This window comes from Ascidiella aspersa, chromosome 1, assembly GCF_963924565.1.
Source record: "Ascidiella aspersa chromosome 1, kaAscAspe10.2, whole genome shotgun sequence".
In the NCBI taxonomy this organism is placed as follows: Eukaryota; Metazoa; Chordata; class Ascidiacea; order Phlebobranchia; family Ascidiidae; genus Ascidiella; species Ascidiella aspersa.
In genome coordinates this window covers 32,313,685-32,456,440 of record NC_139447.1, presented here as the reverse complement: position 1 = coordinate 32,456,440, position 142,756 = coordinate 32,313,685, and the positions used below count along the sequence as shown (strand labels likewise).

Here is a 142,756-nt window from a genome sequence, read left to right as displayed (position 1 = left end):
TGTATTAGTATTTATTTTGAGCTTTTACAAGATATATATTAATTTGTGTGTTATCGTGACTAGTCATGCATTAGCAACGTTGTCACGCATGACTAAGCTAACTCATATTTATTAACTTCATGACCCTAGCCAAAGAGATTATATATTCACATTGCATTAGCTGAGTAGTACCGTGCCCGTATTAACATTTTCAGGGATTTTTAATACATTATTTTAAATCTATAAAGTAAGAAGAGCAAAATGGTTTTAAAAACAATGCGCTAGAACGAAAGTTCCTAAACTTTCCAAGTATATATCCGGGAGACAGCTTTTGCAAGACGATTTTTGCTGAATAGGTTTTTATTAGCAGCACACAAAAATAAAGCAACGTATTTTTAAATTAAAATTTATTAACTAGAATTTATTTTACTAGTCAATTGGGTATTTGCGTTGCCGGGAATAAACCTGTAAATTGTCCAAAACAGTTGAATATATCTATTTACAAGTAGTAATTACTGGTAACAGTTTTGCGAACAAGTCATTTTGAAATTACTTAAGTCCCAGTCAATTCATTTGTAAAATAACTTAAGTCTAATTCAAGTCATATGCAAAGTAAATCAAGTCCAAGTCAAGTCTATATATTAATAATTATATATGGTGTCCTTAACTTAAAAAATAATTATTAAGTGAAATAAGGTCGATACAAAATTTTACATCCGGCCAGCGATTTTACATATTTCCAGTTATCCGTCCCGCAATCGACAATCGTTAAAGTTTTCCGACCCTTTATAACAACAAAATGCGTTAAGACAAGCTGCGCGTTTCAACTTCTTTTGTTTGACTAAATCTGCAGATCACATGTTCACTCTATCACGTAAGAATCTTGGATACGATGACTGTTTAGGAGCGTCCCGCTTCGAATTCATTTCTCCAAATACCCGGCACTCACTATAATAGCATCACATGGAGTGGCCAAAATCTCACGAGACTCAAAATACAGGATGTTTCGTAGCCTAATGTTTTTCCTTTTTGTTCGTGTTAAAGCTGTACATGTCGCCTCGCAATTCATAATTGACCGATCGCGAGCAAAGTACAACGTTTTAGATCAAAAAGCAATCTCACATATCATTTAAAGTTTAATTTTTTAACTGTTCTGTAGTAGATCGCACTGTTTAAAATTTAAACTACAGAAACAGTTTTAAAAAAAATACAGAACAATTTTTAAAAAAACACAGATTTGGTCACAGACAGAAGCGAATCCAGGGGGGACTTGTGCCCATAAAAGATGTGCCTTTTTTAACAACGAAAATGCAAAAATAAACGAACTGTGTGTTATTAAGGTAAAACTGCTTTAAACGTCATATTTAAAGTAACTTTATGACGTCACGTTTGGATGTAACTATGTGATGTTACGTAAATGACGAAATAAGTACAGTCATTTCTACTTTGACGTGATGAAGCACAGTTTTGCGAAAGTTTGTCGAGAATACAACACATTTGTCTTTACGCAGTGCCACCTGATTACCCTATCTAGCATTAGACAAATTCGGCTAGTTACAAGATGAGTACAGACAATATGCGACCGCATAAATTGTAACGAGCATATCGTGAAAGCCAGTCACACGTTCCGACACATTACACATTCTTGTAATGGGACTTGACGCGAGTTAGTTAAGTCCACGGCTCCACGCTTTCCTCGAACATCCCATTGGACGTCAGCGCGCCGAGTTTCGGGCACTGTAATTGCAGTTAGCTGTGATGAACCAGGATTTCCTTGCTTTATTTTCGTGCAGCAAGGCTTGTTGCTCCCCGACGCCGTCTTCAAAGCTGTTGTGGTAAAAAAAGGTTAAACCATCAGTTATGGATTTTAGCATTATACCCTCATTAAAATTTAAATTGGCATTATGGAATGTGTCTTTTTATGTTTTCTTTACCCAGTTGGATTTATGTGGTTACGTGAAACATTGAATGACATTTTTTCCAAGTACGACGCTTGGATCTTAAGGTTGTTAAATTTTTAATTCTCATGCATGACGGATCCCTAACATTGACGTAATGAGGGCATTTAAATTTATGAAATTAATTACAAAAAATCAATGAAAGCTAAAATAGACATCGGATTTTAGTTCTTGCGTTATACCAGTGGTTCTTAACCTTTTTTGGCTTCCGGTACCCTACAGGATTTATAATTAGTTCGCGGCACCCTTCATCCTAATTTTGCTGAATGGAAAGCTGTAACGTTACAATAAACGAGATTGAAACAGCACCCATTAACTGTGTATCAAGTTTGTAAATGAACCATCGTAGCGAATGTGCTGATGCGAACCTACCTCATGTTGTAGGCGCACAATTCACGTCTTGCTATGCAGTTGTATATGAGCCATGCAAGAAGGCTGAACAGAACGATGATCACGATCATGTAGATGATTATGGGGAACGCTAAATCCGCCGGTTGTTGGGAAACTGTAAAGCATGACAAGGCTTTAAATTCACTTTTATTTGCATCAGTGGTTCCCAACCTTTTTTGTCGCAGACCACCAATAATGGCGTTTTACTGTTTATACATGCAACCTTCTACCTACGTGAACAATTTTTGCTCATATTTACCAAATACAGTTTTATTTAAGTCAAAAATGAATAAGAAAAACTCGCTAATAACGCCAGCCGCCAATTTCAGATTACAGATCAGTTTATTGGATATGACTTCCTCAACAGTAGCCCACCTATTTTTACATTGGCGTTTATTTTCTGGTCTCCGTTTTGAACATAAATTTGGTAGCGTAACGCTTAAAGATCCTTCTCGTACCAATCTAAGAACTACTGATTTTTGCATTAACCGTCATATTAATAGCGCATATCTACCAAACAATCATCTTGGCAAAAACCTTATAAACAAACCAATAACTCCGTCAAAAATAAGCCGAAATTTAAACCTACGCTATACATACTCATACACAGTTATACTACATGCATACGGCAAAAATCGCTTTAAAATTGATTTCCTTAATATTAAAATTCGCTTAGAAGGCGTTTAAACAATGAAGAATAAGATCAACGTTTTTTTAATGCAATTCCTAAAGTAGGGTTTGAGAACGCTATTTTTAGAACAATTTTATGCAATTAAAACTTACCCGACTCATTTGGTGTTAAATCCATAGCGCTTGGAAATCGAAAAGGCCAACTATTGAACGGGTAATACTGACACAACGGAATGCGATATTTTGACCCAGACTTGCTCAATACAACTACGTTACTACCACTGTTAGTATTTCGTTTTTGCCTAACTAAAATGCTTCCAGTTGTCTGTCGTTTATGCATTAAGACAGAACACAACGTCTGACTTGCAAGCCTGAAATCGCACTCTATTCCAATCTAGCAAAATGAATCTGGGTCGTTAGGAGAGCTTTCTAAACTGGCTGTTTACATTCGACCCTCGTGCCCACAGACACGACAATTACACGCCAGTGCAAAATCAATCCGCGATAGCGTTACTTTCGAAGCAAACACAACGGTTTCTTTCGTATTTCTTTTTCTGGTAAGTGGTCAACTGATCGAGTATTGGTGATACATACATGCATACATATCGCTGCAACAATTATGAACTAAAGCGATTCATATTAGTATCACACACCTACTTTACACCTATATGTATGCTATATAATATATACACTATATAGGTTTATTATTACCAGATACGCAAATATAAGGTGGTAATATATTACTTAGTTCCGAAATGTAGTTCTCTCAATGATCACAATTCTACAAAAATTTCCAAGGCCATTTTCGGAAAGGTTTGGCGACATGTGTATTTTTTTGTTCATGCTCTCAATGAGTCTCTATGCCAGGTGCCAGCCTTATTTCAATCTCTTTTCTACCGATAATGGTGAAACATTCGTATGCCGATATTAACACACTTAGAACTTACGCTTCTATAGGTAAACTGCCCTGAGAATAATTGAGACAGAGAGAGTGCCAATAACACGTGTCACCTAACGCTCGATTTTACGTTGCAAATCATTATAACAAAACGATGAATGGACGCTGGTATTGTGGTACCATTTTGACGCGTTTTTTTATTAATATATTACTACTGTGATGTACGAAACATGGCGTCACACAATGACGTCATCTGGGTCAGGGTGCGGGTTAACGTTTTGGTTTGGGTAGGTTAAGAAATAACAGACACCCCTACCTAAATATTGTGTGTTGCTTAAATAATTGTTTCAACGCTGTGGTAGGATTCTAGTCGAGCGCCGTAATAGCCACACGTCCGTTTTAGCCAGGACAGTCACAGTTTTTAGGGCCTTTTCCCGACGTCCCAGTCAGTCAACCCAATGCCCTGTGTTGGCATTTAGTCCGCCAGCATTAGACGGATATTACAAATACCTGTACAATGTGATATAAGCCTTGATATTACCACACTATGGTCGGTCTGTTTTCCTACAATGCTTGGCAGTTTGATGCATAATTGAGGTTTCAAGACGTTCAGTCGTTCAATGTAAAAGTATTTGTTACGTCACTGTAGCTGGTCATTGGTGCACAGTGGATTAATTGTTAGCACATTTGCTAGTTCATTCAGAGTAGGACAGCAATGTAAGTTTAGGCAATGTATAAAAGTAAATCTGGATGAAAGCCCTTTTTAATTATCTGCGATTTTTTTCCCTATAAGCAATGCGTGTTGGCTAGTAATTAGAAGTGTCTTCGAAAGAAAATAACAGAGAAAACTTTCCAGCCAAAAAAAAACTTATTAATTTAGACTTTAGAATGTTAACTTCTTATTTCGGTGCAAACACGTGGAGTTTGTTCAGTGATAATATCAATTTTACTTGGTTGATACCCTATTTGTCTTATTCAAAAAACAAAAATGACCCTGGACTGGAATCCTAGTACAACGCACATTATTTGGTTATGGTGTGGGTTTGGGTGGGTTAAGCAACATTATTAAATAGTAAATATAATAATACTTGACCTACCCTCACCCAAACGCTAACTCACACCCTAACCCAAATATTGTGTGTTGAATTAATAAGTGTGGTTGGATTCTAGATCAGCGCTCTGAAAATAAATTGCACTGTTGACAAGTTGTATTTTAAATCTTGACAAGCTTTCGCACAACCGTGCTTTATCAGGTGAGACTAAGACTGAAAAAAAAACGATAAAAACAAGCGAAGTAAAGGCACAGGGTAAAAGTCAAAGGAGTTAACAGAATTAATCACTTATTTTTACCTTCCTAAGACGCAAACAAAACGCCCAAAAAGTATGGCATAATTTTTTTTTAACGAAAATGTGTGGCTATAAAAGCATTCCAAAGTAAGCCTTTACGGTCATTTTTTTCAGCCTACACGCGATGAACAAACAGATAACTATTTAAATTTTTGTATGATGTCAACTGGACTTGTTTTCCTGCTGCTGTCAATTGCCTTGCAAGTAAACGTTTATTCCGCGCCAGTTGCTCTAGCTTTACCTGACGTATGGGTGAGTATTCAATTTTGCCGTCAGCTTTTATAAGTAGTTACGTCAGATAATATCAGATTGGAGCCGAATACCGTGTCAAGTTGTGCTATCGGTACTCGCCCGATACCAGTGTCGTAATGACTTAAGTCACACTTTTTAAATGGCTTGAAGTCTTTTAAGTAAATGACGGGTTGGAATGAAGTGTTTTCTATAAGCATTTCTTATAAAATAGAGCTATTTTTGCACATTAAACAATTTGCTATATGTTACGTTTTTTTTTATTTTTCAGTTCGGTTGTTTCTCATAATCATACGAGTTTAAAAATTCCAATAGTTTATCGTTTTATTTTTATGACAAGGACGTGACTTGAAGTTGACTTGCTCTAATTATGACTTGTTATTTATTCAAAAAGACTTGACTTGGACTTCGGCTATTTTGCGAATGACTCGACTGAGACTTAAGTCATTTCAAAATGACTTGTTTACAACATTGCCCAAAACTATAGAATAGTATTGATGTTGATTGGTTCACAATTGGTTCGGGCAGTTCACAAATAGTTTGCGATCTTATTAGGTATATTTTTTAATTCAAAAGGTATTCTTTTAGAAACTTCCATAATAACAACAAATGTATAGCCTAACTAAATTTACTAGCGTTGTTGCGCTTTTCGCATTTTTTACTCGCATATAAAGTGCTTTGTTTGCATCCATCTTTTTCAGACGAAATATATACACAAGTATTACATATATTAGGGATGTACGATCCCCCGATAATATTTTAGACAAAAAATATCGCGACGTCATAACTATGCTCAAACAAACAAAGTAGTTCAAATTAAAAATTTCAAAGAAAATTTTTCTTAGGTTATTAGGACAAATTTTGCTATAGTTTCGGAAGTTTAATTACCATCAGTTGTTAACCTACTATATTTTAAGAATATACCTTTTGAGGTAGAAATTGCTGCACTGGGTCACATGTCATGGCTAAAATACCTATACAAATTTAGGATCGGATCGGCACCGATACCGCAACCTATAGTATCGGACGAGTACCGATACTAGCAGTCGGTATCTGTCATCAGCTTCGATCCGAAAATACAGGACATACCTAACACATTAATTTAGTTCAGTTAAACAATTAAAAAGTACACCTCTTTTTAAAATTTACCAGTCGAAATTAGAAACGGGATGCTGTTAGGCGACGTTTTGTTAGTCGCGGGACAAACCAACCTCAGCAAGTTCTCGGCGGGCCGTAATAAATTTTCACAAAAATTTTGTTATAATAATGCGTGGTTTTTTATCACTCTGAATGGGGGTCGGACCTAAATGTGTTATGCAATTGAATACAAATATCTATTTTATACTAAAAACTTAACGCACAAAGCGCGAAAAAGCTTGCGTTTGTTTGGTTTGAAACTTGACGCAATGCCCGCACATAAAATAAAAATTAGACACATTTCTGATACCCTTTGGTATAATTTTTATCATAAAAGGCGGAATTCATCAGAGAAAAGATTATAAAAATTAAGCCCGCGGGCCGTAGGTTGCCTACCCCTGTGTTAGCGATTTGTTTTTTTCTTCAGTTGGTACGTAAAAAAACAGCTTGTCTTGTAAAAGCAGACCTATGACGAATATATTTTTATTTTTTTAGAAATATCTAAGAAAATTTGGTCACGTTTACAAAGACGATATAGGCAAAGGCAACGTCGTATCCGCCGAGGCACAAAGCGAAGCGGTTAAATCATTCCAGAAATTCGTCGGACTCGAAGTTACTGGTAAATTGGACCGTGCTACGCTGGCCAAACTGTCGCAGCCAAGATGCGGAAACCCTGATCGAGGTGGTAAGATTCAAGCGAGTTCCTGACAGTGTTGTAATGACTTAAGTCAATGACTTGACTTAAGTGCACTTAAGTCACTGTTTTTAAATGACTTGACTTGACTTAAGTCTTTTGGGCAAATGACTTGACTTAACTTAAGTCATTTAGACAAATGACTAAGGTTAAAATAAATTGTTTTAATTATAAAATTGCGTTGTTTATCCCAATCTTTGCACATAAAAGAATTTGCTTGTAATATGCTGCTTTTATGTTATTTTTGACTTGAGTTGCTCATAATAATCGGAGGAGTTTGCCGGTTTTCATAATTTTAAGTTTTATTTTTTTGACAAGGGCTGGACTTGAAGTTGCCTTGCTCTAATTATGATTTGACTGGGACTTGACCTGGGCAACCGATGACTTGGACTGGGACTTGTTATTTATTCAATAAGACTTGATTTGGACTTAAGTTATTTTACGAATGACTTGACTGGGACTTAAGTCATTTTAAAATGACTTGTTTACAACACTGGTTTCTGATAATGCAAATCTTAAGCGTTGTTTAGTTCAGCGGTTCCCAAACTGGGGTCCGTACAGAAGTTTTAGAGGGTCCGCTAGGATAAATTTTTATTAAGTCTTTTTAACATCAGGCTTTAGCAAATGTTTTTAAATATTAGTCTACGTTTTTCTGTCATCATTATTTTATTTAGTGATGCTTTATTATTCGATCATATAGCGTGTTTTATAATGTCTCTTGTGACATCATAAATCATCTATTATGCTGCACTAACTGCTATCAGCGAATCGTTCGCATTAGATAGAAAGTTGTTACATTAGCAAAAATAGTGACTAAATTAGTGTACTACAAGAGACGTTGGTTAATTTGTTTTAATCGGGAAAATATTCTTCCGGCGAATATAATTTATCAGTCTGTAAATTACGGGATGTTGTGCAAACATCTTAAAACTTCCTGACGGGCCACAAGCAGGGCTGCGGAGTCGGACTCGGGACTCGACGGAGTCGGTTTGTTTCGCCGGAGTCGGACTCGGGACTCGAGTAAGACCGCGTAAAACTACCCACCCGAGTCCCGAGTCCGACGTGCGCATGCGCGGTATGAAATTTAAAAGCTGTTAAGGCGGCAAAATGTAAGTTGTAAAAGTGTAATAGCAAATGGTGAAATATTTTTAAACCATGTAATGCGGGTGGATCAATTATGACACCAATATGAATGGATTGCAGAAAATCCACCTTAATTTAGTTGCGTAAATGGGTAAAAAACAGGCTGTAGAGTCAGAGCTGGACTCGGGACTAGAAACAATCTTACATTTGGTCGGAGTCGGACTCGGGTGTATTTTTTGGCCGGAGTCGGACTCGGGTTATTTTTAACCGACTCTGCAGCCCTGGCCACAAGGGTCCACGCAGACCAAAGTTTGGAAACCACTGGCCTAGAAAAACTTAAACAAAAAAGCATTAAGAACAGCGGTTCTCGATAGGCCTTTTAATTTCCTTCGGGTCATGTGCGGATAGAAAATATCTATAGGAAATAAGTGAAACTTAAGTTATAGTTTCTCTTTCCTTGCATTAATCGAAATGTATTATAACTATTATCTAAAATCTGCGGCTATGGCACTGAAAACGATTTTTGGCCTTATTGAACGTAGAGCAAGTATATTTGAGCAAAGTGGTTTCTTATGGAACCAGGTGCAAGTGGTGAGCTACAAAAGTAAAAATTCACTGCGATGATACGGGAGCAAAAAATGTTAAGAACCACGGCATTAGAATATTTGAAATTTAACTTGAAACTTGAAACTATGCTTAAAGTTTACAGTGGAGGTATATTTTTGCAGGTAGGGGTCTTAATGGAAAGTATGCGGTTGTGGGATCTACTTGGGACAAACACAACCTGACCTACAACATCACCAAGTATACGCCGGACCTTACGCAGCAACAAATCGACACTGAAATTCAACAGGCCTTCACGGTAATGATATTACGTGAGATTTGGCGAATAAATGAGTTATGCATGAACCGGTGTGCCGAAGCTGTATACACGTGGAAAAATGAACTATTACACGGCGCCTTTAGGCTTAAAATATTTTCTTAAAATGGAAATGCAAAACAAAAATGTTTTGCATTTAGGTAGTTAAAGTTAGCAAACAATATAGTATGTAGTGCGTTGCCTTAATAAATAAAAAAGCGATTTTAATTTACTAGGTAAAATAAAGTAAAAAGTAAAGTAAGGGGTGATTGTGTCGTGGCAGGATTCTCCCCATGGGTCAAAAAGTTAGATAAGTAGGCTAGAGGTGGTGCCGCCACTTGGAAGTAGGGTCAGAGTTGAACTGCGCATCGGCAGAAGGTTAACCTTTTTGTGTTATGGTGGTAGAATAAAGTGTCAATATAAATATAAATGTAATTTTAGTATTTACTTTACTTCCCCCCAATTTTAGTATTTACATAGTAAGCGTCGGTAATGTTTTTACATACTTACAACGATATATAAGGAAGCGCGCACATAACAGTAAGCAATTCAACAAATCATTGTCGACACAAATCCCAAACAGGAGAGTTGCAGGGTCGTTTTGTAAGAAAATTAAAAGTTTTGAAGAGAAGAAGCACTCTTGGCGATACTCTAATATACATCGTTACGTTGCAGTGGTGGTCCGACGTGGCGAATCTAACATTCCGTCAGGTGGCGCCAGAGGGCGAGGCCGACATTTCTTTGATGTTCGTGGCAGGGGACCACGGTGATTCGGAACCCTTCAACGGGACCGGCTATGTTCTGGCTCACGCCCTTTCCCCAGAGTTCGGAGGCGACGTGCATTTCGACGAAGCCGAAAAATGGAATGTTGTTACCGCGTCCGGTACCGGTAAGTCGTTGAAGCCCAGTGTTTCTCAACCCATGAGTCGCGACTCACGTGAAGAATATACCAATCCGAAATGTCCGATACTAGGTCATCATCATTCAGTGCCATGCCTGAACCAGGCTTCGGCTGCCATGAAACACTGTTTTCTCCATATGTTACTATTTCTTGCCAGTTCAAAAATATTCTCTGCTTTGATGTTTAGAAAGTCCCGCAGTTGATTTATAAGCATTTTTCTTTCTTTTCTTTGTATAAGCATTTTTCTTTGCCTATACTAGGTATTTTATTTTAAAATCGATAAGAGATAATTTGGAAGGAGATGCTACCTGTACTTGTATGTGCTTTGATATTCTTACGGCGTCTATCAAGGTATGTTTTGTCGTCAATTCATTAGCAGTCAAGTATACTTCTATCCAGTTTTCTAGATATAGGCTTTCTTTTTTTAAATAACTGGCAAAGGAATTTTGTTTAAATGAGCCTTGGAACACAGTACACCGGTTTTCGATTTTCGGTTTATTCCATGAAAAATACTTTGTCGTTGATTCTTTACGTGACACTCAATGACATGAGAAAATAACAAAACATTTACATTGAAAGAAAAGTTTTTTTACATTTCTATAGGACGATAATAACTTCAACTGACAGCAAACATTTTGCAAAAGTTTGTCTTTCGATATTCTTCCATTTATTACTAATAACTTAGTTTTGTTTTGTTTTATTCTAAGCCTTACAATTATTTTATCTTCTCCAGAAAACCTCGAAATTGTGGCCGCTCACGAATTCGGACACAGCCTTGGTCTCAACCATAGTGAAAATAAAGAAGCTCTGATGTGGCCATACATCGACCAAACAATAAAAGGGCTACATCGGGACGACATAAAAGGTAAAGGCCGTCGTAAACAGGCTTGGGTAATTAGACTTTTTCCGTTCTTCCAAATTATATTAGAATTTAGGAGCATAATGGTTGGAGGTTTTAGTAAGACGTAATAAAAATATCAAAGCCCATACAGAAGTAGGTATCATTTTGAACGTTTCGAACAATTCTTTGTTCATTTTAACATGTTGAGCTGTATGGGCTTTGATATTTTTATTATATTAGAATTAGAATTCCTAAATTTTCGAAAATCAAAAATTAAACTACTAAACTAGGACTGCCTTAATTCAATTCACAAATCGAAAAAATGGAATAAACAATAAGACCGAAATATATAAAAAAAAACTATATAAAGCGAAACTATTTATATTAATATGGTATTAGGACCAACGACATAATAAAGCCATATAGACCGTAATACGTACGACGAAATGAGACTTATAAACGTCGGAATAAGATCTGAACCTGTCGGAACAAGTCAAAAGTCTGTAAAAATAAAACTTGCTGTCGAAGTAAGTCACAGACCTCTCGGAATAAACCTGTCGGAATAAGAACTAAATATGTCGGAATCCTGAATCTGTAAGAATCCATTTACTTTGAAATCAATGTAGGTTTTTTTTTGAACAGGGATCCATGTCCTGTACGGCAAAAGCAACAACTATACGTTCCAAGCTAATACAACGACAACTTCGACAAACAAAACGTTGACGTTGAACAGTAGAGGGTGAGCACAGAAATACCATAAATTTTGAATTTGCCCGGTTAATAGTTTTTTTAAAGTCAGCCATTTTAGTTCGTAGGAAAGCGAGGAATTTAGTTCGTTTAGAAGAGAATTGATCGAAGTGGTCTTTCATTCAACTTATACCTTTATCAGGTTTATATCAAAAGTTATTGTTATTGAGAAAATAACATTTTATTGTAGCATATCCACGTAAATATGCAGCTGTTGCCATAGACATGTAATATGTAACTTGTGACGCGGTGTGTGAATTCTGATTGCAAATTTGAAGGTAATAAAGTTAAATTAGGTGAAGTGGTATTATTTTGTGAAAAATAAAAAGAACATTTAAATCTCGCCCTGGAGTTATTTAAAAAAGCTAAAACATTCAAATGAACCGTCGAATTAAAAAATAAATTCAGCATACATTTAGGTAATGTTCCCAATTTTCGCTTGTATGGTAGAATTACCCGAAATAGAAATTAGATAACTGTTTAATCACGGAGATTAGTATGGTGTAACGGGCGGGTAAGTGAAATCGACAGAAGATAACTGTATAATTCATATTAATTCTTCCAACAGTACTTTTCCTTTTGTTAAAGTCACAAACAATTTTTACAGGAACAGAACGATTAGGAAGTTCAACCACTGGATGGCGTGCTCCAGCTTCATGATCATTTGTAATTTATTGCGCGATCGATTCACATAACCTGAGAAAAAATTTACCAATTTATGCCGTTGGAAAATTGCCAAAATCCTGATGGCCATTTGATTTGGCGTTGGGCATGGCTAAACAGAGATAGCGAAACACTATAGTTGTTTGTTTATATTGCCACCGTTTTTGCACTTTCTCTTACCTTTTAAGTTGTCATTAAGTTTAAAAATTATTCATATTTTACCATTTTGAATAAAGCAAAGAAGTTTCTCTTACATATCTCGACGAATTCTAAAAATCTTGGAGAAATTATTGGCGTTTTAACGACGTACTACAGTATGTTATAATTTCGCACTCTTTTAGTGCCTGTATTCTGGTGTACACTTTAGTGACTGGGGTTTGTCTAACCAATATCTAATTATATATATATATTTTTTTTTTCTTTAGTACTTTTTTTTTATTTAAATATACGGTGGTTCTTTCTCTTATTCAAGCGATAATTATTTTACAATTTTGTAACTAAATATCTGTGTCTTTTACATTTGCTTTGAAGGCATACGTTTTTTAAGTGTGATTACACGGAAACAAAAAATGTTTTAAGTATATTATATACGTTGATAATACCATACCAGAAAATGGATAAGCCGTTTTCCGATTGCACAAATCACTTATCTAATGTCAATCTAAAATTCAAAGAAATTATTTTCTGTAGTCATCTGCCTTCCAATTATAACATGTATAGTTTCGTACTCTCAGAACGTTGCTACTTTTATTTTATTTCTGCAAATTATAGAATTTTGTGAAGTACCGGTATCTGTCTGGTGCATTACAACGGAAAATATATTTTTATAAAGCAAATAGTTTTGCGTCTGATTTGTTGGTGAGTTGTCATTTTCTGAAAAGAATCGTTAATAAAAAAAAACAGCTGCTCTAATATATTTCTCCTAAAGTCTCAAGTCGCCTTCTTCAGAGTAAATGATGTCGAATGCTTGTAAATGTATGAATGCATTTACCGGAGTATCTGTTTTTTTTTAATAATTTAAAGCCTGATAGCAAAAGCATATATAAAAAGAAGCATATTTGGCAAAATTCGCCTAAAATAAATCGAGGGTGAATTGTTGAATGAGGCCAGATAATTACGTCTTGTTCCCAAAATACAATAAGTGACACCATGTTAGTGTTACGCACGACTCAGGTTACGACATACCAGACACCAGCGGGTCAGTGTCCGACCAACGGAACCAGTTTGTGGCCTTTGTTAGGTATAGTCCGATTGCCGAACATCACGTATGCTGTTTTTTGAAAACCTGGGGACGTCTCCTTATATGTCTTTGAAATATTGGAGAACCATCCATTGTTTGAATAATGATAACTGAAATCAGTACCCACAAGCTAAACAATGCATTAATATAAATACGCCATACAATGATTCTAATGCAGCATCATTTGTCGCACTGCCGACAAATCTAGTTCACTGCGGCTATACCCGCTTTACAGCGCGATAGTGTGCATTTAGCAAGTAACGTGCATTTTGGCAGTTCTTTGTTACTTTAAGATGCGAAGCTATAATGGCTTTTGGTTGGTGTATAAAATGGAAAAAGTTCTTTTATAATCTGTCTCTAGCTTGTGGTAGGCTACATTCGCTGCAACAACCTTCGTCGTTTATTTATGATCCATGTGTTTGCTGTGTGCTATGTGAAGGTAAGGTGCCAACACATACGCTGCCTTTTGCAGTTGCTTTCAGTGCTACTTATACAAGGGACAGTTATAATATATAGAACACCGAAGGGTATGTGCTAAACTTGTTTACAACAAAAATAAAACAATGTGGTTCGCGTCAACATTTCATAGTAGAATTTGGCCCGCCACTGCAAACTGTAGCGCGCCCATTCACCAGACATAGCTATTTGCACTTTGACATCGGCACGTGATACATCTTTTTGTTTTAACACATTTGTTCTTTTGTTGTCTTTCCGTTTTAGTTCCTGCATAGCTACAAATATGTCAACCGCGCTTTGTCCAACCTCGCCGTATTATTGTTATCCGTTCAAATATAGATACCTTTGTCAACTTCATAATACAGTCTGGCTTGGCACACTTTCAGCGTTCGGTACAAATAAGGAAATGTTCAACGGAAAACTTTTGATTGCAAAATGCTTACGTCATTAAACGGCCAGTAGGTGCTTTTGTGGGGGGTGCCAGTGGAAGCTTTGAGAGACGAGAAAAAAACATGAAAAAATCTTTGCAAAGCTCAGAAATTGTTGCGCAAATGTTGTTAAAATAACAAGCACCGAGTCCGCAGTAAAATTCAAAAAAAAATAAAACATTTCTCGTGCGCCGGAAACTTTTGTTTACTTTTGATGTCAATATGTAGCTTTAATGGCATAGTTCATTAACAAAAAAAAAACAATTAACAACAATTTTAAAAAGTATAGTGTTTTTGTCATCCCATATAAATATAAAAACATAAAAAATAGAAGTAAACCGAAAATGCAAACCTTTTTTGCGCAATTAAAATCTAGCAGATAAACACCCTGTCGATAAATATAGCGTCAGTCCAAAATCACCTGGGAATTCGTGTCACGGGATTCACGAAAGAGCACTCCCCAGAGACTGACGCAATACTAAAAGGGCGTGTATATAAGATGGACTTTGTTCATTTCCAAACCCTTAATGACGTTTAGTGATGACTAATCCCTAAGCTTACAGTTTCACTGGTTGCAGTTAAAGCAGCATCTAAGAATCTTAAGAAATTTGACTCTGATGCGTATATTCGATCTAATAAAACAGCTTAAATTTAGCAAGCAAGCTGAGCAGATGATAAACTAGTCTGTTGCCGGTCTCCTAAAAGGTTTATATAAAACGCGATTTAAAGAAATGAGTCGACGCAATTAAGCTATAAGTCTCGTGTGTGTCGACAAAATTGCTTTCTTCTAATTCTAATATCTACAACGGTTTCCATTACCTCCATCCGATAGCAAACGAATCGCATAAAAATAATTCCAACGTATGAATCACGAACTAGGAAAACAAAACATGTCGACCCTTTTGATCCAGCTGATGATCATATCACTGTTGTTCGTCATTGTGCGACCTGCCGCCATCACACGACCAAATACTCGAGCCGAGGTGAGTAAAATTGAAGCGTCTCTCGTTGACGGCGGTTTTGTAACTCAACCACCCAGTGTTGTGACGGTACGAACAATAGTAAGAAATGTGAGTTCTTTTGTATAGACATATGTTAGACCGAAAGGGCATCCACAGTTATCCGTTAAACACCACAAAAGCAAATTTTAAAATTCAAATAGCAGTAGATGTTTTTTTTAGCTATGAATACGTCTAATTATTACTAAAAAGCTGAAAAACGAAAAAATAAACTTAGATTTAACATTGCTCCATAGCTGTCTTTAAAAGTTTTGTTAATATAAAGTGAAATTTTTCCAAAACAAACTCGATGTTAAAACATGTTCTATGACTCTTATCGAAATACAAGCAAAATTATTCACCTTTTATGGCTCCCTTGGGTAAAAAGGTTCCCGACCCCTGGTTGAGATAGTCAAAACATTTACTATTTGTTGAAGCAAAATAGCCGCGTCACGGCAATCAACAAACTCTTTAATGTTCTGCAGGAATTTCTGCGTCAGTTTGGCTACATCACCGACAACGAATCCCACCGGCGAAATTCGAAAACAGCCCAGACCTTCTCCGAAGCGATAACAAGATTTCAAACTTTCAACGGCTTAAAAGTTACCGGTGAACTGGACCGAGCCACTGTCGCCAAAATGAATGCTGGAAGATGTGGAAATCCAGATTTTCCGGGTAAGTTAAAAAAACAAAAGGTTAAATTTAAGTTTAGAATGTTTGATAATGTCGGTTTGGTGCCTACACCTGATGCCGAGTGGTAGTATCGATACTCGTTCGATACTGTGGTACTATCGGTGCCGATCCGATCAAAAATTGATCTATAATTGTCATCGATGTTTTGCAATCCATGCAATTTAATAGGTAAATTATTAAAAAATATACAAACAATTGCGATCACTCAATGTCTTAAAGTTAATACAAATTTAGGAATAAATAAGCTAGAAAAAAAGCGTTTAAACATTTTAATTTATCTATTTTGCCTGTTTGAGTTTAGTAATGACGCTTAATTTTAGATTGGGCCGCAATACGTTTTGTTAAAAATATCGAGTATAGATATCAGAATACTTACAGCCTGTCTACTATTTTATAAACTACGCCAGGGATGTCCAACCTTTTAGCAGAGTGGGCCGCATTGCCACTTTAAAAATTTCGATGGGCCGCCAAACCTCTCAAATTAAAGGGGTGACGTCATAAGTTACGTCATATCGTGACGTCATAAAACAACTTGACTTATAAACACCCGCTCTTGGAGAGTGAACTTATGCGCGAATATGCAAGTAATCGCGGCCTTATTTATTAGTTTTATTATGGCGAAGCGCAAAAATTTGAGTTTTTACATGTTAGGGCTGATACATTTCCTTAAAACGGTCCGGAAACATACACATTTAGAAAAACACACATCTTACTTAGCAATGGTGTGTGCACAAAGTGTTCGATGGATGTTGAAATGCGACATTAGACTTGATTATAGTTTCAGAAAAAACATAAGATTAGGCCTACATCAAATACTGCGCGTTCTACACGTTGTGATGATAGTCGAAACAATTGTTTTTTTGAAAGGCTACTGAAAGTGACAATAAGTAGTGGGCCGCACGTAAATATCAGGCGGGCCGCAGGTTGGACATCCCTGGACTACGCTATAGCACGTTAAATTAGCTGAAACACGGAGTGCGACGAAAAGGGGCTAAACACAATAAGAAGTGTAACATAACACTGCGACCTAATTGGTTGGGATTTAAACCATTCAAGGCATGCTCATTGTGATGCCATATAATAATATAGCTTTACACTGGCAAGTATTCACCAAATGTGGCAAAGAAATAATATCTTTAATTTTATAGTATGTTTTGCGATATGATATGCCAGTGTTTCAGCATGGAGGCGGCGTGTAATAATTTTCACCTTTTTTTCGCAAAGCAAGGAACCAATATGCTAAACCTTACCTTATATTTGTTGTTTTTATATATACATGGCTTGTTTTGTTCCTTATTCTTTTGATAGAACGGCCAATTTACCAAGAAAGAATATTAAAACAGTCCTATGCCAATAATTAAATAAAATACCGATTTAGATCAGTAAACAATAAATTATATTCATTTTTTTTTTCAAGACGAACACTGGTGTTTTGTGTTATTATAGTATAAAACCACGATATTGTGTTTATTTACAGGCACAGATAATGTCCTCAACGGCAAGTATGTGTTATCAGGATCTACCTGGAAGAAACTTCAGCTCACTTACAAGATCACAAAGTACACTTCAAACCTCACAAAACGTCAAGTCGACAACGAAATATATGAAGCATCAAAGGTGCATAACCAGTCTGTTATAGTTTGTCCCAACTGCTCGAGTTTTCTGATGCAACAGGAATGCGTTTTTTTTGTGTTAAACGGCGTTCACGGCGCCTACACGACTATACGTGAAAGTTCCCTAGAATGCGCAAGGTTTTGCCACTTAATTTTTACTGAGTGGTAAAAACGGTCCGGCCCGAACGGTCCGGAACCATTCGGAATGGTCTGGATTTGCCCCCACCATTCAATTACTCCTTGAATGTAATAAGACTAAGCGTTTGGTTGTAAAGTTATGTACGACTTTGAACAATAAACTCAGGTTTCTTAAAGTTACGTTACATTATGACGTAACTTTGTGACGTCATCCCTAAAAAGTGTTATGCGTCCGGCAAGAAAGCTATTCTGCCACATCTAATTTCTTGACTTCTATTTGGTAACAAAACAATCTACCTTTTTTCAGTTGTGGTCCGACGCTTCGAACATAACCTTCCAGCAGGTGTCGCCGGAGTACGAAGCGGACATCGAGATTAAGTTCGTCACCGGTAACCATGGTGATGGATTTCCGTTCAACAGAGCCGACCAGACTCTGGCCCACGCCTTCCAGCCGATTGCCGGAGGAGACATCCATTTTAACAAAGCAAAAAAATGGAGCTTCGACAAAAAGGACGGCGAATGTGAGTCGTCAGCAGTGGGTTTGATTTGTGGGTCTTTTTGTCGACGCAGTGACTCTAAAAATCCTGTTTAGAACGTATAACAGTTTATATACATATATAAATATATATTTCATTGAAGATGCTGCCATTTTTTTATTATGCGAATTGTTAACATCTTAAATTCGATTGCACTGTATGCCGTTAGGTCTCAGCAACAATACAGATCAGTTTATCGCTATTAAAACGGCGTTTTCAATGTATTGAAAGGTACATGCGAATTCCCACTAATTTCCCAAATAACGCATAAGGAGCTTAAACGTTTCGTCAAAATGCCAAAATCAAAAAAGATTTAATCACGACTAGCGTATTAATAAAAAGTTTTAATCACGACTATGACAAACTGAATGGGTAAAGCATGAAGATATCTTCTCCCCTTACAAGTATATGGCGACAATGGCTTCAAATGGAAGCAAATATTCTTTAGACATTCCTGTCTTGGTCAAGACTAAGAAATATTTGACTAAAGCACAAAAATCTAAAGAACATTTAAGCATGACTTTTAATCAGAGCTGGGGAGCCACCGAAAAATAGCATTAGCTCCGGCTCCAGCTCCGGAGCCATCGGGCAATTATTAAATTGCTCCGGCTCCAGCTCCGGAGTCGTAAAACTCAATCCTTTGGCTCCGGCTCCAGCTCCGGAGTAGTAAAACTCAAATCCTTTGGCTCAGGCTCCAGCTCCGGAGCCATCAAACACACACCAATGACTCCGGCTCCAGCTCCGGTGCCACAAGTCAATTATTCAATGGCAAGTTTTAAAAAATGCTTTTGGCTAACTAACGTTGGAGATGGAACAAAATATAATTTCTTAGCTTTAGCACCACAAACTGAAAAATGGCCCCAGCTCCACAAAAATAATAAAAAGGGCTCCGGCTCCGGCTCCACAAAAGTAATAAAAATGGCTCCGGCTCCGGCTCCAGCTCCACAAAAATAATAAAAATGGCTCCGGCTCCGGCTCCAGCTCCACAAAAATAATAACAATGGCTCCGGCTCCGGCTCTGGCTCCAGAGAAAATGCTTAGCTCCGGGCTCCGGGCTCCAGCTCCGGCTCCGGCTCCCCAGCCCTGCTTTTAATAAAAGAGTTTTAATCACGAATATCAATAGGTATGAAATTCACCTTGTTCCAAATAAGCCCATTACAGATTGATTGTTTTACAGTCAATCTAAGAATGGTGGCCGCGCACGAGTTTGGACACAGCTTGGGGATTTCTCACAGTAAGAACAAGCAGGCTATAATGGCAGCTTATTACAACTCAATGACGAAGGCTCTCCACAAAGACGATAAGGAAGGTAAGAAATCAAATTCTTCCAACCAGCTTTATAGTATTCGTCGTATTATCATCTGAACCAGGTGTCCGCTGATGAAATCCATCCGTTTCTTAGACAAATCAGACACGAGTCTATTTCACATACTTTTTGATTAATTTAACTACGTAATTGCGAAAAAATTTCGCGAATTTTCATTATGCGTTTGGTTTGTATACGTATTGACGCTGCATTTTTAACTAGATCAGCGATTCTTTACCGTTGCGCCGTGAAAGGCTGCCAAGTGCGTCGCGGACAAACGGAAAACGTATTCAAAATTATTGGACATATATTTTTTAACATTTTTTTATTTTCGGCAATGTAATAAAAACTTGCAAAAAATTTAAAAAGAAATATCTGTATACCAAAAAAAAATAGCGCTAGCTTCGCTCGCCTGATGCGCCTTGACTTAAAACAGTTTACAAAAACTGAGCTAGATTAACTTTAAATGGTATCGCGTTTCCTCAAAGTAGTTTTATTACACTTTTTATTAGTAGAACGTATGACGACGTGTGAACTTGAATTTTTAACTAAACGAACGCTTATTTTCGCGCTTTGCGACAACACTTTACTGCCTCTGTAAATTTAATTGAAAAGTTTTGCAAAAAATATCCGAGGCCCGCCTTATTGACAGTTGCTCTAACATTTTAATAACACAATTCTTAGTTAACATTTGAGCGGCCCGCAGAGCGACTAGAAAAAGGTTGCCGACCCCTGAATCTAAACTTTCCGATATATTTTAAAACACACGTTATGAAAGCTATAACACCTTTGCAGCTCTAATTCTCAGTTTCTTTTTAGCTATCCAAGGCCTTTACGGCAGAGGCCAAAGCACGGTTGAAACCGATAATGGAATGACAAGCGCACCACCAACTACAACAACAGTTTCAAACGGAAGGTAGGTCTTAAAACCACCAATAGCCCAGATTCGTGTTACCGGTAATGTGGGAAGTTTTGTGCCTAAAAACCTTCTGGACTGCATACGTTAGGTATAGATAAGAGTTTTTAAAACAGATGTGTTTATTTTGACTTTCTATTTTGATTTTTGCCCGTATTCAACGGGGGGGGGGGGGTCGGGGTTTCACAAAAATCAAGTTGTGTCCGTGCAAAATTAGAATAAAACGCCATAATGAACATCAGTGCCAAATATGCCTCGTGTACCTATCGTATATGCATGACAGATTAGGCCTACCAGTCTACACAAGGACCCAACGACATATAATTTCTATGTCGTTGCTATACCATAATTTTTTTTCGATTTGTTTCACATCGAAATAACTGGCTCCAGCTTGCACAGTAGAAGTTTGGTACAAATAACGTCTTTATGTGGGGCTGTATATTTCGATTGTCCAGGCTCATTATTATCAATGCGAGGTTATAGATGTTTCCTTTTTTGAATTAGGCTATGTAACTTCTAGCTTATAATCACGGTTGCTAAATGGAAGCCCCAAGCCAAAGTATAACAAACTTTCAGATCCTGCGTAAAAGTTAAAAATACTTTATATTTTGTGTTTAGCCTAGCTTATAATTTTTCACAGCACCAGTTCGATGACAACGAAAAAAAACTGGAGTGTCATTGCCAGTATTTTGATGATGCTCCCTTCCACACAACTATAAGTCTAACTGACCAATGACATGTGGAAATCTGGATTTTCTAATCGTCCATAGCTATGTCTTGGAAACTCATAGTACTTTTTTGGGTAAAATTGGAGTTGTTATAAGGTTCGAACCGCATTCTTCAATATACACCAGAGTATAATTACGACCAAGTGATTTAAACTTGGCATCTATTTAATGCAATGTTGAGAAAACTACAGTGCTAGCAAAGTTATTTGGGTCATCCGAGATGATAAAGTACTTTTATAAAGGTGTAGGGGAATACCCACTATAGAATGCTACTTTAATTTGTTTTATCAATGCGGGGAATTTATATTTTTATAGGCCATTGGTCGGTACGCTAGGTCAAAAAGTTTGTCGATCTGTGTTATACACTATATGTATTTATTTATGGAAGCAATCCTAATTAGTTCAATTCCATCGCTTAAATGATCGTGCAGCAATTATAGTTTCCAATTGTTTTTTATTTTATATGTTGTTAGTATAAACACCATCTTAAGTGTACGCCATATTCGTTGTTGTACTTTACTGTGACCCCTAGCAATGAATGTAGGAATATGTTGGCTGATGTCAGATTCCTTGACCTTACGCAAATAACAAAGGCAGACTCAAAACCACTGATTCAAAATCGGTCAACTTTATAACGTACACGCAATTATGTCACAATGTGTGGCATGTACTTTTGCCTTTACAACGCCATAGCACATATTTTTTCAATAAAATATATTTCACAAAGGTGATTTCTGTACTTATTTTTTTTGTGAATCTCAGATTTAAAACAACGTTTTTAAACCTAATCTAGATTGGGGGTGTTTTAAGAAGCATTTTTTACACTCAAAACTGCTATGGAGGGAATTCACCACTCAACACACAACCCTCTCTTCAATGTTGCAATGATATTTCAAGACAATGATTTGACTTAAAAGTCACCGTTTTTAATTGACTTGACTTGACTTTAGTCTTTTGGGCAAATTTACTTGACTCGACTTAAGTTATTTGGACAAAATAAATGACTTGACTTAAAATTTTTGGTCTAAAGACTTCGACTGTAATACAAAAAAGGTACATGATTTTGAACACTGGGTGGAACCTGTTACTGGTGTGTTCTCGTTGGCGCCAACTTGTGGCGACCACAGTAAAAAATGTCGACGCTCGAACAACATTTATTAAAATTGTAGGCGGCCCAGGGCTGTGGTCTGTGAGTGACAGCTTGTATGTGGGATTGACAAGGCTTTGCTTTAACGCGACTAACCGTTCCTTCTGATAATGCACATTCCCAAAATCAAATAACTTCATATGAAAAGGAATATTGCAAAATCAACCTGAAATAAGCAGTTTTTCAGTTTGTAAAGATAGGAGCTTACATATTTCATGTTTAGCTTTATAAACAGAAGATTTAAACTACGCAAAGTGTAGAGTTACGTGGGCGTTTTTTTCTTATTGTTATTATAACACAGGAAACAGCAAAATAGAACACGACTGAGGAGAATAAAAAAATAAAAAGAACTTATCAATAAGTGACAGAATGGGCTAAAGGCCAGTGCACTAAATTATATGAGCGGCGAGTTTTTCAGAAATTAAAGCACAGATATACTTAGAGTGTTTTATCGACTTGATCATGAAAACAAACACGACAGCGTCTGTATTATCTTTTCATATTTACAACCGTATATAACAAACCGCGTGCTTAACAGCAAGCAATTCAACAACTCAAAGTGGACATCAGTTTCAAACAAGATAGTTACAAGGATTTCTAACGTCAGGGGTTGTCAAATTTTTTTACACCGTGGCCCCATTTGATAATTTTAACAAATCAATTGCCCCCTATTTTTTTCAACCTTAAATTTAAAAAAACATCATTTTAATTAAAAAACTGCTTTCACCAGTAACCGGTACTTGGAGTGATAAAATGATATAAATACAACAGAAACATGATAGTACATAGTTATTGCATATTTAGTTAATGTGATGATGAAAAAAAACATAAAACACTAACACTTACAGATGTTTAAAGGCAAACTTAAAATAACTTTCATCATACTTTTAGCAGGGTTAGGCATTGCGCAATTTTTAAAATATTAATACTATTAAATGCAAAAGTAAAACAAAGATAGTAAACTTAAGATTTTAAACGATCTTATTGTTGTTCCAATGTTTTTATTAAATTTTAATTTATTTCTTAGATTAAGAGACGATAGTAGGTTAAGAGAAAATAAATTAAAAATATATATATGAGAGAGAGAGAGAGCGCGAGAAAAAGCAAAAGTCACGGGTTTTCAAAGGAGCACACGCGCTAAACTATCTAAGTCATCAAGAGAAGTGTGCCGCAAAACTTTTTGTAATTTCGCAAAAGAGAGAATTTGTATCACCAAAAGGCATAGGTCTTTTAGACTTAATACGCACTATCCATTACAAATTAATCATTTTGAGACATTAACATATAGTTTATCGTGTGTTAGGGCGACTGTAAAATTACTCTATTGTTGGTCTGTTGAAAGTGTGCCGCGAAATAGTTAAGATTTTTAGTGGGCCGCGGTCCAAAAACGTTTGGGAACCAATGATCTACGTCAGGGGTCGGCAACCTTTTTTTAGTCGCGGGCCAAAACCAAACTCAGAAAGTCTCTGCGGGCCGCACAAAGTGTATATTAGGAATTGTGTTATTAACATGTTAGAAAAGTGAATCAGGCGGGCCTCGGATCGTTTTTGCACTTAAAAACTTGTTGAATTACATTTGAGGAGGCAGTAAAGTGTTGACGCAAGGCGACAGGAGCGTTTGTTTGGTTTAAAATTAGAGTTCACACTTCGTCATCCGTGCAACGAATGAAAAGTGTGATAAAACTACTTCGATGGAACGCGATAAAACTTTAAAGTAATCTATAGCTCATTGTTTGTTAACCCTTTAAAGTAAAGGTACACCTGGCGAGCGAAGCGAGCGCGATTTTTTTTTGTATTTTTGTATTCGGGCATTTCTTTTAAATTTCTTGCAAGTTTTTATTACATTGCCGAAAATGAAAACTAAATAAAATGTTGAAAAGTATATGTACAATATTTAAGAATAAGTACGTTTTTTGATTTTCCGCGACGCACTTGGCAACCTTCCACGGCGCAACGTTAATGAAGAGCTAATCTAGTTCAAAAGTCAGCATCAAAACGTAAACAAACCGGACGCAGAATGGTCATTCGCGCGAAACGCGAAAATTTTTCGCACTTACGTAGTTAAAATAGTGAAAAAGTATGTGAAATGGACTCGTTTCTAATTTATCAAAAGGCGGCGGGCCGGATGAATTACATTGGCGGGCCGTTTTTGTTTTCCATCCTAAAAAAGTCAAAGCAATCAATTGATATCATAGACATGGCATCCTTTTTGTGTGATTTGTAAGATTTACAAAAGTATTATAGGTTGTTTAATGTGTACAAACATAAAAAAAAGGTTTAAGAGCACTGACATAGGTTCACATGGGAAGAGAATCACTGGATTCAGCTATAATATGTCGTATCGTCCCCGTGTAAGTTGCTATACGACAATTTGTATATATATCATGCGTTGTTTTTCGCGTTTCGCGGTTGTTGAAGAACATGTTAAGTACAATGCAAATGAAAAAAAAAACAATGTGTATTGTTTCCAATTTTCATTGCCGACAATAAGAATGTGCAAAAAGTGTCGAAATGTCAAAGAAGGTTAATTAGCTGAAAAATAAAGCGGGCGTCTTAAAGGTAACTGTTTCATAGGTTTTCAGAGCTCTCAGGTTTCCTGTATCAAGACACTATACACACCAACCCTTATGGTTGTAGAACAGTGGTGTGGGTCGCGACACCGAGCTTTATAGAAAAAGTACACATCGTAGAGTTTTAAAATTTTAGACATGGCGTAGAGTGGTATGTAGGTGCAATTTTGAGAGACAAAAAACTAAAATTGTGTGACCTCGTCGTATATGCTCTCTTCAGCTATCTACTCCTATCTAGTTACTTTGCTGTTTTTTTCTCGTTTAACTTGAGAGTTTTCCATTGCTTAGTGTTTTTATGCATCATGTTAGCAAGAAAATTGCATATGTAACAATTTCAGCGTGTGATTCAGGAAATTTTGACATTCATTTTCAAGCTACATTAAAGATTCGTCCTAAGCATAACTAAAATAACAGATCCAAGGCAATGCTTAAATATTTTTTTTTTGTTGTACAGAAATTTCTGCTTCGATTTGGCTATTTCAACAACGGCGAACCAGACAAGTGAAACTCCATGGGCTTTTCCGAGGCGGTGACAAGATTTCAAAATTTCAACGGCCTAAAAGTTACTGGTGAACTAGACCGAGCCACTGTCGCCCAAATGAATGCTAGAAGATGTGGAAATCTAGATATCCCAGGGATAACAAAAAGTTTTAAACCCACAACGTATCTTATATTTATTGTACACCAACAGTCCAACACTTTAAAGCTTGTTATGTTAACGGTAGGGATGTTCAATGATTCGTAATTTGCAGTGTTGTAAACAAGTCATTTTGAAATGACTTAAGTCCCAGTCAAGTTATTTGTAAAATAACTTAAGTCCAAGTCAAGTCTTTTTCAATAGATAACAAGTCAAGTCCAAGTCCAAGTCATCGGTTGCGCAAGTCAAGTCACAGTCAAGTCATAATTAGAGCAAGTTAACTTCAAGTCACGTCCTTGTCGTAAAAATAAAACGTTGAACTATTGAAATTTTTAATCCCGTACGATTATGAGCAATAACTGAACTAAAAAATGACAAAAACGCAACTTGTAGCAAGCAAATTGTTTTATGTGCAAACATTTGGATAAATAGCTCAATTTTATTAAAAAAAAGACTTACAGAAAACACTTCAATTCAATTTAAGTAATTGCCCGAAAGACGTAAGTCAAGCCAAGTCTTTTCGCCCAAATGACTTAAGTCAAGTCAAGTAATTTGAAAACAGTGACTTAAGTGCACTCAAGTCAAGTCATTGACTTAAGTCATTACAACACTGGTAATTTGTTCCAATACCGATATAATTTACAAAAAAAACACAATCGTCTGATCCGATACCAAATGACATCTCTTCTGTGGTTCATAAGAAGCAAAATGGACAAAGATGAAACGTACAAAGTATTTCAGACAATTAAGCCAGGTCCGACACAAGCGGACATCCCTAAATATTACTCTTAGCTTTTTTGATACAAGTGCGATGTAAGATGAGCAAAACGCAATAAGATCTGTAACATAATATTGTGACACAATAGGGTTAGGTTCAAACCATTGAAAGATAAGCTTATTATGATACCACGTATATATCATGGCTTTGGTCAAGGCTATACGCTAAAGAACAGTATTCATAAAATAGGCCTTACCCATGTTTACCGACCTTGGAGTGTTATAAATTATTTTCCAGTGTTGTAAACAAGTTACCTCTAAATGAATTAGGTCGCAGAAAATTAATTCGTGAAATAACTTAAGTCATTTTTAACAAATGGCAAGTCAAATCCAAGTCCTAATCATTATCAAACCAAGTCAAATCCAAGAAACGCCACTGTATCAAAATAAATACTTAGCTGGTGAACGCTTTCCATTCTGATTAATATTTCAAATAGCAAACAACAAAGCACAAAATAAAATCCGATCAGCATTTATTATATTAAACAATATGCTGTTACTGCTAGGCATTGTTTCAATTTTCAAATTGTTCTTCCGGCAAATTTTTTTTATTTATATTTTTTTTAAGTACCAATGTTTCGACCACCTATTCGGGCAATTTTTTTAGGGGCAATCCAATTGCAACTATAGGCGAAAAAAGATATAAATACCAGACAAACAATAAAGGTAAAACAACAATGCTTAAACAATTGACTTCACTAACCTAATTTTAGTAAATGTATTCAAATAAAGTTGCATAATTATTCAAGATATAAGTCATTTGCGTAAAAGACCAAAGTAAAGTCAAGTCATGTGAAAGCAGTGACTCAAGTTTGCGTGCGTGGCTATACTTTATTGCTGTAATCTTACCATCTCATTGTGTTTATTTACAGGCACAGACGACCTCCTTAACAACAAGTTTGAATTATCAGGATGCCCCTGGAATAAAGTTTCCCTTACTTATAAGATCACGAGGTACTCTTCAATATCACAAAGTATACATACGGTAGCTAAAACCGAAAAAGACATCTATGAAGCGTCTAAGGTACAGGCCAGCGCTAGCAGTCTGCTATACAATACGTGCTGTTAATCGTTCACGGGTCCGTGACCCAGACTTGGACAACTAGATTTATTTCAGCGTTTTTAAATTAGATTGGAATTAAAATTAGAGCATTTTGAGTTTTCTCAAATTAGAATTAAATTAGAATTACTGAATTCTTAAAAAAAAAGAATTTGAACTAGGATTACATTTGAATATTCACAATAAATTTTATTTAAATCGAGAAGTATTCTCATAAGGATGTGAATGGTAAATATTATGTGCGAATTATAATGCCTTTTAGCATAGCATATGCTTTTCAGTCTGTGACAATTACATGGGTTTTACCTACCAAAGGGTTTTAATTTAAATTCATAGTTTTGACTAAGAGACTAAAAATGTCATTTTCAGCAAAGTAGCATTTTTAGTAAAATCAAAATAGATTAGAACTAAAATTAGAACGCACAAGGAATTCACAAATTAGAACACAGTTAGAATTAGCCGCATTTTGCTCTAATTCATTATATTAAAAAACTAGAAATATCTAGTTGTCCAAGTCTGGTGGCCGCTACCGCGGATTCCGAACGCCTTGTGAAACCCCTTGCTAACGTTTTCGAAAATTGTTTGATTGATAAGTGAACACTAAAAAAACGAATTAAACTGGCGAACATTTAAAAATTCATGAAATTGGCATTTGTAATAGTCTGCCGCCATCACTCGGATTCGAGAAATATGAAGTTTCGAAAAAATTAATCCCGTTAATAAGCTCTCATAGGACTACCATATGTTATTTTTTCTAAACAAAAATAAATGTTTTTCTAAAATACACTGCTAACCTCCCACATTTACGGATTTAAACAATACAGAACTCTCACACCATGTTTTGCGTGAATTTATTGCGACCAACAGCCCTTTCCAATTTTCCGCTATAAACTTGGTTGGTCAAAGTAAATATTGTCTTGAAATTCCTTATACACCCGGAAAACGCTTCTACGAACGTATGACAATCCTAGATACTATAGAGACGTAATATGACAACCCTGGACTAAAGCGTGTTTATTTATTTCTTTCCAGTTATGGTCCGACGTGTCGAATATAACATTCCGGCAGGTAGCGCCCGAGGACGAGGCCGACATCGAAATTAAGTTCGTCGCCTATTTTTATGGTGATAAAATCCCGTTTGACGGAGCTGGCGAGGTTTTAGCCCACGCCTTTCTTTCGATCGACGGGGGAGACATGCATTTTGACGAATCGGAACCATGGAATTTAGACGGAAAAAATGGAAGTAAGTCGTCGAAAGTTAAACTAGATCGACTTGTTGCAACGCAATTATTTTATGTTGGGCTGACAACCCTGACAAGACTACTGCAAGGAGTTTTAAGTAACCGAAACGTCTTATAAATTTAAGTTTATGTATTGCCTCTTTCCAGTGTTGCAATGCGACCTAATTGGCTTCAGTAAAGTCACTGTCTTTAAATGAATGACTTGGCTTTTATGACAAGGAAACGACTTGAAATTGACTTGCTCTCATTATGACTTGGCTTGGACTTTAGTTTTTTTCACAAATAATTTCACTGGGATTAAGTCATTTCAAAACGACTTGTTTACAACACTGCCTCTTTCTATATCTACAGCAGAGTATTAATTTCAGTCTTATTTTCAGTAAAAGCAATAACAGATTGATTGTTTTGCAGTCAATCTGAGAATCGGCCACGAGTTTCGGCCACAGCTTGTGGATTGGCCACAGTGAAAACCTGCAAGCTAAATAACAAAGACGATATAGCAGGTAATATTAGGTTGCAGCACTTATCTGAGGAAGAACACAACACATCTCTAAGGATTTTTTTGCTATACATCACTGCGTCTGTTGTTTGATTTAAATAATGAGAGATAAATTATTCTTTATATGGTTGTCGAGCTGATGACCGATTACTCAAATTATCTATCGGTACGGTTCTACCTTGGATGACCTGCATAGATTATAGGTTACTGCGACGGCCAGCTTCACCCTTATCCTGTAGTCGTTTACTCCCTTATTTTTTACTACTAAATCTGTTTCTTTTACCTCAAAGAGGACTTCTGGTAACTGCTGTCTTAACGTCTAAAGCGAAAATTATTTTGCATTTCAATGCTCGTCCGATACTAGGGCGATATTGGCGCCGATCCGATGAATTAAAATAGAAATTTCAGCCATAATTTGCGATAAAATGCAACGATTCCATCTTGAAAGGTTAATTTGTCAAAAAATAATAAGTTTACAATTGCGGGTAACTAAACTTGTTAAAGCTAAAGCAAATTTAGTCATTAAATAAAAACAAAATGCCTTATATTGTTGTTGTTTGAGCACAGAAATGACAATATTTGGTATCGGATCGCGATACTTACTGTCAACAATATCGGATATCGGTATCGAAATTCTCATCAAACCTTTCCTATGTATATTAAACTGCAAATGTTACAAGTCTACAGCTCTCGATATGCTAGGTTTTTTTGGTATTTCAGCTGTCCAAGCCATATACGGCAAGCGCCAAAACACGGTTGGAATCGATGAAGCGAATACAAGCGCACCACTCATCCCAACCTCCACATCAGTAAGAGTTGGTACCGATTCTGTTTAAATTATTTGTAACGAAATAATCCGAATTGTTATTAATTAATACCCATCGTTATCAATGGTTAACAAATGTTGGATTCGCTTGCTATGTGATGTTAACAGCCAGGGAGTGCGAGTACCCCTGGTTGGGAACCTCTATCTTAGAACGTCCAAATGAATGATGACGCGTCACAGAATCGTGTTTTTCCCTTTTTACGTCACACAGCAAGCGAATTGCCAACATGTGGTAACAATTGACAACAACAACTGGTATCCATTAATAACATTTCATAAAGTTGGTAACAATTCATTTAAACAGAATCGGTACCAACTCTTACTAATTAACAACAACAACAACAACAACACCACTAACGAAAGGTAGGACGCTAAACCCGTGGTTCTCAACCGGGGTGCCGTGGCATTCTAGGCTGTTTATTTGTTTTCATCACTTCTTATTTGTTTTGACAGCATCAGTGCGTTGAAAATACTTTCGCAACAATGTTGATGATACTCTATACCACCAAACTCTTAGTCTAACCATGTGACGGTGTTTAGATAAATGGAAGAACAGAAGAAACTGAAGAACTTTAAAGTGACTGAAGAACGTTAAAATTCTGTTTTTTTTTAATCAATGTTGTATTTACTTATGTCATAGACTTGACTTAAGTGCACTTAAGTCACTGTTTTCAAATGACTTGACTTGACTTAAATCTTTGACCAAAATTACTTGACTTGACTTAAGTCTTTTGGATAAATAAATTGACTTAGACTTAAGTCAATGTGTCAAACAACTTTGGATTAAATGGAGTGTTTTTGCATTAAAATGTATCTCAAGATTTGCTCTTTAAACACTTTTATTGCTGTATATTGCGTTTGTTTTACCTTTTAGTTAAATGTTTTTTCATTAAGGACGAGTTTACCAATTCTAATAGTTTAACATTTACTTTTAAGCTTGTAAATAGACTTATTTTCATAATGACTTGAGTCTTGTAATTGACTTGGTTTCATAATGACTTGAGTGCGATTTGGCTTAGGCAACCGTTGAATTGGACTGCGACTTGAATGGGAATTTTCTGAAGGCTTGACCTGGAATTAAGTCATTTAAAAATGACTTGTTTACAAAACTAATTTTAATCATTTTCAACTTCGTCGCATCAATGGTCTTACTTATTTCAGTTTTTAGAATTTATTTTGCGTAGAATGTGTTCGAGAAAAGGTGGCACTGCATACTTTAATATGTCAGTATAACGACGGCCAAACAAAGTTAGATAACTCGCTGCAAAAATACATTATTATAGATTGCAAACTAGGGTGGGTGAATACCCACTAGAAGGGATTTTCACAATAAGGGGTTAACTAATGTAATCATTTATAAGTAGATGAATTGTTTTTTTGCGTCAGTGATTTCAATGATGGTGCAACGGAATATGTGGCGATCGGGGGCCATCGGTCTGACATCGGCCGGTTTGGTGTCGACGTTTGGACGCCTTAGTTTGACCGGCGCCGTGAGGGCGCCGCTGTTTTGGCACTGGATTTTGCCCCTGTCTGGGGTGATTTTGCTGGGTAATGAGTGGGGTTAGAATATGGGTTAGTGTTAATATTATTAGGGGAGTTAGTAATGTACCTATAGAGGTTATTCCGACTTGTTTAGGAAATACTCCGATTTAGACGGTATTACGATTATTAAGTATTGGTCCTATTTTGGTCAGAGTAGTCATGCTTCTATCGCGTTACTTTGCTTACTCTGATCATATGAACTGGTCGGTGGTTTTCCACAGCGACAAAATTTTTTTTGACTATTGTAAGTCATCAAAAAAAAAGATCCGGATTTGAAGCTAGTAAGGTTTTTCAGTAGGCGAAGCAAGGTATTTATGTCGTTCGTTACACTGTGGTCTGTGACTATACTTGTACTTATTCCTCATTACTATACGTACAATGTGTTCCGTGTGCTTTGTGATCGTAACAATGTTACATATAGATTTTTCAATAAAATGTCGTCCAATGAAAGTGATTACTAATAATTTATGAACATAAACATTGACTCCTTTCTTAAAACTTAATCTAAGGCGACATTTTATTTCAAATTTCAGTTAAACGGGTCTCTTACTGGATACAAACGGGTACAAAGTACTGTATGACGCTCCTGTATAAATCATTAACTAAAACAATCCTTGAAGCTTAAAATAGACAAAAAAACATTTTTTGTGTCGTTTAATTACCGACCCCCAAAGCCTAACGTACAGAAAAAAAAACGACGAAACTTTAAAAAATGTATATGCTTTGGAACACTGGGTGAAACTGTTTAAGATATATTCTCGTTAGTGGACGACCACAAGAAAAAGATTGTTTGAACAATATTTAAATAAAGCTTTATGTGACCAAGGGCTGTGGGATATGAGTGACAGCTTTTATGTGCAATTGACAAGGCTTTGCTTTGATAGGAGCTTTCATTTTGCACGTTTTGTTAGTTCTATAACCACAAGATTTGAAATATGCAAAGTGCGGAGTTACGTTGAGTAGGGGGGATTCGCCTACTAAACGGTGAGATTTAGTGGTTTATTCTTATAACGTTATAACGCGTTGCCTGAATTTGTCTTTCATTTAAAAAACTTACGCCACAGTGTTTTGTGGAACCTCAGGCTTATCGTAACTTGAAACCAACAGTTTTTTACTTCTGTCCAACCAAGGTGGTTCACCCGATTTTGTGACAACACTACAAGCGGGGTTTTGAAAATTGGTCTTTCACCTGAACGGCTTATTTTTACCAATTTCGCCACATCTTTAAATTACCTTTGTCAACTTGGTGTAACAGTCTCTGGCTTGCCACGTTTTAAGCGTTTTAAAAGCCTTCGCTGCAAACGGGGAAATATTACAGCGGAGTATCTTGATTGCGTAAGTTGTGCGAATGTGCGTTCAGTAGGTCATTTTGTGGGTATCTAAAAGAATATTTTTAGTGTTTTGGAAATCCGTGAAATAAATCTTAGCATAGCAATCGTGCCGTAAAATATATTCACAATTAAAATTGAGAAACAAAATTTTCAAGCAAACAAACAAAACATTTCGCTTGCGCTAAAGTGTACCAATTGTTAAACTATTAAATTCCAATGTACGTCCTTGGCGTTATACTTTAAAACCATTAACGATAATTCAAAAGGAATACAGCGGCATGTAATACCCTTAAAATGCGCAGATAAAAAATTAGACACAAGGGAATCATTTTCGGTATTACAATAAAGATTAAACTGGATTCAGTTGCCATTTGCGCACAAGTTTGCTCGAGAACAGCAAGTGTTTTTAAGATAAATTGTTTTATGACATTACGTCATGACGAAATTTGTGAAGCTATCCTTAAAAAGTTTCATGGCCGCATATAAAAATTCTGGATCCGCCCCTCATGCCCGGATGTGATTGGCTTAAACTTGCACCATAGTGCAATGTGATACCGCAGCGGGTAAAGAAATTTGCAACTTTAAACTAACAGTTTAATTTTGTCGCACTACGTAACCAAGAGTATAGTTCCCCTATTTTAGGTTGCGATTTGTAATAACAATACTTGCGGGGCTACGACTATCGGTTTTTCACCCGACCGGTTTATTGTTATAGGTTTGGCCAACTCTTCGAATTGCCTTTGACAACTTTGTGTTTTTGTTCTTTCCTAGGGCGAATATAATGGGATGTTTAACCGGAGTTTTTTTGATTGCGTAAGCGTTCAACAGTTTACCTTGTGGGTTCCTTACGAATGGTTTCAACATTTTAGAAAACCATTAAAAGGATTTTGCAAAGCATAGAAATTGACGAACAAAAGATAATAAAATTAAAGCTTTTAAATTATACAAATAAAACATTCACTTGCGTTAAAAGCGTTTTAAATGTTGTACTGTTAAATGTCACTCTGTTGTTTCGTTAGTAGCCTATACGCTTCACTAAAACAGCTTTGAAACTTTTAAGAATAATTTCAAAGAGAATAGTCCTCAAGACATAACAAAACATATAGATAACCAAATTATTTTCTGTATACCAATTAACTTAATTCATACCGCATCAATTCTAACTATAAATATAGCTCTACAACACAACTTTCGAGGTGCCAAGCAAGGGGATTCACCAAGCGGTACTTACCCCTCCACCCCCACGAAGCGACTTGTTGGCGCAATAGTAAATGAATGTATATAAAGCATCAACTTTGTTCATTTCCTAAAGTTTGTTTATGTTTAGATGTCAAACCGTTTGGCATTGTAATATAACCCGTTGCCACAAAAAAGATAGTTACAGGCAAGTCTCTCAAGAAATTCAGCTCTGTAGCGTATTGGATAAAAAATAACAATTCGAACAATTGTTAAGCAGGTTGATCACAAGAGAAATCATTCTGCCAACGATATTTTTAAGGGTTTACATATAACGTGATTTTTCAAACTCTGATTTTGCCATTTAAATTATATGAATTTATTTTCGGGACATATCTTGTTTTTGCCGCTATCTATTTTAGGTTTACAAAGGTATGTTTGTCTGGAGCTTTGTAGAAAAGTATGCATTTGTCAAATTTTAGACATGGCGTAGATGTGGTATATTTAGTTGCGATTTTGGGGGATAAAGAAACAAAACAAGTGTGGCGTTGTCCAGGGACGCCGGAGAGGGGGGCGCGGGGGGCAAGCGCCCCTCCTGCCCTTTTGCTAATGGGCAAAAGTGCCCTTTTCATGAAAAATGATATATTGTTTTCACAGCATTAAATATTATGCGACGGAAATCATAAAGCGAACGGAAATTACAAAAAAACAATCTAGAGGGCGTGGCCGCAAAAAAATTTCTGGGGGAGTACCTCCGGACCCCCCCAATATTTCGGCTCGCTACGTTCGCCGGCGGTCTATGTTGCCCTTACCAAAAAAGTCGCCCACCTTGCCCTGAAATCGCTCCGGCATCCCTGGCGTTGTCGAATAACTTCTTTAGCTGTAGTTGCTTTGTTTTTTCTTGTTTTAATCGAGATATTTCCATTGATTAATGTTTTTCTGCCTTGTGTTAGCAAGAAAATTGCATATATAACAATTTTGGCGCGTGAATCAGAAACAAGGAAAGCAAAGCATGTCGACCCTCTTGATCCAGTTGATGATTATATCACTTTTGTTGGCCAATGTACAATCTTCCGCTATCACTCACATAACTCAAGCAGAGGTGAGTTAGATTGAAACGTTGCCAATTGACGGCGGGTTTTGTAAGATATTTGTTCTGCGATGTAACCGTATACGCTCAGGTATGATACATATAGTGCGAGTAGCTTTAGATAGACCTGTGGTAACTTTATAACAAAATGGCAACTTTATAAAAAAGCCAGTCTGTGAACGCATATACATCCGACGCTTTTAAAGACCATTTAATCATTTTTCAATAACAAGATAGTCGTTTGAAAATGAATATCTAAGCCAGAAAGGTCAAAACGTTTTGATACGCACTTGTATCATTATCGGTTTATGTTTTGGCTTCGACATTGATTTTCAAGCTACATTAAAGATTCGTCCAAAGTATAACTAAAATAATAGCTCCAAGGCAAAGTTTAAACATTTTTTTTATGTTGTACAGAATTTTCTGCGTCAATTTGGCTACGTCACCGACGGCGAATCAGACCGGACAAACTCGATTAGTGGAAAAACCTTTTTCGAGGCGCTAAGAAGATTTCAAACTTTCAACGGCTTAAAAGTTACCGGTGAACTGGACCAAGCCACTGTCGCCAAAATGAATGCTGGAAGATGTGGAAATCCAGATATTGAAGGTGAGATAAAGTTTTACTTCGGAGGAAGCAAATTCGGAGAAAGAGTCGGGCAAGAGTTGGAGGAAGAGTTTGTGTAAGGTTTTGATGAAGGGTTGAAAGAAGAGGTAAAGAGAAGAAGTTAAAGATAAAGTCGAAGAAAATAATAAAAATAGTTGCGGGAAAAGTTAGAAAAAAGATTAAGAGACGAAGAGTTAGTAAAAAAGAGTAACAAGAGAAGAGCTAATAAAAAAGAGATAGAGGAGAGTGTAATATGAAAATCGTTAAAAAGAGGGGTATAAAATTGTGCCCGCATTTACCTATCTCAAAATGTACACACATTCTAAAAAAGTGCGCACATTTTTTCCACATTTTGCGCACATTGTGCAAAACATTCTTGCATCCCTGTCATGAACAAGTCAAGTCATTTGAAAATAGTGACTCAAGTTATCGTGCGTGCGTGCGTGGCTATAGTTTATTGCTGTAATCTAACCATCGCATTGTGCTTATTTTCAGGCACAGACGAAAACCTCAACAGCAAGTATGTGTTATGGGGATCTGAGTGGCAGAATGTTGACCTGACTTACAAGATCACAAGGTACACTTCAGACCTCACGAAATCTGAAGTCGACAACGAAATCTATGAAGCATCAAAGGTGCATAACCAGCGCAAACGGTCTTCTATACAACACATTATAATAAATGCAATTGGCAACGTTAAAATCCCTGATATGTCCGGAAATATCCGGACGTATGGCGACCCTAGCCTTAAGCGCTCTGTATATTATTTTCAGTTATGGTCCGACGTGTCGAATATAACATTCCGGCAGGTAGCGCCCGAGGACGAGGCCGACATCGAAATTAAGTTCGTCGCCTTTTACCATGGTGACGGAGGTCCGTTTGATGGACCTGGCAAGGTTCTGGCCCACGCCTTTTCACCAACATCGGGGGAAGACATTCATTTTGACGAATCGGAAACATGGAGCGTAGACGGAAAGATTGGTAGTAAGTCGTCGGAAGTTAAATTAATTCGACTTGATGCAACAATTATCTTAAGTTGAGCTGTCGCTGTCAACCCTAGCCACACTACTTCAAGGAGTTTTAAGTAACCGAAACCTCTTTCCAGTGTTCTAATCTTTCCCAGTCTTTTATGACAAGGACTTGACTTGAAATTGATTTGCTCTCATTACGACTTGACATGGACTTAATTTTTTTTTCAAATGACAGGACTGCCTTTTTTTATATCTACAGCAGGTTCTTATTTTCAGTAAAACCCGTAACAGATTTTTGTATTGCAGTCAATCTGAGAATCGTGGCCGCGCACGAGTTTGGACACAGCTTGGGGATTTCCCACAGTTACACCGTGCAAGCTATAATGGCACCTTATTACAACCCAAGGACCAAAGCTCTCCACAAAGACGATAAAGAAGGTAATATTAAGTCACAGCACTTGTCTGAGGAAGAACATAACACTTATTTAAGGAAATTTTATAGCTATATATTCCACTGCGTCTGTTGTTTCAAGATCTGATAATAATTAATGAGAGGTAAATTATTCAGTATTGTTGTCAAGCTCGTGACTTATTAGTCAAATTGTCTATCGGTACAGTTTTGCCTTGGATGACTTCCATAGATTATATTAGGCTACTGCGACGTCAAGCTTCAACCTTATAACCTGTAGTTTTGCACTTTCTTATTTTTAGTACTAAGCCTGTTGCTCTTACCTTAAAAAAGCCTTCTGGTAATATGAATAAATATTTTTGTATTGATCGACATGTTACCTCGTCGAACTAAATCTTGTTGCATATCGATGCTCGTCCGATACTAGGGCGATATTGGCGCCGGTCCGATGAATTAAAATAGGAATTTAAGCCATAATTTGCGATTAAATCCAGGGATTCTATCTTGAAAGGTTAATTTGTCGTAAAATAATAGGTTTACAACTGCAGGAATCTAAACTTGGTCAAGTTAGAGCAAATTTAGTCTATAAATAAAACAAAATGACTTTGAACGTTCCAGTTGCATATGCTTTTCTTGTTTGAGAACAGAAATGACGTCATTTGGTAACGCGATATTTATTGTCAAAATAATCGGGTATTGGTACATTATACGTATATTAAACACTCGCCAAGCTGGTACAAATCTGCAGATTTTTTTTTTTTTTTGTTGTAGCTGTTTTGGCCATATACGGCAAGGGTGATGAAACGACCACAAGCGCACCACCAACCACAACAACCATCCCTACCACAACAACCATCCCTACAACAACAACCATCCCTACCACCACAACCACGACCTCTACCACTGTTGTGAACGGAAGGTAGGTTGCTAAACTATTAGTAGCACGATTTGCTTTAACAGTTATTCGGTTTGTTCTCATAGAAAATAGAGCTGGCCCCAGCTTGTAGTTTTTTATGGCATTAGTTTGGTACAAAGGATTTAATTCATGACAGGCTGCATTTTTCGACTGTGACAAACAAATGCGAATCTAGATGGATTTTGGTAAGTTAGGCAAGGCAACTTTTCGCTAATAAGCAAGATGAAAGAAAGGAGAAATTCAAATACTGCTAAACAATGAATCTCAAACTGTTTATTTGTCTTCATCACTCCTTATTTATTTTGACAGTACAGTTCGATGAAAATGAAAAACTGGAGTACTTTCGCAATCCTCTTGATGATGCTCTATACCTCCAAACTACTATAGTCTAATCATATGTCAATGGTGTTTAACTTAAGAACTTGCTGGCCCTTTTGATAATCCTGAACTATGTCGAAGCAACGGTCTTTCTTCTTTCTGTTAAACATTGGTTTTGCGAGAAAATGTGGCACTGCATACTTTGATTAAATATGTTAGTATAACGACGGCCAAGAAAAGTACAACAAACTTGGTACGTCCTTGTGGTAATGTTGAGAAAAGTGCATTCCCAGCAATTTTATTTTGGTCGCTGGACGGTGATGAGCGATCGATTACCTCAATGCAAAAATACATTATTATGGATTACAAACTAGGGTGGGGGAATACCCAGATAAAGGGATTTTCGAAATTAGGGGTCAATTTGAAACTAATGTAATTATTTGTAAATATGTGAATTGTTTATTGTGTCTGTGTTTTCAATGATGGTGCAACAACCAGAGTTTCCATGGCTGGTCTATAGTAACTTTTTTCATTTGTATACAGCATGTTATTAGTAGAAGCGTCATCCTGAATTTTCATGCTTTTTTGGTGTTACTTTGCCTACTCTGATGCCTCATAATATATGAACTGGTCGGTGGTTTTCCGCAGCGACAAAGATTCCTTAACCATTGTAAGTCATAAAAAAAAGATCCAAATTTAAAACACGCCAGGTTTTACAGTAGGCCAAGCAAGTTATTTATGTCGTTCGTTACACTGTGACTATACTTGTTTCTTATTCCTACATACAAGGTGTTCCGTGTGCCTTCTGTTTGTACTAATCTTATATATATAGCCTATATTATTTTTTCAATAAAATATCTTTCCACAAAAGTTATCACTAATAATTTATGAACCAAATCAGATTCTTACATGGCTTAGTAATTATGATTAGGGTATATGCTCTTCTTGCATTTGAGTTTAAAAGCTCTTTTCAAACTTAATCTAAGGTGACATTTTAGTTTCAAATTGCAGCTAAAAGTTGTATAAAAACGGGTACAAAACATTGTACCACGCTCAAATGCTCCTGTAAAAAGCCTTAACCAAAAAACACTCGACGCTTAAGATAAACAAAAAGCGTTTTTATTTCATTTCTTTACCGACCCACAACCCTTAACGAACAAAAAGAAAAACGACGGTACTGTAAAAAAATGTTTTTGAACACTGGGTTGAACTCTTCTGAAGATGTGTTATCGTTGGCGCCAAACCTGTGGGCGACCACAAGAAAAAAAATAGTTTATTAAAACTGTAGGCGGACAAGAGCTGCAATGGAAATGACAAGGCTTTGCTTTGATAGGAGCTTGCATATTTCACGTTTTGTTTGTTTTATAACCAGAAGATTTAACATACGCAAAGTGCGGAGTTACTTGGAAGTTATTTCGTTTTGTTATTAATACGCGGAAAACAACAAAATAGACAACGACTGACGAGAATAAAAAGCACCTATCAAGAAGCATCAGGATGGGCTGAAGGCGAACCCACTTACAACGGTATATAACGCCGCCAGGTTGGAAAGTAAGGCCTGCGCGGGGGATTTATCCATTGATTTATCCCCAGCGCAGTTTACCGCTCAGCCGCGGTCAAAGCCGCGCATTTCGTGTAAAACCAACGTAAAATGCGGTCAGCCGCGTAAAGTCGCTCAAATGTGCAAAACTTTCGTCGCGATAACGGTCTTAAGTATAGTACTTCATTTTCAGCCGCGCAAATTTACAAATAACGTTATAACAGCCGCGCAAATTTTACAAATAACGTTATAACAGCCGCTCAAATTTGGGCAGAAATGTTATTACAGCCGCGCAATTTCAAGCTGCAAAATCGTCTCCCCCGCGCAAAATCCAAAGTTTCCAATCTGATATAACGCACCTCGCGCATAACAGCAAGCAATTAAACAAATCAAAGTGAACATCAGTTCCAAACGGGAGAGTTACATGATTTTTTTATACCTGGACGGTCATTTTCCTAAGCACGACACAGACGAGAGCGCAGCAGGCGAAGTTACCTCGTTTAGGAATTAATTGTGGGTACGTCTAAGGTTTCCCGCCAGCTCTCTTTAAATTGCTGGTTTCACCACATCGCCAACATCTCCATTTAGGTTCGTTTATTTAAATGAAGAAGGGGGGATTCGCTTACTAAACATTGAAAGGTTTATTGGTTTATTCTAATAACGTTATAACGCGTTGCCTGAATATGACTGTTATTTAAAAAACTTGCGCCACGGTGTGTTGTGGAACTTGAGGCTAACATATTTCCAACTTGAAACCATCCATTGTTTAATTTCGTCACACTGCGTATCCAAGGGATTAGTTTCCCTATTTGAGTTTGCGATTTCGTAACCATAATAGCTTTCTAAAACTCTTTGTTCACCGACTATCTACGACTATCGGCTACGACTATCGGTTTTTCACCCGACCGGTTTATTGTTATAGGTTTGGCCAACTCTTCGAATTGCCTTTGACAACTTTGTGTTTTTGTTCTTTCCTAGGGCGAATATAATGGGATGTTTAACCGGAGTTTTTTTGATTGCGTAAGCCTTCAACAGTAACAAAACATTTCACTTGCGTTAAAAGCGTTTTAAATGTTGTACTGTTAAATGTCACTCTGTTGTTTCGTTAGTAGCCTATACGCTTCACTAAAACAGCTTTGAAACTTTTAAGAATAATTTCAAAGAGAATAGTCCTCAAGACATAACAAAACATATAGATAACCAAATTATTTTCTGTATACCAATTAACTTAATTCATACCGCATACATTCTAACTATAAATATAGCTCTACAACACAACTTTCGAGGTGCCAAGCAAGGGGATTCACCAAGCGGTACTTACCCCTCCACCCCCACGAAGCGACTTGTTGGCGCAATAGTAAATGAATGTATATAAAGCATCAACTTTGTTCATTTCCTAAAGTTTGTTTATGTTTAGATGTCAAACCGTTTGGCATTGTGATACAACCCGTTGCCACAAAAAAGATAGTTACAGGCAAGTCTCTCAAGAAATTCAGCTCTGTAGCGTATTGGATAAAAAATAACAATTCGAACAATTGTTAAGCAGGTTGATCACAAGAGAAATCATTCTGCCAACGATATTTTTAAGGGTTTACATATAACGTGATTTTTCAAACTCTGATTTTGCCATTTAAATTATATGAATTTATTTTCGGGACATATCTTGTTTTTGCCGCTATCTATTTTAGGTTTACAAAGGTATGTTTGTCTGGAGCTTTGTAGAAAAGTATGCATTTGTCAAATTTTAGACATGGCGTAGATGTGGTATATTTAGTTGCGATTTTGGGGGATAAAGAAACAAAACAAGTGTGGCGTTGTCCAGGGACGCCGGAGAGGGGGGCGCGGGGGGCAAGCGCCCCTCCTGCCCTTTTGCTAATGGGCAAAAGTGCCCTTTTCATGAAAAATGATATATTGTTTTCACAGCATTAAATATTATGCGACGGAAATCATAAAGCGAACGGAAATTACAAAAAAACAATCTAGAGGGCGTGGCCGCAAAAAAATTTCTGGGGGAGTACCTCCGGACCCCCCCCCCCAATATTTCGGCTCGCTACGTTCGCCGGCGGTCTATGTTGCCCTTACCAAAAAAGTCGCCCACCTTGCCCTGAAATCGCTCCGGCATCCCTGGCGTTGTCGAATAACTTCTTTAGCTGTAGTTGCTTTGTTTTTTCTTGTTTTAATCGAGATATTTCCATTGATTAATGTTTTTCTGCCTTGTGTTAGCAAGAAAATTGCATATATAACAATTTTGGCGCGTGAATCAGAAACAAGGAAAGCAAAGCATGTCGACCCTCTTGATCCAGTTGATGATTATATCACTTTTGTTGGCCAATGTACAATCTTCCGCCATCACTCACATAACTCAAGCAGAGGTGAGTTAGATTGAAACGTTGCCCATTGACGGCGGGTTTTGTAAGATATTTGTTCTGCGATGTAACCGTATACGCTCAGGTATGATACATATAGTGCGAGTAGCTTTAGATAGACCTGTGGTAACTTTATAACAAAATGGCAACTTTATAAAACAGCCAGTCTGTGAACGCATATACATCCGACGCTTTTAAAGACCATTTAATCATTTTTCAATAACAAGATAGTCGTTTGAAAATGAATATCTAAGCCAGAAAGGTCAAAACGTTTTGATACGCACTTGTATCATTATCGGTTTATGTTTTGGCTTCGACATTGATTTTCAAGCTACATTAAAGATTCGTCCAAAGTATAACTAAAATAATAGCTCCAAGGCAAAGTTTAAACATTTTTTTTATGTTGTACAGAATTTTCTGCGTCAATTTGGCTACGTCACCGACGGCGAATCAGACCGGACAAACTCGATTAGTGGAAAAACCTTTTTCGAGGCGCTAAGAAGATTTCAAACTTTCAACGGCTTAAAAGTTACCGGTGAACTGGACCAAGCCACTGTCGCCAAAATGAATGCTGGAAGATGTGGAAATCCAGATATTGAAGGTGAGATAAAGTTTTACTTCGGAGGAAGCAAATTCGGAGAAAGAGTCGGGCAAGAGTTGGAGGAAGAGTTTGTGTAAGGTTTTGAAGAAGGGTTGAAAGAAGAGGTAAAGAGAAGAAGTTAAAGATAAAGTCGAAGAAAATAATAAAAATAGTTGCGGGAAAAGTTAGAAAAAAGATTAAGAGACGAAGAGTTAGTAAAAAAGAGTAACAGGAGAAGAGCTAATAAAAAAGAGATAGAGGAGAGTGTAATATGAAAATCGTTAAAAAGAGGGGTATAAAATTGTGCCCGCATTTACCTATCTCAAAATGTACACACATTCTAAAAAAGTGCGCACATTTTTTCCACATTTTGCGCACATTGTGCAAAACATTCTTGCATCCCTGCCATGAACAAGTCAAGTCATTTGAAAATAGTGACTCAAGTTATCGTGCGTGCGTGCGTAGCTATAGTTTACTGCTGTAATCTAACCATCGCATTGTGCTTATTTTCAGGCACAGACGACAACCTCAACAGCAAGTATGTGTTATGGGGATCTGAGTGGCAGAATGTTGACCTGACTTACAAGATCACAAGGTACACTTCAGACCTCACGAAATCTGAAGTCGACAACGAAATCTATGAAGCATCAAAGGTGCATAACCAGCGCAAACGGTCTTCTATACAATACATTATAATAAAGCAATTGGCAACGTTGAAATCCCTGATATGTCCGGAAATATCCGGACGTATGGCGACCCTAGTCTTAAGCGCTCTCCATATTATTTTCAGTTTTGGTCCGACGTGTCGAATATAACATTCCGGCAGGTAGCGCCCGAGGACGAGGCCGACATCGAAATTAAGTTCATCGCCTTTTACCATGGTGACGGAGGTCCGTTTGATGGACCTGGCAAGGTTCTGGCCCACGCCTTTTCACCAACATCGGGGGGAGACATTCATTTTGACGAATCGGAAACATGGAGCGTAGACGGAAAGATTGGTATTAAGTCGTCGGAAGTTAAATTAATTCGACTTGATGCAACACAATTATCTTAAGTTGAGCTGTCGCTGTCAACCCTAGCCACACTACTTCAAGGAGTTTTAAGTAACCGAAACCTCTTTCCAGTGTTGTAATGACTTAACTGACTGAAGTGCACCTAAGTCACTGTTTTCAAAAGAATTGGCTTTTATGACAAGGACTTGACTTGAAATTGATTTGCTCTCATTACGACTTGACATGGACTTAAGTTTTTTTTCAAATGACAGGACTGCCTTTTTCTATATCTACAGCAGGTTCTTATTTTCAGTAAAACCCGTAACAGATTTTTGTATTGCAGTCAATCTGAGAATCGTGGCCGCGCACGAGTTTGGACACAGCTTGGGGATTTCTCACAGTAACACCGTGCAAGCTTTAATGGCACCTTATTACAACCCAAGGACCAAAGATCTCCACAAAGACGATAAAGAAGGTAATATTAAGTCACAGCACTTGTCTGAGGAAGAACACAACACTTATTTAAGGAAATTTTATAGCTATATATTCCACTGCGTCTGTTGTTTAAAGTTCTGATAATAATTAATGAGAGGTAAATTATTCAGCATTTTTGTCAAGATCGTGACTTATTAGTCAAATTGTCTATCGGTACAGTTTTGCCTTGGATGACTTCCATAGATTATATTAGGCTACTGTGACGTCTAGCTTCAACCTTATAACCTGTAGTCTTATTTTTAATACTAAATCTGTTGCTCTTACCTAAAAGAGGCCTTCTGGTAATATGATTAAATCTTTTTACACTAGGGAGAGCGTTTTGTATTGATCGACATGTTGCCTCGTCGAACTAAATCTTTTTGCATATCGATGCTCGTCCTATACTAGGGCGATATTGGCGCCGATCCGATGAATTAAATAGGAATTTAAGCCATAATTTGCGATTAAATCCAGGGATTCTATCTTGAAAGGTTAATTTTTCTTAAAATAATAGGTTTACAACTGCAGGTAACTAAACTTGGTCAAGTTAGAGCAAATTTAGTCTATAAATAAAACAAAATGACTTTGAACGTTCCAGTTGCATATGCTTTTCTTGTTTGAGAACAGAAATGACGTCATTTGGTATCGCGATATTTATTGCCAAAATAATCGGGTATTGGTACCTATACGTATATTAAACACTCGCCAAGCTGTCACAAATCTGCCGCTTTTAATTTTTTTGGTGTTTTGGTTTTCAGCTGTCCAGGCCATATACGGCAAGGGTGATGAAACGACCACAAGCGCACCACCAACCACAACAACCATCCCTACCACCACAACCATCCCTACAACCACCACCACAACCATCCCTACCACCACAACCACGACCTCTACCACTGTTGTGAATGGAAGGTAGGTTGCTAAACTATTAGTAGCACGATTTGCTTTAACAGTTATTCGGTTTGTTCTCATAGAAAATAGAGCTGGCCCCAGCTTGTAGTTTTTTATGGCATTAGTTTGGTACAAAGGATTTAATTTATGTCTGGCTGTATTTTTCGACTGTGACAAGCAAATGCGAATCTAGATGGGTTTTGGTAAGTTAGGCAGGGCAATTTTTCGCTAATAAGCAAGATGAAAGAAAGGAGAAATTCAAACACTGCTAAACAATGAATCTCAAACTGTTTATTTGTCTTCATCACTCCTTATTTATTTTGACAGCATCAGTTCGATGAAAATGAAAAACTGGAGTACTTTCGCAACCCTCTTGATGATGCTCTATACCTCCAAACTACTATAGTCTAATCATATGTCAATGGTGTTTAACTTAAGAACTTGCTGGCCCTTTTGATAATCCTGAACTATGTCGAAGCAACGGTCTTTCTTCTTTCTGTTAAACATTGGTTTTGCGAGAAAATGTGGCACTGCATACTTTGATTAAATATGTTAGTATAACGACGGCCAAGAAAAGTACAACAAACTTGGTACGTCCTTGTGGTAATGTTGAGAAAAGTGCATTCCCAGCAATTTTATTTTGGTCGCTGGACGGTGATGAGCGATCGATTACCTCAATGCAAAAATACATTATTATGGATTACAAACTAGGGTGGGGGAATACCCAGATAAAGGGATTTTCGAAATTAGGGGTCAATTTGAAACTAATGTAATTATTTGTAAATATGTGAATTGTTTATTGTGTCTGTGTTTTCAATGATGGTGCAACAACCAGAGTTTCCATGGCTGGCCTATAGTAACTTTTTTCATTTGTATACAGCATGTTATTAGTAGAAGCGTCATCCTGAATTTTCATGCTTTATTGGTGTTACTTTGCCTACTCTGATGCCTCATAATATATGAACTGGTCGGTGGTTTTCCGCAGCGACAAAGATTCCTTAACCATTGTAAGTCATAAAAAAAAGATCCAAATTTAAAACACGCCAGGTTTTACAGTAGGCCAAGCAAGTTATTTATGTCGTTCGTTACACTGTGACTATACTTGTTTCTTATTCCTACATACAATGTGTTCCGTGTGCCTTCTGTTTGTATTAATCTTATAGCCTATATTATTTTTTCAATAAAATATCTTTCCACAAAAGTGATCACTAATAATTTATGAACCAAATCAGATTCTTACATGGCTTAGTAATTATGATTAGGGTATATGCTCTTCTTGCATTTGAGTTTAAAAGCTCTTTTCAAACTTAATCTAAGGTGACATTTTAGTTTCAAATTGCAGCTAAAAGGTGTATTAAAACGGGTACAAAACATTGTACGACGCTCAAATGCTCCTGTAAAAAGCCTCAACCAAAAAACACTCGACGCTTACGATAAACAAAAAGCGTTTTTATTTCATTTCTTTACCGACCCACAACCCTTAACGAACAAAAAGAAAAACGACGGTACTGTAAAAAAATGTTTTTGAACACTGGGTTGAACTCTTCTGAAGATGTGTTATCGTTGGCGCCAAACCTGTGGGCGACCACAAGAAAAAAAATAGTTTATTAAAACTGTAGGCGGACAAGAGCTGCAATGGAAATGACAAGGCTTTGCTTTGATAGGAGCTTGCATATTTCACGTTTTGGTTGTTTTATAACCAGAAGATTTAACATACGCAAAGTGCGGAGTTACTTGGAAGTTATTTCGTTTTGTTATTAATACGCGGAAAACAACAAAATAGACAACGACTGACGAGAATAAAAAGCACCTATCAAGAAGCATCAGGATGGGCTGAAGGCGAACCCACTTACAACGGTATATAACGCCCAGGTTGGAAAGTAAGGCCTGCGCGGGGGATTTATCCATTGATTTATCCCCAGCGCAGTTTCCCGCTCAGCCGCGGTAATGGCCGCGCATTTCGTATAAAACCAACGTAAAATGCGGTCAGCCGCGAAAAATTGCTCAAATGCGCAACACTTCCGTCGCGATAACGGTTTTCAGTCTAGTACTCCATTTTCAGCCGTGCAAATTTTACAAATAACGTTATAACAGCCGCGCAAATTTGGGCAGAAATGTTATTACAGCCGCGCAATTTCAAGCTGCAAAATCGTCTCCCCCGCGCAAAATCCAAAGTTTCCAATCTGATGTAACGCACCTCGCGCATAACAACAAGCAATTAAACAAATCAAAGTGAACATCAGTTCCAAACAGGAGAGTTACATGATTTTTTATACCTGGACGGTCATTTTCCTAAGCACGAGACAGACGAGAGCGCAGCAGGCGAAGTTACCTCGTTTAGGAATTAATTGTGGGTACGTCTAAGGTTTCCCGCCAGCTCTCTTTAAATTGCTGGTTTCACCACATCGCCAACATCTCCATTTAGGTTCGTTTATTTAAATGAAGAAGGGGGGATTCGCCTACTAAACATTGAAAGGTTTATTGGTTTATTCTAATAACGTTATAACGCGTTGCCTGAATATGACTGTTATTTAAAAAACTTGCGCCACGGTGTGTTGTGGAACTTGAGGCTAACATATTTCCAACTTGAAACCATCCATTGTTTAATTTCGTCACACTGCGTATCCAAGGGATTAGTTTCCCTATTTGAGTTTGCGATTTCGTAACCATAATACAAGCGAGCTTTCTAAAACTCTTTGTTCACCTAGTCCGCCCATTGTTGTCAATTTCGCCACCTCTTTAGCTTTGTTAACTTTGGGATACGTCTGGCGTGCCACATTTTAAGCATCAAACGCCTTCGGGGCAAATAACATAATATTTAACGGAGTACTTTGATGTAAGTTGTGCGTTTTTTTTAGGTTCTAGAAGAACATTTTCAGAGTTGGAAAAAACGTGAAATGAATTTTAGCATATAAATTGTCCCGTAATATACGCCAAGCTATTAAAACTAAGATTTTTTTTAAATAAAACAAAAAAAACATTTCATTTGCGCTGAAAGCGATTTAATTGTTCTGTTAAATGTCAATGTCCGTCTTTGGTGTTATACTTACCATTGGCATTAATTAAAAAAAAAACAGAGGCATGGTATCCCCTTAAAATAAAATTAGACCCAATGAAATCATTTTCTGTTTCGCAATGAATATTAAACTGGATTCAGTTGTCATTTGCGCACAAGTTCGCTCGAGAACAACAAGTGTTTTTAAGATTAAATGTTTTAGGGCGTCACGTCATGACGTAACTTTTTGACGTCATTCCTAAAACTTTCATGACCATAAAAAATCCTGGATCCACCCCTGATGCCCGAATATGACTGTCTTTAACTTGCACCATAGCGTCATGTGTTACGTTGGGTAGTAAGTTGGCAACTTGAAACCAGCAGTTTAATTTTATCGCAGTGTGCAACCAAAACACATAGTCTTCTACCTGGCCGAATTTTTGTTATCAATTTCGCTATGATCGGAATACCCGCCGGGAAGATTTCTCAGGGGGATTTTAACCTAACAAAGGCTCGTCAGTTTTGAAGAGTGTCGTAATAATCAGATAGCTAGCGCAACAATTGTGACATAAAATGCCTGAGACGCTTTCGTTTAGTTCAGAGACTGTGCAACAGTCCCGCGAAACTAATCAAAGAATAATAATAATGTACACCAAATTTATCGAAATCTTGTCTTTTGCGATATGGTTTTGCTGCGTCCAAACCGCCCCTGTCCTTACAAAGATGGAAGTACAAGAAGCACAAGTAAGTACAATTGAGACACCGTTGGCTATCTTGTGGTGTTGCAATTAATCAAAAATTATGCATTGGCGTTTTCCCGGAGATGTAGCGTTTGAATATCTGCGATATTTTAAAAGCTTTTTTCTAAATTTCGTGAACAAAATGTAAACGAAAACATTGTTTGAAATGACATAAGGTTTTATACGCCTTAAAACATCGCCTATCAAACGGTGGCTTAAAGCCCATTCGGCGCCATAGATCAGTTCGCAGGTGAACCACAGACCTAGGGTGGGGTTTTAACCGTTCTCCCCAATCACTGGGGACCGTGGAGCGGTCTTTAGGGAGCCGTACACATACATTATTTGAAGTATTCTCCAGTACAGGTCAACCTCATGGTTTATGTTATGGTATTATCACTTTCTTTGTCGCGTATCGTGAGGCATTTTTCTCAAACTTGAGAAGGAGGTGGCACAAAAGTTAGACGGCTATTTTTGGCTCCACAACCCTTAAAAAGTTAACAACCACCGCCTAAATATACTGACGCTCGTCAGATTAAGTTATTTTTTACATGCACATAAACATGCCTACTATTTGAAGTTATGTCGGTATGAATTCATTTTAAAACATGTATTTTTGGTATTTTATTTAAATTTTAAAACGTTATAGGCTGGGGACTTTTGTGACTGTGTTACCAAGTCAGATTCGTACATTTTTCTCAAGTTAAAACTGAAATTGCACCTCAGCCGCAAGTTAAGTTTAGTCTATACACCTCCGACCAATTAAACGGTTTACGTTTCAGGAATACTTGCGCCTATATGGCTACGCGCCTACAGTCGATGCAGGCAAGAGCGGTTCTGTGACAAACGAGTCTCAGTCCAAGGCCATAAAATCCTTCCAGCGCGTGGCAAACCTCGAAATTACCGGAGAACTGGATCAAGCTACGCTCGCTAAAATGTCAGAAAAAAGATGCGGCAATAAAGGTGAGACTTTCTGCGGCGTTACACAATTCGCAAGTTAAAAACCCGAGTAAAACCAGGATCTTAAGACAGTATAGACGAAATACACATTCCTTCAAAAAATGTCTGATTCCTCTGGATTTACCCGGGTTTTCAACTTTTGAGTTTTATTGCTTATATACGCGTCAGCGGAACAATGATCGACAAGCCGAAACCCAGTGCCAATGGTTTTGGATTGCACAAAGACACGCCCTTTTATACAATTCGCAAGTTTTCTGTCTAATAATCATTTCGTTATTTTATTAAGTTTATCGTTCTAATGCGGCAAATCCAATCCTAGCGAGAACAATACAATCCGTGCAAAATACGCTTACCGGCATTATGGACTTTGCTATAACAATTTTTTGTTGAACGTCGGGGTTTTCCACAGTGAGGTGTATATTATTGCAGATATAAACATGGTCAGCAAGTATTCGATAATTGGCTGGTGGCGTAAAACTTCTCGTACGTACAAGATCAACAAGTATACCCCAGACCTGACAAAAGCTGAAGTAGACTTTGACATCTCTGAGGGGTTCAAGGTAATTCGACATGTTTAGTTTTGCTATGTATCATCAAAACGACCGATAAAATAGGAAATTACAGGTCTCAGAATTTATACTGTGTACAAGCTATAGCAGGGGTTCTTAAACTGGGGTCCATGGACCCCTTCGGGATCCGCGAACTGGTTTTAGGGGGTCAATAAAGGGCTATTCGAAAATTAGTGTATATTTAAAAAGGAATCAATTTTGTAAAGAAAACAGTTTAATAAGAATAAAACGGTTTTGCACTGAATCATAGTTAGACTCCATTTCGCTTTCACATTTTTTGGACCGAAATCAACAGATTTAAAGTCTGCTTGTATTGTGACGTCAATTTGTGACGTCATTTTTGGGAATTTCTTGCCTACCGGGGTCCATGCGAACTCAAAAAAAAAATTAGGGGTCGGCCGTAAAAAAGTTTAAGAACCTCTGGTCTATAGGTTTCGCCTATTTGTTGCGAATTGTTACGTGTTGAATGCTGGCAAAAATAGGCACATCAGGATGCGCACTCGCCTCACTCGCTTGCGTGGCGCGCCTATTAAAGGAAAAACAAATATCGCATGATATAAAAAGAAGGATAACCCTGAGCTCGAAGGACTTCCTGTTGTCTATTATTATACAGATCCAAGCTATAGTTTTACGAAGCAAAACAATATTTTTTCAGATGTGGTCCGACAAGTCAAAGCTATCATTCCAACAAGTTAACCCAAACGAAAAGGCCGACATTGAGATCTCGTTTGAGACTGGCGACCACGGCGACGGGAGCTCTTTCGATGGAACTAGAGTCCTGGCACACGCGTTTTTTGGTGGCGACGTGCATTTCAACGAAGCGTATAGTTGGAAAACTGCTTGCACCGGGGGTTACGGTACGTTTTAAAGACCGACAAAAACACTTTGCTGAACCCACTCATAGAAAAGTAAACCGGTAAGTTTAAAAATGCCTTTAAGTGTGAGAAATTAGCGGTAGCGAAACAAGGATAAAATTTATAAACTTCAATTCAATACACAAAGTGGTGATAAAAGACGATTGTCTCTAAGAGTGTTTTTCTGTCATAACGCTAAACAACTCTAGGTGCAGGTCAATCTGCACAGTATTTGCTGAGATTTGCCAATTGTGCTGCGAAAATTGGCAGTGGGTCTGAAACTAAGCAATAAAAAAACGACTAATACCCCGGTTGTGAGTATTTTTTACAAACGGACACATATTTGCGGCAACTGAAATAATTTTTGTTTTAAATTTGTCAAGAAAACCTGAAATTGGTAGCTGCGCATGAGTTCGGCCACAGCTTGGGAATTGGCCACAGTGATGTAAAAGATGCCATTATGTGGCCCTATTTCGGGCCATCTAAAACGGAGCTTCATCAAGACGACATAGAAGGTATTTCCATGGCTACAAGTTGTAAAAACTGAAATATTATCCTGTCATCAGCGGCACCAGCAGCGCCACAAAAAATTGTGTGGTAGCTTGTTTTGATATATATTGTTACTGCATGGTCTTTAAAATACTATAGAATTCTGACTCGTCGTATATTGTAAAAAGTTGGGCGCCAAATGTATTTGATTTAAAATTTCAAATTCGTTGGTAATGTTGAAAGACAAATTACAAACTGTCGGACAACCGTGTATAAGTTACGAACTTTATATGCTAGGCTTATGTAAATAACGTCGGTTAGTAGAAAGAAAAGCACGATAGAGTAGACTATATTACTCCCGACCAAAGTAGGATTGGAGGTAATGCACTATAAGTTTCTCATTTGAACAACGTGATTTTTATGTCATAAAGCATACATTTTTGTCACCAGCCATCCAACTTATATATGGCAAGAACGTCGAAAAACCCGACACAACCACCAACACCACTACCACGCTACGGCCGCCGACGAACGCATGTAGTGGCAGGTCAGAAAATATTCGCTTTTTTGGGCCAATAATTGGCGCTTAGATTACACTATACTTACTAATTTGGGGAGACTTTGTGCATAGAAGCTTCCTTAGTCAACCGATTAGTAGACTTTCAAAAATAGATAAGAACCAAAAGTGAAACATCTTGTTTTTAAGTCACTTTAAGAGTTTAAACTTTAAAGTGTCAGCAGGTGTGTTAATTAAATTCATTTTGCGATGAAATGGTTACAGGCAACACACATATATTTAAGCGAGTGTAAAAAATAGCTCTCAAATATCCAAAATATTTTTTATTTTGTAACAATGTAAATTAGGCTTCCTTAATATAACACTACTCGTATTTTTGAAATATGTCTGTATAAGCTTAATAATATAATTAACATGGCCTTTGTATTTGAATTTAATCTTATGTGAAAGTTTTGACTTTTAATCATACTCGTAGCAATCGAGGCAGATCCAGGGGGGACACAAGGTCATGCCCTTTGTTCGCTATTCATTTCGATGTATGTTTAAAATGTCACGTCTCTCCCTTGCTTCCTTGGATGTATTAATACCTTTATCATTTGCACATTTGCAACTTTAAACGATTTCATTAATTTTTTTTTTAATACCGGTACCTCGGAACTACGAAAATGGCCCGAACCACCTAAATACCTTAAACTTCTGAAACGGTCTTTTAAATAATAGCCTACTTCTTTAACTACAACAGAAAATTGGCAGTAAGTGTTTGTAAGAGATTTCTGTAAAAAAATTTCTGTAAAATGTAAAAGTTCGTGGCGGCCATCTAAACCGAGCAGTAAAAAACGGTAGTATCTGCATTACCAGGGGTAGGACATTATGTTTTACGGCGGGCCGCATGAATAACATAACATAACATGCGTGACGCATTCAGCATAGATAAAATGTAGGCTATATATACATTTAAGTGGTGGGGGCAATAATCCAATAGCTCAAGGGTTAAAAATACGTGAAAATTTTGCACAGAAGAACTTACACTGCCTTTTATTTGCTTTTTAAAGTTTTAAGGTGCCGATGAGTTTCTTGCGATACAATGCACATATTACAAAAACGGTATAAATCGGGAGAAACACCAAAAATAGATTAAACTGAATTAGGTTGACAAAATGTTATGCTTTTAGAGATTGGAAAACAGTGGTAAATTTCGTCCCAAACATTATAAGACGGAATACTTTCGATCGAAGCACAAAAAATTCATTTACAAATATTAGACTAATTTCGACAAACTTCCGTTTGCAAGAGTGTCACAGTGCAGAGGCCTACTTTTGTCTGTAAAGAAGGCCAAAAACGCGTGGAACTTACGAGAAAAACAAACAAAATTCGTGCAAAACACGAAAACATTTTTTTTAAGTCGTCCTGGTTTGTATTTTAAGAAAACTGAGCTAGGGGCAGGATTATATTGCTTGGCTGGCCGTAATTTGCCCAGGTCTGTGCATGATAGTTCTGAAACCAGTTTGGGGTATATAACCTATACACATGGTACTAATTTTGTCTGTTAACGTGTTATTTTTCCACAGCATCAGCACGCTTACGAGGTTGGACAACTTGACTAGATTGACCATTGCATCAGGGAGCCTTATAATGATGTTGTACTTCACTACTATGGGCAAAATGTAAAGAATGTGACAAATGTCAATTATTATGTGTTAATATATGTAATGTTTTCGGAAACACTTCATTCCAATATAAATTGAGGTGTTTTTCTTTAGTATGTTGTACGTAAATTGATGTGAATAATCTTGAAAAATGCATTGTATATTCTATCTTCATTTTCGCGTAGTTTTATACGACGTTGCAAGGTACTGCTTGGGTAATTTATACTTCAGTGCTTTCCAGCCAGTGGGCCTCGACCCCATGTTAGTGAACCCAAGGCTCGAACAGCCTGAAAAAGGACACTCTTATCTTAATTCTACGTCGCATGTGACGAACTTGTCTCCAATCAAGCCTCGACTTAATGTGATAATATCCAATGTGCAAGCTCAATTTGGCATTAATTGTAAATTGCATGTGTATACATTGTTTCTTTGCTTATTATTTTGTTTTTTTATTCATTTGGTCGTGTCTCATTGTGGGACGACATAAGCTTGGATATTATGGCGACACATGAATGAAACATGATCTCCATGCTCGAATATCCAGAACGAAGGTGACCAGAAACGAACATTTGAGCGATAGGTTCAACAAATGACCTTCTCAGATTTGTTACAGCGTACGCTTGATGTTTTCGGAAGCCGTCAATTTTTATGTAAATTATGTATATTGCAGTTGTGCCCCCATTTGCTGTAACCTTGTTTTCATAATGAAGCATAAAGGCTGAGTTTTAACGATGTATGTGGTTAGTCTTGCAAGTGCTGACGTTGTGTACATATTTTTTAAACGAAAAAAATTAGATGAAGTGCATGTAAGACAAAAAGTGTGGCCTACATTATGTATTTTGAAATGATGCGAAGTAATAATGTTGACAAAACTTATTATGGAATCGTACTGATTGCTTAGCCTTATATGACTGTTTATGTCTTATACTTATAGTTGTATATACGATTTAACATAGCTAATACAATTTTATAATTAACTCATATGCGGTAAAAACAATGACTTGTCTCCTAATAACGAGTACATTTGGCCAAATACCCCGGGAAAGGCATGGAGTATATAAAGTGGCGTGGCCAGCCAAAAATGTTTCGGGGGCCTAATATTTTGAACTTAAACTAGAGAAGTATTTCGTTTGGGACACCGTCTATCGATGAATATAAAACCAAGGTATGCTGAACAGGCAAGGTATATACTTAACAATTTGTTTACTTATTATTTAAGAAGTTCCATTTCTTCCTAGTGTACAGATTTAAAAGAGCTCTTTCTAAAGTAGAGCTGATATTCTGTTTCAAATTACAGTTAAAAAAATAAAAATAAAATAACACTGAAATACACTAACAACTGCTGTGAAGGGTGTTACCCAAAACACTCGACGCTTTAGGTAGACAAAAAACGTTTTTATTTCATTTATTTACCGACCCACAACCCCAAACGAACAGAAACGAAAAAACGACGGTAATACAAAAAAAAAAGGAAATATGCTTTTGAACACTGGGTGGAACTCTGTGAAACGTGTGTTCTCGTTGGCGCCGACTTGTGGCCGACAAAACGAAAAAAAAATTAATATTTCAAAAACATTTGATTATAACTGTACGTGGGACAGGGCAGGTGCGGTCTGCAAGTGGCAGCTTTCCAAAAACAGAGCGCTATATGAAACAAGAATGCCCCGTAAGGCGCTGAATTTGGTACCGACGTTTAAAAAGGGAACAACGCAATGGCGTGAATCGTTTGTCGTCTCACAGCTGTTCGATCACAGGCTCGTATGGGATTGAGAGGGCTTTGCTTTGACGTTTTTTACGAGTATTGTGCACTCGTGATATCGGTAAAGTTCACATGGATAAGGAACAAGGGGTGTCGTAGTTTGCGCGGAGATTTTTAACCATTCAACAACATACAGATTTCGCTTTTACCCTTTCCAGGGCATACAGATTTTGCTTTCAGCCATTTTAGAGCATAGAGAGTTAGTTTTCAGCCATTCCACAGAATACAGATTTTGCTTTTTTTAGGTTTTTGTAGCAAGGAGCCGGCAAAATACGCAGATGGTGGATTTGGTGCATGCGTAAGTCGTGATATTTTTAAAGGCGGCTCTGAACCGCGCGTGCTTGTCAAGCGCGCCAGCAAGCGGGCACCAGCAGCGAGAGAATAGAAAAAAAGAGAAAGAGAGTGGCGCTGCAGCGCGAGAAGAAGGCAAAGTCACCAAGCGTTGAAAGCAAGCACACGCGCCATACTATAACACACACACGCAGCAGTAAAGCACCGACTGATTGATACTAGATAAGCTTTAATTGTTTATATTATTAATTTGATTTTGAGGCTTAAAAAAAAAAGCTAAAACAACAGTTGTATATGTGCATTGCGCTGCACTTTTAAATCGCGAGTTTGGCTTTAAATTTCATTTAATATTTACTGAACTGTAAGGTGTACAGTAAGATGTACGGCTTGATAACAACAAACAAAAGCCACAAAAACGTAAATTGGGGTTAGCACCGCATTTTTTAACGTATCCGATTGCGTTTTTTCGCTATCGATGAGTGTACTATGATTAGCGGTTTGAAAACTCGCCAAGGTGCCCGAATGCTTTGCTCGACGTTCGTAATTTTTGCTCGACGTTCGTAAGTACTTGTTTTATTCGGCGCTAAGTTTTAGGGCGTCCCAGGCACCGATTTGCCGTTATTGCACCACGAGCGAGACAGCTTTGAAGAAATTAGCAGCGCGTTTAACGCACCGTCGCTGGTCATCAAATATCTGTGCGAAAGATGAAAAAATCCGGGCTTTGAAACACTGTCGAAAGTTTCCATATTTAAGTTTGTGGTTCGTGATTAAATCGACTAGAATTGTACAACACGGCCGTTTAGAAATAAACACGTATTATGTAACGTTACGGTGTGAAAACTATAAGTGTTTCTATACGTATTTCAAGCAAAAAAACAATCTAAAAAAACAGGTTGATCGCCGAATCAACCTTCAACGCGGAGTATTTTATCTTTAAAGTGCGTTAATGCGTAAAAAAACGCTTGCTTCATCGTTTTTTTTGTAGTCGCACGTTTACCCTTGTAATACAGAAAAGGTAAGATATTTGTCATTGAAAAACATTACGGAAAATACAACAAAACAAGAAAAAATACAACACAAGCGAACTGCACAGTGCCAGAAAATGGGGAAACTCTGTCACAACAAACAAACAAAAGGAAGTCGATACTTTTTTAGAGTTTTTTTGTGTGATAACACGGAACATGAAACTAGGATTACGATGGACAATAATTCAACTATAACATTTATATTTATATTTCATATAGTAGTTTAAGATGTACAGCTTGCGACGGCCAGCGTGCATAGGATTGGGCAACAGTGTTGCCGTAGACGGGCGCCGAAATGGGAAAGCACCATAAGCCTATCGTGATTTTTTTTGCGACATTTGTAGAAAAAAGGGGCGAGGCGCTACGTAGCACCCATTAAAGGTGTATTGTTTCGGCATGTACTCGGTGCTTTGTTCGTTCGCTTTTAAGATAGAACTGTTTTCGCTGGATTCGAACCTTAGCCGTTCAGCAAAACGTTCTACGATCAATCTACCTTATGATTGGGACCGATACTTCGTATTTCATTTCAAAACCGTGAGACGGTTGTTTGGCCTAAAATACGGCCGTTGGTTGCGATGTGATGTCCTTACTATAATCATATATTATCGAAATAATGAAATTAAATTGGCGAAAGTAATGTTTTTGTAACAATATTAGACTACAACTGGCTTTCGATCAGAAGCTGTAGTTAAGTTCGAAAGTAATTTTTGGTTATTTAAAAAAATTACCATTAAAGGTAGATGATAGACACAAAACCATGTAGGTGATGGACAAAAACACATTATTGCATAAGTCAGCTTACGCAGTTTCTGTCAAACTAGTGCGGTGGTAAGACCTGGTATCGATTCCTATCCGGTACTAACTGACATCGCTATTCCATATTAATTAGAAACTTAGGTCAATTTCAATTTGCTAATTTAAGAAAAACATCAAACACTTGTGGGAACTTTTTCAGCACTGGGGTCAAAATAAATCATGTTCTGCCAAGATCGAATAAAAGGATTGAATATTCAGTTCGCTTCAGTTCGCTTCAAAATCAGCAACGCTCCCTGTTTTAGTTTCCATTTGTCACACTTAGGACATAGTTTTTAAACCGACTTTTAAACCGGCCAAAACTCCGTAAACCTCGACCAATAAAATCGATTGAGGAGTGGCCCCATTTACTGTGATCGATTCACCAAAAAAAGGGTAAAGGGGACTTATTCGGTTGGCAGGCGCGCAAAAACGAATGCAACTTGTCTGTGGCAGTGAAGTGGGTAAAAAAGCGAACGCTGGAGCAGACGCGGTCACGGATTCGAAAGTGTTTCTCAACCTATGGGCCGCGACCCAAAATTGGGTGACCGTTTTAAATTGGTTGGGTTGGCGACTGTAGTAAATTTAAATAGTTAAGATTTATTGAGATTGGTTCTTAGAAAGATTTCTCAACAATTTTAGAATATTGCGGGAAGCAATACAAGGTCATGGCACATGTCAATTGAATTCGAATTCGAACCGTTTATTGCTAATTTATTATGTCTTGTACAAAAAGACGCTTGAAAAAATTTCGGTAAAGAGAGGCAAAAGCTTCGCCGTTGAAACTACGGTTTAATTTTTGGGTCGCCGCAAAAAAAAGGTTGAGAAGCACTGAACTAAGGAACAGAAGCGGTTAACTTTATACAACATCTAGACAGGGATTTCATTCGGGTGTTTTGAGGATCGCAATTCAACAAAAAAAACCGCGCAGCAAAAATATGCGGCCAAAGTTGATAAATAAATAAAAAAATGCCGACAAGGCGACAATAAAAAAACAGAAAAACTCGGAAGTAGGTAAAATAAAACGCTTCACCGTGCGACGGCGCGGCTCGAATTCGCGAGCGCACACGTCATCAGGGCGTGATGTCACTGGTGGGCGCAGTTCGGCTGGTCGCTGTTGCCCATCTCGTCTCGCTCTTGCGTCACACTGACCCCGACCTAAAAAATAAAAATAAATAAATAATACGGCTGGGTCCCTAGGCTGCTAAGCCAATGACATAAAGGACTAAAGCTAACCAATATTGTAGCGTGTATTAGATGAAGTCCAAAGTTCACTTTAGTACAGGGCGCTCTATGGTTTAGCATACCACCAAATCTTACGAGATTACAGCAAATCTGTTAAATCAATGACCCTCATAAAAATAAAGACAATGTTCTACCATGCCAATACACAGATCGTACACCAATGACGTATTACATTACACATATTATGCTTGCTGTCCTAAGCTTATTTTATCGATTTTCTACAAACAACTTACAGTTTTAAAATTGCGAAACAGAATGACACATTAACTGAAGATGATACAAGCTCGTATCAAAACGTCTTAATCAAGACGATGTCGATCTACTCGACCTTTTTGGCTTTGGAATTTATTATCAAGCCAATTTACAGATCCGTGCATTGCATAAATTGTCGAGAAAAACCCAAAACATACCTTGTACATATAATGCGACTCGTAACAGGCGAACTTGTCGGCCTTGGCGTTCTTGGGCAGGTGAACGGATCTTACGCACGCATTTGACGCAGTCGCGCTCGGCATCTTGTACTCGACGTCACAGGAACGGAAGCGTGCGTCATCGGGGAATCCCCGCTCCGAGGCCAGCTCGAGCTTGCACGAGAGGATCTGGGGCGTGTTGAGCGCTGGGGGAAACGGGGGTTGGGGTTAGGGGTGTGAAGTGCATAATGTGAAGTGGTACAAAAGAGGGCTGTGGAGTCGGTTAAAATAACCCGAGTCCGACTCCAGTCAAATGTGCAAATTTTGTCAAGTCCGATTCCGGCTCGAACTCTGCAGCCTGTATTTCACCCATTTACGGAGCTAAAAGAGAGTGGATATTCCGCAATTCACTTTTAGGAGCGTCATATAATTCAACCACCCACAAAACGTGATAGGAAAATAATCCACCGTATGCTATTTCACTTTTACAATTTACAGTTTGCGGTCTAACAGTTGCAAAATTTGGTACAGCACAAGCGCACGTCGGACTCGGAACTCTATGAAGTTTTACGTAGTCTTACTCAAGTCCCGAGTCCGACTTCGCAGCTCTGACACAAAGGCAGATTATTTTTTTAACCTTCCAAAAAAAACTAGAGGAAGATTTTTAAAGCATTATTCATTTTTTGTTCCAGTCCCGGCGGAACAAAAATTGTTTCCAGAAAAAAAATATTGAAAAATTGGTTGCGACAGAGAGTTCATTTTGTTTGGTTTTTGTTTTACTTTTCATGTCATTTGAAGTTGGCGAATTTGCAGTAAGTTAATGTGTGCGTCTGGGCTTCTCTGAGAATCGTTTTAAATGATAAAGTCAAAACTAAACTAAAGGTAGATTTGTATTCTGCTAAGTCCTAATTTTTTAACACAATGTTATTTAAAATATTAAAAGTCACACTTCAACAGTTCCACGAGTACGGAGTATTGACATGGCTCATGCCTTTAGGCTGTTTTGTTGGCAACGTTTAAACTCTGAATAAACACTCTTCAAGCAGCTTACACAATAGCAAAAAACAACGTTCGCACAACAAGCCAACGCGGCAAAAACGTGAAGGCAGTGCGCAAGCGGGCGTAACCGTAAACAGGGAAAAAACCAATTAACTTTTTGGGAGAAATTTTCGGGCGGTTAACAACGTGTCAGCATTTCTCAGAAAGTAAGGTGAATGCGGTGAAGGCGATTAGTCGATGAATCAGAAAAGGGCCCGGTTTGAGTAGCCGCTTTCGTTAGCGGCCGGCTCTATTTTTATGGCTACTTTTTACATTTACTCTTGGCTACTTAGTGCTTTTTTTCCAGGAAGGGTTGGCAAGCACTCTTTTTCTGGCATATTTCGTTCTGCTTTAAAGTTTAAACCATAAAACTGAAGGTGGCATAAATGGAGCCGGCTATTTTTTAAGCCTCGTAAGCACATCTAGCGATTACCTGTACCACTTGTGCGCAAGAGGTCATAAACATAGCGGTGGGAGAGGTTTCAGAAGTATTAGAATTAATTAGAGGAGGTGTTTAAACTACGGGGTTTGGCAGGATTTTCTTTTTACGCGCAATAAATCTCCTAAAACTAAAACACTACAACGCAAAACAAATAGAACACTCTATTTTCTTGTCTTAGGTATTTTTGATAGGGGAATCGTTTTTCCTGTAGAATAAACCATGAAAAATTACGATAGCAAGAAAGGTTCAAGGCGGGTTAGCGGTCTCAAGGGGCATTCCGAATTATTGCCATAGACGCGTTTAGACTATTGGGATCTACAGGATTACCAGCTTTATTACAAAATCAAAATTTCCAATCCAACTAAACCAGAACGGGGAATTCCTATTCATTGTTTAAATCGTGTTTAGATAAATCGCTGGGACGAACGGCTTTGATCTGCGGTGCTAGTTTCTGGCGCTCAATAGACCTGACATGAGATTCCACGACAAAAAACGTTAAAATATTAAATAAATATTTAAATGGGGCATTTGTTTAACTGAGGAACACCAACAATTATATGCATGATGGTTATGTTGTGTTACCCAACGGAATGTTTGGTAAGGAAGAGGGAATAATGCTATTAGATAAACCTGCTGTTTTTCCAGTTAACAATTTGCAACACAGACACTAGACTGACCATGGTAAATATTTGCCCACCACGTAATAAAATGAAAAGATTAAGTGAAATATTCTTTCTCAGATCATTTTGTCCATGGTAATCAGGGCTACGGAGTCGGACTCGAGTAAGACTACCCGAGTCCCTAATCCCGAGCCCAACGTGCACATGCGCAGTACCTAATTTCGAAACTGATAAAGCTGCAAACAGTAAATTGTAAAGGTGAAATAGCATATAGTGGATTATTTTTCAACCAGGTGTTGGAGATGGATACATTTTACGACACCCCTATAAGAAATACAGGCTGTAACGTAGGAGCAGGACACAGGACTCGACGAAAACGCACATTCGACCGGACTTCGGCCTCGGCTCGTGTTCAACTTTTTGGGCAGGGTCGGACTCGAGTTATTTTTAACCGACTCCGCAGCCCTGATGGTAGTAAGCCATAGTTCACTTGTGTGCAGATGGATTGCACTAGAACTCAGTCATCGAACTAGATTTAACGGAAACGCTGATCCGATAAAAGCCTTAAACAGGCAAATAAACAATAAATAAACAAAACAAAATCTCTCACCTGCGTTTTTCTCCGGAAAGCGCCCGATCCGCCACACGATGGCGCCATAGGCCACCTCGTACTTGGCGCCGCCGACCGAGGCCTCGAGGACAGCGTTGGAACGCACGACGCCGCTGGCACCAGGGGCCGACGCCACCGTTGGAGGGCGCCTCACGATGCGCTTGGCGTGGACCGAACGGAGCCGAAAGCGCCCGGGGCGTCGGAAGGCCGGGGCCCAAGTGTCAGGTACGTAGAAGCGGATTGCGACGTCTTCACACGGAACCTGATCGTTTAATTTTGGTAATTAATAACTATTTTGGTTAGTAATAATTATTTAGGTAATTAATAAATAGCTGCGGTGTATTGGGAAGGGTTCGGGGATGAATGGGTGAAGACTGGGGTAGGGTAATCACGCTTTTCATATATATATTTTTCTGACTGGAAAGGTTTATTTTTGGCTTGGTTTTATCTTAAAATCGTTTATAGCTTAGATAGTACCCTGACATGATTTAAAGGTTTTCTTCAGTCGTAAGACTGCCACCTGATGGTCGTTAAATCAATGAAAAAAAATTAGTCATTCGAATTAAGATATACTGACGATGCCTTTGTTGGCGAAACATATATCTTATAAGCTGAATTGCTAGCTTTGCTAGAGTAGTCTGCTGCTACTGATCAGAAATTAGGGTCGTCATTTATCTTGTAAGGGTCAAGGTGATTTCTACTATCACATATTCAGTGCAAGATAAGTATTAGATATTTATATAAATTTACAAGTTGTTATGCAGTTGCTGTTTTGACAAATCGATTTAAAGTCATTTACAAATCAACTTTAACCCATACCAAGTCATTTGCAGAAAGTCACAACACAAGCCCGGATATAGGTTATTCCCAAAAATAACTCGAGTCCAATTTAAATCATTTGCAAAAAAACTTTTAATAAAAGTATGTTTTGAGTGACAAAAATTTACGACGGATCATTTTGAAACAAAATTAGTCGGACTAAAGCCATTGTCAAATCCAAATCGAGTCCAAATCAACCGAGTCTTGTGATTAAAAATTTGAATGAAGCCAGTCAAATTAAGCCTATCCAATTTTTTCGCACAAATCACCAGCACTTCAAATTCGCCAAAAAGTGAAAAACTAAAATTTCACAAAAGAGTTATTGCCTTTAAAACAAAGGAATGAAGCATCTGCTGAAAAGTTGGTTTTAAAGGAGCTTCATTCACCGAACGTGAGGTTCAATCGATAAAGTCAGGTTTTTTCAAGACGAGAGGTAGCTATTAATCAAAGCAGTCGAGTAAAAATACGACAAGTGTCCGAGAAAGTGGAAATTCAACTCACCTGCGTCAGAGGGTCCTTGTTAGCGCTGTGACCTCCGCCTGACCTCAGAACGCAGCGGAGCGAGACGCGGGGGCCTATCACAACGATTGACGCCTTTATGGACACCGGCAGCTCGGTTTCGGTATACGGGCACCTGAACCTGTGTGAATATATAGGCGTAGCATTCAATGAGGCGAGTGGTTCAAAATGGGCATTTTCAAAACTATAAAGAAAACGATTTTAAATGCAATTCGTTTATTAAGGTAAATACTTGATAGTTAGAGAATAAATTTTAGTTCCATGAAAATATTAAACACTTCATTTTTATAGCCCTAAAAATAATTTGTATAGCTTGCAATAAAGTTTGCCGTACTGTTCTTTTCTAACCATAATTTGTTTAAAATGTATAGGTTACAAAAATATCCACTTTTGACAAATCAAATACATCTTGTTCGAATTCTCACCAGTTGAAGTACTTTAGCTGACCACAAGAGCAATCCATACATTAAGGTTTAAACAATTAGGGCAATCTTGTTCAAACTTGTTACTTAGGTCTTAGATTATCTTGTGTAATTTCGATTCGGAGGGGTTTTGTGAAATTCCACTAAAATTGCTGGTAACTTAATTCTACGACGCCAAAGTCAGACATCGTTAGGGGATTTTCCTTAAATCGACCTCGGTTATAAAATAGTTTGTACTTAGAGGGTGACAGAGCAGTTGTGTTGCCCCAGTTTTAAACACGTGGCCCACCAAACGACTGCATCCTATGAAATGCAATTGAATTTGCCCACCGATCACAAACTTAAAACAAAAAATTCCCCCCAAAAAATTAAAAAAATAATCCACTCTTCTTAATAAAACAGCTCAAACAGCATTAGCTGCGAAAACCCAATAAAAACGGCAACAATTGTTGCGCACTTACCGCATTAGTTCGAATCGACAGGCGTCAGGAGGTCGAAAAATCACCGAGGCGGTCTTGGCGTCGTATCCGCGTGCGGCGCTAGACCGGTGCAGGTCGACGTCACTTAGCTCCACCCAGCGGTCGTTGCTGCTAGGCATGATGTCCTCGCGGCGAACAACCTCACAGCCCTCCACCTGTGCGGTGTAGTATGTAAGTGAAAGATTGGTAGGAATGTCCGGTAATATTGGATCAGAGCCGAATGCCAGGTGATGGTACCGGTACTCGTATGATACTGGGCTGGTATGGGTGCCGATTCGATACCAAAGAATTTTAGCTATGATTTGCGAATTCTACTTTGAAAGCTATAATTCATTAAAGAAGCAGGTTAACAACCGGAGGTAAGGCAGATTTTTTGCCCAATAACCTAAAAAATCACTTCTTTAGGTTTGAATTTCATACATTTTTCTTGTTTGAGCGAGGTTTGGCGTCTTTGGAGATCGCGAAACTTTTTGTCCAAACACCGAATATCGGTATGGCAATAAATTTCAAGCATCTGACATCACTAGATTGGTGGTTGGATCCCTTTTTTAACAGATAGCAGATCCTACACTTGGTTGTAGTTTTCAATTGTAACCAAGTGCTACGCATATGCTACATCGATATCTTTTTAAAAGAGAGAAAAAGCCAAAATCCGCTAATGGAGAACTGGACGAGGAATTTGCCGTTAAACATAATACCGGCCTGTGCCAAGTGTCTGGATATTATTTTCCTTCTAAACCAACTGCAGCCTCAACAAAATGTATAAAATACCATACTGAAAGATTTAAGTTAGTGTTGTTCGTGTCCTATTGTGTAATCTACATCGTTTTCCTTGTTTCGTCTTGTTCGTTATGGGAATCTTATCAACGAAAACAAACCATTGTGAATTTTTCCACCTAACATTAATTAAACCAATGTGCGGAAACTGTTTCTTAAAATGCTTTGAAAGTCACGTATATTATAAAGGTAAACATTCGAAAGATATAGTTTCCCCAACATATTAATCGAATTATTTTTGTCTTAATATTTTCACTGTATAGTAGCATGATTTCGGGGCTGCTAGAGAATATCGTATCAAATGTTCAGCAAATAATACAATTTCGCAGCTCTCGGTTGTAAAACTAATAAAAAAACACAAAAAGTTCTGGTAGTTCGATTTTGTGTTAAGATCAAGGGTATTATCCAAAATTGATGCCCCTGCTAACAAATACATAAAAAAGTAACCAGAAAGCGAATGGCGCGGCTTGTCAAACGGCGAGCAGCTCATGCTGGTGTCAAACAGCCGCACAGCGAATATAGGACTTCCTGGTCGCCAAGTTACTGAGAAAACCTCGCATTGACAGGGCGACCATGTTTTGATCGGTCGTCGGTCGTTTAGCAAGTCTTTCCTCTCTTGGGCATCGTGCCTGATAGCGACGCTTGGCAATCGAACTAACGGGCGGTTTCGATCGTTGGGCGGTTTCGATCGTTGGGCGGTTTCGATCGTTGGACGCCGCAACTTTGACGAACAAAATCGACAACAAACACGTCGCCAAAGTTGTTATTTGTAGTAAAAATTGTGTATGAAGACACGCTGAACCTCGTGCGTGCGATTCCAACCAAGCCTAAGTCAATGACTTGCGTACACTATAGTCACTGTTTTAAAATGACTTTTACATAAGACTTTTTTCTTCAAAATGACATGAACTGACTTGACGTAAGTCGTAATAATCAAAAAACAGTTTGTCTGGTAATTGTAATTATTAACCAACGTTTCGGCAATCTTTTTAAAATCGCCTTCTTCAGGGTGAGTGGCACCGAACGTTCGTATAGTATGATATATGGAAAAACACAAGGAAAAAATATTGTTACTATGCCTGGTAGCAACAGTTTATATATTGACTTAAGTCATTGCAGAATGACACGAACTGACTTGACTTAAGTAATTTGTTCAAAAAACTTAAATAGGACTTGGTGTTTTCATTTAAAAATTTTTGGTGAAATTCTCTTAGTTTTTCCCAATTTTTTTTTTTTTTTATTATTTTCGCAAATACTTGACTGGCACCTAAGTAATTTAAGAATGACTTATTTCAAGGCAGTGGATTTAGCACGCTGTTAAAGAAAGTGTGCACGGAGAAAAAAATAATGTCTACTATCGCTTAATATTCAATCTTAATCACACAATTCCACCAGCCAACTGTCAATTTTTTGTTACCCCAATTTTTAAAACAAACTAACCTTCACACCAGAAAGTTCTGTTAAAGAATTCCTTAATAACGTTTTTTTTATTGTTACGCCATGACATACATAATAGTAAAGGTAAATAAAATCCTGCTCTTAATACAACGCCTCATTGTGAACCTATGTTCTAAGGATATTCACTGACAACATACATAAAAAATATAGAAAAAACTATTTAGGCCAAAAGAAAAAAAAATGATAGTTAATATTTTAAATAAACAAAATAGAAAAACAGCGAGGATGAAAATTAACGCCTGTTTGAAACAACTTTTAAAATTTTTGCGGCTTTACAAGTTTACATTCTCTTTGCCACATTAGATCAAATTTTAAATGCATAATTTGAGTTCGTTTTTGCCCTAATAATGTAAGTAAATTTAAGCACATTGGTTAAGTTTTAAAAACCAGTTGGTATGCAGCTACAGCAAAAAGTCACTACGTGTTGTTGGGCGCGCAGAAAAGGTTGAAAACCATTGATTGGTTGCCACTAAAAGGTTAAGGCGGCTGTAGTTGAAAAGTTATTCAAAGTTCAAAGTAGCACTATATACCGTACTACAAAAGACAACAGACAGCTGCTGACCTGTTTGTCGTTGAACGTCAAGGTCACCAGGGGGTCACCGGACAGGAATGACGTCACGAACACGTGAACTCTGACGCAGCAGGCTTCGATCTTGCCCTCGGTCGAGACGACGCCCTGAAAGAGAAAAGGCAAAAATGCATAAGGGAACAATGCTTTGCATTAAACAGTCGATATACTGGGATCAATAGAAGATGAAGTTGCGAAGTGGTTTAATTAATTTACTACGACTTTCACATAAGGATGTTAATAGTAAAAATAACGGCGCAAATAGACGTAAAAAGCGACATGCTTTATTGTTCAAACGTTTCGGCAACGTCGATGAGAAACGTGTTCTAATCTTGTCGTTCATGCAGCATTTTTAGTCGAGTTTTTTCTGATTCTCTCAGGTCGGTTTGGCCAAGGACAATAAAGATCGATGAGAAACGTGTTCTAGGAATATTGATTTTGGTAGAAAAGCTGTCACAAAACCGTGTGATCCGTTCTATTTATAATGCAGTTTCCATTCAACACAGGTCAAAAAACAAAATCTAAAAACGTAGCATCTTCAGTATAGATTGGCAGCAGCCACGGGTCACCTTATCGACCGACTGGACAGATTGACTGGCTTAGCGGCTCAAGTCGTCGCCGAACAGAAGCAAAATCGATGACTTGATGCCTAGGAGAATTGCGGGTCGCAAATTTGTCGAACAAGTCAAATTTTTTATACATGGCGGCTCCAATATCGCCGGGCTCCTTTTTACTGGCCGGTTTAGGGCCGTGTTTGCGCCTTTAGTGAGTTGACTGAGATGAAAGCTTAATGTGCTTTAAGTGGGGGTGTTAAGTGGCCAACATTGATTTTTTGTTGAATGAACTGATTCTTACAAGCTGAAACTTTCACTATTGATAGCAGCATAAAACGAACTCAAATTTTATTGAAGCAACTATAAAGATAAGAATGCGAGCAATAAGAGATAAATTAGAACAGCCTCACGGTTGGAATTAAATACCACTCAATAAGACTAATGATGGAAAATAGTTAAAGGGCCGGAAAAAGGTTTAAATCGACTAAGACCTCAACCCGCCAAAAAATACCCTACTTATCTAGAATAATATCTAAACAACCTTTACCTAACCTCGAACCCCACCCCTAGCTATATTACTAACGCCACTAATAATTTCAACCCAAATCAAAATTTAACCCTACCCTAACCCCAAACAAGGGCAAACAGCCCAGATGCCAAAACAGCGGCGCCCAATCGTCCCATACCCTCTACCTACAGTTTTATATGTTTATTTTAGATATCATTCCGACAGGTTCAGGTATTAATAGCTTTTAATCGGTCGACGGTATCAATGCGTATTGTTATAGGGTTTATTATGTCGTTCTTCATACTATATATAGTATTACAGATAATTCCGCGTTAAATATTGTTGCTTAATAGGTCTTATTGCGTGTTCCCAATATTAATGTACTTCTGTTAGAAAGGATCTATTTAGGCAAGGTCAACACGGTTAAATTTAAGCAAACCAACAGTTCGGAGAACTCTGGCCGATTTATCAAAAATGCCGCATCTAAAAACAATAACAGGAGCTGCTACCACCAAGGCCATTTAAACGCATTCGCCAGAAAAAATTACAGACGAGCGGAGTGTGTTTTTGCAAAATTCGGTCAAGGCCGTTTGTGGGCAGACATTTGTATTGGCTAAATAAACCAACACGGGCGCGCTGTGCCGCAAGAAAATCGAATTTGCGTCAGAAAGCGGTTGCGGGCGTAATTGGCCGCCCTAGGTCGATTAAGGCCCTTCTCTTGATTAGCTTGTTTTATGGTTGATTGGCTTTGTTTTAACGCTAATGCCAAATGGTTGTACGAAAACAGTTACAAATATATTTGCAGGTTAATAGGCGTTACGTTTACATCAATTGTTAGAATTACTCTCCACCCAACAAAAACTATGATTTTAATGGAAAACGACCACTCTATAGGTGTGTGCTTATATTAATAGCAGCCATGGGACTTAACAATCTCAGCTTAACATAAAATTCAATTTTGAAGAATAAATAGTTAAAGAACGAAACAAATGAATGAGACTTAATCGTTCACAAAATTTTAAGTTTTTTCTGGTCGGGCTTTAATGTTTATTTTACGTCTTACCAAAAAACCGCAAACTCTAGTTGGCAGTAAAGGTTATTCGCAGTAAATGCCTTCGGGTAGTAAGCAAGCGTCTCGTAAAGATTTCTTGGTACCCGCAAATTAGAAAATGACATTTTAATCGACAGCAATTCAAGGATAATTGGCTAAATACCTATGAGCTTGGGACTCTCGCGCCGCGTTTTAAGTAGGATGTCTGATACTCAGTATTTCGTTTAGTTATGGATACGAACATCTTTAGATAAAAAGTGCAACAACACGATCTGATACCGAATGACGTCATTACTGTGGTCAAATAAATTAATTGAAACGTTGGTATTTTTTCATAATATTTGGTACAAATATGCTTCGGTTGAGCTACTTCCTATTGTTAGTTGACTACTTTCGGAGAAATTTAACTTTTTACGGCCCATTTTAAAATCAGACATTCCGAGTTTCAAGTGCAATTATTGCTTGCGGTTGTGAAATTAGACACTTGGATTAGCACAATTATGACCATTTTAAAATGTTTAATAATAATTAAAATTAAAGGCAGACAAGTTCTAAGCGCAAAAGCAAATTTCGGTCTATTAATCTAAAAAACATTATCATTGACCTGTTAAATTTAATCAACTTTGCTTATTTGACCATAGAAATTGTGTCAATTGGTATTTTGGTATCGAGATACAATACCAAGTGTCTGACATCTCAAGGACCAACACAGGAGTTTCGGAGAATAGAAATACGCGGCCTACTTTATCAAAATTGCTTTAAGACCATTAGTTTAGGCTACCAGTAGCCTTCAGCTGATTTATAAATAATCGTTTTTTGACACGACACCAGTGTTAAAAGACAGCCTGGTGCAAGAATAGAAAAAAACGAGCTGCCTACCCTGAACTGGTCCCTCAAGTTAAACACGATCTCGTCTCTCGAGTGGTAGTTCATCAGCTGCTGTCTGCCCACCAACTGCTCAGCTTCGTTCTCCTTCATGCAGATCTGGAGCCTGGGGACGTTTAACAAGTAAAAGTCAAATGTAGCGATGTGCTATAATATCGGATAGAAGACGATACCCGATTCTAAGTGGTAGTATCGGTACTCGTCCGATACTATGGTGGTATCGGGGCCGATCTGATACCGAATTAATATAGGAATTCCAGCCAGAGTTTGCGATTCCACACAGCGTTTTGTAATAGAAAATTTAAATTGTTCAAACAATAATGGGTTAACGTAAATAAACTACTTCCTGATTTTAAAGCAAGTTTTGATCTTTTAAATTGGACAAAAGGTATTTTGAACGTTTAGTTTTTTTCTAATTTACGTGTTTAAGCACAGTAATGACGTCATTTGATACCGGATCGGATCGATTCCGGATAAAGTACATGATCAGATGCTTAAAATAATTTATATTTCCAGGGCTGCCAGACATTTATATGAAATAATGCAAGGACATTCTGAAACTTCGAAAGAAGACACCTTTTCTAATTTTGGATTTCCTGGTGTGTGTTAATACAATACGAAAACAAAACAGCATAAACTCCATGTTAAGCACAATAACAAATACATATAAATTGAATTACTACGTCACTTTCCAACACACAACTTTTGGCAAATTTAATTTAAAGCATTTTGGAAAACATATTTTTTTTAATTATTTTAAACATGGGTTTCAAAAACGTTTTAATGTGCGAACCAATTTAAAAGCAATGAAAGACATTTCAAGTTTAAACACTTTTTGGCAACTCTGATTTCGCGCCATCGTCGGTTCGTCTAAAGTATTTCTAATTTTTTTAACTTTGAGCTGTGCTAAAACTTTTAAACCGATATGTTAAAGCAGTGATCGACAGGCCCAAACCAGCTGTAAATGGTTTTGGGATCCTTGAAGCAGTGGTTCTCAACCGGGGTGACGCGGCGCCCTTGTGTGCTATTTCTAATGCTCAAGGGCGCCGATAGGTATTTAAGAATTTTTAAGAATCTGATACTTGCTCAATTGGTAAGCTTCTTTATACAACTCTTAGTGTACGTTTAAACACCATTATAACATTCGACATTTCCTACATGTTAAGTTAATGGTGGTGCTCCAGTTCTAATCATAGTGACATTTCAGTAAAATACTCAACAAAAATTCCAATCAGGGTGCCGCAAATCAATTTATTATTTTTACGGGGTGCCATAAGCCATAAAAGGTTGAGAATCAGTGCCTTAAAGAAACATCCTATTAGACGCAGAATGAATTTCAAAGCCCATACACAGAAGTAGTTAGCATATTTGATTTCTGCACGGGAACTTTATTCTTTTTTAACAATCTTCAGTCAATATGCTCTAAAAGTCTAAAATCACGCAATTTCTGAAACAAAAAAGTCGTTAATGAGCTAGCGACGTATTTCGACTAGGTTTTAATCTTACATGCTATGCGTAACGCTAATCTGTTTTGTTTTCGTGGTCAGTAGTGGTTTACTCCTGGCGAGTCCAAAATATGATTATTTAATTCTAAGGATACTAAACTTACAACGGGTGCATTTTTACCACTTTTGCATGATAAGTTGGTCTCAGTGGTAATTCTATGATGCATCCATTGGTTCTATGATCAAAAGCCTTCTTTGACTTTTGGTGAATTCGTAGGTGATTTTTTAAGAGGTAAAACTATAAGTACTCGCAGCCCGGGCTTGTTTGGATCGGTTGTCTTAACCCAAAGTTTCTCAAACTATGGGTCTCGCCGTATGATTTGATATTGTTTGGTCGCAGTTCGCATGGTTAGATTTGTTAAGATCGGCCTGACCAAGATCTTTTTCTGAAATTTGAGAAAACTATGGGACAAATGCGAAGACGTGGCCCATATTATTTGAATTCGAATCTATTTATGCTATTTGTCTGATGTTTTGTTCACTTATAAAAAGTCAAGTGAATAGAATTAAGTCGACAAAGCTTTATTTACGCTTAGTATTTGGTTTTTACTAGAGAACACAACTGTTTCAACCAAATGGAAAACGCGCATGTAGCTTGTGATGATTTCAAGGATCCGGTTTGCGGTTAATGGTATCGCGACTATCGCATCCTCAACGAGAGCGTAAAGAGCTCCTCCTATCGTGGAAAATTTCGGCGAAATTTACTCTCAGGATCTTAGAACAATGGTCGGAGGCACGCTGAGTTTCTATATTGTTCTAACTCCTGTGGAAAGTACCTCATATTCACAGGATTAGATGAACAGACGCGACGCGCGTGGCAAGGTTATTTCCTCTTTGCTATTTCGAATAGAGAATAACTTAAGCCCGGTTGGACATTACTGTCGAAGTATACCCAGACAAGCCTTGTTTTTTACAAATTCAAGCCCAAAATACCTGTAATATTTGAGCAATGTTTGAAAGGACGTTATCATAAAAGTTGAAACCGTATTAAAAACGAGGCAATAAACTGGAGATATTGTGCTAAAGGAAAATCCCGACCACAATCTCCAAGTCAAAAAAAAAACTTCTTGAATTAATCTGGTGACCAAATTTTTAAGAAGTTACGCTTTAACACCTTCGTCAAATCAAGGGATGGTAATGAAGCAAGAGAAAGTTTAAATATTGTGAAGGAATATCTGGAAATATTTCGCAAACCGAAAACCGAGTTAAATTCAGCACGTCTCTCTGTTTATATCTTATATCAGGGGTTCTTAAACTTATTTACCGAGGACCCCCAAAATAATTTACCAGTGTAGGTAAGAAATTTTTAGAGATGACGTCATAAACTTACGTAGTAATAAAAACAGAAATGTGATTTTTCCGATCCAAATATGTGAAACGTAAGTCTAAGTATATTAAGTGCAAAAACGTTTTAAATTTACCTATAGCCTACTCTTTTCTTTGAAAAATAGATTGCTTAATACATTAATAGTTCAAATAGGCCTTCATGGACGCCCTGAAACTAAGTTCACGTACCCCCAAGGGGTCCATGGACCCCAGTTTAAGAACCCCTGTCCTATATAGTTCCAACAGAAACTGGCCTAGCCCTACTACGTACCGAAACATCCCTGGAGTTTCGTAAGAGGCATTTGGACGCTGTTTTTGACTTCCAAGCCAAATTAATCAATAACTTGCCTTCGAGTTAGTTAATTGCGAAACGCGGCAACATATGGCGACATTTGCAAATAACATGGACGTCAGGTTTTGACAGCGCGACTGGGACCAAGTTGGTGTACCATTTATATCAAGGACATACAACAGAGGAAATACATACCAGGCCAGAAGGCACAAGCACTATGACAAGCTCCATTTCTCAATAACGTTAATTGTTTAGCAAGTAATTTCATCGTCGTTTTTAATTAATCCTACTTCAAATGTCAACCTTTCTTACGACGCAATTTTTCTTTTTTACTGGAAACACTTGGTATTTGCATGTCGAGGAAAGCCTTCTATAAAAATGTTTAAAAGTGTGAGACCAGCCAGGTAATTTTTCCATTTTAGATTTACATTTAATATGCGGGTTGGCCGCCTAAAAAGCAGGGTTAGGCTATTTTTTTGGCAAGGCGCATATTGTATATTCTGAAAGAGATTTTACTCAACGATTTTTACCGATAATATAGTTTAAAAGAATGTGTACATAATAAGTTTGTATAAGCACTACTTTGAATGTTAGATCAATATTTTTTTTTTTTTTTTTTTTTTATTAATAATTTCATAACGTATTAAATAAATTACACAGTTCTTAAAGAAATCAAGAAATCAAACGAGGGCCCGTTAGGTAAAACAAATTTTAGAACATGTTTCAAAAAATTGAAAATCGACCGGTAAGGACTAGTCAAATATCTGCATTTGTTTTGTTTGTAGTCTAACAAAAGCAAAAAATCGGCAGCGGCGTTGACTGGATTGGCAGACAGCCGAGCACCGCAAATCGACAAAACGGAAAAGGGTACAAAAAGCTGGACGCGCGCCCTGCTGAAATATTAATGAGCCTTGGAGCGAGCGGCCGTCTTTTAAGCTTGACAGGACGCAGAACCCAAAACGTTCGACCTCACGCAGAACGTCGGAAGGGCGTCAGCGCAGAATATGATAACGCCAACTTGGGCCAGTTGACGTGACGCCGTTTTTTTTGCCGACCATACTTTGGTACCTTATGTTTCGACTAGTCCGATTTCGGTTAAAATTAGTGCAACTATAGGCCGGAAAAAAGCTGAACCCCCTTTTAAAGCGTATGTGGGGATAGTATGCAGTCATTTAAGTTTGGTTTAACACGACTTTTTTTAGTTTAACAAATTTAAGAGGCGGTTTTAAAACAGTGTAATTACTAGACACCGGGTTCCTAATCTTACATCAATCGTTCTCGAAGTTTATAAATTTATTTTTTAAGTTCCAAAAAGGGAATCCAAAAAAAAGAGGAGTGCTGAATTAAAGAGACATCAGAAACATGCGGAGAAAAAGCTTACTTCAGGTGTTTTGCTTCCTTACGTCTCGTTTCAAATCGTATCACTTTCACGTGACTGTTTATCGACAAATTGATTTCTTTTACTTTACAAAAACTAGGCGGTAAAATTGAGCGATTTACGTGCTTCACGTGACTCTTTAGTAGCGTATCATTTTTACGTGGAATTTTCACCGATTTTATAGAATCACAGATTCTTTTCAACTTTTGGAAGAGTATCCGAAGTGAATGGAGGTGATCTTGAATAAGGATGTTTACATATTCGCAATCCCAGTCGTTTTTCGTTCTATCACAAAAATGTTTTTACCAAAAAAAAATTTTTTTGTCTGTTTTAAATCATTACATCGTTTCTGCCGTGAACATCACTCAACGGCAATGGGTCTCTTAATAACACGCATTGGCTTTGTAACTTTGAGACATGATTGTGCCTGGCATCTTGGAATTAATTTAAGACAAAAATGTGGGTTTAAAACTGGAAATTCTACCTGTTAGCGGCAAACGCGGCGTCTCGTACAGCGAAGAGCAGACTGAGAAGGTCCGTGTAGTTTTCCGTGCCCAGTTTCACCGCCTGCTTTCCCTTCATCGAATGCTGAAATATTCATGCAAGGATTAAACTTGATCAATCGCACCGCAATGTTTTGGCAACAAAATGTTGGCAGAACAGGATTCCCATACGAATCGCATCTCATTTAACGCAATTTTCATTGTTAAAACAAACAACAGTAACTGTTTTTTCTAGCCTTCGCATGGAACTCGTTACATATCTACGCAAGTGGTTTCCAAAAGTTTTTGGCTCGCGGCACACTAAACAAATTCTAAATATTTCGCAGCACACTTTTAACAGAACAACAATGGAGCAATTTTACAAATCGCCCTTAACACATTACAAACTATATGTAAATGCCTCAATATTATTAATTTGTAATGGATAGTGCTTACTTAAGTCCTATATGCTTGCATGTATGCATATTGGTAACACGAATACCATGTTTTCCAAAATTGCATAAAACTTTGTGACACACTTGACAATCTCTCGAGGCACACAGTTTGGAAATCACTAATCCAAACGAATAAACGTCATGACCACTGAGATATTCCAGCAATAAATTCACACCAGTAAGTTACGTTATGGGCCGCACAGTTCATGTCAACCAGACTAAATTGAAACTTAACTGGTAAATTAGAAGGTCGTTAAGTACACTTAGTCCGTAACGTTAAACACCCTAAAATCCGTAAGACAGAACCTATTGGTTTGGTCAGGTGTAATCTTATAAATGAAACAAAAAAATATCTGTTAAAACAATATTTTTACTAGCGCAAAGACATAAGCGATTATTTTCGATTGAAAATTATGTTCAAGATATACTTTAATATTCCAGCCCGCATAGCACAATTGCTAACAGAAATCGAAACACGTGTCTTGCTTAAAAAATCGTGATTAGCTGTAACGATGGTCAACTGCTTTTTAAGCTTTCTTGTTTAAATCTGAAAACATCTCAGTAATTAAACGTCATGGCAAAACAGATTTTTGAAACAACCGTACGGTGTACGTAAGCCTAGGTAATTAAACAATATTGCAAAAGGTGCGGCTATGCTCCTAAGACCTGTAACTAGTTAAAAATACTAAAAAGCTAAGTAGCACAACCGATTTATAAAAAAAAAACGTTATTATAGTGAAAAAATATTATTAAAAGTGCGCTAACACATGAAAAGATGTTTTCATGAATCCATGGGAAAATTGCCGTTTTTTTTTATAACGACATGACGTAAATCTTAACATAATGCGCAATGCCTTTCCTTTATCGTAGTAAGAAAATTAAAGCCCAAACAGGAGTAGGTAGCATTTTGAACATTTTGTATATATCTTTATTCATTCACTTTTCCTTCGTCCTTTTACATCGCCTGAATTAAACACGCATCGCCGAAATTTACCTTGAATCCTGACGGCGTTTTGAGCATGAGCTGGTCCTGCTTGCTCATGAAGGCGTGCTTCTCCTTGTAGTGGATATGCAGTAGCTTGACGGCATGAACTTTCCTCTTCACCGCTTCCATGTCCGACTCCTCTAGACTTCCGCTGTTGTAGAATCGCGCCTGTAGCGACGGGTCGGTGATTTGCCAGTCGTGGGGTGCAAGGGGCAGGAAATAGAAGGGGTCCTGGGTGCTGGCGTTGTGGTACAGCTGGAGATTGGGCCTTTGGACCTGTTTTTTCGGGCGAAATTAAGTCAGATTAGTTCAGGGTAAGACATGGGGCACGTGGTCAGCCTGGGATACAGGGATATTCGAGTAACTTACTTTGTTTAAGTATACTTGTTTTTGTCGGACCTTTGTAGGGATGTATATTGCATTGGAGCCAACACAAGGTCTTTCGGTCATGGTTATAGTGACCTAAGCAGCTATTTTTATATTAAAAGGTAAGTTCATCAAAAATTTGTTTGTTTAGAATTGAAAGTAACTAAACTTTCTAACGCTAATACAAATTTTAGATTTTGAACAACTGTTGTGAGTAATTGTCGTTGAAGGTTTTGTAGCATTAGTCATGCTAAATAAGTAGAGTTTTTTGTTTTTAGATCGGGACAATCCTTTGAACTAGCAAATATTTTAGTGACCGTTTAGCAGTGGTCGAATGACTTAAGTTGACAATGAATGTTCTTGGCTGCACTGTAGTCATTGTTTTTAAATGACTTGACTTGACAAAAGTTTTTTTAGTTTTTTTAAATTTAACTGTCTTCATTAAACAATTTTTAAATTAGGTTATTTATCTCAATTTATGCATGGAAAACAATTTTTATTTTAATGTTTTATGATTTAATATGCTCCAATATTGACGTTGACTAAGGCTAAGTATCAATGGAATAAAAACCAAATTATTTTATAAAAAAATTGTATTTAGCAGTAAGGATTAAACTGTGGAAAATTATGGCTAGTTATACAATATTTATAAAATAAATTTGGTATAAATAAAAGTTTTTAGGTCTCTTTATAAATAACATATCAAAAGATATATGTGAAAAAAAAATTCACAATATTAAATTAAGGTGTAATTATAGTATTAACTTGACTTAGCTAAGTATTAAAAAATTGGGATATTTCCACTTTACCAGAATGCCTGTTGGTCTTACCAACAACATTACACTCAACTTAAAAAACATCAAGATTAATGAAAACATTAGTTAAAAATTTTCTCATGAAATCTTGTTAGTCATGTCAGCATGAATAATTTATAAATTCTGACTTAAAATTTGTGAATCATTTTTTTTGTGAATTTTAGGGTGACAGATGTGGTTAGGGATTCAAAATTTTGATTTAAATAAATCTATGAAGTTTTAAAATGCAATGCATTGGTTTAACACAAAACATACTTATTTACCTAATAAGCAATCCTTCCATTTTTAATCTTGTTTTATCACACACAAACTACTCTAATTAGTTTTAGGAAAAGTGGGGTTCGAATGTACATATAATTAACTTAGGATTAGTGTATTAACAAGTCATGACATGGTGTTTGCAAGAAATAGAATAATAGAATATGCATGTATATATGGAGTGCATTTACAGCTTTATCGCTGACTGGCAACAGCCTGTCATACTCTCAGAGTAGCACTTGGTTCTATAAATAGAAACCCAGCATGTGTCTGCCTTCAGACTCTAATTGCAGCAAAGCATGCAATGACTTATGCCCTGCACCATGCCTGTAATTCTTTTGCGTTTTTGCATTCCTTTGTAATAACAAATTTGTCTAAAAACACTTGGTTTGTGTAATATTGTAATACGTTTTCCTGAGACCAAAACAGATCAGCCATGGTAAGGTTAAGAGTTACTAGCAAAGTTCTGGATTAAAGATAAAGCTTATAAAAACAGCGAATTTAAGCATTTTGAAGTAATCTAATAAAAATTGCAACACTAAACATAGCTTGTTTTTCCTTTTTTTAATGGGGCAATGCACCTATATTGCAAGAACACCATAGCTATATAGTTAGGAAGTTAATCTAATGGGCTCTTCTAGCAGAGATTTATTGATTTTATTTTTTCCCAAGCAAAGAAAAACAAAATGTCATAAAATTTCTGATTAATTTAGATTCAATATATATTATTATTGTTGATTTTCATGCAATTGTCTGTGAGCTGAACTGTGCAAACACATAATAACAACAAGAACTATTTTTTTTCAAGAAATCTCACACCTTTGTTAAAAAAAATCCTTAAAAAGGTTCTGTATGAAGTCAATTAAAGTTTTGATATATTATATATATATGCAACATACTAGAAACGACGCTGTCCATATTAGACGTGTTTTCAACGCCTGTTGAAGAAACGGCGCCGCCGCCAATAAGCTTGGAAGACGCTGATGTAAAAACTTTTCATGCTGTCAGCATCGAGCCCATTATATATATATATAATATATATATACTTTTTTTACTCACTATTTCTCAACCAAATAATATGAGTTGACTTGTCATAAAATTCTAATTAATTTTGATTACATTTTTTTATTTATTATTATTGATTTTCATGTAATTGTCTGCAAGCTGCACTGTGCAAACACAAAATAAAAACAAGAGTAACTGTGTTGCCAGCAATCACAACAGCCTTTTTTTTAAATATTATTGTTTGAAGCCCTCTATAAAGGGTTTTGTTTGAAGCCGATTAAAGATTCTATATATACTTTTTTACAACAAGCTTATATTTTGTTTACCTTTCTGATGTCAAGGCGAACGTAGATGCTGACCCATTTCCTTGAGCTCATTACATGTTTCTCTCGAGGAAATCTCATCAGCATTTTCCACTCGGTGGCTTTCGGCACAAGATCGTAGTCAGAAAATGTTGGCAGGTTCTTTGTGGTTGCCTCATCAAAGCGCTCTACAGGGCTTTCAACCGATTTCTGTAGTTTCTCCAATGAGTCCAGCGACTTGTCCCTCAACTCGGGAAAGGAGGGCTCGATGCTGACAGCATGAAAAGTTTTTACATCAGCGTCTTCCAAGCTTATTGGCGGAGGCGCCGTTTCTTCAACGGGCTTTGAAAACACATCTAATATGGACAGCGTCGTTTCTAGTATGTTGCCTTGCTTACTTGTGCTCGCAACCGACACTGAATCTACTGATACAGGAGCAGCTTGTGAAGGCTGTGGGTCCACCTGGTTTTCCGGTGCCTCAATTCCAAAGGCTAAGTCCCAGCTTGGGGAAGGCTCTTTGCTTTTTTTACTTAGGCTGTCCATTTTACTGTCAGGCACATCGATGCCAAGGTCTAATGCCAGTGGAGATGCGCTGCTGTCTTTGCTTGTGTGCCTTTTAACTGGAGACTTCACAGGAGTCACGAAAACAGTGCTCAGCTGTTCAAATGACGAATCCAAAATGCTCGGCGTCGCACACGGGCTGTCAAACACCTCGCCTCCGCCCTCTTGTGGAGGATGCGCGACCGGCGACGACACCGAGGAGTCCCTAGTGCTGCGTCTCAAACTTCCCGAGCATCCTCGTATCTTGCTGGAGCTTGGAGGAGGAGGAAGAATCGGAAATCCGGAGGAGAGCTTCACGGCAGCCTTTGTGTTGGTTGTTTGCGTATTAGCCGAAGATTGGAACTTGAAATTTTCAAACGGGTTGATTTCGTTTGTGCTTGACGCCAGAGATGCGGTGTCGCCGACGGGAGAAGGACACCAGAACGGGTTCGTCGGCGGCAAGTTTTGCGCCTCTACTTGTTCCACTGGTGACTTCCCAATCGGGTCAAACTCAAGAGCAACTTCAGCAGCGGAAGACGACCTGTCCGACATGTCGGCCAATCCGATTTGAAAAGTTGGAGTCGTTGATTTCTCAGGTTTTTTGCGTATCCTCCTCTTGAGACTGTCGCCCCTCGCACTCATGTCGAATATTGTTTCCATGTCCCCATCCAGGCTGCTATTTGCGCTGCCCGACTCTGAGTTTTGTAACTGCTCGGCGGATTCCGAAAAGTCTACTAGGTTGTTCTGTGAGCCTTTATCCGCCCGATTGAAACCAGTCAGCCTGCAACAATAATCCTTTTTTTTTTATTTAAAAGAACCTAATAAAATAGACATGGTGTTGCTGTTTTCAAGTTGGCAGGTATTTCCCGTCTCCTGTTTGCACAAGTGCTAATCAAACTTATTACATAGCCGTTATATTGAGAAAAGTAAAGAATGGTGGCTACTGAGCATACACTTGATAAAAAGTATGAAACACTTAAAAGCTTTGAGTACAATATACACTTTGAGTACAATATACACCTAAATGCAAGGGCAGAGCTCTATAAATTTAGTTTAATCCTCTTTGAAACATTTTTGTGTAAGTTTATAAAACCTGTATAAATGTGTAAAAGATCACTCCAAAATGAAAATCACTTTAAGAAACCTTGAACCTCGATTAAAAGGTTTACCTTCAACCAATGTTATCCCAAGAAAACAAAAGGTGTTTTGTTATCACAGTCTTACAGCCTGCTTTCTTGTATATACCTGTTTGCGTTGTCAGCAAAATCCTCATCAAGATCGTCTGGTGTCACGCCATCCATTATACTGTTGTGCATGCTCACGTTACCCGACGAGCCTGCGTTCTCCTCGTTACGGATGGGTGCCCATGCTGACAGTGGTTTTGATGGAGACAGGTCGGTGACCTTTATTTCAACCTTGCAACTTCCTGCTAAGAAAAGGAAAGTGTTTGGTTTTAGCATAACCAAAATTATACCAACAGAAAAACAGAATAATATTTTACATATATAATCACCACATCTAAATTTGTAAAAAAATGAATAATCAAATTTAACTTTTCATATAAGTTGCAGAAATAGTCAAAGTTTTACTCAACTATTTAGCCTAACCAACAGTTTCAAACTCAATAATACACATACAGCATGAGAACTGATAGCAGTAAACAAAATACTTCGCAATTTGAAAAGTTTAATTTTATATAGCATGATACTGAATTACAAAGCCAAAAAGGACGAGTAGATCGACATTATCTTTATTAAGACGTTTAGATACGAGCTTGTATCATCTTCAGATAATGTAACTGAGAAGTAATTCAAGCATAACTATAAAAGGCAGGGCACTATTGTTATCATTCTGAGCTTTCCATAATCAGAGCATTAATTATTCTATATACAATACATACAGTATAAATAGATATTGGTTTTGGGAACACTACCTTCCACTGGAACCTTTCGTTTTTCTTCCTCATCTGTGTCACTGAGATGCAGGTATCCTCCCTTTTTCTTCTTGGAGGACCTTAGAGAGCTGGTGGTGGAGGATGGTGATGTTGGCCTCCACATATCCCCGTCACCTGGACCACTTTCACAGGTGGGAACGGGAGGGTTTGCACTGCATAAGAACAGATTCACAAATACATAAAAAAATAGGTTTTTAGAAAAGGCAAATTTTAAATGTGTTTGATAATTTTTTTTTCAATTTTTCCTTTTTATATGAAAATATACACAATAAAAGCACAATTTTATTATGATTTTTACCAGAAATGTCCTGTGACTCTTAATTGTTTAAACATTTTTTCAACTAATTTAGAAAATGTCCTAATTTAAGTAGTTATATATATTTACCAAACAATTCCAATCAAATTTATTTATACAAGGTAAGTTTTAAATGTATTTGATTGTATTTAATAAATTTTCTTTTAATTTTTTTATAAATATTCCCTTCTTATATAAAAATACATATACACCATAAAAGCAATTTTTATTTGAAAATTAAACATAAATGTCCTGTGACTCTTATTGTTTAAAATTTTTCTATCTACAAAATGGCTGAAAAGAAGTATATATTTACCAATCAATTTCAATCAAATTGTTCATCAATACAGGCGATGGCGACTTGACGGCACTTTGTTCTTCAACAGGAGAAGTGAATGTGATATGTTCACTTTCTTGCTTGTCTCCTATAAACCAGGATAATACAGTTTCAAATCAGTGAATAAAAATGTTTTTAAAATTAGATTAGCAAAAAAAAATAACAAATAATGCCATAAAAGATTTTGTGCAGTGCAGGGATTTCAGAATTGAGTTTAAAACAAATAATCTACTCCATGTAACAAGATAATATATAGATAATTGTACTGAAAATATAAATGAATATGTAGATCTACTTTAAATGGCTGACAGCAGAAAACAAACTAATTTTAGGAAAAGAAAAACAAGAAATATATAGAAATTCTGCAAATATCCAAATTATTGCAGACCTGTTGATTTTTCCTCGAACTGCACCCACTGGGAACTTGTCAATTCCAATTTGCGAGCAGCGGTTTTCACCTGCGCTGACAATTCAAAATCCTTCCTTGGTGGCACAGGAGGCCCAGCTGGCGATTTGACGGCAGGTGTGCCCTTCGCTTGCCTAGGGGTGTTTCTCTGAGAGCGACGGTTTGACGGGGCAACAGAGGTGGGTGGGGGCAGGCGAATGTCAAAGGGCTTTGGCTGGGGACTTGCCGACTGCGGTCTCACAGGCGACATAAGTCTTTCTGGTATGGGTGGAACAGCCTGGTCTAGGTTGGTCTGTAGGAGCGGCGAACCACGATGCAAATGTTCCGTTAACATCTCCGCCCCCATAGAAAGCAAATCAAAACTGGGACTTGGGGTATTGCCCGATTGATCCGTGGCAACATTACCTTTCCTCTGTGGTATTTCTGGTGGATTTAAAGGGATTCTGGTGCCTGATGTTTCTGCAGAAGTTTTTGGTTTGGAATCAGCATTTTTTAGGCTGCCACCAGCCTCGTCAAAAGTAACCCAGTCCTTTGAGTTTTGCTTTGTATGATGGTTGTTTGATTTTACTGGGGTTTGTACGGCCGAGACACTTGCAAATACTGATGACGAGGACGCACTTTGATAGCCTTGATTTGAATTTTCGCTTGCTATACTTATTGAATCCTAAAAATGTAAAAGTTAAAATGTTATTCTTTACTACTGTTGAATTTGTATTGCCTTGAAGTTCTAATGCATAATGTTATCATTTATAGAGTTGGGTATCATTTATAGAGATCGGTAAATTATAAGTGCTTTACTCTAAATGTTTGTGTAGAAAATTAGTCGAACAAAACTAGCTGCTAAATTTTATTCTGTTATATATTGGCAAAACAAACAAAGGTTAAAAAGACATGACAGATTCGGAAAAAAAACAATGGACTCAAAGAGTTTAAAAAACAACATACATTTAGAAATAGTACAGTAAATACTGGTTTTGCTAATACATTTATGAAAGTTTCACTAATTCATTTTCTGCCAACAAAAGACACCACAACCAGTTGCAGTGTACAAATAAAGTTACATATTTTTAACAAAATTTAATTACTTGACAGAGTTTGTCATTAAAAACCAACCTGCATTTCATGGTCATCTTCCAGAGTCATGTAGGTGCTTTGCACTTTGATTTTGAATTGTGAAACTCTGTCGGAGTCTGACGTATCCTTTGGTTCAGACGAGGTCGAGTTAATACCGACATAACCCTGGCCCATCCGATTCCGCTGCAAGGAAATCGGTAAATATTGTGAGAAGGTGCCAGTTGCTGATGCAACACTGCCCGATGTTGAACTGGACAGAGAGGATCTCTCTCTTAATGAAGAATCCTCCTGGACATCGGAAATTGTGTCCCTTTGCTGGCCGTTTAGGTCGGGCGATTGAAGTCCATTTTCTATTCCGAACTTTTTGCTGTGTAAATTGCCAAGCTCCAATAATCCGTATTCTGTAACCGTGTCGTCCATTTGGAAAGGTTACAACATGAGTTTGGGGTTCAGGTGCAAGTCTTTAAAATTTTGCGAAGAATCAAGCTGGGTATCTTAGTTACACAACGAAAATTTTCTTGTTTGCTATTTAAAACATACTAAATTTCTGCCAATATAAATATAAGGTTTTATCCATTTTTAAAGGTAACCCTGATCTATGGAGACTTTCTTTAGATGGACAACATGTTCAAGCATTTTAAAAAGCTATGAAATTAGCAAACAGCAAACAGCATTATGCATGTTGTCATAAGATTTCATTATTTTGATTATAAGTGTTTTGCCGCAATTGTTTGATTTTATAACACAGTGTAAACTATTACAGACAAAAAATGTTCTATTCTACATTGTCAAAAATAGAATTTACTCTGCGCGGAGTCTGCAGTACGTAATAAGTTTCACAATGACAAGCGTTATGAACTTGCTCCTAAAATCAGAAGCTAACTTAGTGCAGAAAAATCCTAAAGCTCCTGGTAGTTTTTCTCTATACTATTTATCAAAATGCATAAACATACATACATTTTATCAACAAAATAGCTTTCACATATCAAGTTCAGGAATCAAGGCCAAATCAAACAAAATCCATAACAAAACACATTCATTCACCTCCTGATCGATTAATTTCACTGAGTGGTGTAGCTGTAATAGGCTGCAGTAGCGACATCAAGTGAGTAAAGCTGTTATTTTACTTAAATGCTTCTAGTGGCGATTCCAGGTGTCACTCACCTTTTTTAACATCGCTGGTTTGCTGAAAGATAGACAAGCTCTTCTGTATAATCCTTAATTAATAATTAACTTACTTGTCGTAACTACAACTTTGCCCTCTTTTTCCTATATAGACGTAGAAAGGTTGAAGTAATAAAGTAAATGTGTCCAAAAATAAATACCCATTTCTCAACAACACTGGTGAACTAAAGAAAACTGAACTAGGGGTAAAGGCCCGTTTACACTACAGCCGCACTGAGCTGAGCAAAGCGTAATTTGCATTTAAATTATATTGTGTCGAGCGTTTCACGCTTTGCTAAACTCAAGCCCCGTGCAGCAGCTGCAGCTAGCTTAAAGTTACGCTTTGCTAAACCAAAGCTCCGTGCAGCTGGAAAAAAATACGCTTTGGAGCGATTTTCACGCTTTGCTAAACGCAAGCCCAGTGCAGATACAGAAAAACGTTACGTTTTGTTGCGATTTTTACGCTCAGCGCAGCTCACTGCAGCTGTAGTGAAAACAATTGCACGCCCAGTGCAGCTGTAGTGTAAACGGGCCTTAAGTGACGCCAGTAAAAATGTTTTTTTACATTGGCGAAATAAGTTTTCATCCCCAGTAAATAGCTTACCGTGGCTAAAGTAAACTTTTACTTTACTTTAGCCACGGTTATTGTATCTTCAAATGAATTAAATTATCTTTTACCTAGGCTTTTTATTATTATCTTAAACAATCAAGACAACTTTCTTTTTTGACTAAGTATGCTAAAGCCCGGTCAAGGCTAAAACATTATATCATTAAAATAGAAGGATCCTGCTTGACCCTTCTGTTTTTTTTACAAATATTCTGTTTTTTACATTTGACTCGAGACTAAAAAGTTAATATATTACTTTTTGGTGAAAAATCCGAGAAAATCAGGAATGATATATTTACGATGTTAATGTTTTGCGAAAAGAAACCTAGAAACAAAAGCACCAAGCCGACCAAAAATAAATTCGGTTACAAACAATAAATGCATTTTCTCACAGTGCAATAAAACGAGATACGCAAGAGTACGTAAAGAAACAACAGCACAGCTACAATATAAAAAAAAAACAACGACTGAATGTATACCATATAGCTACTATATTAAGAGAGGTATACAACATGTTTAATAATGAAGAAGTACGGAATAAAAACGACAAAAACACATGACAGTTAAGGGGCAAGTACCTCGTAATTTTAGAAGAAATTCCTCAATACTTTAAAAAAAGCGTTAAAATGGCTAGCCGAATGAGGCAGCTGCAAAAATGTGTGGCTCAAAATCGCAAGTGACCACAACAAAGTGCTGACCACTATAGTGAGTCACCACAGCACCTGTTGCCGCAAGTAATGGCTACTGTCTAAAAAATATTAAACGTTAAATTCTGCGTAATACTTTAATATCGACATAATTGTGTAGACACTACGTCACATAAAACCAGGCACATTTAAAAAGATATTCCTACTCCTGTGTTGGCTTGTCTAGTTTTAAAAACTTTGTTTATTTCAATTTATAGACAAAGATAATGTTATAGGCAAAATATATTATAAAGTGACTGATATTATGTGGTTCATTTTACAAAAATCGTGCCTTTGTCAATTTTACAGAGTTTTGAACTGACTTATAACATTTGCGATTTCAAAAACAAGACAACCATTAAGGAATATTATTACGTCAAAATCTATTTAAAGAAATGTATTTAAGTTACTGTACTGTTTCCTTTATCTTACGTCATTATACAGTGAGGTGTGTGATATCGTTTTAAGCTAATATGTGTATAGCTACTTATAATTGAGCGGTTGCTAAACGCTTAACAAGTTACATTGAACTTTAAAGGTTTGAAGAAGTATTGGCAGGCTTTTCAGGCAAACGAACTTGCCACTTCACACAAACTCGATCCTTTCCTCTTCGGGCTGTCTGCCAGGAACATCACGCTCCGAAAGGTGCTGGAAAATGTCCGACTTGGCGCCTGGAGAGGCTGGCGGTCGCGAACCGCGCGGCGAAGAACCGGGAAGACTCCTCAACGAAAGTCCGCCTTTGGGCGACGACTGCCTGTTGCTCTGGGGCGAACCTTGCGGGCGGCGGCGGCTCGACGCGGCGACCACTGGGGGCGCGTCGGAGATGGGCGTGAATACAGTCTGCACCTTGTAGGCCTGTACGGTGCGGGCGTCGGCGCCGCGAACAACGCGATAAGCGGTATGTGTGTGTTCAAGGTTGGCGAGTGGCGCCACTTTGGCTTGAGCAAGGCGGGAGACTATATCATCATATTCCCGCAAAGGCGGCGACGAATTGGTGGAAGCCTTAAGGCAACTGGCGACGCTCGGGCTTGGCTTGTAGCCGTCCGACGAGCGCCTGACCTTGACCGACGATGACGTGTGCGACTCTGACGTCAAAGAGCCCTTCCGCCGCTCGGGGGTGTCAGAGGGCGGCTTGACGAGCATGCTTTCGAAGACTGACATGAAGCGTTCTTCGGCCGAAGCGCGGCGTGCGAGGGGTGCCGGTTTTGGGGGGCTTTTCTCACCCGGGGTGGGGTTGACGACGCAGACCTTGGCGTCGCGTGAAGGCCCCTGGTAGAAGAGACCTGTGGGGCCCTTGCCTGGGGAATGGGGGCCTTTTGGGGCGAGGGTGGGTGTTGTATTGCTTTTAGTCGGGCGAGAAGTTTGGTCGTGGTTTGAAGAAGGGGATATTGGTTGGAGATTTTTGCTTGGGCTGAATGATGACGTCGATGCTGGAGAGGGAGGCTTGATGGAGGCAATTGTCAGGCTGGGCTTCTACATAACAAATTAAATGTTGATGCGATTAAGGTGATTAAGGTGATACCAAAGAAAATTAAAATACGTAATGAGAATATCAAAGCCCATACAGAAGTAGGCATCATTTTGAATGTTTCAAATAACTCTTTTTTCATTTTCGACTTAAAAGTTCCTACTTGTGTATGGACTTTGATTCTTATTACGTCTTACTATAACCTCCAAACATTATGCTCCAAAATCAAAATAGTTTATTAAGAAGTCAAGGTTTCTGTGGTGATTTTAATTTTGCATGTCCCGAAATGAATCTTAAAACAGCGCATATTCCCATATATACGGCCTTTGTTCAAAGCAGGGCTTTTTTGTTCAGACCCTCCCTTTTTGTAAGTGACATTATCGTTTTTGCACGTTTTTGTCAGGGTTTTACACACCGTTCTAAGCGGCAATGTTTTTAATGTAATTAGGTCACGCGTCTTAAGCTAATGCGAAATTAAAATCAAAGGCAAAACGCCGTTTTTCTTTTTTTGTTTGGTCGACCGTAAACGCTAGATAGTTTTCTCTTTTGCCTTTCGTTATTCGTTCGGGTTGGCTCATCAGCAAGTGTGTGTTCGACAATCAGCAACAATAAATCAAGCGGTCTCCACCTTTTTCTCGCTACAAACGTCGAGTTAGGCGGTGCTGATGTTTCTCGATGTTTGCTGTCCGCGTTAATATCAAATGTCGGTGTGAGACAGGGGTCGGCAACCTACGGCCTGCGGGCCGGTCCGCCCACCGCCTCTTTGACAAACTATACAAAAGTCCATTTCAAACACTTTTTGGCCATTTAACTACGAAAGTGTAAAAAATTTTCGCGCTTTGCGCGAATGACGTCCGCTTTGTTTACGTTTGACGGTGTCTTTCGAAATAGATCAACGCTTCTTTACCGTTGCGGCATGAAAGGCATATGACGTCATTACAATCGCTATTTCATGACGTCATATCCGTCGCTATATTATGACGTCATTAACGTCAGACGGAAAAACGGGGCATTCCCTAAGTTGAAAATTCGAAACCCCCCCTTTTTGGATTTCTGGATACGCCCCTGGATATAAGTATTGATATAATAAAATCCTGCTGACAAAAATGGTTTAAACGTAAAACTTTTGTCAGATTAGATTTCCAACGAAAGTGTGCAAATTCAAAAGTACAAAATAAGTTGTGTCAGTTATCATTATAATCGGTTCACGAAGGTGCCATCTTTGCTAACTGATTACTTGTTTTAGTAAAAAAAAACACCCAAACGTACCGCGGCCATAACCGGAGTGGGCGCCACCAGCCCAGCTGATACATCGGGAACCTGCGTGAAAACCCGCGGCTCCTCGAGCGTCAAAATCCCGCAGTCGGCTCCGACGAGGCTTCGGTCCCAGGCGTCCTGTTGAGCCGGAGCCGACCCCTCGTCGCTAGCACTAAGGGACTGGTAGGAGCTATCGAAGTCCAACGGAACCGGGAAATCCCCGGCGCCCGGGCGCGCCGCTTGTGAACGGAGCGCGGAGAGGCGAGGAACCTTGGGGGTAATGACAAAAATTCGGTTGTATTGGTGTTCTTGTCAAATTGTTTATAGGGATGTATGAGAATATGGGAAGGGTGCCGATCCAATACAAATTTATTGCAAGCATTTTTGAATTGGTAAGCGTTCAAACGCGTTTTATTTACCTTTAAATTTTTATTTTTATTTAAATTAAAATTCAAGACCAACTATATCCTCGAGCACATATTAGCTCAATACTTTTTCATGTTTACATTTTATTACCACTTCTTTTGTATATTTTAAAAAAGTTATGATAACGCTGATCATCAATTTTCGAATACACAACTGAAACATGTTTGGTTTTATTCCCCGTTTTTAAATCGTTTTTATGCGGATATTTGCGATAATTAGATTGCAAAAGTTATACGCGGAGAAGCGAGGCGTCTGCGTGAAATGAAAAAAAAATAATTTGAGTCTTTGTGAAATCGTGTATAGCGTTACCCGATGGACGTATACCAAAATAAAAGCAGACATTTCAAAGTTAATTAGGAAAATTTATCAGTATCCAAGTCACTAATTCTTAACGCTTGAGCAAATGATTACAAACATTCATTTTGCACGTGGTATATTCTACCACGGACCAACCGTAAAAGTACGGGACTTTTAGCCGAAAAATTCGGATATAGGCTTAAAATATGTATTGAATACCCCTTTTTGTGCTCAAAGCTTCAGAATTTAGCGATTTTTTACTTTTTAGTATGCATGCTTTTTTTTGGTAAAACAAGTTTCGTTTCGCTTTCTTACAAACCTTTTGTCTGGAAGTCGATTTGGGTGGAGGCGTCTCACAGGAAGTTGCGTCGGGCGAGGTTGGCGAAACTTCACCTTTAAGCAAGTTATAGATATTTTTTTTAGGGCAGGGGTCGGGAACCTGTGTTCCACATGCTTAAGTTAGGTAGTCAGCGTCATTACACACATATATTTGTTTGTTTGATGTATAACATGCAGTAAAAAGTAAACTCATGTGGCTCGCAGTACTAAGTAGCCCAGCTCCAACTCAAGGTTAGATCAAGTAAGAGACATAAATTCATTAAAAACAGGGGAAAAGGACGCAATGAAAAAAATTGCCCATTGGATTGACTTTTATCGCTATCCATGAGCGAACTTCGGTAATATCATTGTGAAAACAAAGTTGTTTAAATTACAAACACTTTTTTTCTGCTAATGGCTTGAAATGTACTTGACTTTAAATGGTGATGAACCAAAGAAAGACTTTGCCATCAGTAAAAATCAACCTGCTGTTGGTTTTCAACACGGACTTGAGTTGTATAAAAATGACTTGCTAGTGAGGCCGATATTTATCGGAAATCTTACCAAACATAACAGTTAGAGCTCGTGTGGCGGCAGGCAGGGTCTGCTGGTCACCTCGCAATGTGACGGCCGAAAGTGATACGCTGTTTTCATTGATAGTCGTCATATTGATACCTGTAACAAAACAATAAGTTGTAATTTGGGGCTCTCTCCTTGAGTGATTTAGACCTAATTTCAGTTTCACATTTGTCCAACCTAATACAGTTTGTTTCTTAAGTCTACTTATTTTCTAAAGTCATCTTGGAAAATGCCAACGCTGATCTGCGAAACCAAAACAAAATCTAGGGGCCCGTGTTAACTAAAGTATAACAACTCTGGTATGCTGCAGCAAGCAAAATACTTGACGCCTCCGTTGCTAATGCTACTAAACGTCGCCTGGCAAAAGAAACGTGCTTTGATACACAGAAGTTTGCTATAACAAGTTTCTCACCTAGGGCCGAAAGCAGCTGACTGCATCCGTCCTTTTCCCACAAAGCCCGCTCAATTTCAAGTTTTCGCGCGATCTGATTGGTCGACGATCTGACGCCGTCCGTCGCGCTCCGCTGAACTCGCTCGAGCCAGCGAAGCGTATCAAGCGCGGCACGTGACGACAGAGTCAGTCGACCGACGCTACTCAGTAACTCGGCGGGTAGGTCCGCAAAAGTGGCGAGTAGACCGGAGACCTTCTGTAAAAATGAGAATAGTTTTATTTATGCAAGAAGATAGAAATCCAGAAAAAAGAGTACTTTTTGTTTATTTAAACAATTAAAAATTAATAATAATAATTTATTTAAAGGTATGCACAAGTGTGAGTAAATAATTAGTTTTAATTTAATCTAAAAATGCAAACTCCCAAGCAAAGCAATTTCTCTTATTGATTCAGAAATCATTTTCAGTGTAAAATTAAACGACAATTGGTTCATGAACGAGCAGGTACCAAAAGAAAGGCGACACAATTTACAGTTAATTCCAGGAAAGTAGTGCAACCCAATGATTACTTTTAGACAGCTCATTTCTTAAAAAGAAAAAATGCCTGATTAATTGATAACAGCGGCTTTAAAACACTCGATATTATAGAAACTTGATTGCGCCGTTAACTTAAATAAACATGACACAGTCGCTTACTATCTCACCTCGAGCGTGTCACGTGAGTCCTGGGAAGGAAAAAATACGGCGGGCGGCAAACCGTTGCAGCTTGGTCTCAGATCGAAGCCAGCTGCTGCGAAAAGCTGTCTCCAACCTCGTGCGTTGTTCAACTTGCCTGCCACGCTCTCCTTTAAACATTTACAAGTCATTTAACAATAAAAACTATTACTAACTTGAAATAAAACGCTTTTAGGGTGATAGTGGCGTATGTCTTGCAACGTGGGCTATGACGGTCAGAATTTTTTTGGTAAGGCTCTGTTACACATCTCTAAATATTTAGTACAGCTTGCGGATAAAGGAATTAATCATGGCAAAAATAATAATTATTTAAAAAAACTTTTAAAGCAGTCGGTTACTTAAGACGTTTTTGGCAAAACGAGCTTTTATTATTATCTTTAAATGTCATTTCACTTTTGAAATGAGCATTCAAATTTTTTTATAAAAGGCGGTTTCGAAATCGACCAGGAATATGTTTTCTTTATAATTAAGTTACCAAACCAAAAAAAGGGTCCGCTATATAAACAATTCCGCCATTGTCATTTTTAACGGGGGTGATTAACAAATCGGCAACAACGAAATTCGAGTAAGGACGTCGGATACTCTTCGCAAACACAAATAAACGATATTTTGGATGAACCGATTCTTGATCCGACACGTTACCAAATGACGTAATTCATATGCTTAAGCTAGGTAAATAAATAAAATGAATACCTTCTAAGATAATTAGATTATCAAAAAAAAAAATTGCCTTAGGTTGAAGAAGATTAATCACTTCTGGTTACCTACTGTATTTTACTCTACTATATTTACTATATTTTGATAAATTTACATTGAAAGGTAGAAATCGCAACGTTGGCTCGCAAATCATTGCTGAAATATTGTATTGGTATCAAGCGAGTACGGACAGCACCATTGGAGTCGTTTATCGGCTCCCTCACGCTATTATCCACATCACTAATTACCAGCATTCACACGACATCGACATAGCATCGTACCTGCGACGTATACATCGGCAAAGAGTCGACCTTGTCGAAAGCTCCACCACTGCTTTCCGCTCTCTGCATCGACTTGACGATCAAATGGTTTGCGAGCTTAATGGCGGCTTGAGCGTCATTCCCATCGCCCCTTAGCACTTCAGCGAGCGCGTGGACGGTCGAGAGATCCCGTCCGGACAGGGTCACTTCGGGCCCGACCAGGGCGAACGCGGCCCAGTAGGAGGGGTGTCCGAACTGCTGGCTACCCCTTAATGACGTCACGGCTGCGGCTAGGGCTTTGTGCGAAGCGGCGCCGCTCAAGAGAGCGTCGTAGAAGGTTTGCGCCGCCATCTTCCATGCGGTTTCCGGCACCGGCCAGCGCGGGAATAGAACGCTGTGCGCGCCGGCGGCAAGAAGGCTTTGAGCGACCGCGGCGATTGCGAGAGCAGATTCCCGCAGACTGCCGGCGCCGCTCACGGCATTGCGCAGGTAAGGCGCGCCGATCACTACCAGCTTGGCGTGCGTCAAGTCCAAGGCTAGCAGGTCGGCGAGCGAGAGAACGTCGCCGTCTGAAGATTCCGCGGGGATTTCGAGCTCCGATTGCCGCGGTGAGTCAGGCTCGTCGCAATTATCCGCAAGCAGTTTGAAGCCGATTGGGCCTTCGGTGGAAAGCTGGCAGGCGAAGTGGATGACTTCAACGTTTTCTATACGCTCAGCAACCGCCGCAACGCGCGCCTCGCTACCTGTAAGCGGTAGAACGCGCAAAACGCCAGCGACCAGGCTAGACTCCTCCTCGGCGGCTTGCGACTGCGCCTCGCCTGGCTGTGACGGGTTTCCGACAACCAGGGCGCGGCCTAAGTCGGGTGGTTCGCGATATTTCTGCTTACGTAAACGTTCGAACGAGTCGGCGGCGGAGATTAGGAACCGACGCGACAGGAACTGGTCGCTGGGCTTGCGCTTCAGCATGCCGAAAGGCACAGTGAGCAATAGACCGTCGGCCACCACTTGAAGGCTGCGCGGCGACTGGGCGCTTGCAAATCGCAGCAATTCGGACTCGAAGTCGCCAATTAACAGCTCGTGGAGCGAGTAGACGGCGGACTTGGACGCCCCAGAGGTCTTTGAGGACTCTGGGGACGGCATAAGAAGCCCGGAGCCGATTGTTATGTGTGCCTGACTTAGTTTAAATTCCTCGCTCTGTTGTAAAAGCGTTGCGAAGATGGTCGTCTCGGAATCATCGCTTTCTTTCTCATCAGCAGGCCGCTCTTCGCAATCGGAGCTGTCAACGCCCAACGACTGCCACAGGTCGCGCACCAAACCGATCAAAGTGTTGTAATCGTCATTTTTGCCCAAAGAAACGCACCCAGCGCCCAGCACCCGACCCTCAGGCGTTACAAGCCAGCGGAAAAGGTGCCCGGCCGATAGAGCCAGGTAAAGCAGGCAAGCGTCGCGCTCGCGGCAGTGTGCTTGCATTTCCTCAACGGTCGCAGAATTTTCTTCGCTCCCCGGCGAAAAAAAATCGCGGGAATTACCCCGCTCGGCGATCTCCAGCGCCTCCTCGTGGCGCCCGCTTCTAGACAAAACGTACAAGAGCGCAGAGCGGCTCTCGCACAACAGGCGGTGCGCTTCGAGGCCCCGCTCGCACTCTGACGTCACGATGTGGCCCGGAGCCGAGTCGGCCAAAAGTTCCAGGCAGGCGTCCTCGGCCAGTTTGACCGCCTTGCGTAGGTGGTCGACCGCCGAGTTGGTATCGCCACACGCCAGCATTACGAGGCCAAGGCTGTGTCGGGTCTTTATTGCAAGGTCTGGGCCGGTTGCTTCGCTGTGCAGAAGCAAGGCTTGTTGGAGCAGGAGGGCCGAGCGTGAGAAGTCGCTCTCGTTCTTCATCAGGATGCACCTGCGACAAAAAAGTCGTAAGACCCTGTTCCCAATGTTTTATTAGTCCTTAGAAACACACAACATATTATGTTCAGTGGAACAGTATTACATTTCGTGAAAAAACAGTGCCTTTGAACTCACAGCCGAGCACGACGCATCAAGCAAACACAGAAGGGCTCAAAACAGAGGAAATATATGAATTCAATTAGAACGCTAAAATAGAGCCCTATATTTAGAATCACATTCGGTGTAAGATTAATATTCAGACTTATGTTAGAAAAACTCATATTAGCTGTAGACTGTATCCTTGTGGCCTATATATTACTTTTGTGTGTTTGGAGTTTACCGTATACGCGTTTGGTTTATGTACAGGGTTATAAATTATTTTATTCTAGACAACACAATTGAACACTTTAATAGTTTCCACCCTAAGCAGGAGTGCGCATTTTAACTTTCCAAAGTAAAAAACCTTTCGCGACCTATACGACGGCGACAAACGACCTGGCGTTTACTTGAATTGCAATAAAACACTTGGGCAACCTTAATTTATCCGCCAAACTGCAACAATAACACCGGTTAAACGAACCCCCTAATTTTAAATAGAAAAAAAGCCAGAAATCGACAACGAACCTTGCGATGCCGTACAGCGCCGTCTGTTTGGCCAACTCGTCTCCCTCCTCGTTAGCAATGAAGAGGTGCTGCTCCTGATGACCGATGGCCAAGTCGTACTCGCCCATCTCCGTAAGCACCGCAGCCAAGTTGCCGTGGGCGCGTCCCTGGCCCGGCTGGTTCCCACTCTGCTGCGAGATTTCCAAGTCGAGGCGATGAAACTTAACGGCGGCGTCGCGGTCGTCCATAAGCCGGTATACGCTGCCCAGTCCACAAGCGGCATCGCCCGCGACGCCCTGGTCGCTCAAATCGACGCCGATTTTCATCTGCGCCTTTAGTTGTTCTACGGCTTCCGAGTGTCGCTTTAGGGAGGCAAGAACGTAGGCAATCTCGCCGTGAGCGCTCGCGGTAAGCCGCTGGTCGTCTAAGCGTTCGCAGACAGTTAAACGCTGCTGACAGAAAGCAAGCGCGCGCTCAAGGTCGTGTTTGTGCTTGTAAGCGGCTGCCAGACCTCGGAGCGCCTTTTCCATGAGCGCGTGATCGCGCAGCACGCTGGACAGTTCTAAGGCTGCCTGGTGGCAGGCGGCCGCTTCGTCGAAGTCTTCCAGCGTCTCGCAGCATTCGCCAAGGTTCCGGAGGGCCTTGCACTTCTCCACACGCGCAGATTTACCTTTGATGGCGTGTAGGGCGCGCACCTGCAGGTCGAAGTGATCTTTTGCGAGCTCAAAATGCCGCATGTTGGTGTGGGTGATGGCAAGGTTGGCGTGCGCTTGTGCCTCGATAAATCTCTCACCGCTGGATCTTGCCAATTCCAGCTGACGCTCGTAGCACGGCAGAGCGTCCTCAAACCGGCCAAGTGACGTCAGGGTGGCTCCAAGGCGTCCTTGGGCCTTGTACTCGACCTTGGCCTCGATCACAGCGCGCCTGTACAGTTCAACTTCGCGCTCGTGAAGAATAAGCGCCTGTTCGTAGTTGCCTAAACCTCGCAGCGCAGTTCCGAGCGAGGCACAGGCCTGTGCGATCAGCAGCGGGTCACGTTGAGCTTCGGCCAGGGTCAGCTGCTGCTGGTAAAAGCCAGTAGCCTGGTCAGCTTGCCCGCCGGCGGAGAACACGTCTCCAAGATTCCCCAATGCCTTAAACTTGCCACGCGCGCTTTTTAGTTCAGTCGCAAGGGCTAAAAACTTGCTCTGACACTCAAAAGCAAGTTCAAACTCGCCCTGCTCCTTACGCGCAAGACCAAGGTTGCAGTAGGCCCTTGCCATGGCCAAGCGATCCTGACACTCTGTGGCGACGGCCACGCTTTGAAGGTAGCTTTCCACAGCGGCGTCGTAACGTCGCATTGAGAAATGCGCAAAGCCGAGATTGTAGAGAGCCCTACATTGGCCGGACTTGTCCGCTTCAGCCAGGGCCAGGTACTCGCGGTAGAGCTCCACCGCCTCGTCGAAGCGTCCCAGGGCGTTGTGGAAGTTGCCGAGGTTCATGAGAGAGCGAGAGAGGTTGGCAGCGCTGCCTATTTCCTTGGCGAGGTCGTACTGGCACCTTCGGCGAAAAAATGGTTTAGTTAGGTATAGTTAAGCTTACGCTTTTTTTTCGGCATTTTAAACCCTATGTTTACATACAAATACGCACTCGTACTATGTAACAGGGAACATCAGACACTTAACAAGTCGCACTTTTTATCGACAACGCAGAGTTCTCGAACGTTTAGACCTTTTGAAAGACTATACCCGACAAAGTTAATTTAAAAAATGTTCAAATCGATAAATCATTTTACTATCTATTCCTTAGAAAACCACGTTTTCCAGTAAACATGTGCACTTTTTATTATTTAACGCCTATTACGAATTCTGAAGGGTCGATCCCAGTTATAATAAGCGTATTGCACTCGTATATGTGGTTTGACTTAAAAAAACAACAATATACTATTTAATATTTTGGGTGAGAGAAACTTTCAACTGGGTATGACACAACACACAATGTTTAACAACGTAATTAAAATCATTGTCCTTTTTATGAATTGTAATACTAAACTTATAGCCATACCAGAAAGAGGAGGCGGGTAGGTTAGGGTTTCAGCCTTAAGGCATTTCGTTTTAAACCTACTAACAAAAGTTGCGGCTCTTTTCACAAAAAACAAACAAACAGTTGTTCACTATAACAATTAGAAAACAGGTAACTTAATGTTTTAAAATGGCAAAAAATTCACTATAGTTGTCGGGAATATGTTTGTTATCTTCCCAGTTCTTTTAAAATCACTAAAATCAATGTCTCAGTCGACAAAAACAAAACGGCCTAAATTATAAATCACTATCGATTTCCGGGTGAATAAACTTTGTGAATATATCCAAAGAGGCTTCGCCGCATTTTACTCATCGGAAAAAAATACTTCAGTGTACACGAATTCCAAACACATGGCCACTTGTTTTTCATGCTAGGCATATTAATGTTTTTGCGTTTATAGCATGTCAAATCTTGCTAATAAGTAGAACTACACGCACACATTTAGTATGATATACATAGTTGGTGGCAGTGTTTTTTAAGGCGTTTTGTTTCAAATTTCTTTCTCTAGCGGTTTCCCATATTTCGGACTTGCAACTTTTTGGTATTTAAATGAAACACTTGCGGTCTCTTAAAACTACTTAGCGGTCACCCAAAACAAACCTTAAAAAAAACTGGTTGGTGGTACCTTGTTTATCATAATTCAAAAACTGTAGCCGAGGCGGCATCGCTGAGAGACAAATTAAAATGGCATAGCGGTAAATTGACATGCACAGCCGAGTTTCATTCTTACCATGGCTTTGTAACGCATAGTTGTACGAAGGTTTGTCAACATTACGCGCACATAATTGTCTGTCAACGAATCGATCTTATTAATATTGCACGTGGGTTGCCATGTGAGTAATGACTAAATGCAATGACCTGATTTATGCACATCCAAGTTACTATGTTTTTCTTTTATAAAATCTTTGGGGGCAAAATAACTTTACCTTGCTGTGGACTTTAGTGCTTAATTGAACACGCTAATTCATAAAGATTATACAAACTTGAAACAGTTTGATGGCAGTGAGTTTCGCCTTTAGCGATAGCTATGCGAAATCAATGATTGAACTTATATATAAAAATTGAATTTAATTAATTTAGCCTTTTTAATGCCAATAATTTGACTGGCTTTATAGGTCTAAAGGTGCGCCCCGATGGTGAAACAAGGTTTAATAAACACTGCAAAAAATTGATTCGCTATCTGTGGTATAAACAACTCTCAAAAAATACTGCAGTACCTACCTGTAATGGTGAAGTGCCCTGTCTTGCTGCTGCATCGCCTGATAGGCCACAGCCAGGTTCCCGTGCGTACTGCACTCTGACTGCTTGTCGTTGATTTTCGTCGAGATCTCCAACTCTTTAAGGTGGTAGTCGACAGCCTGAACAACAACAACGAAAACTTATGTCAAATTTAAGTTGGGGTAGAGTTTAACTCTTGTCGCAAGATCGCACGGCCTTGGCACTATTAAATGCCGTACATCGAGATAAGTAAAGCCAGAATTGAAATCATAATACTACTCGACTTAACAGAGAATAATACAAAAAAATAAAAAAAAATGTTCGGTTCAGTCCTGAAAAGTTCTTAAAAATATGTTAAACAATGCTTGCATAAAAGAAATATTTAACAGAGTGACAGTATATGCAAATAGACGAGCGCCGTTCTTTTTATACTTTTTTTATTTCCTTAATGTGTCTTTCCTGGGGACCCCGGGGTTCTTAAACTGGGGTGTGTGGACCCTTTGGGGGTACGTGGAATAGTTTTAGGTGGTACATGTAAGCCTAATTGAAATGTTAGTGTCTTATTTGGAAAATAGACTCAATTTTTCTCAAGAAACTATATTAAATAAAACAAAACGCTTCGACATCTTCTAATTCTTAAATGTAGTTAAGACTCTGTTTCAGTTTCCTTTTTTGGCCCCAAAACAGCAGATTTCTTAAGTTAACTTGTTAAATGGCGTCAATTTTTGGCGTCATATCTAAATCTTACATGTCGACCATGATCCATGCGATATATATATAATATATTTCGTTTTGAAATACGTATTTCTAGTGCCCGCGTAAAAAAAGTTGAAGAACCACTGCGTTAGTCAAATGTTCAAACATTTTTTAAAACAAGCAGCAACTAGACGAGAGTCGATAGCTACACAAATCTAAAACGACAACATCACAATATTTTAGGTTTTTTGTCTCTCAATTAAAGGTCTCTGGGGGCGCAGATTCCTAAACCTGTTATATGCACCTATACATACCACTTCACGCCATGTCTGAAAAATGGAAAGTTCTATGATGTACACTTTTTATAAACGCTTCGAACAAAAATCGGTCTGAAACACACCAAAGCAAAACAAGGCAAACCAAAAAAGAATAACGGCAAAAACAAGATATGTCCCCGAAATAAATTTTCCGGCCCAAATATTACCTGTTCGTAGAGCCCCAGTGCGCTGTAGGCGTTGCCCATGTTGCCATAAGACCTCCCCTGGCTGGCGAGGTCTCCTGTGTCGATCGCCACAGCAAGGCTGCGGGCTTGCAGCTTGAGCGCCAGTTCGAAGTCCGATTGCTGGAGAAATAAAAAAAAGGAGTGTGAAAGGGAGAATCTTTTTTACCTATACGCCAAATCGTTCTCTGCTATTTTAAAATGCTCGGGAGGCCATCATTAGCGACTTAAGGTGGTTGACAGTGCCTATAGAGTCTGGAACCAGTGGTATCATTCGAGAATTGTAATAACGTCTACTAAAATATATATAAATTTAATTCACTATACTTTTTCATTTGTAATTCTGTTTTAAAAAAAGGTAAATCCCGCGTCAAAATAAAAACCAAGCACACCAAAACTAAACATAGTTAAACACCGTTTTATCAAATTGGTAAAATACTGTTCTAAAAAATAGGCTCGCTATAAAAAATGGTGTTTAAACGTGGTCCTTTTCAAACTATAAACACAAATTGGGCGAATCCGGACGAAGTATTTGACAGGTTCAGCGTTTGGTTTATTCAGCATTCGATCGAAGCACCGCAATTAGTCCCCCACCTGGTGATGCACAATACCGAGGTTGGCACAGGCGCGGCCCTCCAGTGCTTTGTCGTTCGTCTCGAGTGCTAGCTCAAGAAGACGCTCGTAGGTGGCCTTGGCCGCTAGCCAGTCACCTGGAAGATAAGAAATAGTTTTTGTATTGGTGTTACACTGAATATTTTATTGTTTTCACCATTGCGTTTTCACTTGCTTTCCCACATATCTTCACTCTTGCGGCACATTACACTTCACCTGTTTTATTACTTTTCACGTTTTACATTGACACATTATTATCCTCGCTTAGAGTTTTGGTAAAGATTGTGCCAATGTAGACAGTCAGGTTTGGGGAGGCTGGGAGAACCATTCGAAATTGGCACTAAACGTACGAGCCCTCTCGCATGTGTTCTGGCTGCATTTAATACGAATATTAATATTAATACTGATATACGTCTCGTGTAGCGTTCAGGCATCCGACATGCCGTTAAGTAGGGATTCTGCAGTTTGACGTAACATTGGTGCCACAAACAATGTACCTTGCTACGGATTTTGCCGAAGCTATCTAGTTGATATGATGATGTGAATCAAATAAAGAAATTATGAAATGGTTTACCAACGCTAATTATAGGAATAATCTTACAAGTCGAACTTTAGGTTTTGCTCGTCAGTAAACTTTGGATAATGGGAAATAAGGAATTATATTATAAAAAAAAATTGACGAATAGTCTGCATTAGATGTTGCGCTAGATTGTTATATACAAATAAACAGCTATTTAGACAACAAAATTTTTTTAATACGGATGTCCGAGACTTCATATTTTATTCCGATATCAATACTCGATATTTTTGACAAAATGCATCGCGATCCTATCAGATACCAAATGACGTCATTACTTGGCTCAAACAAGCAAATGTTCCTAGGTAGCCTTGGCCGCCAGTCAGCCACCTGCCTTGGTGCAGACGGTTTCGATTTTTTAGACAAAATTATATTTTTTGGCATTTTTTGTTGGTGCCACAAACAATGTAGTTTGCTCCGGATTTTCGAACTTTAGGTTTCGCTCTTCTCTAAATTTTGTAGAAGAAGACAATAAGAAAGTATGTCTTGTAAAATTATTCCCAAGTGGTGTTGGTAAATCATTTTATGATTTTTCTATTTGTTTTCCGGTTTGATAAAAAAAAACCTAAACGAATAGTCTGCATTAAATGTTGCGCTAGATTGTTATATACAAATAAACAGCTATTTAGAAAACAAAAACATTTCAATGGGATGTCCGGTACTTCATATTTTATTCCGATAACAATACCTGATATTTTAGACAAATAACATTCATCAGCTAACAAATGACGTCATAAATATGCTCAAACTAGCAAAAAAGACGAAATTGAAACGTTTCAAGAAAATTTGTCCAGTAATTAGGCGAAAATTTGCTTGCAAGAAGACGTTAATGTAGACTACATCTAGTTTTTATGAAACGTTTTTAAAAAGTAGCTTTCCAGCTAAAAATGGCTGCGTTGGATGGGAAGTCATGGCTGAAATAGCTATATCAAATTTGGATCGGATGGGCACCGATACCACCCTGGTATCGGACGAGACAGATACTACCACTCTACATCGGGTATCGACTCCGATCCGATATTATCGGACATCCCTAAATGTCAATGCTCATGCCAAGCTCGAAAACGCCACAACCCTGTTAAATCAGATTTGAATTTGTTAACGGGTAGTTGCAAACAAATAAGTTTTTACGAGACCGAAGACTTTAACTGGTTTCAACTGACCTTGTTGCCTTGCCGCATATCCCAAAGCGATGAGGCTCTTCGATTCGTTTGAGGAGTCTGAAAGCGACTTGAATATCTGAACAGCCTTCTGAAGGCACGAAGCTTCCTCTGGGTATCTACGGAAACAAGAAAATACCGGAATGTTTGGTTACATAACTGATAACAAAAACGTTTTGCCTCATTGCGAGCTATAGTTGATTTCTAGCCTGCCTTGTTAGCATCGTAGGTCGACAGATTCGGTTAATCTGCGATGGCTTTCGGTGTTGAACAGATTGCTGCTATTAAAATAGGCTGCAACTGTGCGGCTGGTTAATTTGTGTACACACCAATGCAGTTCGATATTAGCTATTTTTCCGGTATTCCTGATTACTGAGCCAGCGTATTTAAGTCGCTAAAAGGCTAAGGTCGCCCAACGAATATCTTAGCGGGTAACATACCAACAATGAAAAGTAGTAAGGGTGATTATCAAGAGGCCGAATACCTTCGGTTCGTATTTCGCTCGAATTTTATCAGTGGCCTAATTTGACCAGAATAACAAAAAAATGTTTTAACATTCAAAAAAACGTTCTATTTTTAGCATGCCATCCGGCCAAGTCCTTTAATTTGTTAAAACAACGATTCGAGTTGCGTGTTTTGTGCACTACCGAATAATATCCTCCGGTTTCCTAAGGTTACTTTTTAAGATGTTATGACGTAATTAGTGACGTCATCTCTGGAAAATTTTATGAGTTCCGGTAAAAAAGAATTACTGTTTTCGGTAAGAAAATTATTCTACTTTCACCCCCGCTTCAATCCTACAAAATCCGGGCACAAAAATGCAAAATACGCACCTCTTTTCTGCCTTGTGAACCGATGTTATGACGTAATTAGTGACGTCATCTCTGGAAAATTTTATGAGTTCCGGTAAAAAAGAATTACTGTTTTCGGTAAGAAAATTATTTTACTTTCACCCCTGCTCCAATCCTCCGGGCACAAAAATGCAAAATACGCACCTCTTTTCTGCCTTGTGAACCGCCGACATGTCCAAGTGGGCTTGGGCCTCTTCCTTGCCGCCATCCTTCAATCTCTCCACGGCCAATCCGAGTCGCTCTTTTTGTGCGGTGAGCGCGCCCGTCAAATCGCCGGTGACCAGAAGACACTGACCCAGCTTGGCCAGCTCTCGACATTGCAGCGCGTAGTCCTTTGTCTGCAGCGCGATGTCGCAGGCGAAGCGATGGTGCCTCAAGGCTTGCTGGTGGTCGCCCAGGCCGCTGCAGACCAGACCCAGGCCGTCGTAGGCGCTGGCGGTCAGACGCTTGTGCTGCGCGAATTGGAATTTTGGTGTTGGTTAGCAGCATTTTGCGGGATCGGGTGGTAACCAGGGCTGGGGAGCCGGAGCCGGAGCTAGAGCCCGGAGCTAAGCATTTTCTCTGGAGCCAGAGCCGGAGCCGGAGCCATTGTTATTGTTTTTGTGGAGCTGGAGCCGGAGCTAGAGCCCGGAGCTAAGCATTTTCTCTGGAGCCAGAGCTGGAGCCGGAGCCATTGTTATTATTTTTGTGGAGCTGAAGCCGGAGCCCTTTTTATTATTTTTGTGGAGCTGGAGCCATTTTTCAATTTGTGGTGCTAAAGCTAAGAAATTATATTTTGTTCCATCTCCAACGTTAGTAACCAAAAGCAATTTTTCAAACTTCCACTGAATAAGTGACTGACGGCACCGGAGCTGGAGCCGGAGTCATTGGGTGTGTGTTTGATGGCTCCGGAGCTGAAGCCGGAGCCAAAGGATATGAGTTTTACTACTCCGGAGCTGGAGCCGGAGCCAAAGGATTGAGTTTTACGACTCCAGAGCTGGAGCCGGGGCCATTTAATAATTGCCTGATGGCTCCAGAGCTGGAGCCGGAGCTAATGATATTTTACGGAGGCTCCCCAGCCCTGGTGGTAACAGGAAGTAAGGAAACATTTTGTTTTAAGGTAAGTCGTCTTTTATATGTCATTGCCTTAGCACAATGTTTCGCAACCTTTTTTCGCGGCGACCCAAATATTAGGCGTAACTACAACAGCGAATCTTGGCCACTCATTTGTCTAAACCAGGGGTTCCCAACCTGTGGGACATGGCCCCCTAGGGGTCACGAGCCTTTTTCAAGGGGGCCATGATAAGTTTGAAAAATAATATTTTATTTTGTTTATTATCTCTAAGTCTACTTCACTATAACAAAAGAAATAAATCAAAATTTAATAAACCGAACTGGTGGCAACCCGAAGAAGCTTCGAGAAAGATAGTTTGACCACATTTGGGGCAAACCTTTAAAAAAATGTCATGCAATTGCTGTTGCCTTTACCATCAACATAACATTGTCAATGTTGGTTTTTAACAATGTTACTTCTGAAGACAAAACAGCGCAGTGTCTTGTATATTAAGCATGACATGCGGCTGGCTCTTTCGACCACTAAACCTACAATTAAGACATTTTCAGAGTAAAAACAAGCTCAACCATCCCATTAACTGAATATCATTTTATCATTCTAACTACCGGTTACAGTATATACCATTTTTTCATTAAAATGACGTTTCTTAATTTTTTCAAAAAGTTGGAAAACATAGGGGGGCCATGGATTTCTCAAAATGTCCAAAAGGGGCCACGGTGTAAAAAACGTTGGGAACCCTTGATCTAAACTGAACTGTTCGTGAGTAAACGCAATACAAAAGAAAAAGTATAAATAAATTCTAATTTAATTATTATGAACAACGTCTTCCTATTTCTGCCACGGTTTTCTTAAACTTTAGAGATATCTTAGCGAGCACCAACTCCGACAAATCTAACCATGTAAACTACTGCAGTGTGCAACCGTACAAAAACCGACGACTCAAATTTGGGTCTTGGCCATAGAAATACTGCCTTACCATATCAAGTATACTTGACATAAAAGGTGGTGAATTATTAAAATTGGTAAACGCGTAGTAAAGCAATATTCCGCATTTAATAGGATACAGGTAACGTTCATCAAATGTAAATTAAATTTATCTATTTAAATACAGCAATAATAGAACGGAGGTTGTAGAATTAAAAAACAAACCATTGACTGGTGAACTTCAAAAACAACATATATAGTGTTTCGATTTAAGCTGTTTTAAAATAAAAAGCAAAGAATTAAATAATGCTGAGCTGTAAACCAGTGCCGCTTGGAGGAGGCAACAACTTGGGTATATTTGAACAGGAAACCAACTAGAAAAACAGCAGGCTAGAGTGGTTCTTTAACGAATATTAGTACTTGGCTTTCGATAGTTTATAAGCTCCGTTAGCATATTAAACGGTGTCATAAGAACATCGGTCGTCAAACTTAAAAAAGTCGTATTCCGCTATTTCCAGGTTAATTGCCTTTTACGTTAAACCAGTGATTCTCAACCTTTTATGGCTTACGCCTTACGGCAACCCTCAAAATTACCACTGCGTTAAACGAATAAGGGCTGAACTTAGGTAAAGCACAAAACACGCGGGCATACCTTTAGCTTTTGTGCGAGCAGCAGCTGGGCCTTGTAGGAGTCGGCCGCGTCCTGGTAGCGTCCCTGAAAGAGCCGGGCGGCGGCCAGGTTGCCATGGGCACGGCACTCGCCAGGGGCGTCCTCCAGGCTCCTGGACACCCTCAGGTCCTCCTTCATGTAGGCGATCGCTCTGTGGAAAGGAAGTTTTACGGGTTTATTCAGTATGTAATATCAAAAGCGGGCTCAGAGAAGACGCCTGAGCCTCTCTGAACTTGTGTAGCCCAGTTGGTAGAGCGACGGTCCCGGTATTGCCGGAGGTCGTGAGTTCGAACCTTACTGCAGGTTAGTCGTTTTTCTAGCCTGCCCTGCTTGAATCATTGCTTTTTACGTTGGACTGAAATAAGATTTTAAGCTATTTTATTATTTATCTTTATTGGTTAGCAAATCATCTTCAATGTAACTGTGATTCTTTATTTTAATTTGCATTTAAAATTGCAGGCAATTGTCGAAATTAGTGCAAACGGTAGAGCTAGAAGAAAACTTTTTCTTATGATGATACCGCACATCGCAAAATAAACTGCGGTTTACCCGTTTATATTTAGATGTGCACGGAAATATAAACACTCAGGCATGTGTCAATGTCGTTAAATCAGTGATTATTTAAACACAAAACACGGGTTTTCGAATCAATTTTCAATACAAATATAAAAGACAAAAATTCGTAAAATCTACATGTCTTTATGTCAGTAAATATTGTTTCTTATACAGTGGTTTTAACCTTAAAAATAGTATGACAACAAACTTGGGTTAAAAATAGCGCCGGGGCTAACATAAGCACCGTAACACAAGTGCATTCAACATTCCAGCTTGCAAAAAGGCCACAGGTGAAGCGTGGTCAGAAGTGGCACTCAGGTTATATGTGGCACGCTCCTAAGTGGTCAGCGGGAACGCAAAATCAGCCATATGAAGGCAAGAAAATAAAAACAAAAAACACAGCCCGAGAATTTCATGTATAATTTATGAGCGACCGACCTTTCGTAGAGATCGAGCGACCACAGGGCGCTGCTCAGTGCCGAGTAGACCGATCCCTTCAGCTTGAGGCTTGGAGTGCCAATCGAAATGGCGCATTCCAAAACCTTGGCACAACAAAAGAAGGCCAGGTTGGTTAAAGGGAGGGGAAGCGATCACACACAAAAGGCACAGAGCGAGAGGATGTTATTGTGATGACTCGCGCGCGGATAGCGTACATTCCAGGTGTACATAATAACGCCCGCCCACCGTTCCCCGAATTCCCTTTAACTTACAGTGGACGAAACACGGACGGAATCCGATTCAGGCAAAGTCATCAAAACAAACACTTGGACTTTTAAGAGTGCGCCAAGTATTTATTGTTGGGTCACTGAATTGTAATTTTTACTGCTATTTCATTGTATATGTGCCATTAATTAGACAAAATTTTAATTCATAAAACTACTACATACAGATTTGCAATATTCAAAATGTGTGCTTAACAGAAATGTTTCCAAAAAATGTGTCAAGCACACGATACTTTGCATACTGGTTTACTGTTTGTTTACAAAAGCATGGGTTGTATCGTTAAATGGCAAACATTTAACATGTAGCATTAACTAGCCAAGATTTAATTCATAAAAATCTTCAACTACTATAGAAATCTGCGATATGTCATACATGCACTTAATGCAATGTTCCCAAAAATATGTAGACACACAATATGTTGCACATGTCTTGCAGTTGGTTAACTAAACCTGGAGACAGCTGACTCCATAAACCGCAAGTATTTCGCTGTCTCCTGGAAACGTTAAATATTGCAAAACATTTTAATTTCTTTGACTTTCATAAATTTTTTTGGATGTTTTAAATAAAATCATTTGTATCATATCATTAATAGAAGTGTGGATTTAACTTTATTCGAACCTCAACTGCCTCATCTGTTGCACCATGGGCCAGCAGATCTTGGCCAATCACAGAAGTCACCACAAAAGGGTTGCTTTCCAAGTTCATTTCTTTTAACTGGCCCATGACAGGCTCCAACGAACCTAAAAATATTTTTTTAACATCTTATCTGTCAAATATATGTTATTCAATTACCTAGACAGCCTTAAACTGTTTGAGCAAAGGGTAATTAAGATAGAAAATATACAAAAGCCTTGATTAAATTATATGTGTTAATGTATTTAAAGATCTTTATGTATATTAGATTACTCAGATTGAAACCACATATTAAGCAGATTAGCTATTCCTTAAAACTAATTAGGCATTCCTTTTTACTTCCTAGCCTCCTACCAATACAAAGACACATACTTTTTAGTGTAGACCTCAACGAAACTTCAATCAGCATGTTAAGAAAAGTCAGGTTCTGTGTCTCTATCGACATGGCCTTTGAAAGTGCAACCAGGGATTGGTAGTGTTTCTCACAGTGCTGCAGGGCAACACCCAATCGAAACAATCCCTAAACAAAAATTTTTACATTATATAATAAGCATACTTATATATATATACATATATATACTTCCTTGTTGGAATTTACTTCATGCCAAGAACCATGTATGCACAAAAACATGTTGGGTTATTTTATGTTTTTCCCCTTAAACATTGTTTTCATTCCACTTAATCTTTTAAAAATTATTTAATTTATTGATAATAAAATAGTTCTCTCTTTTATAAAGCATAATCTTATAAAAATAGGACAATTATACAAACATGGAGACATTGGCCTCAAAAGGCAACATATGCAAAAAAAATGATTGAATTGAGCAAAATGGCCTTCTTTAAAAAAAACTTTTATTTAAGCTCTCCTGATAAGACCAGGATAAAAATGTTTGCCTTTTTCCAAACATACTAAATAATCCACAGATTCCCAAGTGTGGTCAAATCATCTTTAAGGAGCCAATATAAAAATCCTCAAGGCTTCAAAACTCACTTCAAAATGATATACAAAGGAGGACAAAAGGGAAGAAAGCTGCTATGTTTTATGACAACCAAAGTTGTGATTCACTTTGAAATCTGACCTGTCCGGATTTTGGCTCCAAAGCAACGGCCTCTTCAGCATCTTTTCTGGCACCTTCATAATTTCCTAGATAAATCCTGGTTGCCGAACGGTTGCAGTAGAGAAGCGGGTTCCTCGGCTCCACACGGAGCGCAGTGGAGTAGAGCTGTTCCGCATGGCTGAACCTCCCGGTGTTGCATGCGACTTCTGCTTCATGTACGATAGTCAAGAATTTGTTTTTCGCCTTGTTTACCGGCATGGCCCCGTCATGTTTGATTTTGTTTCATGTAATAGTCTGTGTTGAAACCACAAGTCGGCTAAATCTTTGTTTGACTCATGTATATAGATGTTACACCCTGTAAAATAGACACAGGTGGAAAATCTAGCTTAAATTCAAAGAATTCTTTAATACCAAATATATTCGGCTTGATTTGCTAGTTATTCATGACACCAGAATTCAATAAAATGTACTGCTTGAAGATAATTTTAAAATTAAGTCTTTAAAATGGTATTCTTTTATACTAAATTATTAAAATTTTTAAAATGGATGATAAAATCTGTGAAGCATTTCTATAAACCAAAAAAGCATTATGTACCATTTTACCAAAATATTGTGTAACTTCATTATAAACTGGATGTAGTAAGAAAACAAATGTAATCCCATTTATGAAAAAACTAAAACTCACATAATAATCACTTTACTGCAGCCCAAACCTAACTTACAATGTCACAGTAGATAAACTTGTAAGTTGTAACATTACAGTCTGAGAGAAATTAACAAACTTTTACGTTTGCTAAGTTTCCTGACAAGATTAGACTCATAAAAATGTGTCAAAAAAGTGCAACGCACATTAGCACTCGAGAATCTCTAGGGTTACCATTAAATATGTAACCGGGTACTGATAAGATATTTGTTTAGAATACAAACATTGCATCAATCTCGATAGCGTCATATGTTGCCTGTGGTAACCCACGATGAAACCATTTTAAGTTAAGTGCGTTCATTTTTCCTAACTGTGATAATTATAAAAGCGTCAATAGTGTTAAAAGGCTTACAAATGCGTAACCCTGGTCACTGTAACACCTGTAGAACATCACTAACAGTAATTATACTTTCCTTGTATGAACAGTTAACCAAACATTAAGTTAAGCCGAGTGAGTAACTCCATTCAACAAGTGCACTGGAGCGGAAATTTGTAAAAACAATATTTTCTTTTGTAAGAACTCTATTTTAGGCGGTGATCCGAAGGTTTTAATTGTTTTCAATACTTCATTTGCAGAGTTATCAGGACTGTAAAACATGGTTAATGTATTCAACTTGGGAACTTAACTGGAAATCCAATGTAGCCTATATCTAACTATGCAGTGGTTTGTCTATATTGTTGGGTTTTTTATTGCCAATATAGTCATTTATTCTAAGCAAGTGGTTGTCTCAACCAGAAACTGTAACAGAAAACTTTTTGGTCACTAACCGACCGTTTAAGCGATCTTTTATTAACTTAATAGTTGTTTTTCTAGTTGATAGGCACCAGCGCTTGCGAAATGTTTAGGGCACTTGTGCCAAAATGATCTTACACAATCAGAGATGTGCGACTACTTTTGTTTGAGACATGTGTATTTTACCCAAAGAGATTTAAACCACTTGTTGAAGTCTCTTTGATTTTACCCAAACGCTGCTTGTTAAAGCAAGTAAAGATGACATTTATGACTCCCTCTGTTCTCTTATAGGTAAAAGTCATATCTTCTTCGTCTTCTCTTTGCTTGCTTTCGCTGTGGGCTTCCATTATTTTCCGAGACATATTGGTTTTAACCAAAGAGATTACAATCTCTTTGGTTTTAACCAATCGTACTTAACCTTGAAATAATTTACATGACCAAACATTTTCTGTTTAACTTATTATACGCTTGTGCCACGGCCGTGCTGCCTGTAGGCCTATGCCATGAAAATAGTCATTTCGTTGTTATTTATAAAGTAGCATATTCCTCTTGGACCACCTACAAATTCAACAAAACTAAACATGTTTTGCAAAACGTGTTGATAATTTTATTCAAGCAAACCAACTTGCATTTTTTGCTGATACTCGGGGCAGTTTAATAATAACGCATATTATAAGTGCAACAAAAAATCGCCAGCGGTGGACATTGTCTTCGCTTCTCAACGTTCAGTTTTTGACGTCAATTGGGCGTTGAGGGTTCGGAGAAGAAGTGGAAAGTGAAGGAGAAGGGGAGAGCATCTCTCCGGCCACCCTCTTCTTCACCTCTCTTCGCGTAAGGCTGACTGCAAGGCGAAGTTGCTGCAGCCAGCGCTTCTCTGTAAACTCACTAGTAACGGTGAGGCACTGAACTGCGTGCTGGCGGGCGTCGTCACCGCGGTACGACTGGTAGTTCCTCATGGTCTCCTCGACCGGATTTTCAGCTGCCTCGTACGGTGACCAGTAGAAGAAAGGCTTCAGCTGACACTCGAGGCTCTTGGCCGGTAGAGGAATGCCACTTTCCGGGAGCCTGGTGGCCTTGGGTGCTGGAGTCTTCTTTCGCTTGACGGCAGGCGGCAGGGAACGAAATGAGCTGTAGGGAGTGTAGCTGATCGAACCCAAGGCCGGCAACTCGTCCGCGAAGCTTGCTAGTGCCTTAGTATCGCTAGACCTTAAGTGAAAAAGGATAGTAAAGTTAGTGTATGGGTATTTAGGCTTTCGGTGTCGTTATTTTATGCGCAAAACATTTCTATCCTGCAAATTACATGTGTTTGTAAATGTGATTAGATCGTTATGATGTAGCATTGACCAATAAAAACGACAGACATATTAGTAACCAGGAGCCATTTGGAATGAAGAACACAAATCACTTGGTGATTAAGGATTTTCATACAATTCAGAGCTAGAAGATTTTTTGCTAAATAAAAACCACTTAGTTCCAAAATACTTTCTACCGCACCACCTTCACAAGAAAGAATAATTGGCCGAAAAACATTTGTTGTACAGTTTCCGAAAAAATACGAGTATTAACAGTAAATGCCACATGAAATCTGGGTTAAATTTTGTAACTGTTCGAAAATACTTAGTCGGTTGTTTAAATCCATTAATACACGAATAGCCGACCTACTGAGAAAAACTGTTACAATTCCAATATTACAAAACTAAATAAACGACAACCTTGTAACTTCCTGAAACGAAATCTTCGAGTCCTTTCGGTTGAATCCATTTCCAGGGTTGTTTATCGGCTTGAGGACCCTCGGAGGCAGATCGCCGATCACCGACTCCCGCTCCAACTTGGCAACGGAGGTGTCCTTTGAGACAAGAGAAGGAAGAGGAAGCATCTTCTTCCTGGAGGACCTCTTGTTCCCGCTGTTGAGCATCGCCCTGTCGTGCGAGAAGTCGTTCAGTGGAGTCACGACGGAGGCGGATGCAAGGCTGGTGGTGTGGGACACGGAGGAGCGGACGGACACGGCGGTCTGGGCGGAGCTGAGTCGGTTCCTGGCGCTGGAGGCGGAGGAGGTGGAGACTCGCCGGAGTAAAGAGGAGTTAATGGAGGAGGATTGCCGTTGCCGCATCGCCTTGAACCTGTTTAAATGGAAATGATCTGTTTTTTTAAGAAGTAATAAAGCGCTAGCATGTACCTTTCGCGCTTTTCTCCAACTAAATGGGTCTATCATCATCATCATCCAGTGCCATGCCTGAACCAGGCTTCGGCTGCCATAAAACTCTGATTTATACAGATGTGACTATTTCTTGCCAGTTTAAAAATGTTCTCTATGGATCTCTAATATCCAATAATACCATTTGGTTTTTGCCCATGGCCAATATGTATCGTTACGTATTTTCGCCTAGATTTTTTACTTTAGCCTGTTGGTTAACTTGATACTACATGATACAACTGCACGTATTCAGAGCCTGGTCGGATAACTTGACATAGACCAACCCACCGGTTACTGACACTCAATTATTTAGACAGTTTTTTTAGCCGAAGGACTGCTGTATGGCCATCGGAAAAAATGACTATAAACATTTCGTCAAGACCCGCAGAAGACCGCTTGGCGAAACCAGGTCTTGATTTTAGCAAAAAAAAGAGGCCAAACGAAGGAACTAAGCTAGACAAAACCCTACCTGGGATTGGCCATAGTAAGGCAGGCTTAAAAGTACGGCTTTGGTAGCGATGACTTGATGTATATGGGGTGTTTATCAGCAGTTATATTTTGTACATTTGCAGACACAAAGCTAAATGCGTATAGAACTATGCAGGTTAGTTTGCCACAATTAGGCTGCAGGCCTTCCCTAACCGCCACTAATAGTTCCTATACCAGTATAATATAAACAATAAACATGCTCTATCAAAAGCGTGCTCTATTAAAGGTAACAAACCAATTACAAACTCACCTGCGCTTGGCCATCGCAATAGCTGGCAGTACACGATCGGGCGACAGGGCCGGTTTCGGCATCTGATCAAAGGCAAGGGAGTTGGCAGGCCTTTTCGAGAAGCCGTCGATAAGCACCCCTGTCCCTACCAGAGCTCCAGCCTTGGGGGGCTTGCCTCGGTAGCTGGACTTGCCGGTTCCGTAGCGAAGAAGGGCGCTGGCCTTGGCGCGCTCACACCACTGTAACACTCTGCAGTAGACCACTACAGGGATGGAAATGTCACCGGCCATCTTCCTGCCCCACTGCCGTACGATCAGGTACTCGAAACAGTCGCGGTGCCGGTTGCGTAAGGCGATCTGAGTTAAAGTTGACGAAGGTATTGTTTAGTTCAAAAGGCTATAGTTGCTGAATGGTTTAAGGCAGAGGTTCTTAAACTTTTTTTACCGTGGACCCCTAAAATTGTTTTTTTGCCTTGCGTGGGCCAAGATTGACAAAAAATTAAAAATGATGTCATAAATTGACGTCACAGTATGGTTTTGTGGGCATCACACAGATGTTGGGTAAACTGTCTATCCGAATGTGTGTCGCTTATGAAAATGTGGATTTCTTTGATAATAAAGAAGGTTTGTTCGTTCGAGTTTTTTGGGAAGCTTGAGGAAATTTATAGAAAGGAATCAAATATTTTGGGTGTAAATTTTTACTGTCGATCGCGCCCGGTTAAATTTTTTTCAGTTTTAGTCACTTTGTCGGAATCTGATTTCGTTAAGTGGATTCTTTTCGACAAAAATGATCACACCATACCCCTTAAAGGAAGCAACGCCGGTTTCAGTTCTACTCCGGTATTACAATTTTTAGTGTGACACTTGATATGGCTGGTAATTGTTTTAGTCTATACTTTGACTGTAAATAAGATAGCTCTGTTAACATGTCAATTTATGACTGGTGAAGTTGTAACTCGTCTTGTGCAAATAAAGATGTCTCTTTGTTTTAAAGGCTATGAATTTTGAGAACGAAAGCAATTCGCAATTAAACCAAATGGGAAATTATTATTGGTCCTTGTAGCTAAGTTTGATAATATTTGCAAATAATGAAATATTACATATTATTTTTTATTTTAAATAGGAAAGATTTTGAAATTTAAATTGCAAGGTGTAATCATGTTTATAAATATTCAAATTTGAGACCTTAACATTAAGGTTTCTAACAAAAAAAATTTAAATCACAAAAATTCACCTTCGATAGTTGCCGAAAGTCGGCGAAGAAATTCCCTTTAAAACCAAAGTACTGTTCGAGAATAATATCTTATTTAGAATTAACATTTAAGGAATTCTTTTAATGTTTCTTCAAAGTCTTATTGACGCTCTAAATAAGATAAATCCTTGCAGCGAAACAACTCTTTATATTGTTGAAACCCGCACTAATATTAATAACTTATCCCTGAATAACTGGCTGTCGAGCCGTATCTCGTTTTGAAAAGTAGACTCGTACTCGTAGGTATCATTCTATGAGAGTCACTTAGGGCACGTTTAAATTTTAAGGCCGACTATGACTGAATATTAATATTCATAAATACAAATATGAATATTTAATATTTTTGATTTGCCTAAATGCTGGCTAAGTTGGGTAGCCTTGAGTAACGTGTAAAACTTTCTGATCAATATCTTGTTTTGTTCCGGAGATATTACACGAAATTTCGAGCTACATGCTTGATATCTTTGATCACTATCAGCACCTGTATCGGGGTTTTCCCGTCCTGGTCGGTTGCGACAAAGCAGAGGGGACTGCTCTTGATGAAGAGACGGAGAAGGGCAAGGTGACCTCTGGCGCATGCCACGTGCACCGGGCACTTTACCGCCTCCCGGTGTTCGCTGTCGCTGCACCACTTTCGGCTCGGATAGGGGCCGACCGGTTCGTGTGCCTTGGCGCCGCACTACAAAGTATACGATTCAGTTATTTCTAGTTGATAACTAATCACACACATTTTGTGCTTAACAACTGTGATGATCTAGCCCAGTGTTTTCCAACCGTAGCCCTCGGCCCCCCTGGGGGGCAACTGAGCAGTCAGTGGGGGCCACGGGAATAACTCTCTAGCTATAGGTGTTAAAAATACCTTGGCTGAGTCCAAGAACATCTTTGTAGTAACTAACTTAATTTATATTAAAACGACTGATTTGTTAGATTATTAGAAAGTAAGTGCATTTATTCGTTGATTTCGTATAATGGCTGTATTTGTTATTGACGTAAAGAGGTAAAACAAGTGAAAGTACGAAAGTATTTTATGAGCAGGCGGGCCACGTGGGTTGAAAGCCTTTCAAAGTGGCCACGAGGCTTAAAAGGTTGAGAATCACTGAGATTCTAGCCCTTCGACTAGCTTTCCTCTGAGCCTGTGTTGTTCAGTTGGTAGAGCGACGGTCACGTTATGGCCGGAGGTCGTGAGTTGGAATCCCACTACAGGATAGTTGTTTTTTATCGCCTACATTGTTTGTATCATTAATGGACAGATTCGTTTAGTCTGCGATGGCTTTCGGTGTACTGTTGACAAGTATATTTACTTTTAAAAACAGTAAAAAAATCAATATATGTTTCTCAACGCAATTCGTTACCAATTCTTGAAAATTAATGGTGCTTGACTGAGATCGAACTCACGCCTGATGCAATACCTAACCACAGCTACCAGATTGAGCTATCAAACATTTAAGGCGTGAGTTAGACTTTTAACTTAGGCACCGGGTTTTATTATTTATTTTTGTGTGGTCTGACGAGAAATATTGATATAATTAAGTGTCCCTGGCGATAAAAATAAAGTATCGCTTTTGTATTGTTGAGACGAAATTTTTTTTATAATCAGTGCTTTTAGAAAGAATAAAAGTATCGGCAATATAAGTAGCTGATTATCATTGAAACTTGCATAACTGTAATAGGGTTTTATTAAATTTGAAATTTAGTTGTATATTGCGTTAAACGTTAACACAGTAACCAGTTTTGACTACATTCTCTACTAAAAATGAAATATATCTGATAGAATCTCCATCCGAGTTTTGCATAACGTTTTGATATGTGCTTATACCATTGAGATAACATATAATGTTTAGTTTTATTAAAAATACCTATATATATTCTACATACCTTCATCATGGACGTGGACAAGCCCATGTGACCGTAGTGTGCTGCGATGTAGAGGAGAACTTGATACTGAAAGTGTCTGACCGATCGATCCCAGGAAAAATACTTCTGGACCTCTCTGTCGTGACCTAAATAAACAGACAGCAACAATAATAACAGTATATCTGTCGTATCGATTTCACAGTAACAATTGCACATTGCCCACGTAGAGCGTATTTCAAGTATACCGTTTCAAACAAAGAGTATTGTAAGTTACCGTTTTAAACAAATGAGTTGACTTTTCAGAACAAAAATTAAACGTTTCGAAGAAAAGGAAACCTAAAATGGTTGTTACCCGTGCCAACATTAAAGATGCTTTGAACAATTCAATTGGCTTGGTGTTGTTGAAATGCAGTTTTAAATTACACAGAAAAAAACCTAATACAGTCTACTTAATCTTTAAAACACTCTACTTGACTTGGAAGCTTGTTATAAAATTAAAAAACACAGATAAACTAGCGTTGCATTGTTGCCACCCCTATACATAACAAACGCAAAAAAGCACAGGAAAAAGGTTTAAAACGACTCCAAAGGCCATAGTACCACGCAATGTCCAATATTAATGTCAAAATAAAAATTTGACCCTTAACTGTACGATAACAATAAGCGTTTATCGACCTGCAATGGCGGACAAGATAAGCTCCTTCCATCCATCCCACAAGTCCAGTCTCACGGTGCCGCCGATTTCGACGCCATAGTAATCCAGCGTGTTTAAGTCATACATGTCGGTAGTTCTTCCGGCCGACGGTTTGCGCACGCCGGAAGGTGGCGGTAAAGCGCCGTCGGTAGGTGTGACGTCATCGGTGGGACGTATCGTTCGCGAGAGACGGAAGATGGAAACCGGGATGCCGAGCTGTCTGGAGAGAAGCGATCGCAAGTCGCCGACTTGCATCTGGAAGTGTATGCAAAAAAAAATGAGAGGTCGATAGTGAATTGCGAAGCCAAAAAGGCCGAGCAGATGGACATCATGTTGATTAAGACGTTTCGATACGAGCTTGTATCGGATCCGTGGATAGTCTAACCAAATGAGAGGTCATTTGAGAAAACTATAACAAAAAATAATGTTTTAGTGCTTTAGAAACTTCTGCAAACTATATGATGGTGAAGTGAAAAATTTTCGTTCAAATCCAAAAATAGTATAAAATTGATAAAAACAGATGTAAGACAAATATTTGCTTTACATAAAAGGAACAAAATCTGAACATTTTAAAACTAACACATCGTCACGTTTATTATAAATCGATTGAATTTGCAATGTTTTTATCTTTTTTTATATAACTTAAAAATGAAAATCTAAATATGTCCGTTATTAATAGTCCGAGTACTAAGAATAGCTAAAAAAAATGACAACTCATTTATTTATAGCGCCGAAGGCGTTACAACACCTACCGTGATGGGATTGACTTCATCTGTTATCGCGAGTTTTTCGCCGCTGTAGTTTAGCAGAACCTGAAGCTGTGGTTTCTGGACAGTCCTCAGTGCGCAACGGATCACTGACCCTGAGGTCACTGCCAAATCCTGCAGCACCCAGCCGTCCTGCAGGGCAGCGCCTGAAGATAAAAAGCCGCCTTTAACTATATCTGCAGAGTTCTTTGTAAATGGCCGTAATTGTCTTATAAATAGGGTTATCAGGTGGCACTATGTACAGACAAATTGTATTGTTCGTACAACCGTGCTTAATTAGGTCAAAGTAGAAAAAAACTCGGGAATTCAATACAATTTGACTTTATATAGTGTCACCTGATTACCCTAACTGTTAAGTTGTTTCTATGTGATACCGTAATATTGTATTGTATAGGATTGTTGCGCGACCTTTATAACGCATTCCCGCGCCTTTATTTAAGTGCAAGTCTTACAGAAGTGCGGAATTCATTACTTGTGTTATACGTCGAGGTGTGTCACTTACTTTGCTTTGTTCGCCTTTTCTTACACAATACGTTTAGCGTTCGTGTTTTCTCCCTTATTCGTTTTCTTTTATTATGATGCAAACAAAAAACCTACCAGTAAATAGTAAATACTACAATAACCTCCTCTGGTTGGGTATTCCAAGTTTTTTTGGTTTGTGTTTCAACAACCTTGAACATTTTATAAACCGAACACGTCCAAATGTCCAATTTATTTTTGTGCTTTTCCATATACAGCGGAAATATTTGCAAAGATGTGATTTTCTTAGGGTGGTTTGTTTTAAATTACAAGGATATTTTATTATTGCGATCGATCTGCGCTTTGTGAACGGAACGCCAGACAGAAAAGCTTCTTTGTGACAGTTTCACATCATTGCCCTTGGTAAAATTACTTCGAGCGAAAAGGTATAACAATAGGTTCGAGTGGACGCACTACAGGATTTGCTACATTGTGGGTGGGAAAACATTGAATAAAAATCCATAACAGAACATTTCACAAATTGTAAAGAAAATTTGCTTTTAATGCTAGAAATAATGATAGTTTTGCTCTCGATGTAATAGAGTTTTTCTAATATTGTTGTTGCAATCTTTCTATGACCTAAAAAGATCACACTCATCAAGGACTGATGCCCGGTGGTTTATACATGCAAAATGGATATTTGTCTTAACTGTTTTTACGACTTTTTAAAATTTAGTTTGGTGGAAATATTAAAAACAGCCAACAGCTGAAAGTATTTTAATCCAAAGTAATTTTTGAAAGAACTTGAGTCCAAGTCAAGTCATTTTAAATAAATAACAGGTCAAGTCATAATTAGAGTAAGATAATTTCAAGTGAAGTCCTTGTCACAAAAAATTAAACGTCAAACTATTAAAATTGGTAAACTAGTCCGATTATGAGCAATAACTTAACAAAAAAAAACAACACAAAACACACATATAACAAGCAAAATGTCAAGTCATTGCAACAAACTGTAACTTACCGCCGAATCTCATCTCCAGGTATTTGCCCACCTTCCGGTCGTCCATGGTGTCGACCAGGAGGCGTTTGTTGACGATGTTCTTCACCGAGCGAACATTGTCGTCCGGACGAACATCCAACGCAAGACGACTCTCCTCGAAAACGACCGTGATCCGCATATCAATGAATTACGTAGTGCGCTTTGGTCGAGGCCTCTCGCCGTCTAATTACGCACGTTTGCTTTTCACTTTACTGTAACAGTCGGTCTACTTTGTTGTCGAGGAGGTATGCGGCCTGTAATAAAAGCTGTGGTTTATGCAAAAGTGGAGAACTTGACACATGCTCCAAGTTAAGGGTCTCATTGTAATTTGCTTAAAACAAAGGTAAGGGTCTTGTTGAAACGACTAGAACTTCTTAGGCGTAATAACTGCTATACAACATCTAGTTTGACCCCGTATATTTCCATAACCATGACTAAACAAGTTTGCAGAGGTTGTATTGTCAGATACGCCATACACGACCTAACTACACGGTTCTTAATCTTATTTGGCCGTTAATTAATAATTGTGCCAAAGTTTTATATACGTTTATTAAAGTCAACAAATGTAGAAAAACTCTAATCCCAACTAAACAAAACCACGTTCTCAATTAAAAACTCAGAAACATATTATAGGACAAATAAATGGGCAGAGAGAAACATAACTTACAACAGGCGCAGTAATATAATACTTCGAATAATTAACAATCCTAAACTCCGCATGAGACCAAAAAGCTGCTTACGTATCCCCTACAAAGCGTTCGCCTAAACCACAGGTTTGAGAACCACAGTACGAAACAGACGGTAAAACACAGCAATAAAAGTTGATTTTCCAGACAAAAAACTTTTCTCGGTAAGCCCTCGAATAACTTCTGCACCACCCAACCGGGCCAATATATACTAAACTCAACCTGACCAAAAGAAATCCAATATCGGTAACAAATATCGCGTGCCGCGCGGTTATGTATCCCAGGCGACCTCATATCGACACTTTCGCTGCGGCCCGGCGGCAATCAGAAGGCAAAATCAGCGACAATTTTCCTCCGCGTGACAATGCCGCGTCGTCTTGTTGCTACTGTACATTGAAAATCGATGCCGTTTCGTTCCCGCAATTGAGCTCATAAACACCAGGTACCGATACGGCGAGCCGAGATTGCCCTGGATAGCTTATAACCGCTTGTTGTTATAAAATTTGTAAAGCCGCCGACAGTGATATCATTTCGACGTTGACAAAATAACCAAGGCGAAAAAAAGCGTTGTTTCGGTCGCGCGTTCGCGCTTGGGATTCTTTGGCAATTTGAAAGCGCTTTCGCGGCGAACGCACCAAAGCGTTGATCAAAGTTATCGTTCTAAATCTTTTCGGCATTCTGTTGCGAGTATCACGCTTTTTTTATTTGCGCAAGCTGTTTGTTTTGACGCTAAACCTTTCTATATAGTCTACGTATTTAGTAGTACTCACCTGTACGAAAAACATCTTAAACCATCACATAAACCCAAAAAATTTAAATTAAACTTATACTTCGCTCTTCGCACGTCGTTTGTCCGTTGCGAAAACAGAACGACACAAAGAGGTATTTTTTGTCAGCTATTCCTAAACAAACCTGTTTAATTATACACCAGGTTTCACCATAGTTGACCGGGTGAACCACTAAAAGGTCAACAGACGGTAGTCCTCAACTTCTACAAAGTGCCTAATGCCGACTCACGAAACCTATACGTGAATAGCCTACAGAAGGCGGCCAACATAATTGTTAATTATAATTTGGTTTGTAATACCTCAGTTTGCTAATCTATTTACAAATAAACAAGAACTGAAGTATGTGAAATCGTGTGTATTGTAACAAGTTTATAACTATGTCATATTGCCGTTTGTGATTTGTCCTTTTTTTGATTATTCGTTTATCGAATCGGTTAAAAACGATCAAGTTGACCAATTCATCGGTTGTCATAACACGCCGTCAACCAACTATTGTGTTAGAAGAAAAACACGCCGTTAACTTATCTGGTAGCGTTATCGTTCATAGGCCTATTTGGTAAGTAAGATTTCAACTTCGCATCTGTTCTATATGCACTGTCAGGCTACAAAAACTCAGCATTCAATCAATCAATCAAGATCACATCTTTACGATGGCCCGATTATGCCTTCGCCTATTTTGTCACCTATCCTTTCTTTCCTTGCAAGACCAGAAACCTTTTTAGATCCTTATTTAGCAACCGAAACTGATCAAATAAATAATCGATAAACTCAAAAAATCATACAAATATTAAAATAATAGAGCTAAGCCTTATAGATACTTAGCGATCGACTTGTCTTTAAGCGTTACTTCGGTTTTTACAACACTATAACTTAGTCGCATGCTTAATGACAAACTTTCCGGGAGCGGCCCAGCTGTGGGCTTTAACAGCTTGCAGTAGCTATGGAAACCCGGTTTGATCGCGCGACATGGCATCGTGGTTAGCAAACAAACCAACTACAATGTAAGTACGTCGTGATCTTTCGCTTAAACTTTAATGATTAACCGGCAAAGCGAATCGACGGGTATAGAAGTCGGACAGCGAGAGACACGACAAGTTCCATCTTTATGTCTACACGCCCCGGTTGTCGCTTAGAGCCAGAGACGCTTGAGTTTTATTTGCTCAAGGGCAATGATCGCTGGGATAATGGGGGTGTGTGTGGACGCAAGTGTTAAACAGTCAGCCCTTTACTTCGGCCCGCTCTTCCATCTTTTGCGCGCGAGGATTTGCAACCTGGCTCTATGCGAACTTTTTTTGGTTGCCTAGTGTACGCGGGATGCGAATTGGGTACAAAGATTGTACTCAGACTCGTGATGGCGAATACCTCGGAGACGCATATATCTCCAATTTGAAATAGTTCGCCGCCTCGAGTTACACGAATGTTGTAACGTAGCGCTGTTTGTTTTTTTGTTTTTAGTTTCAAGATTTTCGAATTTACATTCAAGATATATTCTCGTTCTGCGCCGCAGCGGTTTTCAAAGTATGGGTTGTGAACTTCTGACCTGACATCATCACAGAAAAAAAATCAGTGCGATAACAGGTTATTAAACCATTTTAAACTGTTCGCTTAGAATAACCTAAATTTTCTAAGACTAAAAAACACTTTGCATACTAGTTTCCGTGTCTTGGGTCGCGAGAATTCACAATAGTCAAATTTGGGTCGCATTCGAAATAGTTTGGGAAACGGTTGTCTTATACGATAACTTTTTTGCAAATCTCTCTTTACACTCTAAGATTATAGCTGAGGTATTTTTTCTGTCAAAAATAGCAGTTTAAATGCCCGGAAAGTAAATACTATTAAAAATCCGATCCACGTTTCTAGGTTGACCTCCTGCAAATGCTTACCCTTAAGACTCTTAGAACATAGCTAAGCTGATGTTCTAGCAAAGATAAAAGTTTAAATGCCCCTAAAAGTAAACAGTATTTCTGCCTCGAGTTCGAAACCGATCTTTACTCTATGCGACGATTTCAACTCACCTCGCTCTGAATTATGTCAACTGTGCTGTAACAGCGTTGTAATATAGCACGGACGGCGCTGTCCGGTCATTGAAGCCGACGAACGCCACCAAAACCAACAAACTTTCGCCACAGCGCCGTCGCGTCGGCAGCGATGCACATAAATCATGGTCGTTCGCTGTATACAACCCGGCCCATTGTAGCTGGCAGCTCGAATCGAGTGGACACGCTTTTCTTGTGTGTCCGGTGGAGTGTTAGCGAACGATTATCGGGAAAGGGTTTTAGTGCCCCATGTCCGGATCGTGATGCCTTTACATTTAGACCAGGGGTTCTTAAATTTTTTCTACCGCGGACCCCTAAAATTTTTTTTGGCTTTGCGTGTAAATTTTTCACAAAATAACGTCATATATTGACGTCACAATACAAATAAACTTTATAAATCTGTTGATTTGGGTCTAAAAATGTGAAAGTTAAATGGAGTCTAAATACAGTAAGTGCAAAACCGTTTGGTTTTTAATTAAACTGCTTGTTTTTAAAAAATGAATACTTTTTAAATGTACGCTGATATTTCAATTATGCCTTCATGGACCCCCTAATACTAGTTCACGGACCCCCAAGGGGTTCATGGACCCCAGTTTAAGAACCCCTGATTTAGACCCTCACGGCTAGAATTTGATAAATTATACATCGTGTCAGGCGGCCAACTAAAGATTGGTGCGAAGGGAAAAAATGAATTTTCGGATCTTTTAAAAAGTTTTCAAAAATAAAAGCATTTTTTGTCATCTTTTACTCACCAAATTAGAATTAGATTTCTAAAGTGCACTTTTCGCGAAAGATGGAATCATAGCCAACATGAACGGGTATTTCCGTCCAACTCGTTTACGCTTGAAAATATATCAGTTATAATAATCTTTAAGCAACATAGGTGTGGTTCGATCTATGACAAATCAAAAATTTGAACTATAGACTTAGACCGCTATGAGTTTGCAAGTTTTTATGTTTGCTCTGTTTTCAAATACACACTGGTATAATAAACTACACAAACACGAAACTAATGAACTGTACAACTATTGTTTTACATTACATTAAAACGTCAAAAACTCATAAATGAAAAAGGTTATCTGATGTGGAGCGAAACACGATGGAGCTAAATTTCCTCATGCTATCTTGCGGTTCCGTTTCGCAAGAATGAATCTAAGCGCCTTATCTGGTAGAAGTATGAGATCGCCGCCTTTTCTGATCGTTTCCTCGGCTTCGAGAGCTATAATGGTGTGATTGCAAAGCAGGTGAAGCAAGATCACATTCTCCTCCATCTGAGCGAACTTCTGACACCAACGCAGATTCTGGGACCAGCCGAGAAAGGTACGTATAGGCAGTGTTTTTTGTTTGTTTGTTTTTTTTTTCTCCAGTTTTCTCGAATACACACTTGCTAATCAGTCAACCTAAACAAATAACGAACGAGAAAAACTTCCAGCGTTTACGGTTGACCAAACAAAAGACGAAAAACGGCGTTTTGCGCTCGATTTTGTTTCGCATTAGATTAAGACACGTGACCCAATTACTTTAAAAGCTCGCCGCTTCGAACAGTTTGTTAAACCATGACAAAAACGAACAAAAAACGATAATATCACTTACAAAAGGGGTTAAGACGCCACTGGGGGCAATAAATAATACTAATACTCGCATTTTGAAAGTCAAGTGCTCCCACTTGCCCCCCCGTGCGGGCGCCCATGCCAGTCATGGTTAAAGCACAACCGAAACGATGTATCGTGTATCGTGTCTTATTTTATACTTTATAGCGTTGTAACTAAATAAACAAATACAAAACCATAGCCTGTATACTTTTCATTAAGCATGTTAACTTCAGCGTGACGCCTTTGTCTGTTTTGCAAATGGTTCTTTCAATTACAGAAATATGCTAGTATAGCAAATCTCAGGGGTTTAACAAAGGACACAACATTAAGCCATGCCCATTGCTCAGTAATTCGTTGTCATATTCGACAGCCACGCAACATGGTTATTCTGTTAGATGTAATGTAGCCTAACCCCCCAAACTACTACCATTTAACAAAAATTAAAACGTTTATCAATGTCACTATTTGTAAAACATGTACAAGGCACCGTACGTAGCTCCGAGAAAAAAAAATGTATTGTAACGTTTATTTGTGCATAAAATATGACAGTGCTTGTTGTAGGTATATGTTAACTGCACGTTGCGTACAAAAAATGAAATGCATATTTCCCCTTACATTGGCGCCTAAAAGCTGAAACAAAATACGGTACCTCTTTTCTTAAACATAGCATATTCACGTTCGCAAGGGAAAATTGAGATGAAACGTGAAATTGAGATGGAACTTATTTTTTTTATTTTTTTTAAGTGTTCATAGAGTTCGAAATCGATAAAATGTATGACGTCAGATTCCCGCCAGTACTCTTCAAAATAACATTTAATTAGACGACGTTAAATTATTCTGTTTGTTTATTACACGTTATGTATGTCGTTAAAATTTCATGTTCTATTGTTTCAAAATTATTTAAAAAGTTAACATGCTGATTTATTTGGTAGAGAAATTTATTTAAGGTTATATATTATGATTTTAAAATCTTTACACGTGATATGAAGTGGTATGTTATACTAATTTTGATTCTTTTGGAAGTTAAACTATCCCAGCAAAACGCAGGTAATTAACATATAGTTGCCAGCATAGATGCCTAATTATTTTGGATTTAGCGCAAATATATCATTCTCTTCAAACTCTTCTAAAACTTTGTTAGTCAAGTACCTGGGTTAAATTAACGATTATTTATACATGGTATTTAGCCAAATTTAGTAGTAACTTTTTCTGGCGCTAGTCAAGAATTCTATCACTATTTTTACTGTACGAAACGGGTTGCCAAAATTGAAATTGCAAGTAAAAAACAAATATGCGAGAATATATATTATAATAATACTTCACCCACCCGAACCGAAGCACTAACTCGAACCCTATCACAAATAATTTTAGCAAATGAACGCCTGAACGAAAACAGGGGAGGATTCTGAGCCATTGCCAAAAAGTACAGAAGCTCACTGCATTGTGCATGACTCTAGGCATCTATTTTCCATAACAGTTAATTTGCTTCAACTCCATAGCTCTATCGGTTTCTAAGCTATACATAGCAGAACCATGATCTATCCCAGAAAAAAAGTTTCCTAAAATGTTAACTAACTGTTCATTCGGGTAATACTAATTTACGGAATAATGAATGGTCGGAACGCTCACTAATTTAAGTGTTACCCCGTTGAAACAATTATTAAACCAACGCACAATATTTGGGTTAGGGTTGGGGTTAGCGTTTGGGTTAAGGTGGGTCAAGTGTTATTATATTTAATAATAATACAGTGAGCGTTCCGACCATTTCGACCATTCATCATTCAGTAAATTAGTGTTACCCGTTCATCCTCTACTTTGCACTTTTTTGCAGCTTGGAAATGTAAAAACGTTGACACCGACGCAAACTGTAAGAAGTATAGTGAGGAGGACTGTAACAAAATCAGTGTATTTCTTGGGTGTCAAAAGCAATGCGGATTTTGTGGTAGGATGAATTTTAATAATAAAACTGTATTTCTATGACATAGTGAGAATATCAAAGCCCATACAGAAGTGTTTATTTTTGTTTAAAATGAATAAAGTTATATTCGAAACGTTCAAAATGATATCTACTTCTATATCGGCTTTGGTATTCTTACTACGTCTTAGTACAACCTTCAACCATTAGGCTCCAAAGTTTTTCTATATGTTGTGAGAGTTTTCTCTTAATAGCTTCAATGACTATGGTGTTGTTTATAATCCAATACTTGGTTTATGCCAAAATTGTATGTTCAACTTTATTAAGAATACTTTAAGATATATCTTATCATGGATCTTTAAATCTAGCTTCTCAGGTAAAGCCTTTATCTGCCATTTTTTAAATTATGTTCAAGTTTTATTTTGATACTTGTCCTGTAGCCAAAAGCTTACTGTAAAGCAAAAAGAAAAATTATTACCAACTCACCATAAATTAGTAAATTCAAAACTTTTTTGCTATGCATGTTTCAGTTCACCTGAAAATAAAATAAAGTTTATATATTTGCAATTGAGATGAGCCTGGTTGGTCAAAGTGGACAGCTTGGGGGGATTGCAGTGCTTCGGATTGCAACGAAGCTGGCCAGCGCATAAGAAGTCGCCAATGCATGGGCATAAGAGGATGCTATGGGTCCACAGTCGACCTGCGACAGTGCACAAGAACTAACTGCTCACTCACAGAGGTTCTTGATGTTACAATTTAATATAATAAATGCACTTTATTAAATCTATAGCAAAAATATATGAAAACTTTAATGAAAAGGTAAGGTTAATCCACTGTTAATATTTAAATAATTTTATATGGAAAATGGGACGAACCTTTTAATATATATAATTTGGCGATTGGAAAGCTATTTCTAAAATATATCTATTAAAATGGCTTTTTTTGCCTTTGTGACAAATTAGTTGGAAATTATCAATCTGAAATCTGAACTGGTCAAAAAACCCACAAAGGTGAAAAAAAATCGAAACAATTATATTAAGTATCATGTATTTAATTGTTTTAGTTTTGTTTTAACCTTTATGGTTCTATTTGATCTTTTGAAACGGATAAAAGATTAAAACTTACAGTGTTGGAACAGGCTTAGAAGCAATCAAAATGATAACAATGATATAATTTTACTTTTTTGCCTCTGTAACTTTTGTTGTCAGGATCTATGCAACTCGACTTCATTTTTATGTCCCGGCGCTGAAAGATTCGAAAGCAACTGCATCTTGCGCTTAAGAATTTGTGATGGATACAAAGACTGTCTTGATAATTCTGATGAGTATGACTGCAAAATGGCTGGTGGCCCTACTGATGGTTTGTATTATTTTTCGTTTCATCCCAAAATAATTGTGGTTTACTGGTTTAATCAAACACAACTTCTTAAAGTAAATCCATAACTTTTAAAACCTTACTGTTAAAAAAAAACTATTTTAAAGGTAAATAAATGAGAAAAACAAAAATTTAAAATAAATTTTAGACCTGTTAAAAAATACTTTGTTATAGCGAAGTCATATAATATCGGATCTGAGCCGATACTTGATACGTCAATACTAAGAAAATATTATCCTAAAAATATTTTTGCCTAATACACTAATAATTATTTTTTTGCCTAATACACTAATAATTCCATTGATCTTATAAATTAGATTAAATTTCTAACTCACTATAGCAGGGCTACTCACTTATTTTTAGCAAAGTCCTGTTACAAAAGTTTAAAATTTGCTTAGGTCCGTAATAAGTCTAATGAAAAAAATTACAGTCATCGAAATGTAATAGGGTATAATTTACATAGGTCCTTTGCTTCAACTGAGAATTCTGAATGTCTGTTACTATAGAAAGTGGGTTTTCAATGAACAGCAGCTATTGTTTCCCAAGAAAAAAATTTATCAAATCACATTGCTTAGTAAACACTGAGACAGATAAGGTCTGGATTTAACATTGAAAAGGTCCCCTTTCAGACCGCAGTCCACCAGTTGAGTAGCCCTGCACTATAGTAATGATGACGTTTAGTATCATAGCGGAATGATGTACTTTTTGCTCAAATTTTTGTGCTATTAGAATAAAATACCAGGTATCGGACATCATTATTATTATACCTTAAATTGCTTGAGTTGTTATTGCTCCAACCAAGTGTAGTATTTCTTTGAAATTCTGCAGTATTTGGAATGTCATCATCTCTTTCCTTTTCAAACTGTGCAAGGGCCGTATCACCCGACTCGGTCAATCTTGCCTGGCATTGTGCCACAACCTACTCGCCGTACTACCAAATGTTTCGCTGGAAATGGCATCGTCAGAGCAATCTTCGAAACATCGGCACTGGACTGTGCTTGGCTCGCACGCAACAAGTTAGAATGTTTTGAGTTTTTATTACACAGTGGAAAATAAGAACTTGGTCACGTGTTTAAATTAGTTCAGAAAAAATAAGTTTGTAAAGTTTTTGTGTTTCACTGTTTTGTGCATTTTTTTGTATGTTTAATGCATGTTAATTGCCAAAAAAATATGATTAGTGCTCTCATTTGATTTAATTTGGTATGTTGACTTGTAACGATATCATGAACTAGTGCATCTTCTTAGCGTTTAAAAACCAAAATGTAATTGTTGAAAAATGTCAAAGGGCTGGCCAGTTGTTTTAGATTTTAATTTTTTGCAAATGATAAGAACAAATTATGATTCTGTGTTGTAAAATATATTTTACATTCAGGAAACATCATATTGTAGTCTTTCTTCTAAGTCAACTGAGCCAACAAGCAAATAAATGAATAAACAGTACCATATCAAGTTTAGCGAATTGCTTATGATTCTAGCAGAATTAAAGATGCCGTTTTTGGCGCAACTGCAAGATTCTGTTATTTAAAAAAATTGTTTTAGATTTTTTTAAACCTTTGTGTTTTTTTTTTTTGGATAACAACTGACAGTGTTGGAACCCAGCCTTAGATCAACAAAACAATAGCATTGATTTTTTTTTTGCCTTATTTATCATTTTTTGGTTTTTCAGACCTACCTGCTTATGAAGAAATGCGATGCAGAAGATGACAATCAGTTGTGGGAATGTGATGAAATCGGTTTAGGCCTAATTGACAAATCGCTGAAAGACAGGTACAAACTTTACAATTAACGTTTGGTAACACACACCGAGCAATATATGTGTTTAAACAATTGTAACAATTTATATTTAGCATTATAACACCAATATTATCAAATATGAAATATTTGTATTGATTATTATTTAACTAGACAAATGATTAAACTTCAGTTTGCTGAATAATTTAGTTACTTCAAGCAGGCTTATTTGCCTATAGAAGCAATGTATTTATGGTGTTAAAACAGCAAATGACAGATTTTGTAACTTTAACATTAATAACTTAAATTGTTGTTGTAGTTATTTATAGGTTAAGAATGTAGGCCATAACTGCTTGTTAGGAATTTAAGAAATAACCATTTTGTATTTTTTATAACATTTTTAAGTCAACAATGTTGATTTTATTAAGATATTTAAGTTATGATGATGAAGAAAAGATGTTAAATCTGGTCGATGGAAATTCTCCGAAGCAAACTTGGAAGATTTATGGAACCAATAAAAGTCTCTGCTCGCCGCAGCACCGCTGGACGGACTGGAGTATGTTTTTTTACTTACAAACCCTGTCAACAATCAATTTTGCAAGCTTTTTTAAATTTCATAAACAATGTTTGAGCCTGGCTGCAAATCTTGCTTGCACTCATAATAGTATAGAATAAATGATATTATATAAACTGGAGTTTTACTGTTACATAAAAAAGTTGAGAAAATTGGGTTGTTCACTTTTTTGCACTTACCTGGTGGGTTTCAACCTGGGTTACATTTCGGTATGCTTAACGCTGCCGAGAGATATTTGGGAATTTTTAGGAATCTAATTTTAAAATCCTTCAAATTTAAATTTTAAAAAACCTCTAATTTTAAAATCCTCTAATTCTTTGTGTTCCATTAGGGTAAAATAAATCAAATATTTTTTCCTGCATAGCGTAGAGTTGATGTGTGTTTTAGTTATGTTTATTGTGACATGATGGTGAATTGCTCGAAGCAAGTTTATTTCTGAGGGGTTCCGCAAGCCATAAAACATTTGGAACCACTAGCCCATGCAAAATATTGCATGTGTTTACTCGTTAGCCTACTCGTTATTTGTTTGATGCAAATGACACAATTACTCTCAATTGCTTTACACCAGTGGTTCCCAAACTGTGGTACGCGTACCACCGGTGGTACGCGAGAGTCTTTTAGGTGGTACGCGACAACGTATAAATTTTGCGAAAACTTTTTGAGGCATCTATATCAATTTCCGACAACTTTCAACTTTTAAAACTTTCAGATTGGGCAATTTGCGATGTTGCGTTTTAGTTTCCTTTAATTTGAGGTTCCGCATGTTTATGACGTAACACTTATCTTGTTAAGTAATAAAACTCTAATTGTTAGCAGCTGGTGGAGAAAAAACAACTACATGAATCGCATTAAAACTATTTGCTGTGTTTTGTTTAATTTTTGGATTTTATGTCTTCCTGAAATGACATTTGTTGAACTTTAATACGGCTACATGCTCATTTTCTTATCTATATGCCAAAATAGTTATAGTTTAAGATATTCTAGTCGGATGTAGGCCTAAATTAGTGGTACATGATCACTGTACAAAAGCTCAAAATGGTACGCGAGAAAAAAAGTTTGGGAATCACTGCTTTACACAAACTAATATAAACCAAATATTTGCCGTTGCAGGTCAGTGGTCCCCGTGCTCAAATAAATGTGTTGAATTGGGGGTCGGGGACCGTACCAGGGCGAGAGAATGCACAGGGGGCATCCCTGGAAGGGGTTTCTGCAACTCCACAAACTCGCAGACGGAATTTTGTGACTCGCCTATTTGCAGACCACAATGTCCTCCTGGTTTTGATAACTCGAGTTATGGTTAGTACACAATTGTATTCTACCTTTAATAATATGTATGTTGTTTTTTTAACTACTGTAAAGGTCAAATGACTTCTAAAAGGTTCTCAGAAAACTGTTTCCATGGTAAAAAAGGAATTTTTAATTGCTTTTTTGTATGAAACTGCTTTATATATCTGTGTCTGATACTAGGGTGATATTGGTACCGATCCGCTATCAAATTAATTTAGGAATTTTAGCTAAGATTTGCGAACAACTGCAGCTATCCTCCCTTAAAAGGTAAATTTATCACAAAATAGTAGGTAAACAGCTGAAGGTAACTAAATTTTTAACGCTGAGGCAAATTTTAGCCTAACAACCTAGAAAGAAATCCATTGAACGTTTCAATTTCACCTGTTTTGCCTGTTTAAGCATAGCAATGACGTCATTTGATATCTGATCGGATTGCAATACTTTTTGTCCAAAATATCGGGAAAAGGAATCGAAATAAAAGTATCAGACATTACTATTAATATTATATATGTTTGAAAATATGAACTTTCAAATTGATAGGAGTAGTGGTGTTGTTCATCAGCAAATATTAAATATATTTTAACAGCTGAAATTGTACTTTTCAGCATGGGCATGTTACCGTCTGTTCACCGATGAACCCAAAACCTTGCTTGAAGCAGAAGAGGCCTGTAGTTCCTTGGAAGTCCAGGGCCTTCCAATTGGTGCCACACTCGCCGCAGACAAGGACATGTCCAGCCATGAAGTTTTGAAAAATTATTTGATTGAATACAACGGAACAGAAGATGAGCAATTTTACATAGGATCGCAGGCATCGGTATAATATTTTGTTTACCTAAATGTGCATGAAAATGTTTTTTTTAAGTAGTGTTCGGTGCCGTAAACAAGTCTTTTTGAAATGCCCAAACTTCCAGTCAAGTCATTTTTGAAAGAACATCAATCCAAGTTAAGTCATTTTCAATAAATGACAAGTCAATTCATAAAAAGTCAATTTCAAACCAAGTCCTTGTCATAAAAATAAACGTTAAACTATTAAAAAAGGTAAATTAGGCCGATTATGAGCGGCACCTCTACTAAAAAAGAATAAAAACCCACCATATTGCAAGCAAAATGATTAACATGCAAAACTTTAGATGTGATTTAATTTTATAATTAGAAATGCTTGATATAAGCAGTAAGCTCTTCATTTCAACCCAAATTATTTTTGCCGAAAGACTTAATTCAAGTCAGTCATTACAACACTGTTAATGTACAAAAAATTCTGCTTGATTTGCCCTAATGTGCATGAGAATGGATTGTCACTTTATTTTCAATATTAAAATTAACTGTAACTCAGAAATTGCGTGAAACTTGATAAGATTTTGACTCAAAAAATAAAAAAAAATGTTTATATTGTATATTTTTTTGGTTCTGGTGATATATAAAATCAGTTAAACTTCTTGATAGATTGCAGATGGAAAATTGGTGTCATTTAATTACTCCAACGATGGATCTGATGTTGGAAATGTGAACCTGAGCAGACACTGGCATGACGTCATCATAGATCTTTCAGGAGGTTTTGCTGTAATTTAATTATATTGGCAATTCAAACAGTTTTAATCAAATAATTCAATGTATAAGTTGGTAGTATACTTGTTATACTAAACATTATATATTTCCCTTTTAAATCCTTTAATACATACCATATGGAACCTGAAAATACAGGTTTTAACAGATTTTGTTAAAATAAAAAGATATTAAGTGGAAATTGTTTTATCTCACCTAGGCTGGCCTGGTGGCGATCACGCAGAATTTTATCTCAAGTCCCAAAAAGGATTTTGTATTGGTGTTAACGCTACATCCTTAAAAGTAAGTACAGTAGGCTAAGCCGATGTGGGCAATGGACATTGGGCGATAAGCAGTTAAAAGTGCTATTTAACGTAAAGAGCATTCGCATTATTGATAACAGTACTTAACTCAACCACAACCCTTCGAGGCAGGCTTGTAGTCAAATCGCTAAAGAGCCAGTTAGCTATCGTGAATTTATGGCTTTTAGTTTTGTAAACATTTCTTACTGGCTTGATATTATGGCAAAGCTATAATTTGCTAAACTAAATATAAAAAGCATTGGTAATTATATTATTTATTCAAAACTTCTTAGCTTAAGCTGTTTGCGTTGCCGTTTTGCTTCAAATAATTGATATGCACGTAATCTTGTGATAAATTCACCACATAAACTCGGATAAAAAATATAAAAAATTACTCGAATAATGTTTTATTCCTTTGTTTTGCTTTATTTAGCTAATGTTTTTTTTATTAAGCCCGTCTCCACTCGGGAGCAGGTGCCATGTTGGATGTAGAGATTTGCGTTTCGGGGTATTTGGGGTGTATCAAATTTTGAATACCTTGGTTTTGAAATTGTAATTTTGTCACTAAGGTTTCCACATCAACATGTACAGACGAGGAAAGTTTGTGGCGATACCAGCTGGGCTTTTTAATGCACAACTTCACGGGCATGTGCCTGAGCTATCGTTTCAAAAAAGAACCCGAAAATTTAAATCTAACCGGTGTCAATGGCACCAATTTTAATGCAACCCACATGAACGCAACCCACATGAACGCAACTTATTGGAATGTCACCAATGTTAATGGCACCAACGGAAATCACAGCCTTGGAAATGAAACGATATATTACGGAGACGAAAATTTTCATGACTGGTAAAACATGTTTTTTTTGTATTTTAGTAAATAGGGTTTTGTATCAAATTTGGCAACTTTTGATTGAATTTATTCACCTGTACATTATGCATACCTTAGCAATAATTAGATACTTTGCTTCTCTTTTAGCTATGTTGCATTTCTGTGTTAAAATATTATTTACATTCATAATGTCAGACTGAGTTGTTTAAGTTAAGCAATTAAGTATATTAGTGAAATATAGTATTTTTTAATATTTTAATGTAACTTGACGTATATTTTTAGCCCAATTTTTAACTTAATTGTTTGTCAATGTTAGGTATGTTTTTATGCAACCCTGTGACATGAAAAAACAGTACGAGATGGAATGGGAAGTTAAAGGTGCTTTTATTCATCCAAGTGAGTTCAATGAACATAAAAACATTCCAATGCTCTTTGTTGCATACATTAAATAGACCATGGTTGGCAAACACGCTGCTCGCGAGCCATTTGCGGCTCCCTAACCTGTTTTATCTTGGTCTTACGTTCAGGTTGGGCCTATTTGACTTTTAATTTTTGGTTACAAAAAAAATTACGCGCTTTGCGCTAAACTCGTTAACTTTCCAATATGTCTTAGCAAGTTTTGAGAAATCCTTGCAGAAATAAAACGCTTATTTGGCGTTGCATTTTTCCGAACAAGGCTTATTTTATGGTGCACGTTCTAAGTGTCCTTAAAACAACTTCACGACATCCATCCTTGCTCAGATTCTTTTCCATTTTTAAGAATCAAGCCAACAGGTTTAGAAACTTCGGCCATTATTTAAGTCCAGAAGTGGGAATAAAAAACATTTAGCTTACACAAAATTGTTAGTCTGCTACATTTCAAATCAATCTATCGAAGCAAAGGTATTTGTGTAAGTAAAAAAGAAAAATCGTAATATGTATCTCTGCTCATGTGTAAGGTGCGGCTCTTTGCGGTTAACCAAGTAACAAATGCGGCTCTTGGTCTCTTTATTGGTTGGCCACCCCTGGAATAGACATTTAAACAAACAAAGGTTCCTGAAAAAAAATCTTGTTTGAAGTATACGTCACATTTGTTGATACATAGAGTAGACCAATGCGTGCTGTCATTCTTCAGTAAGTCTTAGCATTATGTTAAGATAACAAAAATTCTAGCAGGTTTATATATATATTGGTATAGAACAGGGGTTCTTAAACTTTTTTTATTGCGGACCCCTAAAATTATTTTTTTGCTTGGCGTGGACCACGGTAGGCAAGGTTTTTAGAGATGACGTCATAAGTTGACGTCACAATACAGATAAACTTCATAAATCTGTTGATTTCGGTCCGAAAATGTGAAGACGATATTGAGTGTAAATACATTCAGTGCAAAAACGTTTTATTTTTAATTAAACTGTTTTCCTGAAAAAATTAATTACTTCATAAATATACAGTAATATTTCAATTAGGCCTTTGTGGACCCCCTGAAACTAGTTCACGGACCCCAAGGGGTTTATGGACCCCAGTTTAAGAACCCCTGGTATAGACAAAGTCATGTATTGATTTCTTAATAACCAAAACAAGCTTACTGGTTTAAGTTCATTCTTTAGATTTGGTTTTATACATTTCATTGTGTCTGTTAACCTTTTAATATTATATTTTGTCAAATATTTTTTGTTACATTTTAAGTAAAACGATTTATTACTTTTGTTGGCGTTTCAACAATTAAAATAAATTCACACCGTTTTCAACAGAAAACAGTCGGCACTACTTGTCAGCAGTCGAAGAGAATATAACGTGTACGAACCCGGAAAAGGAAACTTGGATTGGAATAACCGCTTTTTCGGGCGACGTTAGTTTGGGTAGCCTCAGGGATGAATACAGTGCTTGGTTCAAAATCAGGGAACCCGAATTAGATGAATGCTTGACTGTTATAAAGGAAACAGAGGTTAGTGCGCAGAGGGAAAATGCATTTTTTATTTTGCACTTTATTTTCTGAACTTCTTATTTATTAACTGGGAAGCTTCAAACATTTTTTTTTACGATTTTACAAGCGCTACATCTACGAAAGCTGTGTAACAGCAACGCATGTATGTTTGTGCAAGTGATTATAGCGTGTTCGCTTTGAAATATTTCACCTCGATTTACCTTTCCATGTTGGGCCAGTCTGGACATCGTTTATTGATGCTGTCATCAACTTTTTTAATCTTAATGCCCCGATTGCTTTTTTAAAATTATTGGGGAGCCAATCAACTTTTTAAATAAACTATTAAAAAAATCCTGATCGAATAATTACTTTAACATCCTCAAAAAAAAACACTTGCTTTTATCAATAACTATAAATAACTACCACTAAAGCTAAATGAAGATATGCTCAAGATGTGCTCCAGTCAATGTGTTTACAAGTTGTGGTATGGGTTTCTTAAAACTTCCCACCAACCCCCAGGGGGCGCATACCCCAATTTTAAAACCATCGCTTTAGAACAGTTTAATGATGAAAATAACGGCCTAAATAGACGTAAAAACTTATGAACAGATCCGTATTTAGCAGGGGTGGCCAACCAATCAGATACCAAGAGCCGCATTTGTTACTTGGTTAACCGTAAAGCACGTACACACATTTCTTACTAACTCCACAAAGCGATCGCGCGAAGCGCGAAAAAAGTGCCTTTATTTCGTTAAATAGACAAAGTTTTAGTTTAGAATGAACGCGACGTGTTGAATAAAAAAATACATATTTAAATATATTGCGGCTGACTTTGATGACCTAACGGTCTTTCGCTGCTCCCTGGGAATATACTTCCCTAACAATAAACATATCTATCTATATCTATCTATCTATCTTGTCGTATATTAATATTATTTTGGCATATTTTTTGCGTTTATCTTTTTTTTTGAAACTGTTACTAAAAATACAATGGCCTTCGGCAAACAGTCTGATTGGAAATCGAAGCTGACAATAATCCATAACTTAACCAAAGGAAATCGAAAACAAATTATAAATACAACATGAACGTAAGAGCCTCATATAACTGGGTGAAGAGCGGTAGGTTGGCCACCCCTGGTATATAGTGTTCTAACTGTTACAGTTTTTAAATAAAGTAGTTTAGACGGTTGATTGGGTTTATTTGTTAACCTTGATTTCGAAGGGCATTGGTTTGACCTTTGACCCACTTTTAGTAAATTTGTACGACAATTTATTACGGCTCACTACAGTTCTTATTGCATAGTTATTAATATTGCTTTCTTATAGCAAAATAATTAGGTAAGTAAAATACGACAAATATCCGTCCGGCTTTACAGTTAGCCAGCCCTTTCTTATCTTTCTTTAGAAGCATGATAAAACAAACGTAGTTTTACTTAGACCGATATATTCTATTTGAAGATTGAGTCTTGCCATGCCAAGCTATTTGGATCTGGTATTGAATTTATTCATATATATATATGTTTTTCTTTTATTTCCAAGTTTGATGAAACTACGGTTACAATGCTTCCCTGCTCTGCAACTTCTGGAGCGGCCCAGCTTTGGGGCAACCTGTTCGAGTATCACGTTGTCAATCGTCAGTTCGTTTTGTGCCTGGGCATAAACGCAAACAATGCGTTAAAAAGTCCCCCAAACGACACGTCTGTTACGGTTGTTGAATGCGATATCGACGAACGCACTCAACAGTGGAACTTGGATATTGAAAATGATGGTATGCGCCAGTGGTTCTTAACCTTTGGTATCCTGTCGAACACATATGCTATTCTATGAGTGTTTGTCGAACCCCAAATTTTCGCTCAGTATTCGTTTCTTCCTCCTAGCAGCTGAAATTGGGCATATTCAAATTATAAACTTGCATTTATATAGGTTAAATTGGCCAAATTTTCAATTAACAACGTTACGGTACATGACACCTTGGCACATAAAAAAGATTCGAATTTGGCTTTCGAACCCTGGTTAAGAACCACTGGTATACGCTAATCGATTGTAACCGCTTAGATATTAAACATTAAATATAAATTCAATAATGAAAATCCTGGTACATGCTGCTAATCGACTGTAAATGGCATTTAATTTTCGTTTTTTAATATTTGTAAATTGTAATGTTTGATTTACATTCTTTAATTCCCTGGAATTTATTTATTTTTTGCTTAAAATACTTTAAAATTTAGTAACTACAGAATGACAAACTAGTTGTTAATGAATATTTCCCCGCCCTTTTAATTAAATGAATGACTTCAAATGGGAGTAAATATATTTAAACTCTTCTGTCGTAATCAATGTCAGTAAATTCTGTTAGATGTTGAGCGAAATATATTTCACCAAAAATACATCTTCGGTCCATAGAAACAAACAAAAAACAATGTAAACATAAAAAACTGGCTGGTAGCAGTTAATTCTAGAAATAAAAATAACTTTTTATGTTTTTTAAGTACACAAAATATATTTCTCTTTGCATCTTATAAAACGCTTAACCATAACGACAGAAAGTTTAAAGATAGCAACTACATTTATTTGTGACCTTCTTTTATTAATATACTACAACTATAAATTCAGTTCTCAAACATTATAGCGAATTGCCAAACTCAGTTAAAATTAAATATTACCATTAGCCGTAAAGATTTTTTAATCAATTTGAAGGACTTGTATTGAGATTCCATAGTGTCACATACTAGAGACATTACAACTGAACTACATTTGTCAGCATTCTTAGTTGAACTAGTATGTTGTCCATTTTCCTAACGCTTGTTGCTTATTGTTATTGAACAAACCATAAAAAATTTCCATTTTTTTGCAGAATATCTTGGACTGGGTGAAATATCCCAAATAGCTTTCAGAGCTGTCAAAATGACTTCAAGATGCGAAACACACCAAGCGTACATTAGTATGTTGTAGTCCACAATCATTGCGACCTCTTAAAGCAGGGGTCGGCAACCTACGGCCCGCGGGCCGGAAATTCATCCGGCCCGCCGCCTCTTTGACAAATTAGACACCATTTCACATACCTTATGACTATTTTAACTACAAAAGTGCGAAAAAAATTTCCGCGCTTCGCGCGAATGATCTTTCTACGTGAAAATGATCTTTTCTAAATATTGGACATATCTTTGTTAAGATTTTTTTATTTTTCATTTTTGGCAATGTAATAATAACTTGCAAGAAATTTAAAAGAAATGCCGGTATACAAAAAAAAATCGCACTCGCTTCGCTCGCCAGGTGTGCCTTCACTTTAAATGTTATCGCGTTCCCCAAAGTAGTTTTATTTCACTTTTTATTAGTAGTATGAATGACGACGTGTGAACTCGAATTTTAAACCAAACAAACGCTTTTTTCGCGCTTTGCGCCAACACTTTACTGCCTCCTTAAATTTAATTAAACACGTTTTGAAGTGCAAAAACGATCCGAGGCCCGCCTGATTCACAGTTCTTCGAACATTTATTAACACAATTTTATTTTACATTTTGTGCGGCCCGCAGAGACCTTTCTCAGTTTGATTTTGGCCCGCGACAATAAAAAGGTTGCCGATCCCTGTCTTAAAGTATTGTATATTTTGCTCGATTTACGGCTTCACAATCTATTTGTTCTTGCGAACCCCTTTTCGTTTTTCGAAAACTCAACCGACCCCCAAAACCAGAATCACATTCAAATGGGCAAAATGTTCAAATTTCTAGACGAATTGTTTCAAAATTTGGCTAAACTGTCCGCATTTACGCCAAAAGTATGCACAACTTGGTAAAGTTTCACTTTACCGGAGCTATTAGTCATGATTCTTTAATTAAAAACAAGCATAATTGTAACGTCAGAAACACGACTGGTTTACTGCAGAAAGTGACACATAAAGACCCTTTTTATCCTGGCTGGTGCTTTCGATCGTCTTCTGCTAAACTTTTTGTTCATATTAATTTTTTTCCTGCTCAAATTTTGCTTTATCGAATACGACATGGCAACACTCCCTGGTTGGGAAACACTGTTTTAATTGGTTAAACTATTGTTATCCAGAATGTCATTTACATTTTTTGCCTAATTAAAACCTATTTAGTTTCTAAATACTTTTTTGGCATGTTAGTTCTAACCTGGGCTTTAAATTTTACATTGTTTGGAAACAAACTATTTGGCCTAGAAGAGTAGTTCGTAAAATAAAGCATTAGCTATTTTTATCACCTATTATAATATACATTCGTAGAGGCCTACCGAAATCTGTCGAACATTTACCGAAATAAGTCAACATAAAATCAGGATTATAGTGCAAGCAAGTCCAGGCTGAACAACTAGCCTGAGGTGAGGTTCGAACGGTCATACCGTGGCTGTCGCTATACTGACTGAGCTACACAAGCCCAAAAAGTAGCGAGTCGAGAAATAACCACAGCACCATTGCCTTCTGCATCCTGTTCGTACTTACAACCTCAAGTAAAGGGAATCAAAAGCACGTATTTTCAGCAACTGAAACGTACATAAAAACGATGGATTGTGTATTATGCAATCAAGCACTTCTGGAGTCGTACTGGTCAGCCAACAATAACGGCACAATATTATATTATCTAACCAAGTACACCGAAAGCCATTGCAGACTCAGCGAATCTATCGATCAATGATGCAAGCAGAGCAGACTAGAAAAACAACTAGCCTGCAGTGAGGTTCGAACTCACGACCTCCGGTCAAGCCATACGTATGGTTGTTTCTCGACTCGTTCCCTTCTGAGATTGCATAGCTCAGTTGGTAGAGCGACGGTCCCGGCTTGACCGGAGGTCGTGAGTTAGAACCTCACTGCAGGCTAGTTGTTTTTCTAGTCTGCAATGGCTTTCGGTGTACTAATAATACGTAAGCCGTAATTGTTGGTCACAAAGCATCTTCAGAAGGGCTAGATCTCAGTGGTTGACGTGTGTACATGTTTCATTAAATTATCTAACCAATGTATAGGTTGTTTTATTGTAATTTTGCTTTTATTAAAAATTGCTTGATCCGCAATTTCCTTGTTTGAAAGGAGGTTGTTTAGTGGGTAAAAAAGTTTGAGAACCTCTGTTCCTCAATTTCCTTAAATTTAAAACATTATTATATACATATAATATATGTATGTGTTCTTTTTCTATAGGAAAGCGTGTGTGTCTCAACTACAACAGAGGCTCAAAGTTTCAGCTGATCGAAAACACTAACAATCCGAACCTGACAGAAGTTTTTAAACTTACCAATGTTTTCTTTTCTGAAAAACCGTGGTGTTTGAAACCAAACGGTAAGGCCTAAAAATGCCACAGCTATACACATTTGTTAACCTTGGAGGGGGTGAGGGGTAATTTATTATTTGAATATTTAATGGAAAAACAATGTTTGGCCCCCTCTATTTAATTGTATTTCGACTTTATTTCTGTTTCATATTTGTTTAACCGAAAACAGCAGATTTCTTAGGTCTAATAGTTTTCTGATACCACCTCTGAACAATCACATACCGACCCTGGTCGACCTGAAACAATTTTTATTTTTTATTTTATTGTTTGCGTTAAAAATAGGAACCCCTGCTTTAAGTGTACAATCCATTTCTGTCTTCTGTATCTTGTTGAATGTTGGATACTCCAAACATAAAGAAAATGTGGTTTTATTATGTTAAACACTAAACACTTATTCTCAGAAAATTATTTGTTCAACTCACATCTTCAAGCAAATTATTGACCCAAGTGAAACGCTTGAATTTGTATATTTGCAACTTATTTCGCCAAAACCCGCAATCTTTTCACGTGCGGTTAAACCAATAAGATGAAAACTCACTTAGGTTTTATCATTTACCTTAAAATTCGTTATTTGTTAGGGTCGGAAGTCGTATACGATGAATGCGACAACACCTTTTGGCAATGGAAGGCGGACGGGTTGTCGCTTTTTAGTGTCCCAGATGAGGACATGTGCCTTTCGGCCAATAAGTACTCCAATGGCGTTCTTATGAAGGAATGTTCTGAAGAACAAGCAAGGTAGACTTTTGTTTCAAACTGCGTCGTAACAAGTCTATAATGAAAATATGTTAAGACCTTCATGGGAAAACTCTTTATTTTGAAGACGTTATAGTTGTATAGTATACAGTAAAAGTACTTTATTAAGATGTTTGTTTTAATTCGCGCGATTGTTGTATTTCCTGATGAAGGCATTCTGTATAGTTAACTGAAATCTTGGATAAATTAATAATTCCGGGAAGTGATACTTTTTAGTAGAGCATGCCTGGTGGCAACGACATATTTATAGACATGTTGTAAAACTATACATTGACTAAGAAAATTGTTTTTGTTAAATCAAAAAAACAGATTACCGTAATACCACAAAATAAGTTTTTTGTCAATAACAATGCCTTTCAGTTCATAAAGTTTCGCTTTGAATTTCAAGAGGGTTTAGCTCAGCGTTTCCAAAACTTCTAAAAGTTTTGCCTGGCGGACCCATTGCAATTATTTTGATATTTCGCGGCCCTATAAAAATTCAAGGGTCAGATGACCCATGTTTCTTGTAGTACACTAGTGCAATCATGATTCTTTTTAATGTAACAACTTTCTAACTAATGCGAACGATTTGCTAATAGCAGGTAGTACAGCATAATAGATGCTTTATGATGTCACAAAAGACATCATAAAACACGCTATGTGATCAAATAATAAAGCAAAATAAGACAATCATGATGACAGATAATGTTTGAAACATAAACTACTGTTTAAAAACATTCGCTAAAGCCTAATGGTAAAAAGCTTAAAGACTAATTCTCCTCGCGGACCCTTTGAAAATGCTTTACAGACGCCAGTTGGTCCGCGGGCCCCAGTTTGGTAACCGCTGGTTTAGCTTAATTGCATTGTCAACTCCCTAAAAATTCAAGCTTTCACGTGTTTAAAATTGAAAAAAAAAGC

General features: G+C 38.0%; 5 protein-coding genes across 5 annotated transcripts; 2 read left to right on the top strand and 3 right to left on the bottom strand.

Moving 5' to 3' along the window:
* The first annotated feature begins 5,361 nt into the window (after positions 1–5,361).
* Positions 5,362–21,445, top strand: LOC146169817 (uncharacterized). Its single transcript, XM_083387446.1, has 12 exons — positions 5,362–5,454; positions 7,084–7,273; positions 9,094–9,227; positions 9,900–10,113; positions 10,859–10,990; positions 15,380–15,483; positions 15,984–16,173; positions 17,669–17,808; positions 18,250–18,463; positions 19,656–19,787; positions 20,604–20,700; positions 21,341–21,445. Exons 1-12 carry the CDS (start codon positions 5,362–5,364, stop codon positions 21,417–21,419), a joined length of 1,719 nt encoding a protein of 572 aa, XP_083243572.1. The 3' UTR covers positions 21,420–21,445.
* Positions 21,446–42,281: 20,836 nt separating this feature from the next.
* LOC146169816 (uncharacterized) lies at positions 42,282–55,018 on the top strand. Its single transcript, XM_083387435.1, has 11 exons — positions 42,282–42,453; positions 42,859–43,048; positions 43,541–43,680; positions 43,818–44,035; positions 48,976–49,123; positions 49,899–50,079; positions 50,506–50,636; positions 51,301–51,502; positions 51,883–52,014; positions 52,439–52,535; positions 54,074–55,018. Exons 1-11 carry the CDS (start codon positions 42,364–42,366, stop codon positions 54,171–54,173), a joined length of 1,629 nt encoding a protein of 542 aa, XP_083243561.1. The 5' UTR covers positions 42,282–42,363; the 3' UTR covers positions 54,174–55,018.
* A 3,809-nt stretch (positions 55,019–58,827) lies between these two features.
* LOC146169815 (uncharacterized) lies at positions 58,828–84,733 on the bottom strand. The gene is made up of 15 exons (XM_083387424.1): positions 84,238–84,733; positions 83,107–83,788; positions 82,698–82,806; positions 82,066–82,238; positions 81,357–81,561; positions 79,617–80,913; positions 76,856–77,122; positions 75,409–75,512; positions 70,418–70,529; positions 67,420–67,533; positions 64,605–64,777; positions 63,704–63,842; positions 62,384–62,645; positions 59,674–59,879; positions 58,828–59,176 (listed from the first exon to the last, which is right to left on the bottom strand). The coding sequence occupies exons 1-15, from the start codon at positions 84,616–84,618 to the stop codon at positions 59,105–59,107; spliced, it is 4,296 nt and encodes a 1,431-aa protein (XP_083243550.1). The 5' UTR covers positions 84,619–84,733; the 3' UTR covers positions 58,828–59,104.
* Positions 84,734–87,240: 2,507 nt separating this feature from the next.
* Positions 87,241–109,114, bottom strand: LOC146169814 (uncharacterized). Its single transcript, XM_083387412.1, has 18 exons — positions 108,878–109,114; positions 108,171–108,318; positions 107,784–107,905; positions 106,881–106,984; positions 105,870–106,038; positions 103,384–103,691; positions 102,392–102,507; positions 100,634–100,749; positions 100,025–100,162; positions 98,848–98,984; positions 95,587–97,104; positions 93,103–94,975; positions 92,095–92,235; positions 91,413–91,647; positions 90,986–91,096; positions 90,423–90,496; positions 89,393–89,650; positions 87,241–88,128 (listed from the first exon to the last, which is right to left on the bottom strand). The coding sequence occupies exons 1-18, from the start codon at positions 109,112–109,114 to the stop codon at positions 87,241–87,243; spliced, it is 6,693 nt and encodes a 2,230-aa protein (XP_083243538.1).
* A 1,903-nt stretch (positions 109,115–111,017) lies between these two features.
* LOC146169813 (uncharacterized) lies at positions 111,018–119,410 on the bottom strand. The gene is made up of 8 exons (XM_083387401.1): positions 119,251–119,410; positions 117,756–117,916; positions 116,985–117,258; positions 116,331–116,455; positions 114,937–115,134; positions 113,226–113,560; positions 112,005–112,412; positions 111,018–111,498 (listed from the first exon to the last, which is right to left on the bottom strand). The coding sequence occupies exons 1-8, from the start codon at positions 119,405–119,407 to the stop codon at positions 111,018–111,020; spliced, it is 2,139 nt and encodes a 712-aa protein (XP_083243527.1). The 5' UTR covers positions 119,408–119,410.
* Positions 119,411–142,756: the final 23,346 nt, after the last annotated feature.

Bases quoted from the DNA above. Each gene is read 5' to 3' on its own strand.
- LOC146169817 (XM_083387446.1), top strand. From the start codon at position 5,362: ATGTCAACTGGACTTGTTTTCCTGCTGCTGTCAATTGCCTTGCAAGTA. The intron at 9,228-9,899 runs GTAATGATATTA...GTTACGTTGCAG, and splicing joins AAATTCAACAGGCCTTCACG to TGGTGGTCCGACGTGGCGAA. The intron at 15,484-15,983 runs GTGAGTAAAATT...AATGTTCTGCAG, and splicing joins GACCAAATACTCGAGCCGAG to GAATTTCTGCGTCAGTTTGG.
- LOC146169816 (XM_083387435.1), top strand. From the start codon at position 42,364: ATGTCGACCCTCTTGATCCAGTTGATGATTATATCACTTTTGTTGGCC. The intron at 52,015-52,438 runs GTATTTCCATGG...TTTTGTCACCAG, and splicing joins TCATCAAGACGACATAGAAG to CCATCCAACTTATATATGGC. The intron at 52,536-54,073 runs GTCAGAAAATAT...ATTTTTCCACAG, and splicing joins ACGAACGCATGTAGTGGCAG to CATCAGCACGCTTACGAGGT.
- LOC146169815 (XM_083387424.1), bottom strand. From the start codon at position 84,618: ATGGACGACACGGTTACAGAATACGGATTATTGGAGCTTGGCAATTTA. The intron at 81,562-82,065 runs GTAGTGTTCCCA...TCCTTTTCTTAG, and splicing joins ACGAAAGGTTCCAGTGGAAG to CAGGAAGTTGCAAGGTTGAA. The intron at 80,914-81,356 runs GTAAGACTGTGA...TTATTGTTGCAG, and splicing joins TATATACAAGAAAGCAGGCT to GCTGACTGGTTTCAATCGGG.
- LOC146169814 (XM_083387412.1), bottom strand. From the start codon at position 109,114: ATGCCGGTAAACAAGGCGAAAAACAAATTCTTGACTATCGTACATGAA. The intron at 97,105-98,847 runs GTAGGTACTGCA...TTTTCGCCGAAG, and splicing joins AGGGCACTTCACCATTACAG to GTGCCAGTACGACCTCGCCA. The intron at 90,497-90,985 runs GTAAGATTTCCG...ACTTGCTTAAAG, and splicing joins AGCTCTAACTGTTATGTTTG to GTGAAGTTTCGCCAACCTCG.
- LOC146169813 (XM_083387401.1), bottom strand. From the start codon at position 119,407: ATGCGGATCACGGTCGTTTTCGAGGAGAGTCGTCTTGCGTTGGATGTT. The intron at 116,456-116,984 runs GTCGATAAACGC...CTGTTTATTTAG, and splicing joins TATCTTGTCCGCCATTGCAG to GTCACGACAGAGAGGTCCAG. The intron at 111,499-112,004 runs GTTGTCGTTTAT...TTTTCACTTAAG, and splicing joins TCGTTTCAGGAAGTTACAAG to GTCTAGCGATACTAAGGCAC.